Raw genomic sequence first — 134275 nt, forward strand, 5'->3', positions numbered from 1 at the left:
AGAGTCTGCATTCAGGGACTAAATTAGCTAACAGAGTCTCCATTCAGGGACTATTTTACAATTTATCTGCATTCAGGGACTAAAATGACGACTTCTTTCCTATTCAGGGATTAAAGTAATTAATCTTCCATTATTTCAAATCTAAAATAATTTTTAAATTTTTGTTGGTCATGTTACAAACACAAACAATGCAAGTTTAAAAACAAACATATCATCAACACATTCGATGCAACCGAGGCCTCCCTTGTCTTCTTAGTACCTCCGCCCTCTCTCTCTCTCTCTCTCTCTCTCTCTCTCTCTCTCTCTTCAACAATGTCACAAGTTGTTGCCACACGATCCATCCAAACCACACTCCCCACTACAAGATCTACACATGAAAGAGTTCAGAAGCTGTTGAAACCACCAACTTTTGCTTCAAAAGTGCTCCAACAAAAAGGGAACAAGTGTTGTAGATTGGTGTTCAGAAGGTCTTGTATCAGTGCAAGAAAATCAGCTCCTGTTGAAGTTGTTCCTGTTTCACCTGAAGATGATTCAAAGGTTTGTTGTTTTGGTGTTTTTTGTTGTGAAAGAGTGAAACTTTAAGGTTTTTGGGATGGCCCAGATGGTTGAAATGATGGATAATGGAAATGGGTTTTGGGTTTTGATTATACTTTAGGAAGTTACTGAAATGTGTAAAAGTTATATGTAGTATAATCTTGAAAGTGTATAAAAGTGGGTATTGAATTTGAGCTGTGAAGCACGAACACTTCTCGGATTAGACGTGTCCTAGTGCTGAATACATGTCGTGTCCGACACCGACACATATAATTATACTGAGTTATGTAATTTTTTTCAAATTATTAGTGGTGTCGGCGTGTCCGTGTCTATATCCGTGCTTCATAGAGTTTGAGTAATCCCTCACTTTAGATTTTATTTGAGTAATCCCCTCACTTCATAGTGTTATTATCTCTAGGAGTGTTTTTCTCTTTAGGTCTCAGGTTCGAATCTTCTAGGTTCCAACAATGTCCATACAGGGATTTGCTGGCTTCAATTGGGCCCTGCTAGTGGACGGTGGAACTGGTCGCCGGATTAGTCTGTCATTAGGCCGGATACCGAGTTTCCAAAAATAAAAGTGTAATCTTTAATGTATATGAAAATTTGTTCAGGTAATGCTGGTTATATGATATGGACTTAAAAGACCTATGAAGCACTGACACCGCCACCAGACATGATACTGACACATTGGCACCAGTAATAATTTGAGAAAGTAAAAGTAACTGAATGTAACACGTGTCTGGATTGTGTTGGTGTTTGACACCAGGCAAGCCTATAGTATGAAATGTTGTGCTACATAGAACAGGACTATTTTTTATAATTTTTATGAGTACTTATAAAATTTTAGGGATTAGTTATTAATTTCACTGACTTTAGGATTAAATAGGAGACAATGATGCTTCATGAACTATATTGGAGGGTTACTCTTTTGAGCTTTTATTTTTGGGAAAACTGTTTTATTGACCCTTGTATTATGGTGATTAGATTGAGGAGCAGTTGCAATGTTTACCTGGGTTGCAGACATTTGGTGATGCTTCAAATGGAAATGGAATGTGGTCAAAGCCGACGTTTAAGCGTAAGACAAAGATAGTATGTACTATTGGACCATCTACCGATACTAAGGAAATGATTTGGAAGTTGGCTGAGGCTGGTATGAATGTTGCTCGTCTCAATATGTCTCATGGTGATCATGCTTCTCATCAGAAAGTTATTGACTTGGTTAAAGAATATAATGCACAATCTAAGGACAATGTTATTGCAATTATGCTTGACACTAAGGTTTGTTCTTACCTCAACATTCTTTTTACCCCTTTTAAAGGGACTTCAGTTGTGTAGTTTCATAAATAATGATTTTATGGAATGCGACGAATTGAATGCATCTGTCAATTTTCTGTTGTATAGTGTTTGAACTTTTCTTTAAAAGTCGTCTGTAAAAGTCATACTTGCTTAATTGAAATTTTCGTCTTTTCTGGTTTGATTTGCTTTTTCTGATCACTATTTTTTGGTGTCATATACTATATTCAAACAACGAGAGAACTGGTATTGTGAATGTATGGTTCCTCAGCTCCATTTTTCTTTGTATTTCTTTCGCCATTTTGTTGTAGTACCCTCCATGACAATTGTGACAGCTGGTGTATAGTGTTCCTCTTCATTGGGTTGACTATGTTTTCTAGTTGAAAAACTGTTTGAATTATACGATATCTCATATTTTGAGTCTCACATGTAAGCAAACTGTTAGTTGAAAAAATCATATCTCCTACATCGCATGACTGATTGATACCAATGTTTTAAAAACCAGACCGGTAAAACCTCCGGGGTTATAGTTCAGTTGGTTAGAACACGGCTGAGCTGGATTTTGATTTTTTTTTTTTTTTGACAAGACGGCTGAGATGGATGATAAATAAATAAAATGTATTGAAGAAAAAAAAATTAACCGACTGCACCAACTGCAATTCAACCTGTTCATCAGTAAACTGGCCATAATTTATGTTCAGTTGCTGACATATCAGTGATCAAACCAATCGGTGAACTGGACAACCGGTTATAAGTTATAACCTCACAATCGGTTTTTTATTTATTGGTTCAGTAGCTGACATGTTATTTATGTACCTTTTATTTCTGATGTTGGAACATGAAACCATGATTCTATGGCATTTAGGTAATTGTTCAACTCATTTATCAATAAATAAATATTGCTATAATTTAATGTGGATGTTTGAGCCATTAATTTTCATGACCAAATCCTTTTTCATGGTGTCATAGAACCAGGGTATTGACCAAATTCATTTGACCATGACAGTATGCTGTTATGCAGTCATAGGTCCAGACGCGGTAGAATCCTTCTTTCCACCTACGTGAAAGCAAGAACCATCCTTGTTCTTGACAGAGATCCTAATCAAGCTGCTAAGGATTCTGTTATGCAGAATCTTATTAAGATAAAGAAACTTTAAATTCAATTTTAAATGAGATAAAGTAATCCGAATTTAAAGTAATTTTAAAAATGAAGCTGTCCTAATCAGTAATTCAAAATTTAAGCTGTTCTTCTTTCTCTGGAGATACGTCCCATATCATATTCAAGAATGATTCCGGGTAGTATAATGGGTTTTCCCTATTGCTATGTTGTTTAGTGACAATTGCTATTGTACATGGAACCATGTTTCGACCTAACAAAATTCCACATTTGTCCAATATGTTGCATTGTGTCATTAACTACTTTGTTCATAACTAGCCGCTAAGCCATTAAAGTGAAGGCAAAATTGTGAGGGCTGTGCTGCAACCAAATGCTCCAAATAATAGCATAGATTGAATGTTGCGGCTATATGGTAGTCGGCAGAAATTGTTCCATGCTTGAAGCATCAAGGGCATACCTTAGCACCTACTGATCATAAGGTTCTTGATCAAGGGCATACCTTAGCCCATTGGTTACTCTGTTAATTAACTGTAATAAATTTATAAATAAGAATGGCATATGGTTTTTGCCTAAATTTGTTAGAGCAATTTATCTTTTTTCTTTTCTCTTGAAAAGCTCTCCCTGTAAACTGATTTGGAACCAAAATAAGATAATCCATAAATACGTGAGATAGAACATGCAATTTCTCTCAACATTATTTTTTTCACATCAAGAGTATTTATGTTTCTGTTTTTTTTTTTTTCCTTTAACTTTAGGGTCCTGAGGTTAGGAGCGGGGATTTGCCACAACCAATCAATTTGACCGCTGGGCAAGAATTTACTTTTACTATTCAGAGAGGTGTTGGAACTGCAGATTGTGTCAGTGTAAACTATGATGATTTTGTCAATGATGTAGCAGTTGGGGACATGATTCTTGTTGATGGTATGGTTATCTACTGACAAATCAAAATATTCAAATTACATACTCCCGCAGGTCTCGATTATAAGCAAAAATTCTCAACTTTACGTTTGTTTTTTAACAGAAAAAAAAAAAATTATATTCATAATGTAAACAACTTTAGCTTATTAAGAATTTTAGTTGAGAACAATTAATTTTCTTAATTAAATAAAGAAAGTGGTTGTAATTTCCAAACTACCATTCATGGAAACATATTCCATGAGAATAAAAGAGTCGTTGAAAATTAAACATATATTATTAATAAGGGGTATTTTTGGAATGACATCATTAACTAGAGTTAGTGTAGTTGAATTTGCTTATATTTGAGATCACCGAATATGAGCACTTTTTTGCTTATATTCCAGATAAGAGTGAATACGACTTTGTGCTATGTTAACGAATTGATAAGTCAGCACTCAAAAATAATTTATTCTTAGAAATAGGTCTCCCAATGTCACCTCCTGGCAAAAATATCACTATCTTTATATTTGATCTAAGAAATATGTTCGGTGTTCCAACCTTTTATCTAAAAATATGGTGGAATGTTTTTGTGAAAGGTCAATTTGGCTAACTGCTTGATGCATGCTATGCTCAAATAATATTTCAATAAATTAATAATGTTTTCTGTATGATATAGGCGGTATGATGTCTATGTTGGTTAAGTCTAAGACGGAAAATTCAGTGAAATGTGAAGTTGTTGATGGAGGAGAGCTCAAGTCAAGGAGACATTTGAACGTTAGAGGAAAAAGTGCAACATTGCCTTCAATAACTGGTCAGAATTCATATGATGTTAATTCATTCTTGTTGATTATAGTGGTTTCCGGTGGATATAATCATCACATTGATTTGTTGCAGAGAAGGACTGGGATGATATCAAATTTGGAGTGGATAACAAAGTTGATTTCTATGCTGTTTCCTTTGTTAAGGATGCCGAAGTCGTTCATGAACTGAAGAATTACTTAAAGAGTAAATATCTAAAAAAAATATTTAGTTTTTAAAATTTGATTGATTAGTCTCTTGCCTGTTTATATTATGATTATGATGAATTTCACATTGAATAATGCAGGCTGTAATGCTGATATACATGTCATTGTGAAAATTGAAAGTGCGGATTCTATACCAAACTTGCATTCAATCATCACAGCATCTGATGGGGTGCTAGCCTAATCCTTGCATTATTTCTTTATACCTGATGCTTGATCTTGTGGATTCATTGGAATATGTTGTAAATACAGAAATCTTCTTTAACTTGAGGCTTTGTTTGGATAAACAGCTTCACTAAGCACTTATACCATATGCGCTTATTATACAAGGCCTGGTTGTTGATGTTGACCTTGTACATTTGCCATCTTGTTTAGGCTATGGTTGCCAGAGGAGATCTTGGTGCTGAGCTCCCTATCGAAGAGGTTCCTCTTTTGCAGGTAAACTTTTCAAAACTGAGAATCTATGGTATGTATCATTTATCAAACTTGACATCAAGTTAAGCTCATCTTTTAAGTCTTAAAATCGTCAATGCCTCTAAATGTAGGAAGAGATAATCAACTTGTGCCGTAGCATGGGAAAGGCTGTGATTGTTGCAACGAATATGCTGGAAAGCATGATTGTTCACCCAACTCCAACTAGAGCTGAAGTATCAGATATAGCTATTGCTGTTCGAGAAGGTTCAGATGGAATAATGCTTTCTGGAGAAACTGCTCATGGAAAGTATGTAAAGTTCCAATAAGTCAATCACTCTTTTTAACCACAAAAAATCTATCTATTTACTTCACTATTAATAAAAGAATGTCCCGATGAAAGATGCGTCGCCTCCTTACCCCAACATTTTTTTTTTATACTCATACATCAACACAGATTTCATTGCTACTAGTGTTAAAGAAAAGCACATCATTGTCACCTTAAGGTATCATAACGATGGTTAGAACATGACATAACTTTCATTCTGCTTGGCACATTTTGCAAATAAAACAAAACGTGTCAGATGCTAAGAAAAAAGGGTTTTGGTTCCACTAAAAATATGGAAATTGGAAACAAAGATAAAATCGGTGCAATATGTTTCTATTTTGTTTATGTGTTAACACAACCTATTAACACTTTTGAATTTTAATAATGTGCATATTTTAGGGTAGGTATTTGTAATTTGATATGCTTGGGTGTTACTATTGAGTCACTATAGTTCAGTAGTATTAGCATGCATGTCAGTGACCTTGTGGAACAAATGGTAATGTTTCCAAGTTTATACAGAAGCAAGGGCGTTGACTAATGGCTTGAAAAGAATACAATTGATTTATTGTATATATGGTCAAGCGAAAAAATATCATTCAATTGATTATGAAAATGCAGGTTCCCTCTAAAAGCTGTGAAAGTGATGCACACAGTAGCGTTACGGACAGAAGCTACTATACCAGGAGGTCAAATGCCACCTAATATTGGTCAAGTGTTCAAGGTTTAAAGTCAATCTATTATTGTGTACCACATTCTTTGTTTTTTAATCCATGGTAATCATCATTTGAATACCTGAACAAAATGTTGTATATTTATTTTATTTTGTTCTATGCAGAATCACATGAGTGAGATGTTTGCATACCATGCAACCATGATGTCTAACACTCTTGGAACTTCTACTGTTGTCTTCACTCGAACCGGTTTCATGGCTGTCTTATTGAGCCACTATCGTCCTTCTGGCACAATATTTGCTTTCACAGACGAGTGAGTTAATTTCTTCCCCTTTCTATTATTGATGCAAAAACTTTTACGTGTATGTATATTTTCCCTTATTCGTTCTAGTCTTGTCAATTAGCCAGCTATAGTGGCGCCGTATCACTATAGTGTAGCAGAGTTTCAACAAACCGTTATTTTTTGCTATCTGCAATTGACGACACTAATTCCTTCAAAGATCAACTTGAAGTTTCGAGGTTCCTGGTTGAATGTATGTGCATACTACATTCAAAACTGTATGATTATAAACCATATCCAGCATTATCAATCGGTTTTTCATAAAGCTGAAATAACGTGTCAGCTTCTTTAAATGATTCACGAGTATTGTGCTTTTTCTGTAGCAGTTTACCTGAGTTGATTTCTGTCGTTTTGTTGACATGTGTATGGCGAATCTGTAAAATCAGAATTTGTTTGCATCTATCTATTCTTTTGTATATTATGACATAATTATTAATTACCAACTTTTGCTGGACATGCAGGAAGAGGGTACAACAAAGACTGGCTTTGTATCAAGGAGTTACTCCTGTATACATGGAATTCAGCGATGATTCTGAAGAAACTTTTAGAAGAGCCTTGGATTTTCTACAGGTAACTTTAGAAGACGTATAAAGATATTGAATTATTGTGGCTTCATTTTATTTTTATGTTTAACCAAAGTTTTAAACCTCAACTAATCCTTTATATTGTGGAGAATCGTAGTAAAATGCAACTAATGTTGCCTCAATTGTGGACACACTACGGTTGTACATACAACAATAGATTTGATGTCGCAGTTTAGATTGTGGCCGCAAAGCCTTTTTTTTAAAACCTTGCATCTGACAAAGTAACATGATAAAAGGTAGTTTGAACTTAATTTAAAACCTCATTTAAGGGATGCTTTTACATTCAAGATACGTGTCATGCCTGCAATGCTTAAAATGGACCTTTGAACTACTTGCTATTTGTGTCTTCCGATTCTATTGTCTAACATTTACAATGCAACTAGTATGGACAATTGACTAGTTAAACGGATTTGAATTCCACGCAGTAAACGTGCGATGCATTTTTTTACCTTAGTCATCCAATCTCAAATCAACAGTGAAGATTATTTAAAATAATTTGGTGAAGGTGTAGCATGAACCGACTGGTCTCAAACCGATGACTTACGTCAATTAATGTGTGTAACTGCATGGTTTTTTAAATGTAGGGAAACCAAACTTGTACTTACTGCAAACTCTACTTATGGTTTGATTGTTTAAATTTGTCGCAATAGGCGAAATTCATAAACTTCTGGAACGGACCTTAGACATCTTAAACTAAGATTGCCCTAATTCTTTTGGTTTCTTGATGATCATATGCAGAAGCAAGGAATGGTGAAGATAGGAGAAGAAGTTGCACTTGTACAAAGTGGTAGGCAACCCATATGGAGGTTCCAATCCACTCACAATATCCAAGTTAGGAAAGTTCAATAAACTAAAAGAAAGAAATAATGGTTGGAGAAAAGAAAAAAACCACTAATAGTTGTTTCATGACACTTATATTATTGCCCCTATTGGTTTGTTTCCTTCATAGGTTTCTTGTTCTCTTCTATTGTATTAGTGTTTCTTTTTTCTTTTTGTTGTTATGTTACGCTTTTACAAAGTGTAATGCATGTTGGTGAAATTTTGGTGAGAAATTGAAATGAGGAATGCATTCAGCTATCAAAGGACTGACATTTAACAACTAACTTTGCATGACTATCACATTCCAATGTCTTGGGAGATTTTGTTGTATTGTTATATTTCAACTTTTTTTTTCTTCATTATATTGGTCTTTGTTTCATTTCAAAGGACAAGGAACACACTATGTTTTTGAATTAATAATTTTATGTACCTTTTTCATGTGTCAAATTGAGCAAGTCTCTCCTTGACTAAAATGTCAACTAAATTGCAATCAAGTTTATATTACACGTGAAATAATCTAAATAGTTTAAATAAAATAAAATAAGAGAAATGAGTGTCTCTGGGGCACTCTTTAAGAACTATATGTGGTAAGTATGTATGAAGATTTGCGTATTATATGCATTGAATATCGAAATATTTAACTTTTTTAAAGAATAATTGCTTATTTTGAAATGTTTAAAGAATGCCCAAGGGGCAGTCGTTAGCAAGACCCATAAAATAATCTAGTCATGATCAAATTAACTCCATCAACAAATGAAATAAACTACCAACGTCTAGCAGAAGGGGCTTGACTTCCATAACGTGGCGTGTCTACATTTAGTGTCCGACAATGCCTTGAATATGCATATCTTCGGTGGAGGGAATCTTTGAGAAACTAAAAATAAGCACAATGTCTCAACTCAATTTTACATACAATTGAAATTAAATCTCTTGGATTGATTCAGGGGTTCAACACTGAGATTAAGTTTGAGCCAAGATAATGAAAAGAAAACCATAGAGAATTGGGAAAGTTTTAAAACATTAGAACCATTATAACATGACCTAGAGAGTGGTCTAGTTTGTCTCAAAATATGGTTTCAACCACAGAACCAGAAGCATCACTTTCAACCACAAAAGGTTTACAAAAATGTGGAAGAACCGGAGCAAACGTGAGAGCCACTTCCAATAAAAGCTTCGGATGAGGTTTTACTACATTTGAAATTGTCGTTCTTAAGCATCTCAGAAAGACATTTATCGATTTTTGTTTGAAATCCTTGACATATCTTCGATAATAACTATCAAGATGAATTTCAGAGATCAATTTGAATTCGAACAAAACTACTTAAGAAAATATTGAAGTTGCTTGATATTGGTGTAGCAACTTAGAGACCTTAGAGGGATCAGTAGGAAATTAGAACCATCCTCTCTACAAATGAAGTGGCATGGGTACCCCATTTTTGAAATAGTAAATTTACCCTCTTCCTTCATCTTTTGTTCCATCACAACTTATATATGAAAATATCATTGAAAAAGACGACCACAAATCGTCGGAAGAATTAGCGAAAAACATGATTCATGAGAGCTTGGAACGATGCCGGAGCATTGGTTAAGTGAAAAGAAAGGACACAGAACCAAACAATAATAATGCCAGAATTTGCAAAGCTTCAATATTAGTCAAAATAAACTTTGCAAAATCAAATTTGTAAGGTCGAATTGTAAGAAGCAATGATAAGTATGCAGGGTAGTGACACTAACATAATAACTTCAAAATGTTAGATTCAACCCAAACAAAGTATAACTGCTGCTAAGGGAAAACAAAGGGGAAACCATGAAACTTATTAAGTTTCAATTATCGACAAAACTATGGAAGTTATCTCATCATAAAACATTCTCTCTAGTCCTTTCAATAGAATGAAATTGGACATGAAAAATCAATGATTTCACATATGAAATAACTTCCAACAAGGAATTAAACCATATTGTATATTTTGAAAGTAGAAAGGAAAATTGCTATCTATGGTCCTCCAAGCACAGCATTCTCAATGTCTTCTCTGCTCAAAGCATAGCTGAATCTCCTCTCTACATCCTTTTCAAGATTCCCAGGTCCACTCTTCAAATACCTGCACCAAATCAAAACGTTTCAATGTCAACATCGAGATAGTTAAAAGCGGTTTGGACTTTGGTTTATTTGAGCATTTCTACTGACATAAACACTTGTCAGGCTGTTTTGTAGAGTTTTTGAAAACAACTTGTGACATGTACATAAACTGTTTTCAGCTTATTTTCATAAGCTCTTCAGAACAGCTTATGAAAATAACTTATAGCTTACGTGAAAACATTTTGACTTGAAATAAACATTTAGTTTCTAAATATGAGAATGTCTTAAGTTTATAAATGCCAATGAAGAAATTAAACAAAGGATAATATGAAGAAAAAAAGTGAGATGATTAAGCTCATCTCAACTTATGTAAGGAAGAAATTATTTAGAAGATTTTGTCATTGTAAGATCATTTCAACTTTTCATTTTTTACAAGTGTTTGAATTTTACTAAAGGATGATGTTTAAGCATCAGTTGAGTATCAATGCAGCTACTAGTCTTATATTGCATAGCACAGTTATTATCTGCACATTCAGTTAAATATTGTTGTGTTTCTGTTATTATAATAGAGATAAAACCACTTATATAATGCTATTGTACCAGTTCAGAAATGTCTTCAATCAGTACAGAATACAAATTTAGTTCTATCCTGTGAAACACCGACACAGACGCCAGACACAACACGGACTCTTATTCTGACACGTCAGTTAATATAAACAAGTTAATAAAAAAATACAAGAAAAAATCTACATTTGTACTATTATCTATGATTTTCAAGACATCGTAATCAATGGCTTCTTTAAAATCAGCATAGTCTTTCAAGAAGAATTGATCACCAGTTTTCCTAAAATCTAATACAGTGGACCATAATCACTGATAGTGAATCAAATAAAAACACAATTATAAAGCAATAACTTACTCAAGTTTACTTTACTGATATTATATATGACCTAGCAAATGCCAGTGCAAGGGAATAACAACAATGTGAATGTTCGGTATAGCCCTGTTCGGGCACAACCTTGAAGTTGCAGTCTAGTGCGCAACCTCGGAAGCCAAATCGAAGTCAAAAAGTAACTAAGACTGACTCAGTTCTAGTTCTAGTACTCGGGCACTACTAAAGATCCTTATGCGGGAACAAACCTCGTTGTTAGCACGGCATAGAATGGAGAATAAACCGATCGGTTATAAGTCAAGTAGTCTGTTTCCATAACGAGACATACCAGTACTAGAGGTTGGGAACTTGGATAAAGGGCCCTATTTTTAGGAATGTGGGGGCTTCCAACTGCTAAGACCACATCAGCAGAGAAGGGGGAAAACTTCAAACCACAATGCCATTAGCATTTCAGGAAACGCATGTTGGGCCGTAACTGGTTTCTGCTGTCTCTAAGCTAGTGTAATCAATTGCAGACCCCAAAAGATAGCAATTTGTTAAAATTGTGTTATGTTACAGTGCTATAGTGTAGCTAAAGCCACTATTTGATGGCATTTTATCCTAAATAGTATAACATGGAAAAATAGCGATTTGTTCAAAATCCACTACAATACAGCACTATTTGACAACAGTAGTTAAAGCCACATTAATCGTAATTTTCCGCAACATAAAAAATAAGACTCAACTGTGATCTAAAACATTTCCTAATTACAAAATTCAACAGAAGTTAAACTCTTCACCTAAATTTCATCTTTAATATCCAAACATCAAAAACCCAATTAAACAATTTTGAACCACACAAAGGTGGATAGCATAGCATCTTGTGTACACGTTCATACATACATTCACAGAAACATCAAAACCTCAAAAACCAATTGAGCTATTTTGAACTACACAAATGTAGGTAGTATAACATCTTGTGGACATGTTCATACATATACACATAAAAATCAAGACATCAAAAACCCACTACACAAAAGCAAGCAAACAAAAGAAAACGCGTATAAAACGTGAAATTAAGATTTTAAATGTCTGTGACCGCGGTTGAAGCCGCATCAGCAACATATAATCGTAATTCTCCGCAATATCAAGAACTGCGACACAACTATGATTTAAAACCTTTTATGCTTACAAAACTCGATAGAAGTTAAACTCTTCACCTAAATTCCATCTCCAATATTCAACCTCAAAAACCAATTGAGTAATTTTCAACCACACAAAGGCCCCGTTTGGTTTGAGCTTATGAAAAATAGCTTATGTAGATAAATAAGCTTTTATTTTAATTTATAAGCTCTCATTAGCAAAAATCGTATCCTCATAAACTGTTTTTTCATAAACTACCTTAAAAACTTACAAATAATACATAAAAACTTATTTATTTGCAAAAGATGTTTTATATAAGCTCTAAAATAAGCTAATCCAAACAGGCCAAAAGGTGAATATCATTAGCATAGTAGCCTATAGCACCAACACCTCTGATCAAAGGCGTGTCTGGTGTCCGACACATGTCACGACACAAGACACATATGGTTAGATTCAAATAATTCATTTCCTAAAATTACTACGAGTGACAACGTACGGTGTCGTGTCCTATGTCGGTGCTTCGCTTCATAGATACTACCTTGTGTGCACATTCATACATAAACCCAAAACCCACACAAACATCAAAACCTCAAAACCCAAAACACAAAAAGCGAAAACACAACAAAAACCTTAATAAAAAGGAAAGGAAAAAAAAACTCACCTAACATAGAGGTCAGTGACATCAAGAGAAAGCTGAGCACACCAATCACTCTTATTAACAACCCAAAAAGCCCTATCATCCTTACTCTGATTAAACCCCAAACTTTTCAACCAAGCTTCAATACAAGGCAAGCTATGTGTATACAAAGGCTTAGTCTTCTCAGGCAGTTTCTGAAGCCACTCATCTTCAGGAACTAAGGGCTCTTCAGATTCTGATTCTGATGAACCTTTGCATAAAACAATGGTGGAAATGGGTTTTCTGAGGGAAATTGAAAGTGGGTTTTGAAGAGAAATGGATTTTGTGAAATGGGTTGTGTGAAAGATTGGATTTTTCGTGGAGATTGAGGTTGGGAATGTGATGTTGGTGGTGTTTGTGAATGTTAAGGTTGTGATGGTGGACATGTTTTTTTGTTGTGTTTGATGTTTTTTTTTTGTTTGGGTTAAGGTTTTGGTTATTTGAGTGATGAATTTGAATAGAGCTGGATTGTAGTTGTTTGAATGTTATCCTGCAAAAAGTGTTTGGAGGGTAGTTTTGTCATATTCAAGAATTTTGATAATAAGATATACGTTTTTATTTTTTATTTTTTTATATATATTTATTGCCAAAATTAATTTACTAATTATAACTCAATTCTATTTTACAAAAAATTATAACTCAATTAATAATATGGATGCCGTTAGATTGACCACTTTGAGTTTGAACTCGAGACCAACATTTATACGCGCGAATGTTGCGATTTTTTTTTTTGTGGTGGTCGAGGTTCAAACCCGAACCTTTGCATATTTTATGCATTGTCCGTACCAACTGAGTTAAGCTCACGAGGACGAAAATGTTGCGATTTCGTCAAGGGAAAAAAATTACTATCTTATAAAAAAAATATTACTACCTCATCCTTGTATGTAAGATTAAAATACAACCCCTCAAAAAAAGAAATTAAAATACAAGTACACCAAAAAAAAGAAGATTAAAATACAAGAATTAACTAAAATATTTGTTTACATTAAATTTGACAATGAGGTAAAAATGATTTTGTATTTGTTTCTCTTTAATTGGATATGGTTTTCTTTTTCTTCTCAAAAGATAGTCAGATTAGCTTTTGATTTTTGGCATTTTTTTTTTTTTACAAAATAGTTAATAAACAAACAAATATAATTAAAACATTAAACATAAGAGATTAATCACAACGAACATGACAAAATGTAATTTTGTTTTAGACATATATCTAATCAAATAACATCATTGTGTCATTTACTAGTATAATGCCCCGTGCCAAGCACGGAAACATTTTATTTAAAATTCTATAACGGATTTTTCACATTAATATGTTTTTTAAATATTATTTTATTAATTTAGTTTGATTTCATTCCTGAATTTTGACATTATGTCGTACTTTATCATCATATTTAAAATTTAAACGATAAATCGCCATTTATTGAGACCAAAAAAGTTAAATTTTATAACGATATAACTATTTTTGTGAGAATGATTAAATAGTGGGTAAAAGTACAATTGTGCTTAAAACATGTATGATTACCTCTATTTTAGTCTACCACTCTTAATAAAATTATAACTTTTTTTATTTAATCACAATACTCTCTCCAATTGCAATAAAAAAAGGCTAAATTACATCGGATGTCATTTCAGTTATTTAATTGTAACAAATTAGTACTTTAAGTTTTTCTCGTATATCTTACGTCTTTTAAGTTATTTAATTGTAAAACATTATTCTTTTAAGTGTTGTTTGTAATACTTAGGTCCTTTAAGTTATTTAATTGTAACTTTTAGGATCCAAACAACTTGCATTTTTAAGATCTGAAATCCCAAAATTGTTACGGTAAAATAACTTAAAGGACCTCGTTGGTATGGAAAAAACTTATATGCAATTAGTTTTTTAGATTTGATAAAAAAAAATATCTAAAAAGTACCATCTATTGGAACTTGTTTCATGAGAATAAAAAAAACCCACAAAACCCACAAACCAAAACCTCCATCAAACGTGCGGAAGAAAAAGGGAGGAGAACTATGTCAACCCCCTCAATTAGAAAAATGTTCCTAATCAAAACATGTCAGTTCTTCAACTCCTTAATGGTGATCCTAGACGTAAGGTTAAAAAATTCTTTTAGTATGCTAATGTGGGATAAATGAGGCAACTAAAATAGATAGTATGCAGGAGAATTTGTATTTTCACTCACAAAGTTGTATTTAAAAGTAAAGGTAAAAAACAAAGGTCAGAAATATTACCATTTATTAGAAATTTTTTTTTTTGACCGAAACAAAGTTAACTATTATCATTAATCATCCAATGTTCAATACAAGAAGGATAAAAATCAAAAATACGGTGACTAGCCCAAGAACAGGCCGCCCTAGCTAAACTATGAGCAACCATGTTCGCTTGTCTCTTGACAAACTTCACCTCGAAGTTGGAATGTAAAGATAACTGATAAATAATACTAGAAACAATAGCATAGAATTCCGAATCACCCTGGCACTGATCCATTTATTAGAAAATTTATTTACTAAAAAGATTGTGAAATTTTTTCCAAATAAGCATATATTTTCTTTAGCTCTTTTTGTCTCCACGATTTAACATTTGAATTTGATCTTAGTTGATTGAAAAGAATTTTGTAACATTCGTTTTCCAATCACTGAAGAAACAAATAAAATGATTCAAGTAAATGAATAGATACGTACATTTCAATGATGTTAAACGATCAAATTGATAGTTATAAATACTTACCTTGTAACAACTTAACTTTTGCCAACTAAATTTTAGAGTTTCCTTTTTGTTTCGCTGGAAGATAAAAAAAGAGTACATTCTAACCGATATCTCTTCAAAATTAATGACAAATAATTAAAATAATTTAAATATCAGATGGTATTGTATATTAAAAATAAAATACAAATCAAGTTCACCCATTCGAATTCAATCCAATGACATTCATCTTAGTTCTTGTAATGTATCTTTTGTATTCTTTTTCAATATCCACCACAATTGGTTTAATTTCTTTCATTTTTCATGACACACATAAGTATAATTTCTTTTATTGAATCCTTATTATTTTTAGTGGGGAGGAAGTGCGGAAGCTAGAGGGTCCATTGGGTTAAGTGAGATAAGGTGTGTCTTAGTTAATTTAGATATGACATATGGGTTCGTAGAGTGTAGAATTTTAACTTATCTTTGTTAAGTAAATGATTTTGGAGGCTAACATGGATCAATGAGTTTGCAGTTTAAAGTTTTAACTTCTTAGAAAAGGTTGGAGGGAGTTCATGTGTCCAGTGGGCGCAGTTAGGCGTATGTGTGATGGAAATATTTCTATGGTGCTAATATAGAGGTGGAGATGGGAATTAGAAATTGGTTTGATGACAAGTTGATGATAGCGGAGAGTGATGAGGAAAATGCAATTTTTTTGCCATGATTTGTGGTTGTAGAGTGCCCTTTTGTTATAATATATTTAGAACACCTTTTGAGTTATCTCAAAATAACTACGTGTCGTTTGAGGAGATGCGTAGGTTAGGGTTGGATGGGGTGGAGACGATGTCATAGATTTGTTTTGGAAGGAGGTGCAGGGGATATACTGTTGTTCTTTGTTGGACAACATTGTTTTTGAAGGCTAGCGTCGTTGATAAGTGGACATGGAAACTTGATCATTGTGAAAGATAACCTGTTAAAGGGGTATATCATCTGATGATGCAGGTGGAGATGAGCATATGGCTCTCAAAAATCTCATTAGGAACAAAGCAACTCATCAAAATGTTTATCTCTTTCCGTGGAGTCTGTTGAATAACTGAATTCTAACAAAGGATAACTTAGCTTGATGGAATATTTTAAACATGGACTCATTTTTATGTTGTGGCAGGTGTGAGAAAGAGGAAAATGTTAATTATTTGTATTTTGAGTGTGAATTATTTGGTAGCATATGACATAATATTCTAAAGTGGTTGAATAATTATTGTGTTCTTCCCATTAATTATCGTGCACTCTTCATTTCGGTGGTTCTCAGTTGTTCCAAAAAAAAATTGTTTCAGTTTTCAGTTGATTTGGTTGACTTGCATTTGGATTATTTGGAAAGACATAATGCTAAGCAATCAGGTTCGTACTTTGAGTTGAATTGTTGGTGGAATAATGGTTATAATTGTCTTGGTTATTCTACCTCATGATTTAGTTCTTTTGTATCTTTGCATCTTAAACTTTGTATTTTCTTTTTTTAGGCACATCCTGTGCTCAAAGTGTTTTTAAGGAAAAAAAATAAGCCAGGGGTATTTTCGTCAATTCCCATGCGTTTTTTGGTAAATTGCTGACGTGGCAGTGATTAACTAGGTCAAAGGACGAATTTTTAACTGATTAAACTTTGCAGGGGCAAAAAAAAAGGATTAACGATTGCAGGGACGAAATTTTAAGCGACCCCTATTTGCAGGGACGAATCACATATTTAAGCCTAAAAAAAATAATGAATTGGATGCTAGGCCTAATGTAGGAGGCGTGAAACCAAGTGGGGAATTTATTCCTCATCCCCCTAGACCTCCAAATATGGTGGAAACTACAGCAACTATATTACATGTTATTTCAAAAGAAAAAATTAATGAAGAGAAGGAAGAGTTTGAAGATGCAGATGATCACGGTATATCTGGCGCTGAAGACTTGGACATGGAAATTGTTGAAGAGACAACTGGGGTTGCTAGCCTAGGGGGTCATGGTAACCAAGCATAATATCATGTTTTTATGTCATTAAATCATAATAAAATTATGATGTGGAATTGTAGAGGTGCTGCGAGTACTGCTTTCTATCGTTTTTGCAAGCAGTATATAGATAAAAATAAACCAGATATTTTAGTGATCATGGAGACTAGAGTTGACCCTGAAAAGTTACGCAAGTCCTTCAACTTGTTGGGTTTTGATGGTTACGATTATACAGATGTTAGAGGTTATGCAGGAGGTATTGCAGTTGCTTGGAAAATTGATAATGCGGATGTGGTGGTCATTCAAAAACATTTCCAATATATTCATCTGAAAGTTTCCTTCTCAAGGGGATGTGATTGGTTCTTGACCCCAGTTTATGCTAGTCCGAATGAAGATGGTAGAAAAGTTCTTTGGGAAGAGCTCTATAGAATTGCGAGAGGAATGCAAGAGAAATGGCTTGTTGGTGGTGATTTCAATGATATAGCTATGGTTTCCGAGAAGAAGGGGGGAGCTCCAGCTTCTATTCGGAAGTGTAATATTTTTAAGGATAGAATTGATTCTTGTCATTTACTAGATATCGGAATGGTAGGCACTAAATTTACTTGGAGAGGGCCTATTTATCATGGAGGAGGTCGTATTTATGAGAGGTTGGATCGGGCACTGTGTAATGACTTATGGTGGGTTGCTTTTCCTAATGCCTATGTAAGGAATTTGGCACGGTTGGATTTTTCCGATCATCATCCTATTATCATTTTTCCTCACGGTGATTTGGTTAATATAGCGCCCAAATCTTTTAGATTTGAGAGCGCTTGGTTATTGGAAGACTCGTATAAAGACATGATCAAGAATGCGTGGAGTAATGAAACAGATGTAGTGCAAAATCTTTCAAATGTTCGAAATGATGTGCCTATGTGGAAGTTGCATTCTATTGATAGTGTTAGAGCGAGAAAGAACTCGCTAATGGCACGCCTCAATGGTATTCAAAATCAAATTCAGCTTGGGAGTTATCATAGTGGTTTGTTGAGATTGGAGAAGAAGCTTCAAGTTGAGATGACGAAAATTCTTCATCAAGAAGAGCTCATGTGGTTTCAGAGATCTAGAGCCAAGTGGTTGGTGGATGGAGATAGAAATACCCGTTATTATCATTTGAAAACGGTGCAGAGAAGGAGACGCAACAAGATTGTCATGCTTAGAGATGCTAATGGCAATTGGATGGACAAACCTGATGAAGTGAAAGGTATGATTAATCAATTTTATCATGATCTTTTCGCGACAAATATTGAAACTAGTGATTGGTTTCAAACGAATCTCACTTATCCAAGTATTGATGAGAAGCATTTGGATCAGCTTCGGATCCCTCTTAGTAATGAGGAAATTCGTAGAGCTGTTTTTAGTATGGATCCTTGGAAGGCTCCTGGGCCAGATAGTTTTCCGGCAGGGTTTTACCAGAAGTCTTGGAACATTGTAGGTAACAGCGTTTGTCAGTTTATTATGAGTATTTGGCATAATCCGAGTCATATTGCTGAAATAAACTTCACGGATATATGCCTTATTCCCAAGGTTCAAGAGCCACAATTTGTGAATCAATTCAGATCCATTTCTCTTTGTAATTCCATTTACAAAGTGGTGAGTAAAATCATTGTTAGTAGATTAAAAGACTGCATTGCTCGGATTGTGTCGCCTTATCAAACAGGTTTCATACTGGGTAGGAGTATTCATGAAAATATAGTTGTAGCCCAAGAGATGATTCACAACATGACTAAATTGAATGGCAAGATGGGTTATTTTGCTGTTAAAGTGGATCTTGAAAAAGCTTATGATATGCTGAGTTGGAATTTCATCCATATGACGATGTTGGAGGTAGGGCTGCCAGCGGAGTTAATTAATATTATTATGTACTCAGTAAAGACAATGAGTACAAATGTTAATTGGAATGGGGCTCGTGCAGATTATTTTTCTCCCAAGAAAGGCTTGAGGCAAGGTGATCCTATTTCACCTTATCTTTTTGTTATATGTATGGATAAGCTATCTCATCTTATTTGTGAGGCAGTGGATAATGGGGAGTGGATTGCCATGAAAGCAGGAAGAAATGGACCAATTGTGTCTCATTTGATGTTTGCAGATGATCTTTTGTTGTTTGGGAAGGCTACAGAGAAGCAGATGAAGTGTGTGAGTGAAGTGCTAAATAAATTTTGCTCTTTATCTGGCCAACAAGTAAGTAATGAAAAAACTAGTATATTTTTTTTCTAGGAATGTGGATGTAAATACTAGAAAATTGTTGGTAAATATTTCTGGCTTTAAAGAAACCAAGGATTTAGGGAAGTGTTTGGGTATTCCATTAACAGGAAAAACTCATAGGAAGAGGGATTTTCAGTATATTATTGATCAAGTGAGAAGTAAACTGGTGTCATGGAAAGCAAAGCATCTTTCATTTGCTGGTAGAGTGACTCTTGCTAAATCAGTTATTGAAGCAGTTCCAATTTATCCGATGATGAGTTGTGTTATTCCTAAATCGTGTCTTCATGAGATTCAGAAGTTGCAAAGAGGTTTTATTTGGGGTGATGATGAACTGCACCAGCATTTACATGTAGTGAAGTGGGATGTTGTCTCGAAGCCGAAACAGTTGGGTGGGTTAGGATTGAAGAAATTAGAAGAAATGAACGATGCTTGTCTTCTAAAATTAGCTTGGAATTTGAGAAATGGGGAGAACTCATTTTGGTGTAAAGTGTTAGCTGGTAAATATGACAGGGAGAATTTAAAGATGGATATGGTAGTGGCTAAGCCGAGTGATTCAAGTCTTTGGAAAAAGTTAGTGCAGTTGTGGCCAATTTTGAGCAATATGGCTATGTGGGTTGTTGGGAATGGAGAGACAGTTCATGCATGGGATCATTGTTGGCTAGATAAAGGAATGAGGGTGAGTGATATGCATCTTAATATTCCTGCTGACATGCATCACTACAAGGTGGTTGATTTAGTTGATAATAATGGTGATTGGAGGATTGAGGAAATTGAGCGTTGGGCACCGAATGCTATAGTGAAGAAATTAAGGGCTATTCCTCCTCCTCATCCTGATCAAGGTCCAGATATTAGTGTTTGGCCTGGAGCTAATATGTGGGAGTTTTCTGTTTCCTATGCTTATAATGAGTTATGTAGCTTTCATGTTGACACAAGTTTGAATTATTGGAAGAAAATATGGAAGCTTAAGGTTCAGGAAAGAATTCGTTGCTTTGTCTGGATATTACATCATAATAGATTGCTCACCAATAGTAGATTGAGTATGATGCATCTTGGGTCGGAGTTCTGTTATCATTGTGGTGACGTCGTTGAAACCGCGTTACATGTGCTACGAGATTGTCCGTTAGCTGTTGGTATTTGGCTTAATATGGTTGGTCTTCAATACCGTGACAATTTTTTTAATGCTAATTTGCAGCAATGGTTAAATTTAAATATGAATACACAATTAGGAATGGGTGTCATGAAGAATTGGGCTGAATTTTGGGCAACAGCATGTCATTCTTTATGGTATTGGAGGAATAAAATGACTCATGATAGTGGTAGTGTGTTGCCAACAAGACCTTGGCTGGAAGTGTTGCAAAGGGTACACATTTATGATGTAACAGCCAACAACAATGATGTCGTGCATCATAATAATGTGATTGAAAATATCCATTGGCAGCCACCTAGTTTAGGATGGATTAGGCTAAATACGGATGGAGCATCTAAGGGAGAAGATATCGCGGGATGTGGAGGAGTTCTAAGGGGAAATAATGGTGAGTGGATTTGTGGCTTTTCAAAAGGTTTAGGAGCGTGTAGTGCATATGTTGCGGAGCTTTGGGGTGTGTATGAAGGTTTGATGTTGGCTCTATCTCATGGGTTTCTCAGGGTGGAGCTTCATGTTGATTCTAAAGTAGTGGTTAACGCTATTTCTTTTGCAAAAGGTGGGTCATCTACCGGGTGGACGTTGGTTCAAAATATTAGAAGACTTTTGGAGTTGGATTGGGAGGTTAAAATTTGTCATTCATATAGAGAGGCAAATTTTTGTGCGGATGCTTTGGCGAATTTGGCATGTGATGGTGGTTTTACTATGATTTTATATGAGCAATGTCCTGCTCAAGTTAGTTCCATTTATTTAGCTGATGTTGTTGGAGTTTATACTCCACGCTTAGTTAATCGTTAGTTTCTCTCTTTTTGGGCTTCGGCCCTCTTGTATTCCAAAAAAAAAAAATGTTACGTAACTAAACTTTTCATGCTGTTAGAAAAAGGGTGGGGATCAGGGTTCAAAATTAGTTTGATGATAATAAAAACATTATGTAACATCTTTTAAATAAATATAATATTTATTTTATTATTATTTTTTAGGGGATTTATTTTATTGTTTATTATTTTGTTATAACGACCAACATTTTTATCAAAAAATTTCTCATTTAATCAAAGCGTTTATTTTACTAATTTTTATTTTATTGTAGCCGATCAATATCATAGCCGTACATTATTTTATTAATTGTAATGTTCTTTCAACTAATTATTATTTGGATGTAATTGACCAATTTTTATTACGCAACATTTTTAATAAATTTGAACGTTTATTTAATTTTTCATACAAATAATAAAGAATTTTAACAATTTGATAGAACTATTGTCACGTGAGACATGCTGTTGTGAACACGCATAGTGGCTTCTATCTTGAACAAAAACATTTGCGTAAAGTAGAACACAAATCAACATGAAACACATATATAACTTCTCAATTTAATTTAATAAAATTGACATAGAATACCATTGAAGTATTAAGACGTACAGAAAAAATGTATAATTAAATGTAAATCATAAATTCAATGTCTAGTACTTGAACTTTATTTTGGTAAAATAAAAAATACACAGAATAATGACATGAGAAGAGACAACTTAAGCCATATAAAATCACTAAAAAACATGTTCTCTCTATTTTGATAATTTGATTGACAAATTATGTTGATAATTTGATTAACCGTTGGAACCAACATCAAATGAGGAAATTGACAATTCCCTCTTATAGTTGCTTCTTGAACTTGTAAAACAATGTTCTTCATAACAAAAGATTAAAATATCATATCTCAAATAAAAAATACAAAAACAAAAACAATATGAAAGAAAATACATTTCAATCCATTAGGAAAAAACCAAGCACGAACAACCATCACAACCAATATCCACGATTTTTTTTCTAGGTGACACGTCAGAAATGAAGTCTTGTTTCAGAGAACCAAAGAATAGCTGAATAAGAAAATTGTTGTGATTATGGATTAGTTGTACCCTAAAACGCGATTATTATCTATTAATTATTAGTTTACCCATTTTGAAATTAACATTGTTAATATCTTTAATATTATAAAAACATGTATTAAAAAAATTAAATTTTATTTGATGTAACCGACAATTTTTTTTGAACAAATCAAAATGGAATATATTGCTCAAACGAAAAGTGATTCACCCCGCACAAGATGTGCTAAAAGTGATGAATCACACAATATCTGTTACAATACAAACATGACAACCTAACAAAAGATGCCGCCACCACAAGAAAAAAAAATTACGTGACACCCATACACAGTAATGGATGTCTCCACCAATCATGAAAACCAAACGCAATTGTTACAAAATTCGAAGAAATCCATAAAAAGGAATTAAGCTTCACTTTTTTCCAGAATGTCGTGAGGATTAGTAACCACATTTTTAAAGACGCAATTGTTTCTAGCCCTCCAAATTGCCCAAGAAGAAGCAAGCCAAATAATCTTCAAATAAATATGTGAAGAACGCGGCAAGCCCGCCAAATGAATAAACTGGTGATCGTTAATCCCCCCTGGATTAACAAAATCGATACCGAGCCAAAGGTAAATAAGGGACCAAACCCTCCCAAAATAATTACTGCCAACAAAAAGATGATCTGTTGTCTCAACAGTACCACATCCGCTGTGACAAAAATTATGGTGAGGATGAAGAACATGTCTGCGCACCTGTAACACCCCGTTTTCCCCAACTTGAAAATTTCATTTAAAATCAGAGCATTTAAATCATAAACGGAAAGTCACATACTTCTTGAGAATCATAAAATAGATAATAATAATTATCCTTCAAGTTCAACATCATAAAATCTGAAACTACGCAGCGGAAAATAGTTCAACATAATAGAAATCTTGGCACACAGGCCTTATTGGAAATTCTCATAAATTAGTTCATAAAAGAAACACGTAAGGAATAGAAGTAAAAGCAAGCCCCCATCCCGTTACGTATCAGAGCACCTAGACACCAACTGAGAGTCCACTCATGAACGCCTCTAATCTTTATTACCTGCACATTACCCACGGTCGAGGCAACATATACGCAGAAGGGGTGAGATTTCATAATCAATACATTAAGCATATAATCCAATAAAATGCATTTAACAACTTAAACATTAATAACATATCAACAATTAACAATTAACATATTTTTCATTACATAACAAATACAATCATCAAATACCATTACTAATTTTCATCACAAATCATAATCAACTTAACACTCAACTTGACAACACAACTCATCCTTGACCATGCAACTCTATCAACTCAACAACAACCTAACAACACGACTCATCTTTGACCATGCAACTCTATCAAATCGACAACAACTCGACAACTTAAACATCATGAACTTCTTGATATGCAAATGCATGTGGTACCAATCAGCAACAAAATGAGCATAATAGGCTCTTCAACGTGTGAGCACAAAGGCTGCCGGGCCTAAAGCCCCCAACTTTAATGAGCACAAAGGCTGCCGGGCCTAAAGCCCCCAACTTTAATGAGCACAAAGGTTGCCGGGCCTAAAGCCCCCAACTTTAATGAGCACAAAGGCTGCCGGGCCTAAAGCCCCCAACTTTAATGAGTATGCAATGAACTCAACTTCCAACAACTTAGACAACGACGTGTACAACTCATACGACTCATAATCATGGACGACTTCTTAAATTCCAACAACATAGACCGACTCATGCAACCTCAAGACACTAACAGTCGACAACAGAAAACAGCAGCAACATACAACAATTAACAACGCTTGAATGTGTTAACATTCACATAAAGAATTAATTACATCAATATAAATATCATAAAACATCATTATAGCATTCATGCAGCAACACTTCTAGTTTCAGTCACCATAACAGACTTCTGGAGCTTATGAAAGCATCCTAAACAGCTCTCTAACTTACTTCTAAGGTCATCTCAAGACTACACGTGCGAAAGGATCGCATCGGGACAATTTTGGGCAACTAACAGCCTAACTCGCAGTGGCGAGTAACTTCACTCGCAATGGCGAGCAAAGTGTGCATTCTGGGTTCCTACGTATTTACTCGCAGTGGCGAGTTATTCTGCTCGCAGTTGCGAGCTCACAGGTCACTCGCAGTTGCGAGTTGCATTGCTCGCAGTTGCGAGTTCTGGGTTCTAGCTCGCAGTTGCGAGTGTTCTTGCTCGCAGGTGCGAGCGATGAATGTCAGTACGGCCAGAAACCTAAAAATTCCAACTTTTCACTTAATCTCCTAATTCTAACCTCAATTCAACATCTAATTATCATCTTATGGTATATCTGAGTTCTGTACACTAATTTAGCATCAATCTAACATCTGTTCATGGTTCAATCATCAAAATTGTTCTTAAACCTAATTCTCAATTCTCACCAAAACTTAACCTGATCATGTTAAATTCATCCTATAGAATCATACTCTTAATAATATTGAAAATTAGTCTCACCCTTACCTCGATTGAAGCTTTCACAAAACATAACAAACTCAATAGCAGCCACAAATCCAAGCATTTAACTGGTTCACCTCTTCTTTTGCCGACGTATTAAACGAAAACCATAACAGCCGAAATAAATAGGTGGTTGTATCCCTTGGTTGATCGGTTTCCTTAGAACTAAAGGAAAATAGAGCCGACTTAATTTGTAACAGATGTGAAGCTATGTGAAGGTTATATGTACAAAGCTAGTGTTCCCCAATGTACTCATGATCAATGGATCCACGTATAAGTTTATGGAATGATGGATTTTGATAATAATAGTGATGTAAGGTGAATCATCAGAATGAAAAACCATGAGGCTGCCGCAATACATATACAAGGGTTTTTGATTCTTATGTTACATGACTAGCATATGTATCTATATACCTAATACTAGCGGCAAGGTAGTTTAAGCTCTCCTTAACTCCCGTGTTCCTCATCAATCTATTTTATTAATATATATAATATAAAATAATAATATATATTACATTATATATATTATAATAAACCACATAATATACTACTAAAATGCAATAAATCATTTAAATATTAAATATTAAAAAGTAGGCGTTACAACTCTCCCCCACTTAGAGTATTTACGTCCTCGTAAATGTACCTTGTTCAAACAACTTTGAGTAAGATTCTCGCATCTTACACTCTAATTCCCACGTCAAACTTTCACCAGCTGCTCCTTCCCAAACGACCTTCAATTCTCATTGGTAAGATCTCAACCGTAAGGTCATCCCTAACTTGCACATCTTCTCTTTGGATCACGGAACATACTTCCTAAGTTGCGACACATGAAAAACATCATGCAAATTTGAAAGATGCGGTGGTAAACCCACTCGGTAAGCCATCGTTCCAACTCTTTCTGATATCTGATACGGACCAAAAAACTTCGGAGTCAACTTCTTTGACTTCAATGCACGCCCAACACCTGTCACCAGAGTGACTCTCAAAAACACATGGTCCCCTTCTTGAAACTCAAGATCCTTCCTGCGCTTATCATGATAACTCTCCTGTCTAACTTGCGACTCTTTCATCTTTTCTCTAATTGATTTCCGCCAACTGAGCTACAGGAAAACTAATATTAATCGGAATGAAGTGTGCCGACTTCATCAATCTATCAACAATCACCCAAATAGCGTCATTCCCTTTAGGAGTATTCGGCAAACTCGTCACAAAATCCATGGATATACTATCCCATTTCCATTCTGGTACATCTAACGGTGTCATCAACCCAATAGGTTTCTGATGCTCCACCTTCGACTTCTGACAAATCAACAAGAGTACACAAATTGTGCTACATCACGTTTCAATCCAGACCACCAAAACAACTTCTTTAAGTCATGATACATCTTTGTAGCTCCCGGATGAATACTCAAGCTACTCATATGACTCTCTTCAAGAATCATCTTCTTCATCTCATCATTGTCTGGAATATAAATTCTACCTCGAAACCTCAACACACCTTGATCATCGACCTTAAAGTCACTATCTTCAGCTTGATTACTGGCAACCAACAAGTCCACAAACTTAACATCAACTTTCTGCGCATCTTTAATACTTTTCAAGAAATCATTATCAATTTTCAGCATTCCTACCTTAACACTCCGAGACGACATTTCACAAACTAAGCTCAAATCTCTAAACTGTTCAAGCAATTCAAACTCTTTAACCGTCATGGCAGACATATGTAAAGTCTTACTACTTAAGGCATCTGCAACAACATTAGCTTTACCCGGATGATAATTCAAACCAAAATCATAATCTTTCAACAATTCGAGCCACCTTCGCTGTCTCATATTCAATTCTTTCTGATCAAACAAATACTTCAAGCTCTTGTGATCACTAAACACCTCGAATCTCGAACCATACAAGTAATGTCTCCAAATCTTAAGCACAAATACAACTGCGGCTAATTCAAGATCATGAGTAGGATAATCCCGTTCATGAATTCTCAACTGTCTTAATACATAAGCAACCACTTTACCATCTTGCATAAGTACACCGCCTAAGCCCAACTTGGACGCATCACAATACACCACAAAAGGTTCATCAGGTTTCGGCAAAATTAAAATCGGAGCCGTCGTCAAACGCTTCTTCAATTCATTAAAACTATCCTCACAATGAACATCCCACACAAAGGTTTTACCTTTACATGTCAACTGCGTTAACGGAAGTGCTAACTTAGAAAATTCTTCTATAAATCTTCGGTAGTAACCTGCCAAACCCAAAAAGCTTCCAATCTTTGTAACTGACTTAGGAGTCTCCCATTGTGATACTGCTTCAACTTTAGACGGATCGACTGCAATACCACTACCAGAAATAACATGGCCAAGAAAGCTTACTTCCTTCAACCAAAATTCACACTTAGACAATTTAACATACAACTTCTTCTCTTTCAGCACTTGCAAGACAATCTTCAAATGCTCAGCGTGTTCTTCTTCTGTCTTAGAGTAAATCAAAATATCATCGATGAACACAACCACGAAGCGATACAAAAATGCATGAAAAATGCGATTCATGTACTCCACACGCCAGGCGCATTACTAACACCAAAAGGCATCACCTTATATTCATAATGTCCATATCGCGTCCTAAAAGCCGTCTTCTGCATATCTTCAGGAAAACTTCGGGAAATCCTCACACAATTTGCAACTTATCACTCACTGCTTGATTCTCAATAGATAGTGACGCCATCAACGGAAACATCCAAAATTCCATCACGTGCTAACTGCTTCAGCTGCTTAGTAGACAAAACTCTGCTCCACTTTCTTCTTTGGCAGAAGAGAAATACACCGACTTACTAAAACAATTAATGTGAACATGGTTGTACTCCAACCAGTTCTTACTAAGGGTTAAACAACAAACAACAAACAGGACAACTCAATGACGATATCTCAATCGTCAACGACACTACTCGACTCATCTATTTGGCCGGATGGACCACCTGCTCTGATACCAATTGTAACACCCCGTTTTCCCCAACTTGAAAATTTCATTTAAAATCAGAGTATTTAAATCATAAACGGAAAGTCACATACTTCTTGAGAATCATAAAATAGATAATAATAATTATCCTTCAAGTTCAACATCATAAAATCTGAAACTACGCAGCGGAAAATAGTTCAACATAATAGAAATCTTGGCACACAGGCCTTATTGGAAATTCTCATAAATTAGTTCATAAAAGAAACACGTAAGGAATAGAAGTAAAAGCAAGCCCCCATCCCGTTACGTATCAGAGCACCTAGACACCAACTGAGAGTCCACTCATGAACGCCTCTAATCTTTATTACCTGCACATTACCCACGGTCGAGGCAACATATACGCAGAAGGGGTGAGATTTCATAATCAATACATTAAGCATATAATCCAATAAAATGCATTTAACAACTTAAACATTAATAACATATCAACAATTAACAATTAACATATTTTTCATTACATAACAAATACAATCATCAAATACCATTACTAATTTTCATCACAAATCATAATCAACTTAACACTCAACTTGACGACACAACTCATCCTTGACCATGCAACTCTATCAACTCAACAACAACCTAACAACACGACTCATCTTTGACCATGCAACTCTATCAACTCGACAACAACTCGACAACTTAAACATCATGAACTTCTTGATATGCAAATGCATGTGGTACCAATCAGCAACAAAATGAGCATAATAGGCTCTTCAACGTGTGAGCACAAAGGCTGCCGGGCCTAAAGCCCCCAACTTTAATGAGCACAAAGGCTGTCGGGCCTAAAGCCCCCAACTTTAATGAGCACAAAGGCTGCCGGGCCTAAAGCCCCCAACTTTAATGAGCACAAAGGCTGCCGGGCCTAAAGCCCCCAACTTTAATGAGTATGCAATGAACTCAACTTCCAACAACTTAGACAACGACGTGTACAACTCATACGACTCATAATCATGGACGACTTCTTAAATTCCAACAACATAGACCGACTCATGCAACCTCAAGACACTAACAGTCGACAACAGAAAACAGCAGCAACATACAACAATTAACAACGCTTGAATGTGTTAACATTCACATAAAGAATTAATTACATCAATATAAATATCATAAAAAATCATTATAGCATTCATGCAGCAACACTTCTAGTTTCTGTCACCATAACAGACTTCTGGAGCTTATGAAAGCATCCTAAACAGCTCTCTAACTTACTTCTAAGGTCATCTCAAGACTACACGTGCGAAAGGATCGCATCGGGACAATTTTGGGCAACTAACAGCCTAACTCGCAGTGGCGAGTAACTTCACTCGCAATGGCGAGCAAAGTGTGCATTCTGGGTTCCTACGTATTTACTCGCAGTGGCGAGTTATTCTGCTCGCAGTTGCGAGCTCACAGGTCACTCGCAGTTGCGAGTTGCATTGCTCGCAGTTGCGAGTTCTGGGTTCTAGCTCGCAGTTGCGAGTGTTCTTGCTCGCAGGTGCGAGCGATGAATGTCAGTACGGCCAGAAACCTAAAAATTCCAACTTTTCACTTAATCTCCTAATTCTAACCTCAATTCAACATCTAATTATCATCTTATGGTATATCTGAGTTCTGTACACTAATTTAGCATCAATCTAACATCTGTTCATGGTTCAATCATCAAAATTGTTCTTAAACCTAATTCTCAATTCTCACCAAAACTTAACCTGATCATGCTAAATTCATCCTATAGAATCATACTCTTAATAATATTGAAAATTAGTCTCACCCTTACCTCGATTGAAGCTTTCACAAAACATAACAAACTCAATAGCAGCCACAAATCCAAGCATTTAACTGGTTCACCTCTTCTTTTGCCGACGTATTAAACGAAAACCATAACAGCCGAAATAAATAGGTGGTTGTATCCCTTGGTTGATCGGTTTCCTTAGAACTAAAGGAAAATAGAGCCGACTTAATTTGTAACAGATGTGAAGCTATGTGAAGGTTATATGTACAAAGCTAGTGTGCGGCATGTTCCCCAATGTACTCATGATCAATGGATCCACGTATAAGTTTATGGAATGATGGATTTTGATAATAATAGTGATGTAAGGTGAATCATCAGAGTGAAAAACCATGAGGCTGCCGCAATACATATACAAGGGTTTTTGATTCTTATGTTACATGACTAGCATATGTATCTATATACCTAATACTAGCGGCAAGGTAGTTTAAGCTCTCCTTAACTCCCGTGTTCCTCATCAATCTATTTTATTAATATATATAATATAAAATAATAATATATATTACATTATATATATTATAATAAACCACATAATATACTACTAAAATGCAATAAATCATTTAAATATTAAATATTAAAAAGTAGGCGTTACAGCACCAAATTTGATCTTGTTGGAATTCTATCTTGAAGAAGACACCAAGCAAAAATAGAAACCTTAGAAGGGACCTGGTTAAGCCAAACATTAGTAATAGTAGCACTAGTCACTGATTCAGCAGCTGAAGTGAGAAACCTATATGTCCCTCGAACCGAATAACCGTGGATAGCGTTCTTCAGGGGGATGCAATCGTCAGTTATGTGTCCGTGACACTTATGGAATCGACAATATTTTGTTTTGTCGACCCCCTTCCTCTCCTGCGAAGGAGCCTTTGGTGGCTTGACGCCAGCTTCCGTTAGATCGGCTATCGCGATCTCGGCAAGGATTTTTTCCCTGGACATGACCAAGGGTGTGTACTCGATGAAACAACCGCTAGGGGCTTTGCCTTCACGAGCTATTTTGCCTTTCCTCTTTTTCTCATGGAAGGGCTTTTTGGAGGATTCAGGGCAGGATCCTACTTCCTGGATTTGTTGAGGCTGTCCGCATACAGCTCCTCTTCGTATCTGATGTAGATTTTTGCGATCGCTAGGAACTCGTTGAGAGTCCTTGGTCGATCTAGACGGACAGCCTTCTTGACGTTTGTGCCTTCATGCAGACCTTTGGCAATGAGGTACCACTTCATTGTCTCGTCGGCACCTCTTACCTGCACAGCTTCCTTGTTGAACCTTTCGATGTAGTCTTGAGGAGGTTCGCTTTTTCCTTGGACGATGGCTTCAAGGGATGCCACCATTTTTGGTTGCGTCCTTGAAGCGGTGAAGTGGGTCGTGAACTCGTCACAGAGGTCCCTCCATGAGTTGATGGCATTTCTCCGTAAGTTCTTGAACCAGGTTACGGCTCCTCGTCGTAAGGTAGTGACGAAGAGCTTACATTTCACGGTGCCTTGTACCGATCGATTAGTGAGAACTACCTCGATGTTCTCGATGTGCTCGTCTGGATCTGTTGTTCTGTTGTACGTGTAACAGCCCAGGTGGGCCCCTCGCAAGGCACTGCACCCCCCCTGCACTGCACTGTTACTCACAAGCTTAATCACTAGCCCCCTCACCATACTAGTGTTTTTGCCTCCCGTGGGAATCGAACCTAGTACCAGTCTTAATTATTTAACTATTTTTATGAGTTTTAGGATATATTATGCGATTTATGAGATTTATGTGATTCATACGATTTTTATGTGATTTAAGTGGTTTATATGATGTGTGTGAATTATATGATTTATTAAAGATGTTATGACTTATTTTATTATTTAATAAAATAAGATTTGAAAATAAAATAAATATTAAGCCGAAGGGTTATTTGGTGAATATTAGAAAGATTGGTGGTAGGAAGAAGAAATAAGTATTAATAAAAGGACCACAAAGGTAGCAATTATATTATGATATTTTCTTAGGGGAAGTATATTATTATATATGTATTTATGATATTAAAAAGGATTGGTGACGAGGATAAGCTTTAGGATATATATATGGCTACTTCCAGAAACCTAATTAGCTAAACCACTAGTATATAAGCAGCCGAATGCAACCTAAAAAAAACAGAGAGCATTGTGAGATGAAAGAAAAACGGCGGAGCTATTTGGTGCTACGTGAAAACCAAGAGTGAATGGGGTCGATTTGCAGCAACCACTTTTGTTCATAATATTTATTTTATTGATTTGCGAAGTGCGGGATAGCCAATCAACGAAGGCTGAACATGTAGTCAATAAGTTGCCGAAATAAATTTGCTGCCATGAAGTCCTCTTTGTTATTTTATATTCTGCGAGATCTCCAATCCAGGTAAGGGTGAGACTAACTTTCAATATTATTAAGGGTATGATTCTGAAAAATGATTTTAGCATGATTAGGTTGAGGTTTTGTAAGATTATGAGAATTAGGGTTTGAGTGAGAATTGATGATTAGGTGATGAAAAACCGTTGAATAGGTATGAACATATGGGTAGTGAAGGGTTTGTGTTTATTTTCCTTGTTTTCAGTTAATTCATGTTCTTTTCGGTTGATATACATGTGATTTGTATTTTTGATTTATGTGCTTAGACCAATCTGTAAAAATAAGAAGAGTTTGTGATTTTGATTCGCACACTGATGTATATTATCACTATAAACTTTTAATTATAATACCCGTGAAGAATATAGGACTATGGAAAGTGTTATTTTATCATATATGTGATATGTATAATAAGAGTTAGATGCTCCCTGCTTATAATATTTTAGGTTGGTTTTAATTCCATTCTTGAATTTGGATCTAGACTATTCCATTCAGTTTTTTTTTATATATTTAGTTTATGATACATATGGGACCTGTTACGTAATTTTTATCAAATGCACTGTTTACGTGAATAGCATTGGGAATACATATAAACTTTTAATTATAATACCCGTGAAGAATATAGGACTATGGAAAGTGTTATTTTATCATATATGTGATATGTATAATAAGAGTTAGATGCTCCCTGCTTATAATATTTTAGGTTGGTTTTAATTCCATTCTTGAATTTGGATCTAGACTATTCCATTCAGTTTTTTTTTATATATTTAGTTTATGATACATATGGGACCTGTTACGTAATTTTTATCAAATGCACTGTTTGCGTGAATAGCATTGGGAATACATATATTTGGTTAAGCTGATATGAATTTGAAGTTTCCTATATATTTTGGATTTGGCTCAATTAAAAATTGATCATGTCATGAAGTTAAATAGTACTACTACTAAGTTACGATGCATGAGTTTAGGTGGACGGTACATATAATGCCATGTACTCACATATAGAAAATTGAATGTCTTATGCCTAGCGGGAATTGAATTCTAAGAATTAATAGTAGTTACAGGGAGATAGAATTGAGGGAACTTAAGTAGAAGAAAAAATATGGTCTTTGCAGTTGTTCCTGGATCGAAATAATATATATCCTAATTTTTAAAGTGGTTTAATAGGTACTGTCGAGGTAAAGCAAAATTTATATATTTATTCTAGAGATGCAATAGTGAAATTCAGTGATCAACCAGTGTGTCTTTGGAACATTTGAAATGAATCAATCATTTAAAATTATGAATTATTTGATGATGTATAATTGAACTGCTATTTAATTATGTGTATTTGATAATGATGCTATTTAAAATGTGTTATATAGTGAAGTGCTATTTGGAAGATGTGTGATTTAAATATGTGTTATTTATGATGCTTATGTTGATGCGATGTTTAAGATGTTGATGTTTATCGTTTGATGCTGTTGACCATTAATGTCATAAAGTTGTAAGTGTCGGTCTAAGTTGTGAAGTCGTAAGAAGTTGTTCAAATTATTGGAATCATATAAGTTGTTTAAGAAGTTCAAGATGTCTAAGTTGTAGGAGTTGAGTCCATTGCATACTCATTAAAGTTGGGGGCTTTAGGCCCGGCAGCCTTGTGCTCATTAAAGTTGGGGGCTTTAGGCCCGGCAGCCTTGTGCTCATTAAAGTTGGGGGCTTTAGGCCCGGCAGCCTTGGTGCTCAAACTACGTTGGGGGCTTTAAGCCCGGCAGCTTTATGCTCACATGTTGAAGAGCCTAATTACGCTCATTTATGTTGTTGAATGGTACCACATGCATTTGCATATCAAGAAGTTTCACGATGGTTTAAGTTGTTAAGTTGCTAAGAGTTGCATTGTCAAGTTGAGTCGTGTTGTCGAGTCAAGTGTTAAGTTGAACATGATGTTTGATGATGGTATTTGATTATGAAATGATAATATGCTAAGTGATGAATGTTTGATATGTTAATAATGATTTATGTTTCTAAATGCATTTTAATGAATTATATGCTTAAGTTATTGACTGTGAAATCTCACCCCTTCTGCTTGAAAATGTTGCCCTTCGTATGGGTAACTTGCAGGTAATAAAGACTAGAAGTGTTCGTGAGGGGACTCCTCACTTGTGTCTAGGTGCTCTGATACGTAACGGGATGGGCTTGCTTTCATATCTATTCCTTACGTGTCTTTTATGAACTTTTTATGAATAAGTATTGAACCAAATTATGAGATTTTCTGATAAGGCCTGCGTGCCAAGAGTTTATTCATGTTGAACTATTTCCGCTGCGTATTTTCAGACTTTTATGATGTTGAACCTGGAAGGATATTTATTAATATCTATTATAAGAATTTTCAAGTAGCATGTGACATTCCGTTTAAGATTCAAATACTCTGATTTAATATGAAATTTTTATGTTGGGAAAACGGGGTGTTACAATTGGTATCAGAGCAGGTCGGTCCACCCGGCCAAGTAGTGAGTCGAGTTGTGTCGTTTTACAGTTTTGTGTTGTATTTAAGTTGTGCTTATTGTTGATTGTTATGTAGAGAACCAATACCTGGTATGAACTGGTTGGAGTACATCCATGTTTGTATTAATTGTTTTAGTATCGATGTACTTTTCTTCCGCCGAAGAAGAAAGTGGAGCAAGGTTTTTGTCTACTAAGCAGCTGAAGCAGTTAGAACGAGATGGAATTTTGATGTTTTCGTTGATGGCGTCACTGTCTATTGAGAATCAAACAGTGAGTGATAAGTTGCAAATTGTGTGAGGATTTCCTGAAGTTTTCCTGAAGAGAATTGTTGTTTGATCTTACCGGCACATCAGGAAGTGTCTGCCGCCGAAGAGAGAAGTTGAATTTTCCATTGACCTTGTTCCGGGAACGAAGCATGTGTCTATGACACCTTACCGTATGTCGGCCTCTAAGTTAGCTGAGTTGAAGAAACAGTTGGAGGAATTGCTGGATAAGAAGTTTATAAGACTGAGTGTTTCACCTTGGGGAGCGCCAGTCTTGCTAGTAAAGAAGAAAGATGGAAGTATGAGGTTGTGCATCGATTATCAACAGTTGAATAAAGTGACTATAAAGAATAGGTATCCACTTCCAAGAATTGATGACTTGATGGATAAGTTAGTGGGTGCACGTGTGTTCAGCAAGATTGAATTGAGGCCGGGTTATCACCAGATTAAAGTAAAAGATGAAGATGGTGACATTAAGGTCGATGACCAAGGTGTGTTGAGATTTCGAGGGAGGATTTGTATTCCAGATAATGATGAGATAAAGAAGATGATTCTTGAAGAGAGTCATAGGAGTAGCTTGAGTATTCATCTGGGAGCTACAAAGATGTATCATGACTTAAAGAAGTTGTTTTGGTGGTCTGGATTGAAACGTGATGTAGCACAATTCGTGTACTCTTGTTTGATTTGTCAGAAGTCGAAGGTAGAACATCAGAAACCTGCTGGGTTGATGACACCGTTAGATGTACCAGAATGGAAATGGGATGGTATATCCATGGATTTTGTGATGAGTTTTCCGAATACTTCTAAAAGGAATGACGCTATTTGGGTGGTTGTTGATAGATTGACGAAGTCGGCACACTTCATTCTGATTAATATTAGTTTTCTTGTAGCTCAGTTGGCGGAAATTTATATTCGAGACATTGTGAAGCTGCATGGTGTTCCTTCAAGCATTGTGTCACATAGAGATCCAAGATTTACTTCTAGATTTTGGAAGAGTTTGCAAGAGGCTTTAGGCTCTAAGTTGAGATTGAGCGGCTTATCATCCTCAAACAGATGGTCAGTCGGAAAGAACGATTCAGTCCCTCGAAGACTTGTTGAGAGTTTGCGAACTTGAGCAAGGTGGAACTTGGGATAGTCATCTCCCGTTGGTAAAGTTCACATATAATAACAGTTATCATTCAAGTATTGGAATGGCACCTTTCGAGGCTTTGTATGGTCGGAGGTGCAGGACTTCGTTGTGTTGGTTTGAAACAGGTGAAAGTGTGGTTTTAGGACCTGAAATTGTTCAACAGACTACTGAGAACGTAAAGATGATTCAAGAAAAGATGAAAGCGTCGCAGAGTCGACAAAAGAGTTATCATGATAAGCGTAGGAAAGACCTTGAGTTTCAAGAAGGAGATCACGTGTTCTTGAGAGTTACTCCGGTGACCGGTGTTGGTCGTGCATTGGAGTCAAAGAAGTTGACTCCGAAGTTTATTGGTTCGTATCAGATATCGGAAAGAGTTGGGACGACGGCTTATCGAGTGGGTTTACCACCGCATCTATCGAATTTACTTGATGTGTTTCATGTGTCGCAACTTAGGAAGTATGTTCCAGATCCATCTCATGTGATCCAAAGAGATGATGTGCAAGTTAGGGATAACCTTACGGTTGAGACCTTACCAGTGAGAATCGAAGGTCGTCAAGTGAAGAAGTTGAGAGGCAAAGAGATACCCCTTGTGAAAGTCGTTTGGGACGGGGCGACTGGCGAAAGCTTGACGCGGGAGCTAGAGAGTAAGATGCTGGAGTCTTATCCTGAGTTGTTTTGCTTGAGGTATATTTTCGAGGACGAAAATTCTTAAAGTTGGGGAGAGTTGTAACGCCCGTCTTAATTATTTAACTATTTTTATGAGTTTTAGGATATATTATGCGATTTATTAGATTTACGTGATTCATACGATTTTTATGTGATTTAAGTGGTTTATATGATGTGTGTGAATTATATGATTTATTAAAGATGTTATGACTTATTTTATTATTTAATAAAATAAGATTTGAAAATAAAATAAATATTAAGCCGAAGGGTTATTTGGTGAATATTAGAAAGATTGGTGGTAGGAAGAAGAAATAAGTATTAATAAAAGGACCACAAAGGTAGCAATTATATTATGATATTTTCTTAGGGGAAGTATATTATTATATATGTATTTATGATATTAAAAAGGATTGGTGACGAGGATAAGCTTTAGGATATATATATGGCTACTTCCAGAAACCTAATTAGCTAAACCACTAGTATATAAGCAGCCGAATGCAACCTAAAAAAAACAGAGAGCATTGTGAGATGAAAGAAAAACGGCGGAGCTATTTGGTGCTACGTGAAAACCAAGAGTGAATGGGGTCGATTTGCAGCAACCACTTTTGTTCATAATATTTATTTTATTGATTTGCGAAGTGCGGGTTAGCCAATCAACGAAGGCTGAACATGTAGTCAATAAGTTGCCGAAATAAATTTGCTGCCATGAAGTCCTCTTTGTTATTTTATATTCTGCGAGATCTCCAATCCAGGTAAGGGTGAGACTAACTTTCAATATTATTAAGGGTATGATTCTGAAAAATGATTTTAGCATGATTAGGTTGAGGTTTTGTAAGATTATGAGAATTAGGGTTTGAGTGAGAATTGATGATTAGGTGATGAAAAACCGTTGAATAGGTATGAACATATGGGTAGTGAAGGGTTTGTGTTTATTTTCCTTGTTTTCAGTTAATTCATGTTCTTTTCGGTTGATATACATGTGATTTTTATTTTTGATTTATGTGCTTAGACCAATTTGTAAAAATATGAAGAGTTTGTGATTTTGATTCGCACACTGATGTATATTATCACTATAAACTTTTAATTATAATACCCGTGAAGAATATAGGACTATGGAAAGTGTTATTTTATCATATATGTGATATGTATAATAAGAGTTAGATGCTCCCTGCTTATAATATTTTAGGTTGGTTTTAATTCCATTCTTGAATTTGGATCTAGACTATTCCATTCAGTTTTTTTTTATATATTTAGTTTATGATACATATGGGACCTGTTACGTAATTTTTATCAAATGCACTGTTTGCGTGAATAGCATTGGGAATACATATATTTGGTTAAGCTGATATGAATTTGAAGTTTCCTATATATTTTGGATTTGGCTCAATTAAAAATTGATCATGTCATGAAGTTAAATAGTACTACTACTAAGTTACGATGCATGGGTTTAGGTGGACGGTACATATAATGCCATGTACTCACATATAGAAAATTGAATGTCTTATGCCTAGCAGGAATTGAATTCTAAGAATTAATAGTAGTTACAGGGAGATAGAATTGAGGGAACTTAAGTAGAAGAAAAAATATGGTCTTTGCAGTTGTTCCTGGATCGAAATAATATATATCCTAATTTTTAAAGTGGTTTAATAGGTACTGTCGAGGTAAAGCAAAATTTATATATTTATTCTAGAGATGCAATAGTGAAATTCAGTGATCAACCAGTGTGTCTTTGGAACATTTGAAATGAATCAATCATTTAAAATTATGAATTATTTGATGATGTATAATTGAACTGCTATTTAATTATGTGTATTTGATAATGATGCTATTTAAAATGTGTTATATAGTGAAGTGCTATTTGGAAGATGTGTGATTTAAATATGTGTTATTTATGATGTTTATGTTGATGCGATGTTTAAGATGTTGATGTTTATCGTTTGATGCTGTTGACCATTAATGTCATAAAGTTGTAAGTGTCGGTCTAAGTTGTGAAGTCGTAAGAAGTTGTTCAAATTATTGGAATCATATAAGTTGTTTAAGAAGTTCAAGATGTCTAAGTTGTAGGAGTTGAGTCCATTGCATACTCATTAAAGTTGGGGGCTTTAGGCCCGGCAGCCTTGTGCTCATTAAAGTTGGGGGCTTTAGGCCCGGCAGCCTTGGTGCTCAAACTACGTTGGGGGCTTTAAGCCCGGCAGCTTTATGCTCACATGTTGAAGAGCCTAATTACGCTCATTTATGTTGTTGAATGGTACCACATGCATTTGCATATCAAGAAGTTTCACGATGGTTTAAGTTGTTAAGTTGCTAAGAGTTGCATTGTCAAGTTGAGTCGTGTTGTCGAGTCAAGTGTTAAGTTGAACATGATGTTTAATGATGGTATTTGATTATGAAATGATAATATGCTAAGTGATGAATGTTTGATATGTTAATAATGATTTATGTTGCTAAATGCATTTTAATGAATTATATGCTTAAGTTATTGACTGTGAAATCTCACCCCTTCTGCTTGAAAATGTTGCCCTTCGTATGAGTAACTTCCAGGTAATAAAGACTAGAAGTGTTCGTGAGGGGACTCCTCACTTGTGTCTAGGTGCTCTGATACGTAACGGGATGGGCTTGCTTTCATATCTATTCCTTACGTGTCTTTTATGAACTTTTTATGAATAAGTATTGAACCAAATTATGAGATTTTCTGATAAGGCCTGCGTGCCAAGAGTTTATTCATGTTGAACTATTTCCGCTGCGTATTTTCAGACTTTTATGATGTTGAACCTGGAAGGATATTTATTAATATCTATTATAAGAAATTTCAAGTAGCATGTGACATTCCGTTTAAGATTCAAATACTCTGATTTAATATGAAATTTTTATGTTGGGAAAACGGGGTGTTACAGTACGAGTCCATATGAGGAGGCTTATCCATCTGCGAGGGATAAGAGCTTCCCGGATGCGCCGTGTGAACGGACCATAAGCGTTACGGTCGTTTCGAGGATCACGGCTATCCTTGGAGCTGGAAGGGGACCAAGAACATCTGTTGCTTCTTGGCGGGGATCTCCTTGGAGGGGATCGCCTTGGAGGGGATCGTCTGGGTGATCTCCTTCTGGGGGACCTCCTGGTGTAACTAGGAGATCTGATGCTTACTGAACGCCGAGGGGATCTGGAACGTGAATGGCGAGGGCTCCTTCCTCTTCTGTTATGCATTGGGGAAGGAGTCCGTCTAGGTTGGACCGGGGGCGCACTTGTTCCAAGTCCATCAAACGTCGGTTCTGCTCCTCGATTAGAGACGTCTGCCGCTGAACCGTGCGGAGCAGGTTGTTGACAAGGGCACTAGTTGGTGTGGCATTTTCTAGTGTCTCTGTAGGTCGTGGAGGACCCTGCAGAGGTCTTTCTTGGAAAGGAACTATTTGTATGGGTTCCTCTCTGGGTGTACCCGCAGGAGAAGGTGAATACGTCATACCGTCACGTTGAGGTATATGGACATCTCTTCGTAGCTGTGAGTTAACACCATTGGCAACCATGGTAATTTTTTTGGTAAGCTTTGGTTTTTAGCAAGGGTGAAAACGGGGAGAGCTTGTATTTCCCACAGACGGTGCCATTGATCGTACCTGATTAGAAGGTGACTGCCGGAGCTTTAAATGCAGTGGTTTGACAGGTGGTGGAATGTGTTAAGAATACTCTTGGAACGACCGGGGGGGGGGGGGGTGTACCTGCAGACACTCCGACGCTCAAGTCAGTAGAGATCAGAGAGTGAGAGTTAATAGGAGAAGAAGATTCTACCTTGGGGACTGCTATGAGTCCCCTATATATAAAGGTGGAGGGCTGCAGAGCCGTTGTAATGGCACACCAGGCTCTGGCGGTTACGAAATCGTGGGAAGTGTAACCGCCAAAGAGATTATTGCGGGAACGTGCAAAGAGATGTTGGGGGTTCGCTTGAACCGGTCTCGCTTGCTCCGTGCACCCCCTTCGTGGGGAAGAGGTGTGTCGCAAGTAATGTTGCCAAATGTGGTATTTGGGCTTTGGATTGTATTGAGCCTAAGTAGATGGGCCGAAACTCCTTTTGGCCGGTCCAGAACAGTAGGCATTTGTACTTTGCCGTTTTATGCTATTAACATGGATGATATGAGCCTGTTCACATATTCATCCTTTTTGTTTTTAGTGAATTTGCATTATATCGATGTACTCTATCAAGGAAATGTGAAATGGAACAAACTAGCTGAAGTAAGATTTAAGTGCAATATTGATGCTTCTTTCTCCCAACTTTCTAATAGAGTGGAAATAGGAGTTTATATAAGGGATGATACAGACACTTTTGTTTTGACAAAAACTGAATGGTTTACTCCAGTCTGTGAGGTACATGTTGGCGAAGCTCTTGGATTGTTATCAGCTTTGGAATGTGTTCATTAATTACACTTGAGACCTATCGATTTTGATCTTGATGCCAAAAAAGTGGTGGATAGTTTTTCATCTACACATCAAGATGTTACAAAATTCGGGATGATTATCCATAGTTGTAAAACTATCTTTGAACAATATTATGTCAACTCTAGTGTTGAGTTTATGTGGAGACAAACAAATGGGGCAGCCCATAGATTAGTTAAGGCGGCCACATCTTCAGCTAATTTCTAGATTTTGGTAGAATTAACAGATTGTATTGAACACATTTTAAGTAATGAAATGATATAAGCTCATTTCTTTAAAAAAAAAGAAGTAAATCATTCATTAAAAAATCTAAAAAAAAACTCAGAAAAAAGAGGAGGAAAAAAGTATTCCAAAATCATCGTCTTCATATTTTTGTAATGTTGGTAAAAAGAATCTTAGTCTCCCAAAAGCTTCTATTAATCACAAAATCAGATATGAAGAAGAGGAATAGGAAGAAGATCAACATAGGTAAAAAAAACTTAGGTGTTGGTCGTGCACTATTAGATCTAATATTCGACAAAAAGAACAAACAAATTTTTTTTTTTTAAGGAAAAAAGAACAAACAGTTAAAATTATACAAAATTAATTAATTAATAAGGTCATTGATGAAACACCTATATTATTAGTCCACCTAAGACTGAGATAAAAGTTAACGAAAAAAGATTAATTTGAATACAAAAACGACGTTAAGCCATTGTATTGTGTACATCGTTATTTTAACACCCTAGGGTTGTCTTATTCTTAGTGATTATTTCACTTCTTTAGAGTATCTCTAATAGAAGTATCATAAAAGATTTTATCCCCAACTCCATGTTTCTAAGTAAATAACCATGTTTCTAAGTAAAAAGCACGTCCTTAGTAAAAATAATTTCTAATTTTGATTTCAGTGGCTAATAATAATTATACGAGTGTTATTTTCAATTTAAATAGAAGATTGATCTTTTAAGAAAATTGTGCATTTTTTTTATTAAGAACCTATTTTTACTATGAAAGCCGAGTCTCCAATTTCATAGGAACGGCCTCCTGCTGAGTTTCATATAATTTTGTGAGGGACCGTATTAAGCTACTAACATTTATTGGGGCAGTTGTCTTGTTATTTTATTTCTCTAGACAACCACACCTAACTTGATTGAAAAATGTTAAACTATTTAATTTTAAAGGATTCATGCAGATATGATTAGATATGTTTATTCATGTGAATCATGCATTGATTATTTTTCTATTATCACTTATACTTTATCCCATTCTTAAATGAATATTCTTCTTCTTTTTCTTTTCAGACACGTTCTATTTTCACAATCCATATGCTAATTAACCAAAAGCTGAAAAAGGACCTAGTTGCATGATTGTGTGCACTAAATTGGTTCAATTGGTAAAAAATTTGGACCCCTGATTCTTGTGTATGTATAAAATTCGGTTGAGATGGAAGAATCCTTGAGTGTTCAACAAGTTACTCGGCGAAAATTAAACACAGTTAAATGGCTGCAGAAACTTCGTACTTATAAGTCATAACATTGTAAAAAAAAAATAAAAAAAATTCACATTGCATCTTTGTCAAGCAATCATTCACATTGACCTTAAGCTTTCACGTGAAACTATCTTTGATTAATTTTCTACTTTGTTTCATTTGAGAATTCAATTATATTAAGGGCCCTCTTGTTTCCTTCTGTTTCATATTCCAACTCTCATTTTTCATCTCTTTCTAAATTTTAGTATCTGAACAAACATTGTTACATGCACTGAAAGATATGTCAATAGTTTCTTTAGAGAAAGTACATTGCTTTTTTTCTTCTTAAAATTAAACTAGTCCACTGAAATTGACTCAGAGAGATTCGACTCTGAGACTTTGAGAGGAACACACTCTAAAATCCCAAGTCAATACCATCAGACCAACCCAAGTGAGTTAGAAGTACATTGTTTTTGAAACACTTGTTAGTTGTTTCCATTTGGTGTTTGCAGAAGTAATCCACTTCTTGTAGTGATACATAGAGTAAACTGATCACATTCCAATAAGGTACAAGTCTTATTCCTTTTTCTTTAACGGTGTTTGCTATACTGTTACAGCCTTGATATAAACAACTTATTGGCAGCTTTTAATACAAACGGTCATCATGATAAACACTTCAAAAGATAAAATAAAGTTAAATTGTTCTCGTATAAGTTGTATTTCATTATCTGAAAACATCGTATGATCATGTCATAAGCTGTTTTCACGAGTTCTTTCAAACAGTCTCACTAAACATATGTCGGTAGATAAGCTAAAATATGCCGATCGAAACAAGCACTAGATACTATATGATAATTGATTAACAATAGTTGGTTGTTAGAGGCCAATGAACCTTTGTTGCTTGTCGAAAAATTTTTCTCATTATTTTGTTCCCCTACTTGTTACAGAATTTGAACAACAGAGAGAAGCAAAAAAAAAAAATAAAAAAAAAAAATTATGGATGATATTTGGAGCATGATATGTGGGGACTGTGATTTTTCTCAGACCGGAGGAAAGCCGGTATGTGATGATTTAAAACTTCTGAAAGATCCTTCCTCATGTATTAACCATTTGTTGGTAATTTTATTTGATGTGTTCTTGCTGATCATGTTGTCATTCATCGTGATCATGAAGTCTTCCTCGAGACCTTTTCGAAGTCTAGAACGATATTCAAACTTGCAGTTAGTTTCTGCCATAACCAATGGCTTTCTAGGGTTGTTGCATTCATCCTTAGGAATTTGGATTTTAGAGGAGAAGTTGAGGAAAAACCATGACGTTTTTTCTCTTAATGGGTGGTTGCTAGAACTCTTTCATGGGTTAACGTGGTTGTCGGTAAGTTTATCTGTCAGCCTTCAGATAAAACAACTCACAAGAGCATGGTTGTGGATGTTTTCTGCTCTCATGCTCTTTGTTTCTGTTATATTATGTGTTTTATCCATGTCTTATGCGATTGGGAGCAGCAGACTGTCCCTCGAGGCAGCTTTAGATGTTCTATCTTTTCTAGGAGCAACTTTGATGTTGTTATGCACATACAAAGCATGTACATGTGAAGTCGATCCTATAAATGGTGAAAACCTTTATGCTCCTTTAAATGGTCAGTTCAATGAAGTTGATCCTCCTAGCAATGCAACCCCTTTTTCCAAAGCTGGATTCCTTAGTAAGATCTCGTTTTGGTGGTTGAATCCATTAATGAAAACGGGTCAAGAGAAAACACTTCTAGATGACGATATCCCAAAGTTAAGAGTGTTTGACCAAGCAGAAAGTTGTTATTCGTCATTTGTAGAACAGCTAAACAAACAAAAACAACATGAACCATCATCACATTCGTCGGTTTTATGGACAATAATTTTTTCCCACAAGAGAGAGATTTTGATAACAGGATTCTTTGCTTTTCTCAAGGTACTCACACTATCTTCTGGTCCCCTGATTCTGAATGAATTTATATTGGTCGCTGAAGGTAATGAAAGTTTCAAATATGAAGGTTATTTATTAGCCATATCAATCTTCCTTATAAAGATCATAGAATCTATATCTCAAAGACAATGGTATTTCCGCAGTAGACTTGTTGGAGTGAAAATTCGATCTCTACTTACTGCAGCCACTTATAAAAAAATGTTAAGTCTATCAAATTCGGCTAGATTGAATCACTCTGGTGGTGAGATAATGAATTATGTTATCGTGGATGCTTATAGAATTGGAGAATTTCCATATTGGTTTCACCAGACTTGGACAACAAGCCTCCAATTGTGTATTGCATTGATAATTCTTTTCCGCACAATTGGACTAGCAACACTCGCATCATTGGTGGTGATAGTTCTCACTGTGCTTTGCAACGCTCCACTAGCAAACTTACAACACAAGTTTCAAACCCAACTTATGGTGGCGCAGGATGAGAGATTAAAGGCGAGTTCTGAGGCTCTTGTGAATATGAAAGTGTTGAAGCTATATGCATGGGAAACACATTTTAAAAATGTTGTAGATAACTTAAGAAATGTCGAACTCAAATTTTTATCTCCGGTGCAATTAAGAAGAACATACCATATATTTTTCTTTTCAACGTCACTGATGTTGGCGTCAGCGGCATCTTTTTTAGCATGTTACTTATCAAATATTCCTCTGAATGCAAGCAATGTTTTCACATTGGTGGCAACTTTGCGCCTTGTTCAAGATCCAATTGCAAACCTCCCAGAAGTTATTGCAGCGATCATTCAGGCAAAAGTTGCATTTGCTCGGATTGTTAATTTCCTCGAGGCACAAGAACTGCAGAGTGAAAATTTTAGGAAAAGGAGCTTTAAAGATGACCTCAAAGACTCAATTTCAATAAAATGTGCCGACTTTTCTTGGGAAGGTAACACATCAAATCCAACACTGAGGAACATAAATTTAGATGTTAGACGTGGGCAAAAGGTGGCCATTTGTGGAGAAGTTGGCTCAGGAAAATCAACGCTATTAGCAACGATTCTTGGAGAAGTTTCTAAAACAAAAGGAACTGTAAGTTTCTAATGTCCTATCATATAATTCAACTTAATGTAATAATCTTTTCTGTCTTTAATATTAGTTGAACTATAAATCAGTTTCTTATTACCTATTTTGAATTATAGATTGATGTTCATGGGAAGTTCGGATATGTTTCTCAAACAGCATGGATACAAACAGGCACGATACGTGAAAATATTTTGTTTGGATCCGAATTGGATGATCAAAGATATCAAGAAACACTTCAGAGGTCTTCACTGGCAAAGGACCTCGAGTTGTTTCCCTATGGAGACCTCACGGAAATAGGCGAGAGAGGAGTTAATTTAAGCGGAGGTCAAAAGCAACGAATTCAACTTGCTCGTGCTCTTTATAAGAATGCTGATATATATCTTTTGGATGATCCATTTAGTGCCGTTGATGCACATACTGCAAAAAATTTGTTTAATGTAATGACATCTTTTCTTCACATGCTACTTGTACATGTCTATTGTCGTTATTTTACTAAATATGGCTTTGAAACTTAACAGGAATACATCATGGAAGGACTGAAAGGGAAAACTGTCTTACTCGTGACTCATCAAGTCGATTTCCTTCCCACATTTGATTATATTTTGGTGATGACTGATTTCATTTTCTTAATTAAAATTTACTGTATTTGACTTTATCGTATAACTTCACATATGGTCTATCAATAATTTTATTTTCTTTACAGTTCATGTCTAATGGGGTAATACTACAAGCTGGTTCATATCAACAGCTATTGAGCTCAAGCCAAGAATTCCATAACCTTGTCAATGCACACAAGGAGACTGCTGGTTCTAACCAACTTGTGAGTGTTACTTCTTCCGAGAGACATTCAACTTCTAGAAATAGTACGCTGGATCGCATGCCTAAAGAGTTTATAGCCCCAAGTGGAAATCAATTAATTCAGGAAGAAGAAAGAGAAATAGGAGATACAGGATTGAAGCCTTACTTACAATATCTGAATCGGACGAAAGGATATATATTATTCTCTATGGCTTCCCTTTGTTTCCTTTTTTCTGTGGTTTGTCAGATATTGCAAAACTCATGGATGGCTGCTAATGTTGACAATCCCCACATCAGCACATTGAAATTGATTTTAGTTTATTTCATTATTGGTGTGTTTTCAACAATTTTCTTGTTCATCAGATGTCTACTTGTAGTTACTTTAGGTCTTCAATCGTCAAAAGATTTATTTTCACAGTTGATGAACTCCCTCTTCCGTGCACCAATGTCATTTTATGACTCTACACCATTAGGAAGGGTCCTTAGTAGGGTAAGCTTAATAAACAATTATTTTGCGTGCTTTGTCTAACATGCACAAGTAAATTACTGTTGCATCATGCATAAGTATATTTTCTATCATTAGATCGATAAATCACATCATATCTCATTTTATTTAATGATGAAACTTACTGATCCAATGGTGAAAACGACTTTGTGCATACTTGGCGTATTTTGTTTCCAATGGGAAGAAATAATAATATTCTAACTGATTTTTCCTTGTTTAGGTCTCATCTGATCTTAGTATTATGGATCTTGACATTCCATTCAGCCTCATTTTTGCTGTGGGGGGCGCTATAATGCTTTATTCTAATCTTATAGTTTTGGCTGTTGTCACATGGAAAGTCTTGATTGTGGCTATACCAATGGTTTATGTTGCAATTCACTTGCAGGTAATAAACAGATCCATCTTGAAATTATACTGCAATGGTGAAATATTATTAAGAAAGCCATCAAACTTAAGTAAATAATGGCCATTCTTCTGTAAGTTCATGCACATATTTTAAAAGAGCATTGCTATATCTCGCGAATTGATTTGTGATGAAATTTCAAGAAGCTTACGTGTTGGACTTACAAGACACGTGAAAGTAATTATAAGTTCATGCACATATCGTAAAAGAGCTTTGCCATATCTCGCAAATTGATTTGTAGTGAAATTACAAGAAGCTTTGGTGGAAAACACTTTGGCAAGAGTTCATAAATAGCCAATCAGCGTATTTCATGATCTATTTGCGATATCCAACATTTTCAATTTTAAAATTAAACCTTGAACAATTCTATATCTTTGTTGGATAACATAAATAAATTTACTATATCATTAAACCATTCTCAATTGGATTGCAAAGAAAGTAATGGAAGGTTTTTTTTTTTTTTTTTTTTTTTGTGTGGGTTAAGCAGAGGTACTACTTTGCCTCAGCAAAAGAGCTAATGCGGTTGAATGGCACAACAAAATCCTCTTTAGCGAATCATGTAGCCGAAACTGTTGCTGGAGCTTTAACAATAAGGGCTTTTGAGGGGGAAGATCGTTCTTTTGAGAAGAATCTTTATCTAATTGATAATAATGCAAGGGCTTTTTTTCATAGTTTTGCCTCAAATGAATGGTTGATCCAACGATTAGAAACAATCAGCGCAGTTGTTCTCGCCGCTGCAACACTTTGCATGGTTATGCTCCCCTCCGGAACATTCCCCTCAGGTGAGAATTGGTCTTTATCATCTCTAAAATGTCAATTTTTTTTTTTTAATATTGTAATTATCCTATAACGTATTTGATTTTCTCAATGAAAGTACCTTATATATCTTAATACAAGTTTCTAAATGTTACCATCCTTCATTCCAGGAATTATTGGCATGGCTCTAACTTATGGCCTATCACTAAACAGTGCCTTAATATATGCAATTCAGAATCAATGCACTCTTGCTAATCACATAATATCAGTAGAGAGGCTAAATCAATATATGCATATACAAAGTGAGGCCGAAGTAATTGTAGAAGGAAATCATCCTCCTTTGAATTGGCCAGATGCCGGAAAAGTAGAAATAAATGACTTGAAGGTAAATGGTACTTATTTTATTTTTTTGAGCAAAATGGTAATTATTTTAAAAATGGAGTGAACAGTCATTTTGGATCATCGAATGTGTTTTTCGTTAGTTAGCTTGGTACTTAATATGTGCCTTCTATTAGTCATTAGGGCTCTTGAAATTACTAACAGAAGATGCACTCGATGATGTTTTCGTAATTTCAATACACTCGGACAACTGTGACATCGCCTCACATTTAGGGACCAAAATGAATGTTTACTCTCTAAAAAGTGAAGCATATTGTTCGGGAAAAATGGACCTGATATGAATTACACAATTTATTTGTTCATACCTTACCAGATACGATATAGACATGGCGGACCACTTGTACTTCATGGCATCACATGCACATTTAAAGCAGGTCACAAGATTGGTATTGTTGGCAGAACAGGCAGTGGGAAGTCCACTCTTATCGGTGCTTTATTCCGCCTTGTGGAACCAGCGGGAGGAAAAGTTGTAGTTGATGGCATAGACATCGCATCTATTGGCCTTCATGATTTGAGGTCACGTTTTGGTATTATACCTCAGGATCCGACCCTTTTTAATGGGACAGTAAGATTTAACTTGGACCCTTTATCTCAACACACAGATCAAGAGATATGGGAGGTAAAATAAGCTTAATTTTGTTTCCTTTTGCTTTGCAAAAAAAATGCGGACTAATTCTTGATTAATATGAAGGTTCTTGTGAAGTGTCAATTGCGAGAAGTTGTCCAAGAGAAAGAAGAGGGTTTAGATTCCTCAGGTACATTTTCAAGTTTCATTGTCATAGCTATGTTAGAAGTTCATTGTGTTTCCAAGTTAGTATTAACTAGTGAAAATTGTTACGCAGTTGTTGAGGATGGATCAAACTGGAGCATGGGACAACGGCAGTTATTCTGTTTGGGACGCGCTCTTTTGAGAAGAAGTAGGATATTGGTATTGGACGAAGCAACTGCATCAATTGATAATTCTACTGATCTGATTGTGCAAAAAATCATTAGGGCTGAGTTCGCAGATTCTACAGTAATCACAGTAGCACACAGAATACCAACTGTGATGGATTGCAATATGGTTCTTGCTATAAGTGATGGTAAGTTTATTTTCGAGTTTTACTATCCCTCTATCTCATGTAACAAAAACTTACAAACTAATCAATAGCTTTATAGCCATTTTCGTTAAGGATAAATAATCCATTGCTAATACATGGACAATGTATAAGACTACCAACAATAGAGTTTATCAGACAAACACTTGAGAAAAGGACATGGTTGCATTCACCTACTTAGAGGTTTTTTATTTAAGATTTTGACCTTGTATAGCACATAAGCGATAACACGTAAATATGGAGCACTTAATGTGATAAAGAATATGTTTGATCATTTACTTGTTTTCTTCAAAGAAAATGAAACCTTTGACTTTGTTTTCAGGAAAACTGGCGGAGTATGACGAGCCATTGAGCTTGATGAAGAGAGAAGACTCGATGTTCAGGCAGCTTGTCAAAGAATACTGGTCTCATTTTAAGTCTGCAGAATCGCATTGATGCTACCAATATCATTGGCATGGTTATATTCCTATAGTTTTTCAGTTGAATATTGTAATAAGGTCAGTTCATCAGATTTAGATCAGGTTTTGGTATCAATTTATTTCAGTTTACCATTCAGACACTGTCATATTAATGACCAACATAACAATGAAAGACAATATCATAGTCTTTTTGACACTTTTTATATAGAATTAGAAACCAAAGTCATGCAACATTTCACATAAGTTATAACCCTATAGAAACCAAATACACCAACAAATTAAATTAAATTAAATGTGAAACTCAATCACTAGAACAATTTGGGTGCAACAACTGGTGCAACTTGCTAAAAATGAACACTAATTTATAGTACATTAGATATCTGATATGTTCTTTATTTATTTCAAGCCTTATTACTTACCATGAGTCATAATGATGGATTTAACTTAGTTTTACCACAATTATATTTAAAACTCTCAAATATTAACATCTACACTTATAGGCTATAGTTGTTGATGGGAAGATATACTAAGTTCATGAGTTTAGTCCTATTAATAACAGAATCTATTATTACAACCGGGAGATCATTTTAGCTATTCAGAGTTTATGTTAAGACTATAACATATATGAGATTTAGTAACACTTGAAAACTGTAACTAAATCAAAAACAAATGTTACTATTTAGATCTTGTAACATTTGATAAATGTTAGATAAAGTCCGTGTTACTAAATTGTTTTAGCAACCCCTGAGAGTCTTATTAGTAACATTTAAAAAATGTAATCGTTTTGGTAGTTAACTCGTAGCCAATCTCTAGCAAACAAAAATGTTACTAAACTTTGGATAAAATTTGAGCTAATAACTTTGATAGAAAGACAATTTGTAGTTAATTTTATTTCTAGGAAATGTGTTTTTCTTCAAAACTTATCTAAAAAGGTAAAAATTACTACAAACACAACCTTCCAATTAAACATAAAAGTAGCATTAGATAAGAACAAAAAAATTGTTGATACAGAAAGTGTTGCAACAATAAATGGCAACACTGCCACTCATGCCTATTCGATTCTTCGATCAATCATGCAACATCCATTTTTGCAAAAATGAGATTTCTTGAGACTTTTTTGTCATACCTTTGGTCATCGGTGATGATGTGTACAAAAATGATGAGCTGTAGTGTGTGAGGATGGTTCTAGATGCTCAAATTGTGGGGAAGGAATCAAATGAGAGTGAAATGTGCATTTGGAAAGAATTTGTCAAAGTTGGTGTTTTTTGGATTTGATTTGAATTTTGAGTTGTTGCAAGCACAATTGGTGCAAAGTTATGATTTTTTGTGATTGGAAATGAAATAGAAATGAAATAAATCAAAGTTGGAATTTTGGGTTTGATGGAATTGAGTTTTCTTGAAAATGAAGTAACAAAATAAAACATGTATGAAAATAATAATGTGCATGAAAAATGATAAATTTTTGAAGTTAACTTGTAATACAAGTAGCTAATGTGGGAATGATGCTCATGGAAATGCATTTCATGCAAAAAAATTGGTTTATTGACTTTTTTGTGAAAGGTTGACTTTTGTAGGTCAAATGTTGACTTTTTTTTGGTAAGAATTTAGAAAACAAGAAGAAAGAACGAAAATTTTTTTCTAGGGCAAAATTAGGGTATGACAATATGTTTTTCGAGGAAAAAAAAATGCAAAGAATAAAATATATATTTTTTTCGTTATTTGAGAACAAGCAACAATTTATGTTCGAAGTTATGATGACAAGGCATCTTACATTATTCTTAGCATATATTTCAGTTTTTTTCAGTAGGTTTTACCAGCATAAAGGAGTAGTATTAGAGCAATTGTCTATGATTTTGGGACATTTGTAATGTTTTCTATATTTGAGTTTGTAATTCTAGTCTTCCCGAAACATATCAATTTTAGGGGTTTTTCAAAGTAATTCACGAAGAAATCATGCAAATCGGCAAAGCAAGAACATCTGAGATTTTTTTAGACTTTGGGAAGATCAAAAATGAAGATTCAATAGGCCTCATAATACTTTACAGAGGGTGGAATTATGTTCCCAGGTCCCAAGACAACTTACTTGGAAGCAAACACCTAAAACGACGGAAAAACAGAGAATTTGGGCCCAGAAAGCACACCCATGCGCCTAGGACATGAGCCATGTCCCTAGGGCATGGTTTCCAGCACACTCACATGCGCCTAGGGCATGGAGTGTGCGCCGCGTGCACTGAAAAAGTGTGGGGCAAAAAGGTCAATTCCTACTTTTTTGTGGGCAAAGCCTGCATTTTCAGCCCAAACCCAGGTTGAAACTCTCACTATAAATACCAGTCTTCCTCATTCACAATTTCTCGTTCAGAACTGGAGCAGTTCAAGAGGAAAGCAATTTTAGGAGCTTTAGGAGAGTTTTTCTATCTTCTCATTTTTTTAGGGTATGTTTTTATCTTTAGTAATTTTGTCTTTAGTTACCATGTGTAACTAAATATTATAAGGTTATGGTTCTAAGATGAACCTCTGTTTATTTTGTTGGATAACTATTTAATTTAACGTCGTTTATTTTATTTATTTTCTGTTCACTTTTAAGTTTTATTAGGTTTAGTTTATTTGTATTATAGTGCAACCCTAGCTTAAGTACTTAGGTTGTGACATGGCCTAATATTGATGCTTATATATTGATATTTATATCTTCCTATCTAGGAAGTAATTTGTTAAGAATATAGATGAAAGATACTGAAAGCGAGTTGACCCTAGTAGTAAGTACTTAGGAGGTGACATTACTAATATTGAGTAAAATCAATTGAACTTGGGATGTAACTAGTAATTCTTAACTGAGGAAACAAGTAATGTGAGATCTTGACCGGACCTAGTAGAACCATTCTCCTAAACCTTTGGTAAGGTAGACGGTGATAAGGCTGCCCGTTTTTAGAACTACTAAGAGAGAGGGAAAGTGTTCTATGAGTGTCCCAAGATTTATAGATGAGAAATCCCTTCAGAAACATTGACCAGGCCCCACACTAATAATCTTTATGAAGGTGGAGGAATCTTATAGGTTTAATAACCATTTACTGTAGCGCGCGTATAACCTTAGTGTGACCATCATGCCTTCGGAAATTTAGGAATGCCTATATAAAGTCTATTTTTCAATTACCTTTGAGGGGGTAAGACCCCGCACGTAAGGATCACCGTGTGACCAGTAGGTGCAACTCAACATTGGAGGGATAAACCTAGTCAACCGAGATAGTATAGACCCCGCTCGTAAGGATCATCGTGCGATCAGCAGGTGCAACTTGACAACCGACTAGGTTAGAACGTCCCAACGACCTCATCACTTGTATAGTCTACTTAAGATAATTAAATGCGGCATGAATTTTAATTAATATCCAAAAAACAAATAGGGGGAATTCGAAGAATCCTAACCGCTGCTTTCTTTTCTGTAACTAAAAACAGGCAACTTTCTGTGTTGCAAATAGATAAAAATTGCAATCTCTATCCCTTAACTCTTTTATTTTTTATTGTTAAACAAAAATAAGCAATGCGAATTGTTTGGACGAAATGACAATCCTTGTGGATACGATACTCTACTTATCACTTTATTACTTAGTAAATGATTTGACACACTTGCCTAATATGACCATCAACCTTCAAGCATAATTTTAGACAGAGACCCGAGGTTTACCTCACAGTTTTGGGAGAGCCTATATAAGGCTTTAAGGACTAAGTTGAATTTAAGTTCCGCTTATCACCCACAGACTAATGGTCAGTAAGAAAGGACGATCCAGTCCTCAGAGGATTTGTTAAGATCCCGTGTTTTGGAGCAAGGAGGGAGTTGGGATAATTATTTTCCGCTGATTTAATTCACTTATTATAATAGTTTCCATTCTAGCATCGGAATGGCGTCTTTCGAATCCCTGTACGGGAGGATATGTTGAACCCCGTTGTGCTTGTATGAGACGGGAGAAAGTGCAATACTGGGACCATAAATTGTACAGAAGACGACCGAGAAGATTAAGATGATCTAGGAGAAGATGAGAGCATCATAGTGTCAGCCGAAGAGCTATCATGACAAGCGAATGAAATGGTTAGAATTTCAAGAAGGTGATCATGTGTTTTTTAGGGTCACTCCAGTGACGGGTGTGGGTCGTGCATTAAAATCTAAGAAGCTTACTCCTTGATTCATTGGTCCTCATCAGATTATGAAAAGAGTTAAAGTGGCTTACCAAGTTGCCTTGCCAACGTTGCTTTCAAATATTCACAATGTGTTTCACCTTTCCCAACTTCGAAAATATGTTCCTGATCCAACTCAAATAATTGAGATGGATGACGTGCAAGTGAGAGAGAAACCTACCGCTGAGGTGTTTGAAGGTGAGAAAAAGACAAGAAGGGGGGCTAAATTGTGTTAGCTTTTTTCTTCTTTTTAAACTAAGTTGAATGTTTAGACTCTAATAGAGTTCAGATTCTGAAGCAATGTCCTAAATTAAGTGCACCGGATATTAAAGAGAGAGAGAGAGAGAGAGAGAGAGAGAGAGAGAAGAAGAATACACAAGCAATTATCCAGGTTCCTTCCATAATTCGGAAGTAGTCCAATCCCCCGTCACTTATAGGAGATTTTTCACTATAATCACACAAGATTACAATAGCTCAAGCACAAAAGCTAGAGACCTCCTATGCTCAAGTACACAAGCAAGAGACTTCTAACAAACAAGAATTACAAAGAAATACTTGTTTGGTTGAATACTTGATATACAATTAGTCGTGTTCATAATACAAAACAGTCCAGACTCTATTACTTGAGAATTTCTAAGATATGAAAGTTTACAAGAAATTATAAGTTTTTTTATGCGCAATTATTTTGATAGAGTTTTGGCACTAGTAAAGTATTGCAGAGTCTTGTAATATCTTAAAGTCTTCAATCCTTTATATAGAGGTATGAAAGATACGTTGTAGAGGTTCCAGCACATCAAAGAGTGGTTAGAGAAGCTTGATCAACCAACATTGATTTTTTTACTTGATTTGGTTAATGTCTTAGGAGGGAATAATTTGAAAACTATTCCTTGATAGGGAATTAACCGTTCCAATCAACTAGAGACACACATGTAGCTTGTACTATGCACATGGAGATGTTGGAGTAGTCGAGGTAGTGGTTGTACAATTGTATTATTTGTTATTCACTGTCCTTTATATGAGAATAAGCATCCAAAACCTTCTAATTCTTCAGAACTATCGTTGCTCCAGTCTTCTATATCCTTCTGCTTCTTTGTGTCTTCAATTGACCATAAAAATTAACTTCAGGGTCTACACTTCAGCTTCTGGGTGACCTTCATACTCTGGGATATTTCCAGACTCTAAATTTTCAGCTTCTGGATGACCTTCAGACTCTGACTTGCAACCTGGCTTCTCTTAAAAATTTCATTGCTCTAAATTGTTCTTCAAGAACCAATACTTTTATTTAAGACATAAATTTTAATCTATGGTCATGCATACTTGAACAAGTATTAGCATATCCAATTAAACTTTTAATACCTTGTTATCATCAAAACACAAGAGGCACTGTTTAAACTTATTTTGTTCCAACAATCTCCCCATTTTTTATGATGTCAAACACAAGTATTAATAGTTAGTTGTTGTTAATATGATTAACAAGTTGACTTTAGGGTTTGGGGTTTGTAAGCTCCCCCTAAGTTCTATCCAAGTTAATTAGATTCATTTTAAGTCCAAAAATATTAAATAACGCATCACTTAAAATGAAATCACATCCAAAATCCAGAGGCTAAGAGATAAGACGTTGGTTCCTAAGTCAAATTTTAGTTAACATAGTGGACTCATAGCCTATATCTTATTATGTCTTACTCCCCCTTTTGTCATCAACAAAAATAATTGAAAAGAGTAAGAAAATATTGGATAAAACATGATTAAATAAACATCAGAGGCATATGAGAATATCATATTCAAGTAAAGCATCAGAGTCAATAACATTTTAGAAGCACATAAATATTCAGAAACAGTAGTTTATCACAATAAAAGCAAATAAAATGTGTGCAACTAAGTTTCTAAGATTGTAGCTGCTTCTTCATCATCTCATAAAGAGCAGCAACTCCAGCATTGGATTGATCTTGATTCTTTGCCATATTTGTTTTCTCTTTGGCTATTTCTGCTTTCTTTCTCAAGGATTCCTCACGATGCTCCTACATTTTCCTGTCCAGCTCCTCTTGCTTTCTGATAGGTTCTTCCAGAATCTGAGTTTGGCGCTTCTGCTCAAGCATGACTTCCAAGAGTTGAGATTTTATTGCTTCTGTTGTCAGCTTCTGTTCATGTAGATTGATGGTCGGATATGGCAAGTGTACCAAATCGTTTACCAAGTAATAAAGTGATGAGTAGAGTATCGTATCCATAGGGATTGTCGTTTTGTACCAACAATTCACGTTAATCATTTTTGTAAGTTGATGATATAAAAGATAAAAGGGTTAGATTTTCAATTTTTATCTGTTTGCAACATAGCAAGTTTATCTGTTTTGGTTGTAGAAAAGTAAGCGGGGGTTAGCATTCTTCGAATCCCCTCTGTTTTTATTGTTGGATATTAAGTAACATACATGTCACGTTTATTTATCTTAGGTAGACTATACAAGTGATAAGGCCGTTGGGACGTTCTAACCCAGTCGGTTGTCAAGCTGCACCTGCTGATTGCACGATGATCCTTACATGCGGGGTCTATACTATCTCGGTTGATCTAGGTCTATCTCTTCAATGTCTAACTGCACCCGTTGATCGCATGATCCTTACGTGCGGGGTCTTGTTAATTTAAAGGTAATTGAAACATAAACTTAAATTGTCTTTCCAGTGTTTCCCAAGGCAATGAAGGCCATGGTTCCCTTAAGTCTGTCCATATATGAATCTTCTGGCACTCATAGCGCATACACTTTATACTCTTAGTAGTTCTACAAACGGGCATCCTTAATCTACGTCTACGTTACTAAGGGTTTCAAGAGATTGGTTTGATAAAGCTTTATTCCCCGGAGACGCTTGTATCCCTAATTACTAACCAGTTACATCCTAGGTTCGGTAGAGCACCACTCAGTCTTAGTAATGTCACATTCTAAGTACCTACGACTAGGGTCAACTCTCTTTCAGTATCTTTCGCTAGTTGATAATCACTTACTTCCTAGACATATAGTTACTAGTATAATGCCATAAATATCAAGATAGTCACATAGTCACGTATGAAGAAATGCATCAACATTATCTCCCCCTTTGACAACGTCAAAAATGGATATTAAGCAAAGTGGAATATCATAAACAAGCAAGTAGGCAATCACAATTGACTACAAGCCGACATAAACATGCATAGATATCAATGAACATGCATAAAATCAACATTAAAGATAACAACAAGCATGGATACCAATAATTTCTAAAACATAACATGAACATGAAAGCCAAATTTCATGAACGAGACATCAATCATGATGACATAACCTCCCCTTTTGACAATGTCAAAGAGAGATGGTGCAAATGTGCTTTTTACAAAGCACATGCCCAACACATGAAAGAGGAACTACCATGCAATTTACTTTTGTGAACATTTGAACAATCAAGATTTTATATAACACCCCCAAAACAAATAACATGTAAACAATCACAATTGAATTACAAGCAAACATGAAAGACAAGACATAGAGAAAATATAGCATGCAAAAAGGGATGAAAGGCAATCAACAAACAAGAGCACATAGGATAAATATAATTAACCTATAAGAGAAACTATCAAGCAAAACGAGAGAGGTAAAAGAAGATTTCCAAGGAAAGATCAAAACGCATTTGAATCTTCCAAGAAAACTTTACCTACTATCAAAATATACTTACTCCCTTGTTAGAGTGCTTCAGTGATAATGAAGATTGAGAGGTCACTCGTGATCAACCAACATGATAAGACAATGGAGAGGTTAGATATTTAAAGTCCTCGAATGCGTCTTCATCACACTTTTGCCCATGATGTCCTTAAGAATTAAGGAGCTTATAGTGTAGAATCATCTTTGACTTTTCTCATTCTTCATCAAAACTACACACATTAAACCAAACACACCTTTCCCAATCTTTTGGGAGTAAGAGAAAACAAGGAATACCATAGTTCATTTGTGAGATTTAAGATGCGCTTAGAAGTATGAAAGTGAGAAAAAGGAGCACATCTTAGTTTTGGTGTCTTGGACAACCTAGAGGAAAAAGTTCCTTCAAGGTTGCAAGACACATTTACACAAATCAAGTAGGATTCCTTTGGCTTCCAACACAAGTTGAAGCCTTGGGATGAGTTTCACAACAAGTGACTTTAGGCACCCACATCATTACCCCTTTAGGAACTTCAACCCTCCTAATGTGGCAATGAGGTGTGGTGTGGCCACTTATACCACAATAATGACACCTAATTGTAGGAACATAATTTTTTCTATGATACTTGTTTTTCCTCACATAAGAGTATTTAGTGTAAGGTCTTTTAAAAGGAGTTCTTTCATCTTTTGAATTCATAGCAAAAGTCATGGTACCTTTAGAGACATGCTCTAGTTTCTTATTTAGAGAATTTATCTCTTCATGAAGACTAGGTAAAATCTCACAAGTCACAACTAGCAAAGTCAATCCAATTATCATACTTAGGTGACTTTGTTTTAGGTGACTCAATTGTGGGACTTACAATTTTCTCATTAACAAGTAAAGCATGCTCATCTCTCAAACTTTCAAATGCTTCCTTCAGTTTAGAAATTTCGGATTCCAGTTTCAAAATAGTTTTCTTTTGAGCAATTAGTTTCTCAAAAGCATTTAAAGATTCTGTATGCATTTCCTCAATGGAATCTTGTAGGTCATTATAAGTGGGTTTAAAATCGGAGTAAGAATCGGAATCGGAGTCCGAGAAGATTACCTCATTTTTAGCTTTCTTTGTTTGACCCACGAAGCATAGGTCATCTTCATCCTTGTTTTCGATGTCACTAATATTGGAGGTAACTTCATCTTCTTCCCAAACAATGTAGGCCCTTCTTCCTTTTGATCTTAGATTGGCTCCGGATCTTCCTCTTTCTTTAGCAAGCTCCGGACATTCATTCTTATAGTGGCCTACCTTTCCGCAACCATAGCAACTAACCACTTTCTCATCATTATCTGATTCTCTTCCTTTTCTTGAGGCCTTCCTAAAGTTCACTATATTCTTGTTATTGTGCTTTAACCCAATTCTTTTGATTTAACGGTTGTACCGACTAACAAACAAGCTCATTTCCTATTCATCGATGGCATCGTCATCAGATTCATCATCATTTTGAACTGAAGAGGTAGAAACGAACGAGGTGGTATTTAAAGCAATGGACTTCCTTTCCTTCTTCTTAGAGTCATCTTCACTTGATTTGAAGCGATTGATTTCATGCTCATGTTCCTTTAGTTTGCCAAAGAGTGTGATCATACTAAGAGCATTGAGATTTTGTGATTCCTTGATAGCGGTGACTTTTTGTTGCCATTCCCTTTTCATACATCTCAAAATCTTATTAGTGCAATCTTGATTTGAAATTGTTTTACCAAGGTGTTGCACAAGGGTACTAATTTTTGATTGTTTAACTTCATCGGTTCCTTCGTGAAGGGTTTCCAATGCATCCCACATATCTTTAGAGGTCTTAAAATGAGATACATAATGATACTCATTAACTCCAAGAGAGGAGATGAGGATATTATGTGCCATCAAATCGTATTGGACCTTCTTTTTGTCATCATCGCTCCAATCGACTTTAGGCATATCTTGTGCTACACCATTGGCAACAACTTGCGGTTGAAACCGCCCGTTGGCCACGGCGTCCTACACATCCATATCCACCGATTGGATATGAACGCTCATGCATTCCTTCCAATAGTTGTAATTTTCTCCGTCGAAAATAGGTGCTCTATTATACGCTCACGTGGGCTCCTTACTAGCCATATGGATCAAACTCTTCCGGTAGTTAGCCGTAAGAAGAGACCAAGCTATATGATACCACTTGTTGGTCTATATGGCTAGATGGTTACCAAGCTAGAGGGGGGTGAATAGCGCGTTTGAAAAACTTTTCGGAGATTTGTGAAAAATGATTTTAATAAATTGACTATTTGAAATTTTCTTGAACAATCACAATAAATGAATCAACAAATACCAAATATATGTGGAATAAGATTTTATCTTAGAATTGAAAGATTCATGATACAAATCTTTGTGCACAATCAACTATTAATAATTCCTTTAACAAGGTACAAAACAAGACACAATTTCAACCCAAACCTATGAACAAGAATAATATGCTACCAATTCAAAAACACAATGCAAGTGTAATTGAAGAATTGAATAGACTTTGCAATCAATTGATCTAAGCAAATTGTATGAAACCTAACTCAATGAATTAGGTCAATTTTCAATGAAAACTACTTAGATCAATACTAGCAATTAACCTATCAATTATTCAATTAATCACAAGCAATATTGAAAAATAAAAAGGATAGGGAAAGAGAGAGAACACCTGTGTTTATAGTAGTTCACCCTTTTTCGTCCTCGCATAGGGCTACGTCTAATCTACTTGATGAAGTACGCCTTCACCAAGGTCATCCACTATGTAACAAATGTTGATTACAATGTTTACAAGAGTTCCTTCAAATTAAATCCCTAATTCTTCAACTCCTATGTAAACTACTCCCCCAAACTTCAAGTACCCCTTGAATTTGGTGCTTCTTGAATCTTCGGATCCTTGAATTACTCGTGCACTCCTTCGAACTCTTCACTCGAGTCTTCAATGCTACGTCCGACAAACAAACCCCCTTCGACTTCAAGAATGGTTAGAAAGACCCCCAAGTCCTTTGGAGGTGGAATGAGATTATTCACTTCCTTTGAAGCCTTGAATAAGCCCAATCAATCTTCTTGAGAGAATCAACTTACAATCCCTACTAGCATCCTGGAGAATCTACACACTCAAAGACAAAGTGATTCTAAGAAAAAGTGTTTAATCTTGAAGAATGTATGAGAAATGAGTTTTTGAGACCTAGAGAGAATAGATGCAAATGATTCAATACTTTAGGAGAAAAGAGGAGAAGAGTATATATAGTGGTTAGGGGAAAGACTAGAAATTCGCACAAAATGAACTGACTGAATTGATTCACTTAATGTTTGAATCGATTCAAGGCATATAAGACAAAGGGAAAATATGATGAAGAATGAAGCGTGTCAAGTGTTATTTGAGTCGACTCAATTAACCCAGAAAATGTTTGATACGTTTCAAAGCAACTTTGAATCGATTCGTACCATGTCAGAGAATTGGATGAATCATTTCAAGTAAAAATGATACGATACAAGCTTGAATCGATTCACTATACAAGTGATACGATTCATACAAAGTCAGAGAGTCCTATTTTTGTTTCAAGGGCTAAATGAATCGATTCAAACTTCATTTGATACAATTAATCAAAGTCAGAGAGCTTAATGGATCGATTCAGATTAATTTGAATCGATTCAATCATAACAAAGAACGGTACTAACACACAAAAATGAAGTTTGCAAAACAAGACACCCCACAAGACATCAAGGGAATACAAGACACAATGAGACAAGGTTTGACTCGCTTCAAAAGGAGTGACACTAGGAAAATTGACAAAAGGAATCCTAGATATGAATCAATGAATCATGAATCGAATCAAGCAATTCATGACAACACACGAGACATTAAGGATTCACATGACACTATGAGACATGACACCCAAGACATCAAAGAATCACATGACACTATGAGACATGATTTGCTAGGGTGCTTTAACAAGTTTCTAAGCTAAAGCTAATCAACACAAAAGAACATCATCAAATAAACCTAGCTATCTTAGACATCATCAAAACATAAACTAAGGCAATAAACAATATTATCTTCATATCCAACAAAAATTAACACAGGTTCATCTTATAACTCTTAACCTAAAAAGATTTAGTTACACATGGTAACTAAAAACAAATTACTAAAGATAAACACATACCCTAGAAAATCAAGGAGAAGATAGAAATCATCCTGAAGCCCTTAAGGCAGCGTATTATTGTACACGTGTATCCGTGTGAGTGGTCTTGTGACCGGTCCATAACAAATGTGATGCTAGTGGAATTGGAATAAGGGGTTGTTTTGTCTCAAGAGAAGAATCCAATTGGTTTCTTTATTGAGTACTTATGACCAATAGTTTTATATCGTTTTTAGAGATCTTCGTTAGTGGGAGAACTATTTGATTCATAGAGAGTTCATTATGTTCACTGATCATTAGGTTCTGAAATTTCTTCATAGTCATAAAGTAATCAACAAGATGAATGATTGGTGGGTTAGTTTTCTACAAAAATTCCCTTTTATTATTCAGCGTAAATTTGGAGCCCTTAACAAACTAGCTGATGCTTTAAGTAGGAGGGCCTCTTTGTACGTCTCCTTAGCACAAAAGGTTGTGGGTTTTGAATGTCGAAAATGAAGGTGAGAAAAACACAAGAAGGGGGGGTTGAATTGTGTTTTTAAAATTTCTTCGTTTCTCCAAAAAAAAAAACTGAACACACTGATCAGAAGCTAAGTGAGACAGCTTCTGAAGTGATAATCAGAATCTAAATGCAGCGGAATAAAACAGAGAGAGAGAAGAAGAACGACACATGGCAATTATACTGGTTCCTTCCTTAATCCGGAAGTAGTCCAGTCCCCCTTTCTGATACACCGATAAAAAGGATAGAAATTTTCAAAATTTTCAAACATTAATTAATGGGGCTCAGAGCCTTTAAATACTATCACATATACTCCCCCTTTTGTCATTAGCAAAAAGACATAAACAAAAAGAAGAGATGAGAAAAACTCAAGATTAAAGGTTCAGAGCATAATTCAAATAAATTTAAAGCATTTTAACCATCTTCAAGGAATAAATAAACAGTCAAGGTATAAACAGTTAAAGATATTCAGAAGCAGGAAGAATTCAGAAGCATATAATATCAGAAGCAAAAAGAACTAATTCAGAAGCAGAAATGAACAAAGAATATCAAAAGCCTAAAAAGACAGAAAAATAAGTTAAAAGTGTGCAACAAAGGGTTTGGCTTATTTCTCTAAAATCTTCTTCAGAAGCTCTTGAACATCAGCATACTTCTTGTCCATAACTTTTCTGTAGTTGTCTTCTCTGATCTTGGCTTCTTGCATGTCAGCTTCCAACTGTGATATCTTCAGCTTCTGTTCTAGTAGCTCTGTTTCAAGCCTGTCATTTTCTTCTTTGAGCACCTTGTTCTCCTGAGCTAGAGCCAGGTTAGGTGCATCAATCTTTTCTAGGATCTCAGAAGGAATGATCAGATTCAGCTCCTTAGGCAGGAATTCATTAGGTTCTCTGCCTCTGATACTGAGTGGATTCTTCACCCAAGTACCAAGAACTTCTACATCTCCATCATTCTCTTCAATGCCATTCAACCAATCTTCCAGCTTCTGCTTGGCTTGCTCTTGAGCCTCAATGCAGGAATCATGCAGCGCTGAAATTAGGTTAACGACCCTTTCCTTGATCCTTCTCCATTGCTTCTGATAGCTTATTGTATGACCCAAGTCATTTCTACTTGCTATCAGTCTGAGAACTTCAGAAGCAATATCTTCCCACACATCCTTTAGAACTTGAGAATCCAGGTATATGGTGGGAGGTGAAGGTTGTTTAGAGGGTTTTGGAGGGCTAGGGGAATAATTGGTAGGTTTGATGATGATTGGTCATTTGTAGTTGATGATTGGCTGGTTGATGGTTGGTCAGGAGTGGGGTCAACTACCATATCAGAGGCATGATCATAGTGATCATCCTCAGAATCTGTGTCCATATCACATACACCAGTATGGTGGATGAGCTTGATGACTTGAACTGGTGAAGAAGATATGGAAGCAGAGGTTAGCTCAGGAACAATGTGTTCAGGAGCGGCAGTTTCAGGTTCAGGTTCAGAAGAGGGTTTAGTAACTGGTTGTTCAGGAACAGAATGTTCAGGAACGGTCTTTTGAGGAGTTGGTTGTTCAGGAACAGATGGTTCAGGAACAATTGGGGGTGATGAAGTTGTAGAGGGTGAAGAGGCTTTTTCTGGTAAAGGTGTTTGTTGTGGGGGGGTCTTCTGAAACAACTTTATCAGAAGCAGCTGCTTCTGGAGTTGTTTCAGAGGCTTTCTCTGAGGTTGTGGTAAAGCCAGATTGAGGTAGTTCACCTAGATAATGACTTTCTAGGTGATCTAAAAGGGATGTGTCCTCAGAAGGAATAGAGGATGTGCTATAAGATGTGTGAGAAACTTGAGATACCTTTGCAGAGTTATCTACTGCTTCTGAAGTTCCATCTTCTGGAGCATCTTCAAAAATGATCATCATTTCTTCTTCCTCGTTGTCTTCATCAGTCTTACCAGCAATTTTTCTTACTTCGGCCAATTTCTCTTTGAAGAACCTATCACAGTCTTCCATACCCAAGGTCTTGAGCTTGTCATCTCTTTGTTGAATGTATTGTGCTTTTAGTTCCTTTTTGCTTAATAAAATATCAGAAGCATGTTCATCTGCCATCCTTTTCTTTCTTGGAGTCATCTCAACCATAGGACTCACAAGTTGAAGGGGAGCCTTCTTCTTCTTCAGCTTGGGCTCAGCCTCTTCTTTCTCTATTGCTTTAAGAGCTTCCTCCAGCTGCTCTTCGGTGATTACCAAATCTGCCTTACCTTTTCTTCTTTTCTGAGGAATAGAAGCAGCACCAACCTTCTGCATCTTTCCTTTATCCTTGACATAAACAGGTTTAGCTTCAGCAGCTTCTGACACAGTACTAGTTCTGGCCCTCTTTCCTTTAGTAGGAGCAGCATCAGATTCTGAACTAGTTCTGGCTCTCTTCCCTTTGGGTGCATCAGAAACAGCTTCTGACACAGCAACTGCCTTGGCCTTCTTGCCTTTCCCTTTAGCAACAACAGCTTCCTCCTGAGAGCTCGCATTTTCATCCAAGACGTACTCAACTACTAATTTAGCTAAGTGTTCAGGATTACTTTCCTTAAAGATGGAAGGAAAGTCCCTGATTATCTCAGATTCTTCTGTGGTCATCTCCAACCACTTTTCATCTTTTGGGGCTGTCTTGAAAACATGCATAGAATGCAATGTCTTGCTACTGATAGTCTTCTCAGCAGTGGAAACTTCGAAGCATTTATCAGAAGCATCTCTTGTCTTTCTCAAGAAATCCAGCACTCTTCCTTGATAAAAGATTTCTGATAACAATCTTCCACAGGGCACTTGTTTCCTTCCTTTGACAGTGCCTTCATTAATAGCCCAGCAGAGATAATCCATGACATATCTGGGGAAATTAATCTTCTCAAGCATGGCCAAGAAGTAGATTGCCAGTTTCTGTTGATGATTTGGTTGGTCAGACCCTCCTGCTCTTAGAAAGAAGCAATCAGTACAGAATTTCACCAACATCCTGTGATGAATCTCCATTTCAGAAGGCTTAGCATCTTTGTTACCACCCAAAAGAGTGTTGTAGTAGCTTTGCAGCAGGACATCATCCTTTTTAACTATTTCTTGAAACCTTCCTTCTGCATTCATTCTACAAGCTCTAGCTATTATCTCTTCTGTGATGGTTACGGGAATACCCATCACTTCAGACCTTATCTCAAGGCTACTGAAGGAAGTAGGATTCAACTCTATCTCCATCTTTCCTTTCTTCGACCCAACTTGTTTACCTGCTACCTTCCCAGGCTTTTCATTGTACACTTCAGCTTTTAACCAAAAGTCCTTGACCAAGTTCACGTATGTTAGCCCATTTAGCATCCTGAAATACTCAGACAACTTCTGAGTTTCTATCAATCCTTCCATGTTCACCTTGTACTTCTTAAGTGAAGTGAAATCCACTGGTGATTCTATTTGAACTATTAAAGATTTCCATGGAATATCCATAGTCTTCTTTTTGTAGACTGACCCAGATCCTGTTGCGCCTTGCTTGCTTGAAGTAGATTCTGAAACCTTTGAGCTTGAAGATGCCATTTGATGATGATTGAAGAAGATTTAGAGAATTTAGGGTTCTAAGGTTTTTGCGCTTACTTCGCAAGAGGTTTGAGAGCAAAATGTGTTTGTTGTGAGTGAGTAGTGTGTGAATTGACAAAGTGTTAAAAGTAAAACGATTGCAATTCAAAAGAGACAAACAAACATAACATTAATGACAAAATTGGGGGCGCGTGAAAAGTACTTTCAAAGCTATTAAATCATCATTGCCCTTTTAGTTATATACCAACACATACAGGCCACGTAAGAAGTTCACAGAGTAACTACCAAGTTAGTGGGCCAGAAGTTACTTTTAAAAAGTAACTCCCAACATTTCCACTAATTCAACTATTCAGAAGCAATAAATCCAACTTCTGGACTTCAGATGCTGACGTCATCATCAGAAGCGAGTTTTCCTCAGAATCTCAATAAAGAGCTTCTGATGGACTACTGCTTCTGAACTAACTTCAGAACCAAAAATCCTATTCAGGAGCAAGCAAACATCTAATCAGACACGTAATGCATGTTCAAATTTTTCTTTATAAAATCAAATCTTTCAACAGTTAAAGGCTTAGTAAATATATCAGCCCATTGATTTTCAGTATCAATGAATTGTATATCTAAAATTCCTTTTTGAACATAATCTCTGATAAAATGGTGTTTGATTTCAATGTGCTTAGCTCTTGAATGCAAAATTGGATTTTTAGACAAACAAATAGCAGCAGTATTATCACAATAAATGGGAATACTGTTAGCAGTTATCTGATAATCTTCCAACTGATGTTTCATCCAAAGTAGTTGTGTACAACAACTTGCAGCTGAAATGTATTCTGCTTCTGCTGTAGACATAGCAATAGTTGTTTGTCTTTTGCTAGCCCAGGATATAAGATTATCACCCAGAAATTGACAATTGCCACTGGTTGACTTTCTTTCAATCCTATCACCAGCATAATCAGCATCACAGAATCCAATTAGCTTATAATCTAAGGATTTCCTATAAAGGAGTCCAAGATTAGTTGTTCCTTTCAAATACCTGAAAATTCTCTTGACAGCAGTCATATGAGATTCTCTAGGATCTGATTGGAATCTTGCACACAAGCATACACTGAATAAAATATCTGGCCTAGATGCAGTGAGGTATAACAAAGAACCAATCATACCTCTATACAGCTTCTGATCCACTTTAGCTCCTTCATCTTCTTTGCTTAAGGTGCACGTAGGGTGCATTGGAGTGTTCATCACTTTACAATCTTCAAGTTTGAACTTCTTCAGAAGCTCCTTTGTGTACTTTGATTGATGAACATAGACTCCATCTTTGAATTGATTGATTTGAATGCCAAGGAAGAACTTCAGTTCTCCCATCATGCTCATTTCAAATTCATCCTGCATTAACTCAGAAAATTCCTTGCAAAGAGATGCATTAGTAGAACCAAATATTATATCATCAACATATATTTGCACAACAAGAATATCTTTCCCAAGGGTCCTTCTGAAGAGTGTAGTATCAACCTGTCCTCTTTTAAAATCATTCTTGATTAAGAAATTACTTAGTCTATCATACCAAGCTCTGGGAGCTTGTTTCAAGCCATATAGTGATTTCTTCAGTTTAAAAACATGGTCAAGATATTTAATATCCTCAAATCCAGGAGGTTGTTTGACATACACTTCTTCTTCTATGACACCATTTAGAAATGCACTCTTGACATCCATTTGATATAATATTATGCCATGATTAACTGCATAGGAGAGAAGTAACCTGATTGCTTCCAATCTTGCAACTAGAGCAAACGTTTCAGTGTAATCAATGCCTTCTTGTTGACTATACCCTTGTGCAACAAGCCTGGCTTTGTTTCTTGTTACTTCACCTTGCTCATTCAGCTTGTTTCTGAATACCCATTTTGTTCCAATAATGTTCTTGTGCTGAGGTTTGGGTACCAGATCCCACACATCATTTCTTTGAAATTGATTCAACTCTTCTTGCATAGCTAGGATCCATCCATCATCTGAAAGTGCTTCATCAACTGTTGTAGGTTCAATCATTGAGATTAGTCCAATCATTGACTCTACTTGTCTGAAATGTGATCTAGTTCTTCTTGGACTATCTTTGTTTCCAATGATTAGCTCCTCAGGATGTGAAGACTTGTGTTTGAATGTGTTTCTTGGAGGATCTTCTTGATGTGAGCCATCTTGTGCTTCATCAGAAGCAGCTTCATCTTGCGCTTCTGATGTGGGTTCAGCTTCTGGACTATCTTCAGACTCAGCTATCTGATCAGGTTCTGGAGTAGCTTCAGGAACCTGTATCTCTGCAAAACTTTCACCTTGCTTTGAAGTTTTATCTTCAAGCTCCTTGTCATCAAATTTAACGTGCATAGATTCTTCAACACAGAGTGTTTCTGAATTATACACTCTGTATGCCTTTGACCTTTCAGAGTAACCTAAAAAGATTCCTCTTTGGGCCTTGGCATCAAATTTCTTTAGGTAGAGCTTGTTGTTCAGAATGTAACATGTACATCCAAATTGATGAAAGTAAGAGATATTGGGTTTTCTTCCTTTAAAGAGTTCATATGCTGTTTTCTCCAAAATATGTCTGATATAGATCCTGTTTTGAACATAGCATGCTGTATTCACTGCTTCTGCCCAAAAATGTTTTGGTAAATTGTTTTCATGAATCATGGTTCTGGCCATTTCTTGTAAAGTTCTATTCTTTCTCTCTACAACCCCATTTTGTTGTGGTGTTCTAGGAGAAGAGAATTCATGGAAAATTCCATGTTTTTCACAAAAAGCTTCAAATGGCTCATTTTCAAATTCTCCACCATGATCACTTCTGACTTTCAAAATTTTTGATTCTTTTTCAGATTGAATTTGAGTGCAGAAGCTACTGAATACATCACACGCAACATCTTTACTCTTTATGAATTTCACCCAAGTCCATCTGATGTAATCATCAACAATGACTAATCCATATTTACTTCCATATAAGGATGCAGTACTCACTGGTCCAAATAAATCAATATGGAGTAATTCTAAAGGTCTTGAGGTTGAAACAATGTCTTTGGTTTTAAAAGATGATTTCACAATTTTCCCTCTCTGACATGCACCACAGAGTGCATCTGAATGATAGTCAATGTCTGGTAGCCCTTTAACAAGTTGTAACTTACTAAGCTTAGAGATTAACCTCCAGTTAGCATGTCCCAACCTTCTGTGCCACATCCATTTCTTATCATTCACTGATAGTAGGCAAATCACCTTCTGATCAGCCAGTTCAGAAAAATTGATTTTATAGACATTGTCAACTCTCTTTCCCTTGAACACAATGGATTTGTCTTCCTTATTGATTACTGTACAGTTGGGTTTTTCAAAAAGCACATCATAACCATTATCACAAAATTGACTAATGCTCAAAAGGTTATGTTCAAGACCATCTACCAACCATACATTATTAATTGAGGTAGAGGAATTACCAATAGTTCCTGTACCTATGATCTTGCCTGACTGGTTGCCTCCAAATTTCACATTTCCTCCCTCTTTCATTATTAGGCTGAGGAACATGGACTTGTCTCCTGTCATGTGTCTTGAGCAACCGCTGTCTAGGTACCATGATCTTTGCTTTGGCACTGCTCTTAGACATACCTGCATCATTGACATTTTTAGATTTAGGTACCCATTGTTCTATGGGTCCTGGAAGGTTAGTACTCAAGGCTTTACTCTTCACTTCTTGTACCTTGTGCTGTGAGTTGGGTTGCTTCTGATTAACCATCACCTTAGGTTTTGGTACTTAAGAAGCAGTAACTGTCTTCTTCTGAAACTTAGACTTCAGAACCCCAGATTTTGGTTTCACCAGACTCTGAGGAATAGGTTCTGATCTTTTCAGGATCCTAACCTTTGAAGTCTTGGAATCAGATTTGATCATAGCCTTTGACTTAGAGTTCTTTGGCTTTGAGGTAATCTTAGCCTCAGAACTAGAAGTTTCAGGTTCTGATTGAACAACAGTTTCCAACTCAGCCCCTTCTGGTACAAAGAATGTTTTCAGACCTTCCTTGATGCATTCACAACAAGATTTTAGATTGGTTTTCTCAAGTTTCACTTCTGGAAAACCAATTCCTCTGCCATTGTTCTTGTAAATGCTATAAATCATAGAAGCTACTCTGCTTCTGTCAATGCCAGATATAATAAAATCTTCAAGAGCAATTTCATGGTTACTTAAAGGTTTTTCATTACACTTTTCTTGTAGCTTCTGACATAAGAACCTGAGCTGATCTTCATATGTTTTACACATGAAGTCAAAGCCCCTAAGTCCTTGTTCAGAAGCTTTCAGATCCAATAGAGTTGATTTTTGCTGTTGTACCAAATCAGCATATTTTTCTTTTAAATCTTTCAACTCATTGGTTCTTACTTCAAAATGTGTAAGAAGTTCTTTGAGTGACTCAACAAGTTCATCTTTGGGAATTTTGGAATATACCTCGTTTTCATCTTCTGAGTCTGAATCTGATCCAGCTTCTGAAGTTGCTGTTGCTACCAACCCAACAGCTACCTTTGCATCTTCATCAGCTTCCTCTTTATCAGATCCAGATTCACTACCCAAATCATCCCAGGTTGCCATTAAACTCTGCTTAATCTGCTTCTTGAATTTGCTTGGTTTGAATGTAGACCTCTTTGACTTGTCCTTTGACTTTTCTCTTTGAAGATCAGGGCATTCAGCAATGAAGTGTCCAGGCTTCTTACAGTTGAAGCATCCCTTCTGATCTTCTTTCTTTGAGCTTCTGGAGTTACTTCTTCTGGAGAGAAACTTTCTGTTCTTCTTGGCCAGATATTGAAGTCTGTTTGAGAGCATGGCCATTTCAGCAGCATCTGGTTCAGAATCTGAACTTGACTGTTCTTCCTCTTCAGATTCAACCACTTTGAGAGCTTTTGATGACTTGCCTTTGGATGGAAGAGCTATTGATTTACTCTTCTTAGTAGACTCATGTTCATTAAGACTTAACTCATGAACTTTGAGAGAACTAACAAGATCTTCGACACTTAAAGTGTTTAAATCTTTAGCTTCCTCAATGGCAGTCACTTTTGGTCTCCATCTGGCAGGTAAGCTTATGAGTATCTTGCTTACATGATCAGAAGCAACATAGCTCCTCTTTAGAATCTGTAGCCCAGAAACTAAGGTTTGAAACCTTGAGTACATCTCCTCAATAGTTTCATCATCCTTCATCTTGAATAACTCATACTGATGTACGAGCAGGAGAGCCTTTGCCTCTTTGACCTTCTTGCTCCCTTCATAATTTGAACAGAGAGAAGCAAACATAGCTTTAGCAGTGGATTTGTTACTCATCTTCATGTATTCTGCTTTGGGTATGGCAGTGACAAGGGCTCCTCTGATAATATGATGCTTCTTGTAAAGTTTCCTCAGTTCTGGAGTATGTTTCTTTCTATCCACAGCAGCTCCTTCTTCATCAAGGACTAAATCACCAACACCATCTTCCAGAATATCCCATAATTCTTCATCCAGGCTCATGATGTAACTGTAAAAGTTGGTCTTCCACCAAGAGAACTCTTCAGCATCTCCATTGAATTTTGGAATCTTTCCAACACTGGATTTCTTACTGTCACTATAATCATGTGAGACATGTTTATAGCTAGTATCATCAGAACCAGAAGGAGGAGGAGTAGACATGTTTTTCTCAGATCTTTGACTGTTGCACGGTTAAGTGTTACACAACAGACCAAGGCTCTGATACCAATTGAAGGTGAGAAAAACACAAGAAGGGGGGGTTGAATTGTGTCTTTAAAAATTCTTCGTTTCTCAAAAAAAAAAAACTGAACACACTGATCAGAAGCTAAGTGAGACAGCTTCTGAAGTGATAATCAGAATCTAAATGCAGCGGAATAAAACAGAGAGAGAGAGAAGAAGAACGACACAAGGCAATTATACTGGTTCCTTCCACAATCCGGAAGTAGTCCAGTCCCCCTTGCACTTCCAAGGAGATTTCACTATGAGTAATATCTGATTACAAATGCTCAAGCACACAAGCAAGAGACTTCCTTTGCTCAAGCACACAAGCTAGAGACTTCCTTTGCTCAAGAACACAATCAAGAGACTTCCTGCTCAAGCACAACTGCAAGAGACTTCCTAACTAAACAAAATTACACAGAAAATTGTTTAAGGTTGAACACTTGATATACAATCAGAGGTGCTCACAATACAAATCAGATACAGACTCAATGGACTTAAGAATTTCTAAGATATGACTTTGAGACACAGAAATTCTAAGTGAATGCATAACAATTTCAGCAGAGATTTGGCACTTGTAAAAATGTTATGAGTCTTTCGTTCAGCGTTCTTGCATTACCAAATCTTTAGGTCTTCACTCCTTTATATAGAGGTGTGAAAGAGACGTTGTGAAATTGCCAGCACACCAAAGAGTCGTTATTGAAGCTTGATCTTTCACCAATGATCTTTTGCCTGATTTGGTTGTTGTCCTATGAAGAACCAATTTGAAATCCATTCCTTATCCAAAGGAACATATATGCAGGCGAGACCGTATTCTGGAGCTGTTTTCTTGTCTTGTAGCGTGTACAAAACAGAGTAGTGGAGAACGTGGTTGTACAATTCGTACAATAGTACAATGTCAACGCTTTCGTCCAAATTGCAAGCACATGCCTTCAAACACCTTTGAAATGACCGTTGCAATGTTCCACTGATTTTCTGCTGTGTTTTTCGAAACCAATAGACAGCTTTTGCAATGTAGATTCTTCAATCTTTGAATGTTTTGTAAATCCAGTTGATCTTCAGCTTCTGGTGAAATGACTTCTGAAGAGGCAGCTTCTGATGATGCAGCTTCTGATGAGGCAGCTTCTGCAGCTTCTGATGGTGCAACTTCTTCAGCTTCTGATGATGTGGCTTCTGGACCTCTTGTCTTCAGAAGCACTATTCTTCAGGAGCAGCTTTTCTTCAGGAGCGCTATTTCTTCAGGAGCAGCTTGACTTCAGGAGCGCTTTGCCTTCAGAATCATCTAAGCTTCATTTTCTTTTGCTCTTTATTTGCTCATTCAGAACCAATCAATGATGTAACTTTTTAACTGTGGTCCTGTACACTTGAACAAATATTAGCTAATCCAATTTACAATTTTTAATACCTTGTTATCATCAAAACTCTTTAAGGTTTATTGTTAAACACATTTTGTTCCAACAGAAAAGAGTTATATGAGAATGATGCTGAGTTCAAAGAGTTATGGGCCAAGTGCAATGATTATCCTTGTGCAGATTTTTATATTCGAGAAGGATATCTTTTTAAAGGAGACCAACTGTGCATTCCTTACTCATATTTGAGGGAGAAATTAATTAGAGACCTACAAAGTGGCGTTCTAAGTGGACATATGGGGCGAGATAAGACCATTTATAGTCTGGAAGAGAGGTTTTATTGGCCACACCTGAGGAAAGAGGTTGGAACCATAGTCAAGAAATATTATACTTGTCAAGTTTCTAAAGGTCAATCGCAGAATACCATAGTCAAGATTTATCTGTGGATTTCGTGTTGGGTTTTCCTCGTACCCAACGGGGTGTGGATTATGTGTTTGTGGTTGTAGACCGATTCTCCAAAATGTCCCACTTTATTGCATGCAAGAAGACTGTTAATGCATCCAACATAGTCAAACTGTTTTTTAGGGAGGTTGTGCGCCTTTACGAAGTTCCCACATCTATTACTTTCGACAGAGACACCAAATTCCTTGGTCATTTCTTGATCACCCTATGGAAATCATTTGGAACATCACTGAACATGAGTTCTACCGCTCACCCCTAAACTGATGGGCAAACTGAGGTCACGAACAAGACTTTGGGAAATATGATTCGGTGTGTTTTTTGTGACAAGCCGAAACAATGGGACTTAACTTTCCCTTCAAGTTGAGTTTGCTTATAACAGCACTGTGCATTCTGCTACCGGGAAAATACCTTTTTCACTTGTTTAAACATCTGTTCCTAAAGCACTGTGCATTCTGCTACCGGGAAAATATGGTTGAAGACATTATATCTCTGAAGGATTCTGCCAAGGCCATGTTAGAAGCTACCAAGTTGAAAAATAAAGCTGCTGCGGATAAACGCATAAGAGTCAAAGTTTTCAATGTGGAAGATGATGTGATGGTGTTCCTACGAAAGGAAAGATTTCCAGTTGGTACCTACAGCAAGATACAACCCCACAAGTATGGCCCATTCAAAGTAACTCACAAGATCAATGATAATGCGTATGTGGTAGAACTTCCAAACTCGATGAACATTTCTAATACTTTCAATGTGGCAGATATATATGAGTATCATGCAGATGAGGTCCTTTATCAAGATAAGAACTCGGAGTCGAGTTTTTTAGAGGTGGAGTAGATTGATGTAGGTAAATTGGTTTTACGTATCGAAAATGAAGCGGCGCTCAAGAAAGGCTCAATGGGAACTACATAGATCTGAAATCCCTTATTTGACAGGTTTGTCGTTTGCAACTTGTCTGTTTATCTTTTAGGTTTAACACTGTTAATCCTTGCTTATGTTCTGCGTCAGAAATCAACAATGTTTTTACTTATTAAAATTTAAATTCACAACTTTTCACCATTTCCCAATACAATTTTTCTATTTTTATTCTCTTAACCAATACCCTAAGGGCACTCTTTAGAATTTTCCTAAAAAAACATAAGTATTAAGTGAAATTGTTGGATTAATAAATATGTCTGGAATGTGTGATTATTATTAAACTATCATTTGTATATAAATGCATTTAATGTTACTTTTTATATTCCATGATAAATTCATAGTAATACTAATTTGTAGTGAGTTTTATATTTAGGGATAACCATTTTCTTGTAAGTGGTCTTATAATTAGAGATAGAAGGAGTAACTTATAAGTACGAAGTGTCTGCAGCCATGTAGCGGTGTTTAATTTTCGTCGTGAAACTTGTTGAACACTCAAGGATTCTTCCATCTCAACTGAATTTTCTACATGCGCAAGAATTAGCCGTCCAAATTCCTTACCAATTTGACCAATTTAGGGCACCCAATGCAACTAGTCCCTTTTCAGCTTATGGTTAATTATGAAAGAAAGATACAGATAGAAATACAAAAAGGATAATTGTTTAAGGAGGACAAAAAGGAGAGTTGATGGAGGATACAGAATACCTTTAATATAGTTTAATTATCATATGAATTGTGAAAATAGAACGTGTCTGGAAAGAAAAAGAAGAAGAAAATTCATTCAAGAATGGGATAAACTATAAAAAAGGAATGAACATGGGAAGTGATAATAGAAAGATAATCAATGCATGTTTCACATGAATAAACAATATCTAGATCATATCTGCATGAATCTTTAAAATTAAATAGTTTAACATTTTTCAGATCAAGTTAGGTGTGTTTGTCTAGAGAAATGAAATAACAAACAACTCCCCCAATAAGTGTTTTATATATTATTGCTACAGTAGCTTAATAAGGCCCCTCACCAAACTATAAGAAACTCACATTATTACGTCAAGTTTCTCCTATAAAATGAAAAATAACTAGACTTTTGACCCGTGTGACGCACGGGTCTTGTCGACTATAATAAAGATCAATGAATAATCTTTAACCCGTAAGATCATGGGTCAATCAATAAACGCATATTAGATTATTAGAGATACCAATCAAATTTGTCTTATTATGTCCTTCAATGACACTTGAATCTTATCAAATAAGTGTACAAAAGAAGTGTACAAAATATTGTCAAAAAAAAAAAGGCAACATGATAGGAATGAAATTGGTGCGATGCATTTTTTTAGTATTAAATAATTGTACAAGATATTGTCAAAAAAAAAAGGCAAGAGGATGGGAATGAAATTTGTGTGATGCATTTTTTTAGATAGAATTTGTTAGGTTAAATTACTGCTAACCTAATACAACAAATTAGAGGAAAAATATTAGGTTAAATTGTTGCAGACCTAATAAAATTAATAAATAAGGATAAATAAATAAAGATGCAAATTTAGAGCCAAAATTTTAGGATTGAGTTGTTGCAAACGATTAGTGGAGGGAAAAAATTAGGTTAAGTTGCTGCAGACTTAACAAAATTAATAAATAAGGATATATAACTACATCTTAGTATAAAATCTTTTATGATTCTTCTATCAGAGATACGCTATGAAAAATGAAATAATCACAAAGAATAAGACAACCCTAATAAGTTAAAATAACGATGTACAAAATACAATCGTTGAAGACTCTTTAATGTCCTCTTTCCGTTAACTTTTAATTTTAGTGTTTAAGTTGGACTAATAATATAGGTGGTCCATCAAAGATCTCATTTATTTATTATAATTTTATCCGTTTGATCTTTTTCCGAAAAGAAAACCACCAAACCATATATATATATATATATATATATATATATATATATATATATATATATATATATATATATATATATATATATATATATATATATATATATATAATCAAATGAACGTAATTAGACGAAAGACACATACTGTAACAGTTCCTTAAAATAGTTTGTTATTGATTGATAGTAACGTGCAATGCAAATTGAATTCACGTGTTAAGCTGCTATATTGAAATATCACAAGGGACTAAATTGGATCTTTAATAAAAAAAAATATTATAAAAGAAATTTGTGCACTAAGTCATATGATAAATATCTTCCAAATTATCCCGTGAACTTACCTCAGTTGGTAGGGATATTGCATATGATATGCAGGGGCCGGTGTTTGAACCCCGGACACCCCACTTATCCTCATTATATATATATATATATATATATATATATATATATATATATATATATATATATATATATCTTCCAAATCATTCAAGATATATTGTTGCCCACGAGGAACTCGTGAATTTAATTTTTAAAAACACACTTCCTCCAATTAATATTATAAGATTATAAGTAGAATTTATTTTCTAATCCTTCGAACAACTAACGTATCTGATTTATATTAGACCAGATATATTAGTCATCTAATTAATCTATAAAATAAATTTTTACTTATAACAATTGATTAGACCAGATATATTAGTCATCTAATTAATCTAAAAAATAAATTTTTACTTATAACAATTGATTTATATTGGACCAGATATATTAGTCATCTAATTAATCTAAAAAATAAATTTTTACTTATAACAATTTGTGTTTGAAGTTGACAAGAACGAAATTGTGGTGATTTTTATGGAGGGAGGAAGTTCAATGGCACAAAGGATGAGTTTTTAGCAGAAGAAGATGATGAAAAATGTATGAACATTTAAGAGTTTACGAGTTTGAAGAAAATAAATAAAAAAAGAAAGGTCAAAAAATTAAAATTTTCGTTTAAAATAGTCTCCTTGAAAAAAGAACTCGAAAATAAAAAATCGAAATTTTTGGATCAAATTTGACCTTATATATGTTACATCTGACTTGGAAGTCCACGTTAGTTCTTAAGGTGACACGTCAGCACCGTTAACGGCAAGACTAAATTGAGCGAACGTTATAAAATTCATGGGCGTTATAGCTATTTCGATTAATCTAATAAAGAAATTGATCGATTGTGAAAATTCAGACACGGGAAAATATTCACTCAAAAAAATTTACAATTAAGTCTTAAAATTTTGAAGACTTATTGATTTGTCAACTAATAAATTGGCAACAGTGAAGGAAATGTTTACGCTAGGTTGGTCGGATGGCGGTGAGGCGTGGAAGTGGAAACGTAGATTGTAGGCTTGGGAGGAGAACATGGTAGTGGAGTGTAGGCTCTTACTTGATGGTTTTGTTTTGTACTCTGATATTTCTGACCGGTGGCAGTGGGACTCTGACATCTCTGAGGGTTACACTGTGAGCGGAGCGTATCAGATCCTGACTAGTCAGGTCGCTTCTTCATCTGATGTTTTGGGAGATCTTGTTTGGCATAAACAGGTTCCTCTGAAGGTGTCGATTTTGGCGTGGAGATTGTTGCAAGACAGGTTGCCAACTAAAAATCACCTTGTGAGGCGCGGCATCATCCAGCAGGGCGTGGCCAGGTGCATGGCGGGGTGTGACCACGAAGAAACAACATCTCATTTGTTCATCCATTGTGATTTATTTAGTTCTTTGTGGAAGTATATCTGGTCTTGGTTAGGTGTTGCAGGTGCGGATCCTAGCTCCATTAGCGACCATTTCACTCAATTTATTCACTGCACAGGGAATTCAAAGAAACATAGATCTTTTCTTCAGCTCATTTGGTTGTTGGGAGTTTGGTTGGTGTGGAACGAGCATAACAACAGGCTCTTTAATAACATCCAAACCCCAATGGCTCAGATTTTAAACAAAGTTAAATTTCATTCATATTGGTGGCTTAAAGCTAAAAACGCCATGTTTGTGTACGGTTTCCAGAGATTGTGGTCGGACCCTATGATTTGTCTGGGTTTCGACTGACCCTTGTTTTGTAATTATGTTTTGACTCTTGGCTTGGTGGAGTGGTCCCGTTAGTACACCTTGTGCTAGGGACATTACACTCCAGTGTTAATATATTCCATTTTTACTTTTTCAATTTTTTTTTTTTAAGACTTAGACTTTGCATGTTCAAATTTCCAGCCAAGGATATCTATCTATCTATCTATTAAATCTATAATGAGAAGATAGTTAGACAATCCTAAAGTCTTTTTTTTTTTTTTTATCATGTCCCCTCAATTTTGTTTTTCATTTTGTCATATCATCCGAATTTCGCCCTCTCACTCTTGTGACCTCAATTTTTTCCATTACATTTTGATCCCATTGTCTTCTGTTAACCATTGTCCCCGGTTCACTAGTTAAACAACTTAAATTGGAAAGAAAAAACAAAAGTACTCACTCCGTCCTAAATTATATGAAGAAAAAAAACACATTTTTTTTGTCCCAAATTATAAACAAAAAAGACCAACTATTATCATATTTAATTATGTTTTTTCAAAAAATTATCTTTTTCAAAGGAAAATTAAATGTAAAGTGCATTCAATTGACTCTCTTTTTCATTTTCTCTATAATATCAACTACCAATGAAAATTGTTTTTACATCTTCCTATAAAACTCATTTCAAAGATAACATAAAAAACTATGTTACAAACTACTATGTTTTAGTAGTTTTTTTAATAAGTGTGATTTTTTTTTTTTTTGCTTATAATATGGGACGGAGGGAGTAAGCATTAAAAGCAATACTTTTTCAAATTTCAAAAAGTAAAATACACAAATTTCAAGAAAACATTTCTTCTTATAATTCCTTAACCAATGCTCCGGGACACTGGTTAACATTTCCCATATAATTAATAGGTTCTTACAATATCGTGGTAGTTAATTAATTGATGCATGATTGCACTTTTCAAATGTCCTTTCTTTTTTTTGATAGAAAAAAGGACAATGAAATATGTATATATAGTAGCATCAACAGCTGAGCAAGAGCAATGAGGTAGGAAACCAAAGCACCATGACTATCATCTCTCAAGTCACTTCCCCCTCTTGCTCTATGCACCACAACACAGTATCACATAATAGATTCCTTCTGCAGCAGAAAACCTCCATTTCAAACACCCTCTCTTTATCTTCAACCAACTCAAACAAAAGAATTGTTAGTTTCAATGACCGTAGGGTAGTGATTGTTGCCGCTAGTCCTCCAACTGAAGCTGTTGTTGTTGCTACTCATCCACTTACAAAACAGGATCTCATCGATTATTTCGTCTCTGGTTGTAAAACCAAGGATAAATGGAGGTAACTCTTTTTGATCTAGAGACCCGTGTATTGCGGAGTCAATTGCCCCACAAAGTTTTCGAAACAATTAACTTAGCAATACTTTAAATTACACCTGAGGTCTTTTAAGTTTGAAGTTTGTAACAGATTGATCCTTTTAAGTTATTTTTTGAAATTTGTAACCGATTCGTTCTTTAAATTATTTTGGTCACACATATGTTTTGACAACTTGATTCTCAACATAAGTTAATTGTCCAAGGTAATTAAGTTTTGGTCACACATATGTTTCTCAACATAAGTTTAGGCAATTAAGTTTGAGTCGGTTCCAAGGTAAACTATATTATTTATAGGATTTTCAAGGTAAACAATTCTCAACATAATAATCCTTCAAAAAAAAAAAAAAATTCTCAACATAACAATTATAATAATTGTGTTCCATTACATAAGTAATATTTAAGGTCTATATTTCGTATTAAAATTCATGCATTCTTCAGTGAAATTATAGAACAATGTATATGAGAGAAAAAAAAAAGGATAATGCTAGTTGTTATCGAACTTGAAAAAAACGAAACGCACGAAATCATCTAATCCGTTTATTTTCACCACACACGGTCATTATTTCCATGACATAAGGAATTGATAGTTTTTAATTTTTTTTTTAAAACGCATGCCGTGCATTCTTTAAATTCTTGTGGCTTTTATTTCGTACAATATAGCATTGCCCAAAAAAAATTATTGAACAAAAATCGATATATGAAATTGAAATTTTTTTTTTGATAAGCCAGCGCAAAATGACATCCAATGTCAATTGCTCATAAATATTATTAAAAAAAAGGAAAAATTACATAAAAACTGGGGGGACAAAAAACCTAACCCAGTCAACAACCCTAACGGGCAAAATAAAAATACAGAAGATCCACAAAGTAGATCCAACCCTAAACAAATATAACAATTAAGCGCGGGCCTAAATTTTGGCGAATGAATCGATCGTCAGCACGAAATCGAATCACGTACCATCAACTCTCTGCAATAACAACAGCAAGCATTAACGACTCTTTCGAGTCCACACAGTCCCATGTCAATCAAACAGATGCAAAGGATATGAAACTACAAACAATTTTTTTAAAAAGTGTGGAATGGATCCGACCGCCAGCACGGTAACTAACGAATCCACACGCACCAACCATTTGCTGCGACAATCCACAACAAATTAATAGCCATTTCTGGCCCAACATTCCGTAATCAATCATTACTGACTTGAGGATGATAGCAAGCACCAAAACCACCGCGTTGTGTGGCGACAAACCATACCTAAAGAGAACTGCATATCTCAACAGATATGGACGAATCAGAAATCAAGAGGTGATACGTCAACACAACAACAACGACGAGTTCACGGCGGCATAACACTCAGAACCTCAAATTACAGTAACAAAACTGTAACCAGACGCCAGCAACACTGATGTACGCACCAGAGCAGAAAACAGAATGCGTCGGAGAAGCCTAAAAGGAACGAAACATAGCAGTCTGCAACCATGATGGCGAGAGCTTCTCAACCCATAATCGACGGTGGCGGAGAACAACCATGTCCTTTTAGATCTGAACCGGCGGCGGAGATAGAGAGCCTGAACAGAAACGTTCATTGACTCACCTGCACCACTGGATCTGGAGAAACCATTCAAGAACAACAAAGCCGACGCAGATGGTGGTTGAAACACCGACGCTCAAGACCACCCACCGGAAAGAGCCAATGGCGGTTTGGCGTTTGGGGAGGTGCGGAGGTTAAGGACACTCATCACACCACCATTCTCTGGAATCACATCTTGGAAGGTGTTTGGATTTGGAGAGGGAAGAGATCGGTTCATATGAAATTGAAATCATCAAACTTTTAAAAAAATGGATAAATCTCAATGACCCAAATAGTATGGACCAGAGATTTATATATATATATATATATATATATTGTTAAATAAACTAAATAAAACAAATATTAATGATTCTATATTAATTCCAAAATAAAATTATTTTTTGTTTTATGGGATTTTATGATTACTTCGATCGAGATAGTATGAATCAGTGAAAAGATAAACAAAAATATTGTTTTGACAACTTGATTCCATAAGTCATTATTTTACCCTCTAATTGCTCCTTTGGCAATATTATATCTCAATGTATTTGTAACGCCTCCGCTTGGTGGGCATATGGCACTCGAGGCAAATGAGGGTGGGGAGTGGTCCGGCTCCTGACAGCTTCTAGGCAAAATCGAATGACATCAGAATGAGATGGATCCTGAAGTCGTGCAGGTATGAGACTGCATGGTTGAAGGAAGGCTTATAAGAATTGTTCGGTACTACCTATATCAACAAGATGAATCTTCTTTTAAGTTGTCCATTCCATAAGAAATCCACAGTTAAGCGTGCTTGACTTGGAACAATTTTGGGATGGGTGACTTTATGGTAAGTTCCCGAAAAGCGTGCGAGTGAGGAGAAAACACGCTGAAAAGACTCGTGTTGGTTTGTGGGATCAGTCGGCAATCCTGAAAGCAGTATGAGATGTTACAATATCGATGATAATTTTCCTTTTTTTTTATTGATTATATTTATATTGACATATACTTGATCTAGTTTGTTACAATTTTATTAAGGATAAAGGAAAAAAACTGGACACATACTCATATCGTGTTTGTTACATTTTTATTTTGCGTGGTAACCAAAAAATGAACAGTTTTTGTTACATTTTTTTAATATTTGAATACACTCTCATCCATTATCTTTTTTAAATTATAAGGAAAAAAATCGGACATATACAATTTGGTACATTTTGTTTTTATTTTTGAATTTACTCTTATCTATTTCTTATATGTGATATTTGTATTGAAAGTTGAAGGTAATTTTGGAAGGAGAAAAAGTCAGCCCAAAAGAGCAAAAAGATGTTATTTTCTTTTTATATAGTATAGATAAATAAATTTCAATAAAATATTATAAAATATTATTTTTGTTCTTTTTTAATTATTATTATAATTGTTTTATTTAAAATGGTAAAGTTCCACCTTTCAATATTATTTTTGTTTTTCCTTTCAAAAAAAAATATTATTTTTGTTTTTCCCTCAAAAAATAAATATTATTTTTGTTTTATGTATATTTTAATGATGAGTGGTTTGTACTACAAGATCTAATCTAATCATATAATTGTTAGATAATAAAGTATTGGGCCTTTATATTAGTAAGTTAGAGTCTATTAGTTTTATTATATATTTCATAGGTTAAGTTATTGTTATTTTATATAATCTTTTGTAACGTTAAGTTATTGTTATTTTATGAAACCCTAGCTGTCTTTGTTTTTCCTATTCTCTCTTTCTCTATTTTGTATTGGTATTGTTAACAATAATAACCTCCATTACAAAATAACATAATCGGTACTGGTTTTGTTGTGTTGTGTCATAACTCATTTCATTTGTCTATGACTAAATGAGGTTAAATTCTTCATGTCCTCTTGCAGAATAGGTACTGAACATGAAAAGTTTGGTTTTGAGTTTAAAAACTTGCAACCTATTAAGTATGAGCAAATAGCAGAATTGCTAAATGGCATTGCTGAGAGATTTTTCTGGGATAAAGTAATGGAAGGTGATAAAATTATTGGACTCAAACAAGTAAGCTAATCATTTGCATTTCGAACAAGATTTTGTACTAATCTTTCTATATTCTAATTTCTTGGAGAGTCCAAGTGTAATTTTATTTTCACATTATGTGAATTCTAGGGCAAGCAAAACATATCATTGGAGCCAGGTGGTCAGTTAGAACTTAGTGGAGCCCCTGTTGAAACCCTGCATCAGACTTATGAAGAAATTGATTTGCACCTCTATCAAGTTAGTCTTGCATACTTTTTTTGAATTATTATAGTTAAATAATCTGTTCATTTTCAATTAAGGAAATATCATATGGATTTTTTCGTTCAAGTAAATATGCTCCATTGTCACAGTTATAATTGTTTCAGCACTATTATTTCTAACGAAATAAAATTTTACGATGGTATATCTTGAATCCATTATTATCATTGGATCTGCCGAAATCGGATAGATAGGATTCCTGAGAAGAGTTTATAAAGAGGGGGCACTCTTCACCATAAAAGCCGGTTTTGTAAGGATGAGTTAGACACCGATTTTCTTTACATGGCACCGATATTGTAGGTTTGACATAATAGATGGCCAAATTTTGATACTAGCTTCTCATGTTCGATTTTTTATAATGGGAATTGGGACCAAGATATTTATATCCTTACATATTTCTTTTCATAGGTTAAAGCTGTTGCTGAGAAAATGGGAATTGGATTTTTGGGGATAGGTTTCCAGCCAAAGTCTGGACTCAAAGACATGCCTATGATACCAAAGGTAGTTTTTATTTCTCCTCATTGTTGCATGTCCTTGAATTGTATTAAGAAACTTGATTGAGAATGCTAAACTAAAAGTAGAGAGAATTCTGTAACTGAATTACTATTTCTCAATGAATGATTACAATAGCATTGATCATTATTTATAGAGAAACTAGTGACTATTGCATATAACCATGTTGATCCACAGAAGATCAAAGCCTAAGCTAACTGTTTCCTAACCACCTCTAACAGTCATAACCGTCACTTCTAAGTTATCAATAACTACTAGTGGTGATGCTTGTTTTGCACTTGAAACTGGTAGCAATTTCGTGATTTTATCTTGAGCCTTGTTTCGTACAAAGTGACAATATATCTCAAGGTGCTTTGTTCTCTCATGAAAAATATGATTAGTAGCAATATGTAATGCACTTTGGTTGTCAATCTAAAAGACTGGGACACCAAGACTTCATTTTGAAATCATTCAACTAGTAAATTAGCCATTTCATTTCATAAGCTGCAACTAAGAGAGATCTATATTCTACCACACTCGATGACCTTGAATCAATGCTTTGTTTCTTAGTGCGCCATGATATTTGAGAAGAGCCAAGAATGAAACATATGCCAGTGATAGATCTTCTGGTATCCATGACTGGAATAGGCTACTTCAAGACCAAGAAAGCATTTTAACTTGCCTATTAATTGTGAAAGTGGAATCTAGGATAACTTCTATTTTGGTAATCTCGGCAAGGGAGTTTCCACCGAAAATGTCATCATCAACATACACAAGTAAGGTTGTGGATTCTTTCAAAAAAAAGAAGTAAGGTTGTGGATGAATCATTTGATGTGTTAACAAAGAGAGTGTGATCATGAGAGGCTTGAGTGTACCCTTGTTGAATAAGAAATATAACAAGCTTTTCATACCATTTCTAACTTTCCTGTTTTAAACGATATAAGGATTTTCTCGGTTTACATACTTGATTAGGTTTCTGAGGAGTGAAACCCTATGGTATATGTTAGCGGCCAAAACTCGGTGGGATTTAGTCCCACATCGGATAGATATGATTCTTGAGAAGAGTTTATATAGAGGAGGCACTCCTCACCTTACAAGCTGGTTTTGTAAGGATGAGTTAGGCCTTGATATTTGTTACCATATACACATTGTTACCATATACACATCTTCCTTCTTCTGAAGCTGAACCACACATCCTTCTGCTGAACCTGAACCCTTTGCTGATTGCTGAAGCTGAACCACGCTGAACCACAAATGCACTCTGCCTGCTGAACCTGAACCCTTTGCTGATTGCTGAAGCTGAACCACGCTGAACCACACATCTTCTTCTGAAGCTGAACCACACATCCTTCTGCTGAACCTGAACCCTTTGCTGATTGCTGAAGCTGAACCACGCTGAACCACAAATGCACTCTGCCTGCTGAACCTGAACCCTTTGCTGATTGCTGAAGCTGAACCACGCTGAACCACAAATGCACTCTGCTGAAGCTGAACCACGCTGAACCACAAATGCACTCATGACGCTGAACCACGCTGAACCACAAATGCACTCATGACGAAATGCACTCATGACGCTGAACCACGCTGAACCACAAATGCACTCATGACGAATTTGTGGTTCAGCGTGATTCAGCGTCATCTTCTGCTGAAGCTGAACCACGCTGAACCACAAATGCACTCATGACGAAATAAGTGACGAGAAATAAGTGACGAAATAATGATTACCATATACACATCTTCTTCTGAAGCTGAACCACACATCCTTCTGCTGAAGCTGAACCACGCTGAACCACAAATGCACTCATGACGAAATAAGTGACGAGAAATAAGTGACGAAATAATGAATGATTTGTATTATTTGACGAAATGAATGATTTGAAATGAATGATTTGTATTAATTATTTGACGAAATACTCATGACGCTGAACCACGCTGAACCACAAATGCACTCATGACGAATGACGAAATTTGACGAAATACTCATGACGCTGAACCACGCTGAACCACAAATGCACTCATGACGAAATAAGTGACGAGAAATAAGTGACGAAATAATGAATGATTTGTATTATTTGACGAAATGAATGATTTGTATTATTTGACGAAATGAATGATTTGAAATGAATGATTTGTATTAATTATTTGACGAAATGAATGATTTGTATTATTGAGATTGAGATGACGAAATGAATGATTTGTATTATTGAGATTGAGATTGTGATGACGAAATGAATGATTTGTATTATTACGAAATGAATGATTTGTATTATTGAGATGATTATTTGACGTATTATTTGACGAAATGAATGATTTGTATTAATTATTTGACGAAATGAATTAATGAATGATTTGTATTATTGAGATGATTATTTGATGAAATTGTATTATTTATTTGACATTGAATGATTTGTATTAATTATTTGACGAAATGAATGATTTGTATTATTGAGATGATTATTTGACGAAATTGTATTATTTATTTGACGAAATGAATGATTTGTATTATTGAGATGATTATTTGACGAAATGAATGATTTGTATTATTGAGATGATGATTATTGAGATGATGATTGAGATGATGAGTGCATTTGTGGTTCAGCGTGGTTCAGCTTCAGCAGAATACAAATCATTCATTTCGTCACTTCGGTTGTTATTCCACTCTGACTCTCCCACCACTCTTTATACTAGTATTTTGTAAAATTCCACTCTGACTCTCCCACCACTCTTTATACTAGTATTTTGTAAACCGTGATGCTAACACGATCATGTAAACCGTGATGCTCGTCACTTCGGTTGTTATTCCACTCTGACTCTCCCACCACTCTTTATACTAGTATTTTGTAAACCGTGATGCTAACACGATCACCTTTGTTAACAGCATAGAAGTGGTCTTTGCAATTTTTTTGAATATTTTTTTTAATCTATATATGGAGCAAGTCATGTTAGGAAACATGATTCATTTTTAGCTTTAATGGTTCAATTCAACTGGATGCTATCTGAATTTTTGTTGTGCTCAGGAAAGAAATGACATTATGAACAAATACATGCCCAAAGTTGGTTCTCGTGGGCTTGACGTGATGTCCAGGACATGCACTGTACAGGTGAGTCGCGCGATGATTTTTGAGCTGATTATTAACAAAATCTTTCTAATTTAAGATTGTATTTTGGCACATGCATATACTCAACTCTCACTCGTTGTTGATATTAACCTAAACTCTTACAGGTCAATCTGGACTATAGTTCTGAAGCTGACATGATCCGGAAGTTTCGTGCTAGCCTTGCATTGCAGCCCGTAAGAAACAATGATATATTTTTTTTTTTATTACAGAACTTTTTCAGTTCTGTATGATGTAGTTATTGTTACCTACATAACAGATAGCAACAGCTCTTTTTGCAAATTCACCCTTCACAAATGGAAAGCCCAATGGGTTTGTCAGTATGAGAAGGTACATGAAAGTTCTCGTGCAGTTGTTTCTTCTCTAACTTTGCTTGATTAAGGTGCTTTATCCCATTTTCTAAAATTTTAAACAGTTATATTTGGACTGATGTTGATAAGGACCGCACAGGCATGCTGCCTTTTGTTTTCGATGATTCTTTCGGGTAAGAGATTATATTTGATGATCCTAATATTAGGCCTCATAGCTTTTCTTAGATCTTTTATCCTTTTGGTGATTCAGTGATCTTTCATCGTCTGCTGCGGTTTAATCAATGCATTTTCATGCATTGATTTCGTTAATCTTTTCACACTTATATATTTTTTTTTCCGAACTCTCTAATTGTAGGTTTGAGAAGTATGTTGATTATGCTCTTGATGTTCCAATGTGTTTTGTCTATCGGAAAAAGAAACACATCGACTGTACTGGAATGACCTTCAGGGTTCCCATCTATCTTTAATTAATTAGGCTATCAAATATATCCCTGCTGTTCATGTAACTTGTAGCCTTGCTTAATTCAGTACCGAGCGAATTGACTGTTTTTGTTTTTGTTTTTGCTGTAGGACTTCTTGGCGGGAAAGCTACCTTGTATTCCCGGTGAATTACCATCTCTTAATGATTGGGAGAATCATTTGGGCACTATATTTCCTGAGGTTTGTTTTATATTGGTTTCAAAATTTTACTACTATCTGTTACATTTTCAATTGTTTTGCAGCATTTTTGCCATTTTGTTACTATAAACACAAACATTACTCTATCCAGGTCAGGCTAAAGAGATATTTGGAGATGAGAGGTGCTGACGGAGGGCCAATGATAAGTTTATGTGCTTTACCGGCATTTTGGGTAAGTGGCGGCCTTCTACTACATGATTTTTGTAGTCACATTTTTTCTTCAAGAAAGTCACATAACCTATTCTGAGAGGATCTATATCCGATCCATATATCCGATCCTTCTTAGTGGATAAGGCTTAGTAATTGTATATTCATTTTTAATTTTGCAAGTTCTTCTAAGATCTATGAACTGCTTCAATTTGGTAACATGAACTCACTGTAATTTTTCTGATTGTTCCAGGTAGGGTTATTATATGATGAGATTTCTTTGCAAAGTGTATTAGATTTGACAGCAGATTGGACTACAGAAGAAAGACAAATGCTGAGGAATAAGGTAGCTAGCATCCTTGCAATATCTTTCATTTGTATTATTCAACCTAAAAGCTTAAGTAAGCTAGATAGAGTCCCAAAAACGGTTTTATTTTTTTATTAAATACAACAGTCAAGTAGGCAACAAGTTGCGCCACTAATCCTTTCTGGATTACAAAACCAAACCTCTTAAATACAACGTTTATAGACCTAAGTGCGCACTGCATTGCTAAGCATAACCCTTTGAACTCTTTGTAGAAGGTCAACAACCTCTAGTGCTAGGAAACCAAAAGTGTCAAATGAAAATGGTATAAAAACATGTAACATGTTGATTGTTAGAACACGCTTTAAGATGACTTTGAATCCGTCTTAAAGATTAAGTTAGTTACAAAGCTGAAAAATATTATTTATCCAGTAGCATTAATTTAATATTTTGCTATCAAAACTAAATTTGTAAACTGGCAACTGGATTCTCTCTGGCAGGCTACCAAAACTGGTCTAAAGACACCATTTCGAGATGGTTTGCTGAAGCATGTTGCTGAAGAGGTTCTAAAGTTGGCAAAGGTGAGTTGTAATCGTTTTTGTTATTGCCAGCAGAGGTAGACTCAGACATGGTGGTTTGGTGTGGCTAAATTATGAAAGACACTATAAACTATATATTTAATTTAATTTAATAATATTATATGATGACTTAGGGTTTGAGTTCCTTCTAATCCATTTTATTTATAATTGTAACTTATAAAACAATATAGCAAAATGACTTAGGCAGGTCTATTTCACCTTAATGACTCAAGTTTGAGTTCCTTCTAATCTATTAATCTATTTTATTTATATGATTATTTTAGTGGTAAGAGTTGAACCGAGGACATAAATGTCATTAAACGTTTAACTACCATTAGGCCAGGCAGATAATTGTGATACATTAACGACGTATATGATATATATTAGTTTTTTCGATGTAGCTATAGCCACACTCAGCCATACGGTAGGTCCGCCCCTACATGAAAACATACTAATGGAAATTCAGGAGAGCACTGGTTGTGATATGAATATTAGGTCTCTTTACACATATATACTACTAATAATATACACATATTAGGACTCTAATCTTCCATCAACAATATCTACAGGATGGCTTGGAAAGAAGAGGCTTTAACGAATCAAGATTTTTGAATGTAGTAGCTGAGGTGGCAAGAACAGGTAATGGATTTTTATATTTTATATTCATTAACTTGGATCTCTTTGAACCTTATTTCAGCTATAGACTATCTTCAAATTGAACATTCTTTATATCCGTGTGCCTTATCATGTTAATACTAGAAATCTTGTTGTCACGTTCCAATTTTTTATATCGAAATTGTTGTCCACAAATCATATTTCAATTGGAAAAAAATATATCGAAATTGCTAGGTCGAACGTTGTTCTTATTGTGGTTTGTACCCCAAATTCTATACTTGCATTGTGTGTATGAATTTTCGATGATTATTGTCATTTCGCCTTTTTATTACCAAAACAGCTAATGCAATCATTGATAGCTTTGGTCAACATTTTATCTATTTTCTTTGGTTTGAGTCTAATATTTTATGTGATGGTAGGTGTCACTCCAGCTGAGGGGCTTTTGGAATTGTATCATGGAAAGTGGAAGCAATCTATTGATCATGTATATGAGGAATTGCTTTATTAAGGTGTATTAAGGTTAATTGTTCAAACCACTCTTTTTGCGTAGAATGTTTGTAAAACCTAGGCTATATAGTCCTGGTTATGTCTGCTTTTAGATATATGGAATACTATGTCATGTAAGTTTTTGAAGAAATGCAATAAGGAGAGCATGCTAATTTATTAAACTTTGAGATTAATGACCTTATAATTCTATGTCCTAATATTGGAACAAAAAGGTTTTCAAGCAAGGAGTAGAATAATAACTTTTTATTGAAAGCAAGAAATAAAAGAAAAGTTGTAGAAGAAGAGGATTAAGAAGAAGAAATAAAAGAAAATTTGTAGAGGAGGAGGAGGAGGAGGAGAAGAAGAAGAAGGATGATTTATATTTTTTTCTTCTCGAAGTTCTTTCCAGACGTGACAACTCAATGTTTTTTGAATAAAAATTAAATAAAAGGATTTATTTGTGTACGTTTTGACAATTAAAGGACTTAAATTGAAAAATAGATATATGAATCAAGTATTACAAATAAATATGAGCCCAACATTAAATCGATTGGTGAGTTTAACATTATAAAAACCACATACTCAATAATTTTTGTTCTTTGATTTGTTCATGAATTTTATTTCCTCCTATATATATTCTTTCTTCTCCCACTGTATTTTGTTTTTCAAGTTTTGTTTGTTTTTAAATTACTTTAGATAAATTACTTTAGATACTTATGACACATTTGGTAAGTGTTCCAAATTGTTTTAATTAAGTAATAAAGTAGTAAGTTATTGTTTACATAATAATTGTTGTTTTCGACTTGGCAAGGAAATTGAGGCGATGACAGTGATTAAGATTCTTAAAATCCCTTCTATGTCCTAGTTGGATACCACATGTTCTAGACCAAACAGTGCTTAAGGTTTATATTCGTGACACGTAACGAAGTAAAACCTATTTCAACTACGGTTCCATAGGTCCCTACGTACAATATTGCTCCCCAAGGACTGGTAGATTCTTATATTCTGAACCACTTTGGGTCAGTTATACTGGCTCTCAATAACGAATTATGGATTAGTCATTGTTGATGACTTTAATAGATGGAATTAGGTGAAATTCATAAGAAGCAAGGACGAGTCTTATATGATGTGTTTAGTGGGTTCTACAAACAAGTTCAGAACCAAAAAGAAAAAACGAACCTTTTGAAATTTCTTGTGAAACTCATGGATTTCTCCATGATTTTACCTCTCATGGATTTCAAAACACATTACAAATTGTGTTATTTTTTTCAATCATACCAACAATATAGTAAATATAATATAACTTTTTTTTTTTCAATAACATCAACAATATAGCATTATTGTAGTTAAATTATTTTAACAATAATGCTACTTACAGCGAATTCAATTTTCACGACCCATCCCGATGTGTTTATTCCACCACACATTTTTTGTTGACTTTTCCATCTATTCATAACTCCCCCTTGAATTCTGGAAATGCTTGTTTTTCATTGGTTGAATTCCTTTTCGGGATGATTTCGTGGGAATTTAATTCACTTTATATAGCACTATTGTTATTTTAAAGGTATAATCGGAAGAATAAAAAATACAAACTAAAATCCCATAAGGTTGGCCTTATGGTGTTGGCTTTGGACCCTGGAGTATGCTCCTCTCAAGGTTTCAGGTTCGCTCTGGAGTATAGCTTCCGCAAGTGGACGGTGGAAATGGATCTCAGATTAGTTGGTCATCTTATCTTCTTTTTTTAAAAAATTTTAATAAGTAAAAGTGTTTAATTGACTACCCAAACTTTTTCATCATAAAATTTGTTTTTACTTTTTTCATCATATAATTGGATATGTTTTTTTTTTCTTTTCAAAAGATAGTCAGATTAGCTTTTCATTTTTGGCATGTATTTATTTATTTTTTAACAAAACAGTTAATGAAAAAAAAATATAATTAAAACATTAAACATAAGAGATTAATTACTACGCACATAACAATGTGGCATTTTATAAATTAGTTCACAAATTTTTTTTTTTTAAGGAAGTTCACAAAATCTGTATGTAGCATTGTTTGATCGAAAAACATTTGAATGAGATGATAAAAACTTAAAATGTATTATCTAAAAGCATTTGGATGAGATATAAAACTCTTTTAGTTTAACGATAAGTACTCAATTCGAATCTAGTCATGACGATCCCTTTTATCAATTCGTCATGGCTTCAACGTTTAAGCTTCAATCCAAGGTCAATCTCAGTTTCTCCAATATTTCCATGTCTCCATTTTTTTTTTTTTTTTTTTTTTTGCATACATGATACTTGCTTATAGCAATACCAATTCGCGCATCTAATTGTGCAGTTTATGTGTAAAATTTCGAAATAATTTATAATGTTGGATGATGATAAGCATTGTAATTTTGAAGAGTCAATGTTACATGATGGCTTATATAATTGTGAAGATTTTAGTTCTTAGACTATGTTGCATTGACAATTCTGATCGAAGGCGTTTTCCAATGTCCGACACGTGTCACCGACACAAAACTTATGTCAAAGTCAATGTTAAAATGGACACATGACAAACTACCAACTAACAGAAGCTCTTAATAGCTATACTGATATTGTCTCTCTTTGTTATGTTGGTCATCATTAGTATGATAGTTTCTGAATGGCAAAATGACATAAATATTGATACCAAAATCTGATCTACATATGATGAAGTGCCCTTATTACAATATTCAACTGAAAAACTATAGGAATAAAATCTTGTCAATGATTTTAATACAAAAATAATCACAACAATGATTGGAAAGCACGGACACTCCTCGGATTAGGCGTGTCCTGGTGTCGGACACGCGTCGTGTCCGACACCGACACATAATTATGCTGAATTATGTGATTTTCTCAAATTACTAGTGGTGTCAGTGTCCGGTGTCCGTGTCAGTATCTATGCTTCATTATTTGGAACACTGGTGTTTATATTCATGGTCCTGATTTCACTTCACTACAATCTCCTAGGCCTCACAATTTATTACTTGTACAAAAGAAAAAGAGAGAGTGAGAGAAACAAATCAAACAATAGTGCTGGCTTGAAAAATATTGCGAAGCATCAATGCGATTCTGCAGACTGAAAATGAGACCAGTATTCCTTGACAAGCTGTCTAAACATCGATTCTTCTCTCTTCATCAAGCTCATTGGTTCATCATACTCCGCCAATTTTCCTGAAAACATAGTCAAAGGTTTCATTTTCTCTAGTGTTTGTCTGATAAACTCTATTGTTTGTAGTCTTACATTGTCCATGTATTAGCAACGGATTATTTATCGTTAACGAAAATGGCTATAATGTTATTGATTAGTCTGTAAGTTTTTGTTACATGAGATAGAGGGATAGTAAAACTCGAAAAGAAACTTACCATCACTTATTGCAAGAACCATATTGCAATCCATCACAGTTGGTATTCTGTGAGCTACTGTGATTACTGTACAATCGGCAAACTCAGCGCTAATGGTTTTTTGCACAATCAGATCAGTTGAGTTATCAATTGACGCAGTCGCTTCGTCCAATACCAATATCCTACTTCTTCTCAAAAGAGCACGTCCCAAACAGAATAACTGCCGTTGTCCCATGCTCCAGTTTGATCCATCCTCAACAACTGCGTAACAATTTTAACTAGTTAATACTAACTTGGAAACACAATGAACTTCTAACATAGCTATGACAATGAATCTTGAAAATGTATGTACCCGAGGAGTCTAAACCCTCTTCTTTCTCTTGGACAACTTCTCGCAATTGACACTTCCCAAGAACCTTCATATTAGTCAAGAATTAGTCCGCATTTTTATGCAAAGCAAAAAGAAACAAAATTAAGCTTGTTTTACCTCCCATATCTCTTGATCACTGTGTTGAGATAAAGGGTCCAAGTTAAATCTTACTGTCCCGTTAAAAAGCGTAGGATCTTGAGGTATAATACCAAAACGTGACCTCAAATCATGAAGGCCGATAGATGAGATGTCTATGCCATCAACTATAACTTTTCCTCCCGCTGGTTCCACAAGGCGAAATAATGCACCGATAAGAGTGGACTTCCCACTTCCTGTTCTGCCAACAATACCAATCTTGTGACCTGCTTCAAATGTGCATGTGATCCCGTGAAGTATAAGTGGTCCATCAGGTCTGTATCGTATCTAACATGGTAAAATCAAACAAATTATGTACGATATTTCAACTCCTACGTTTTCTGAACATTATGTTTCGCATTTTTAAAATAAAGTCCTAATTACCTTCAAGTCATATATTTCGACTTTGCCGGTAAATGGCCAATTCAAAGGAGGACGATTTCCTTCTACAATTTCTTCGGCCTCACTTTGTATATGCATATATTGATTTAGTCTCTCTACTGATATTATGTGATTAGCAAGAGTGCATTGATTTTGAATTGCAAATATTAAGGCACCGTTTAGTGATAGGCCATAAGTTAGAGCCATGCCAATAATTCCTGGAATGAAGGATGTTGAAATTTAGAAATGTGTATTCAGATATATAAGTTACTTTGAATGAGAAATTCAAATACTTTAGAGGATAGTAACAATACTAAAAAAAATGACATTTTAGAGATAATACAGACCAAATTCTCACCTGAGGGGAATGTTCCAGGGGGGAGCATAACCATGCAAAGTGTTGCAGTGGCGAGAACAACTGCACTGATTGTTTCTAACCGTTGGATCAACCATTCGTTTGAGGCAAAACTATGAAAAAAAGCACTTGCATTATTATCAATTAGATCAAGGTTCTTCTCAAAAGAACGATCTTCCCCCTCAAAAGCCCTTATTGTTACAGCTCCAGCAACAGTCTCGGCTATATGATTCGCTAAAGAGGATTTTGTTGTGCCATTTAACCTCATTAGTTCTTTTGCTGAGGCAAAGTAGTATTTCTGCTTAAAACACAAACAAAAATACCTTACATTCCTTTCTTAATAAAGAATGACAATTATCTACTTAAAAGCACTAGCAGTATAATTTCAAGATGGATCTGTTTATTACCTGCAACCGAAACGCAACATAAACCATTGGTATAGCCATAATCAAGACTTGCCATGTGACAACAGCCAAAACTATAAGATTAGAATAAAGCTTTATAGTGCCCACCACAGCAAAACTGAGGATAAATGGAATGTCAATATCCATAATACTAAGATCAGATGAGACCTAAACAAGGAAAAATCAGTTAGAATATTATTATTTCTTCCCTTGCGTTACATAGGAAGATGAGTCTCGCACGATGCACAAAGTCGTTTTCATCGTTAAATAAAATGAAATATAATGTGATTTATTGATCCAGTGATAGAAAATAGACTTATGCATGATGCAACCATAATTTAATTGTGCATGTTAGACAAAGAGAGCAAAATAATTGCTTGTTAAGCTTACCCTACTAAGGACCCTTCCTAATGGTGTAGAGTCATAAAATGACATCGGTGCACGGAAGAGAGAGTTCATCAACTGTGAAAATAAATCTTTTGATGATTGAAGACCTAAAGTAACTAGAAGTAGACATCTGATGATCAAGAAAATTATTGAAAAAACACCAATAAGGAAATAAACTAAAATCAATTTCAATGTGTCGATGTGAGGATCGTCAACTTTAGCAGCCATCCATGAGTTTTGCAATATCTGACAAACCACAAAAATAAGGAAACAAAGGGAAGCTATTGAGAATAATATATAGCCTTTCGTCCGATTTAGATATTGTAAGTAAGGCTTCAATCCTGTATCTCCTATCTCTCTTTCTTCTTCCTGAATTAATTGATTTCCACTTGGGGCTATAAACTCCTTCAACGCGCGATCCAGCGTACTATTTCCGGAAGTTGAATGTCTCTGGGAAGAAGAAGAAGAAACACTCACAAGTTGGTTAGAACCAGCAGTCTCCTTGTGAGCATTGACAAGGTCTTGGAATTCTTGGCTTGAGCTCAATAGCTGGTGATATGAACCACCTTGTAGGATTACCCCATTAGACATTAACTGTAAAGAAAATAAAATATTGCACAAGACGATAAATATCAACTTTTATTGTCTAAATGAGTTGAATGCTTTTATGAGTGAAATTTAAATGTTACTACCTCCGTCCCTAAATAGGACCCTCTTGGCCAAATCACGGAAATTAAGAAAGTTTGCAGTAGTACATTTTGGAAACAAAAATAACAAGATGAACAATGAGATAACAAATGCCTGAAGATGAATGAATTTACCAAAATACAATCAAACGCGGGGAGGAAATCGACTTGATGAGTCACGAGTAAGACAGTTTTCCCTTTCAGTCCTTCCATGATATATTCCTGTTAAGTTTCAAATCCATCGTTAGTAAAATAACGACAATAGATATGTACAAGTAGCATGTGAAGAAAATAAGTCATTACATTAAACAAATTTTTTGCAGTATGTGCATCAACGGCGCTAAATGGATCATCCAAAAGATATATATCAGCATTCTTATAAAGAGCGCGAGCAAGTTGAATTCGTTGCTTTTGACCTCCGCTTAAATTAACTCCTCTCTCGCCTATTTCAGTGAGGTCTCCATAGGGAAACAACTCAAGGTCCTTTGCCAGTGAAGACCTATGAAGTGTTTCTTGATATCTTTGATCATCCAATTCGGATCCAAACAAAATATTTTCACGTATCGTGCCTGTTTGTATCCATGCTGTTTGAGAAACATATCCAAACTTCCCATGAACATCGATCTATAATTCAAAATAGGTAATAAGAAACTGATTTATAATACAACTAATATTAAAGACAAAAAATTATTACATTAAGTTGAATTATATGATAGGACATTAGAAACTTACAGTTCCTTTTGTTTTAGAAACTTCTCCAAGAATCGTTGCTAATAGCGTTGATTTTCCTGAGCCAACTTCTCCACAAATGGCCACCTTTTGCCCATGTCTAACATCTAAATTTATGTTCCTCAGTGTTGGATTTGATGCGTTACCTTCCCATGAAAAGTCGGCACATTTTATCGAAATCGAGTCTTTGAGGTCATCTTCAAAGCACCTTTTTCTAAAATTTTCACTCTGCAGTTCTGGTGCCTCGAAAAAATTAACAATCCGAGAAAATGCAACTTTTGCCTGAATGATCGCTGCAATAACTTCTGGGAGGTTTTCAATTGGATCTTGAATAAGGCGCAAAGTTGCCAACAATGTGAAAACATTACTTGCATTCAGAGGAATATTCAAGAAGTAGCATGCAAAAAAAGATGCCGTTGACGCCAACATCAATGATGTCGTAAAGATAATTATATGGCATGTTCTTCTTAATTGCACCGGAGATAACACTTTGAGTTCGACATTTCTTAAGTTATCTACAACATTTTTAAAATGTGTTTCCCATGCATACAGCTTCAACACTTTCATATTCACAAGAGCCTCAGAACTCGCCTTTAATCTCTCATCTTGCGCCACCATGAGTTGGGTTTGAAACTTGTGTTGTAAGTTTGCTAGTGGAGCGTTGCAAAGCACAGTGAGAACTATCACCGCCAATGATGCAAGTGTTGCTAGTCCAATTGTGCGGAAAAGAATTATCAATGCAATACACAATTGGAGGCTTGTTGTCCAAGTCTGGTGAAACCAAAATGGAAATTCTCCGATTCTATAAGCATCCACAATAACATAATTCATTATCTCACCACCAGAGTGATTCAATCGAGCCGAATTTGATAGACTTAACATTTTTTTATAAGTGGCTGCAGTAAGTAGAGATCTAATTTTCACTCCGACAAGTCTACTGCGGAAATACCATTGTCTTTGAGATATCGATTCTATGATCTTTATAAGGAAGATTGATATGGCCAATAAATAACCTTCATATTTGAAACTTTCATTACCCTCGGCAACCAATATAAATTCATTCAGAATCAGAGGACCAGAAGATAGTGTGAGTACCTTGAGAAAAGCGAAGAATCCTGTTATCAAAATCTCTCTCTTGTGGCACAAAATTATTGTCCATAAAACCGATGAATGGGATGATGATTCATGTTGTTTTTGTTTGTTTAACTGTTCTACAAATGACGAATAACAACTTTCTGCTCGGTCAAACACTCTTAACTTTGGGATATCGTCGTCTAAAAGTGTTTTCTCTAGACCGGTTTTCATCAATGGATTCAACCACCAAAACGAAGTCTTACTAAAGAGTCCAGCATTGGAAAAAGGGGTTACATTGCTAGCAAGATCGACTTCATTGAACTGACCATTTAAAGGAGCATAAAGGCTTTCACAATTTAAAGGATCGACTTCACATGTACATGCTTTGTATGTGCATAACAACAGTAAAGTTGCTCCTAGAAACGATTGAACATTTAGAGCTGCCTCGAGGGATAGTTCGCTGCTCCCAATTGCATAAGACACGGATAAAACACATAATATACCAGAAACAAAGAGCATGAGAGCAGAAAATACCCACAACCATGCTCTTGTAAGTTGTTTTATCCGAAAGCTGACAGATAAACTTACCGACAACCATGTTAATCCATGAAAGAGTTGTAGCAAGCACCCGTTTAGAGGAAAAACTTCATGGTTTTTCCTTAACTTCTCGTCTAAAATCCAAATTCCTAAGGATAAATGCAACAAACCTAGAAAACCATTGGTTATGGCAGAAACTAACTGCAAGTTTGAATATCGTACTAGACTTCGAAAAGGTCTCGAGGAAGACTCAAGGATCATGATGAATGACAGCATGATCAGCAGGAACACATCAAATAAAATTACCACCAAATGGTTAATACATGAGGAAGGATCTTTCAAAAGTTTTAAATCATAACAGTCCCCACAAATCATGCTCCAAATACCATCCATTTTTTTTTTTTTTTTGCTTCTCTTTGTTGTTCAAATTCTGTAACAAGTAGGGAAACAAAATAATGAGAAAAAAATTTCCACAAGCAACAAAGGTTCATTGGCCTTTAACAACCAACTATTGTTAATCAATTATCATATAGTATCTAGTGCTTGTTTTGATCGGCATATTTGAGCTTATCTACTGACATATGTTTTGTGAGACTGTTTGAAAGAACTCGTGAAAACAGCTTACGACATGATCATAAGTTGTTTTCATCTTATGAAATACACCTTATACGAGAACAATTTAACTTTATTTTATCTTTTGAAGAGTTTATCATGATAAACGTTTGTGTTATAATCTGCAACTAAGTTGTTTATTCAATCAGGGCCCTCACAGTATAGAAAACACCGGTAAAGAAAAAGGAATAAGACTTGTACCTTATTGGAATGTGATCAGTTTACTCCATGTATCACTATAAGAAGTGGATAATTTCTGCAAACATCATATGGAAACAACTAACAAGTGTTTCAAAAACAATGTGCTTCAGTGAAGCAACAATATCTGTTCACATACTAAACGAGAGTTGGAATATGAAAGGAAACAAGTGGGCCCTTAATATAATTGAATTCTCAAGTTAGGAAAATGCTATTTCTCTAGAAAAATAGCATCAAGAATTTTTCAAGACACAGCTGACAAGTTTTAATTGCTTGATTTATTTTTGTGGTGACCGAGGTTTGAACTCCGGACCTTGCATATATTATGCATTGTCCATACCAACTGAGCTAAGCTAACGAGGACAATTGCTTGATTTATTTGCCAATGTGAACTTTTATTTATTTATTTATATTTTGTTTTTTTGTTTTTACAAAGTTTTTTTTTTAACAAATCAAAATGGAAGATTGCTCAAAAGCAAAGTGATTCACCCCGCACAAGGTGTGTTAAAAGTGGTCAATCACTCAAAGTCTGTTACAAACCACAGACACCTAAAAAAAAAAATGCCCCCACCAAAGGGAAAAAATAAAACAAATTACACAACACCCATACAAAGGAGTGGGTGTCTCCACCAATCATGAAAGCCAAACGCAATAAAAACAAAGTTCGAAGAGAGCCATAAAAAGGAATTCAACTTCACTTTTTCAACAATACTGAGAGGATCGATAACCGCATTGTTTCTCTCCTTCCAAATTGCTCAAATACAAGCAAGCCAAATAACCTTGAGATAAAAATGAGAAGGTCGCGGTAAGCCCGCCAAGTGAATAAACTGAAAAAAATGGTCCTTATAATTATGAAGTTTCTACTGTCATTTAGCGTGTTTAATTTTAGTCGGATAACTTGTTGAACACTAAGGATTCTTCCCTCTCAACTGAATTTTCTACATAGCAAGAATCAGACCTTCGAATTCCTTACCAATTGGACCAATTTAGTGCACGCAATGCAACTAGTCCCTTTTCAGCTTATGGTTAATTAGGTTTAATTATCATATGAATTTTGAAAATAGAACGTGTCTGAAAAGAAAAAGAAGAAAAAGAATATTCAAGAATAAAAATGGAATGAACGTGGGAAGTGATAATAGAAAAAGAGTAGTGATATTTGTACAACTCTTTGGTACAACTTCCATGACAACTTTGCTTTTCTCTTTTTTGATTGGTCAAAAATAATAGAAAGAGAAAAAGGAAGCGAGAGAATAAGAAAATAATGTGAGTATGAAAGAGAAAGTTGTCAAAAAGTTGTTAGAAAATACTCCCTCCGGTCCTTATTATAAGAAAAAGTTGACTTTTTAGGTTCATTGTGTAAGTGATGTATCTAGTCTATATTTATAACAAGATACATTAATTATTCTATGAACCAAAAAAGTCAATTATTTCTTATAATAAGGACCGGAGGGAGTAGTTGTTTAAATATCATTTCTCATAGAAAAATAATGAAAGCATGTTTCACATGAATAAACATATCAAGATCATATCTGCATGAATCCTTTAAAATTAAATAGTTTAACATTTTTCACATCGAGTTAGGTGTGCTTGTCTAGAGAAATTAAATAACAAGACAACTACCCCAATAAATGTTTTTTTTTTTGAAGGAACTACCCCAATAAATGTTAGTAGCTTAATAAGGCCCCTTATATGTATGCAGATACGGTCAGTTTAGAAATTTGAATTTTGCTCTCCACCCAGCATATTTTGCTCGCACCCTACAGCCATGCCAAAATTGCTCTTGCGCATGTTAAGTAACGTTGCGCAAGTTAACTCACGCTGCACAAGTTAAGTAACGCTGCACAAGTTAACTCACGCAGTGTTCCTATTTTCGTACAAAACCCATCAGTCCGAACTCCAACCACCATTTTCTTTCCCTCCACCATTTGTCCGATCCGCTGAAGTGTAATCATTATTTAAGTGTAACAGTGTAATGTTTGACCGTTTATGTGAGATTATGTAATTTTATAAATTTATGGACAAATTTGTGTAATTTGGATCGTTTACGTGCCATTAAGTGTGTTTAAATGATTACGGGTCTTTACCGGCGAATTTGTGTAATTTGGACCGTTTGGATCGTTATGTGTGATTATGTGATTCTGAAAAAAAACTATGTTTTAGTGTAATTTTGATCGATTGTGTCGTATTATCCAATAATATTGTTAAACTGGCGTAACTAGGTTCAATTACGAGCATCTTAAGGCCACGGGTCTTTGATGACACAATATTGCATTTAATGCATATCAGACAGCATTTAATGCTTACTGATATAACAGTAGTGCGTGAGTTAACTCGCGCAAGTGTAAAACATTGCGTGAGTTAACTCACGTAGCGTTTTATACTAAACGTGACTATGCGTTAGTTAACTCACGCAGTGTTTTACACTTGCGCATCTTAATTGACGCAGCGTTACTTAACTAACGCATAGTATTACACTTGCGTTAGTTAACTTGCGCAAGGGTAAATTTGGAAAGGTTGCAGGGCGCGAGCAAAATGTGCAGGGTGGAGAGCAAAATTCTAGGAATTTTTCTTCAATATCGAACAACCACTTATCATCAATATTCAAGATCTAATGGGTTTTGTTTTTAATTTGCAAATTTTTCATCAATATCGAACAACAGTTTTTCATCAAAATTTAATACCTAAATTAAAACATGGGTACTGTGTGCAGACAATTTTCTATATCCAACCTAACAACTCTAAGCAAGCATCACGTCAATTTGGAAATTTTTAGATTGATAACTTTTTCAATTTTAATAACAAGAATTAAAGCCAGGCAAATTAACACACAGATAATGAAGAGTTGTGCAAGATGAGAGCAAGAAGGAATAAGAAATGGTGAAGAGTAAAAACCTGAGTAAAAACCTGGAAACGAGGAGCTACTAAGAGCATCCACAATGGAGACCATTGCATTTGAGGTCTTAAACGGGTCCCACATGGACACAACATTTTTTTATTATTTTTTAATAATAGTACCTAATAGGTACTCAACAAAAGGTCTAAATGGCTCCCACCAATAACTATTTATTAATGAAAAGCAACAAAAACAATTCAAATAATGGTTATTTTATTGAAAAGTGGTGTGGGGTCCACTTAAGATTGGGGGTCTTAAGTTAGACTTTAGGTCTTAAGAGACCCCCAATTTTTTTTTCAGCATTGGGGGTATTATGTACCGGGTCTTAAATGGTAAAGACCTTGCAATGTGGATGCTATAATAAAATAGAAAAAGTAAGGACAAGATTGTAATTGAAATATTAATGTGTTTCATTCCATTGCCCAAATTGGGGGGAATGAAAAAATGGCTAAGTGAGTGGTATTGGATGGAATGAGTTCCATCACACTCCATTCCATTCATTACTTTCTTACAAAACCAAACAATGGAATCTGGATTTATCCCACTCCATTCCATTAATTTCATTCCACCATTTGCCACCAATCCAAACATAGCCTAAGAGAAATGAAATAAGCACTATGAATAAGACAACCCTAGGGTGTTAAAATAACGATGTACACAATACAATGGTTGTAGGTTCCTTAAAAAAAATACAATAGTTGTAGGCTCCTTAATGTTGCTTTTTTGTATTTAAATTAATCTTTTTTTCGTTAAATTTTAATCTCAATCATTAAGGTGGACCAACAATAAAGGTGGTTCATCAATGACCTCATTAATTAATATTTTTTTTTTATAATTTTAACCGTTTGATCTTTTTGTCGAAAAGAATACCATTAAATTTTCCTGGTTTTGTGATTAATAGAAGCTTTTGGGAGACTAAGATTCATTTTACCAACATTGCAAAAAATATGAAGACGATGATTTTGGAATACTTTTTTCCACTCTTTTTTTTTCTGAGTTTTTTTTCTAGATTTTTTTATGAATGATATAGTTGACATGGATGATTCAAGGGTTATCTTTTCGACAAAAAGTTCATACGATTAAAATGAAATAAATTAATGAATTTTTTAGTGAAAAAAAATTCCGAACATTGATCTCGTATTTTTCAACCTTCATCTAATACTGACCTTGCAAGTTGTGGACCCAGGATCAAACATCTCCCATGTAAACAAAAGCTTGAAACCATGAGTCAGACAACAACTAGATGCACCATCAGTGCATCTGTTGAAGATCTGATGCTACAAAGATTTTTGATGGTCACTTTTGTATCTTTACCATTTCCTGGTTTAATGAAATCATTAAAGATAATTTTATTATTTCATCGAGTGTAATTTCCTTGATTAATCGAGAGTAGTAACTGGCTAAAAGTCTAACAAGGGTTCTCTATACAATCATCTACATGAAGATTCTTTACTTCAATGCTGGTGGTGTTGGTAACATGATCGGTTTTGGTGCAAGCTCTCGTGAATTTCTTAGTAGGTCGTTTTCCTTCGGTGGTTTGATACGGGCTGTGTTGTAAGACGTGTCAAACGTTTCTTGGCGGTTTCATCCCTTGCACTTACACTTACACATTCTTCAAGATCTAAAACTATTGGGATGAAGTTGATAATAGTTTTGAATATCAAAATGATAAGATCTACAAAATACAAATCTATGTAGTATCACAATATTATTTTGTTGATTCAAGAATTGTGATTTTCTTGATTAATAAGGTATATAATTTTTTTTTACATATTTTGTTCTGGGTATTTATTTTTTATTTTTTTACATATTAGAGATGGAGACTCTTTTTTTTTTTTTAATACATTAAGCTCTATCACTACCAAAAAAATACATTAAGCTCTATTTTTATATTTAACGTGACATTTTAGAGAATATAATTATATATAATATAATATTTTCAATTCTAATTCAATAATAATTCAAACTTTGATTACATAAACGGTTAGACTAATGTGATAAGAATAGTAATAAAAAATCGTATTCATATTTACTTGATTGGTCTGTCTGATTGAGCTAAAAGACACTTTTAAAAAAACCTAAGCTTCCTTAAAAAAAAAAAACTTCCTCAAAAATAAGTAACTCTAAGGGTTTGGACTAGTGGTAAGAAGACAAACCTCGCAAAAAAAAAATATAGGGTTCAAGTTTTGTGTACCTTTGAAGGGATGTAAATGTAAATAACATTGTAAATACTCTTTGAACCGAAGGTCGTCGTCCCCCTCTTTAGCATACCTTGTGCTGGAGGGATAGGCCGTTGGTTTCAATATATCTCATTTTGATTTGTTAAAAAAAAAATAAAAATTCTTTTGTATAAAAGAATAGAAAAATGTTGATTTGCTGGTTTGTATGGTCAAACAAAACAAGTTGTTCTATTTGTTACAATTCATATTGTTGGAGGATGAAAATCAATGTATTCATGAAGATTTAATTTTGTTTTATGTTAAACATTAAGTTCAATTTTACATAATCAAGAAGATTGTAATCAAATTCTTTGGTAACGGAGTGCAAGAAGTGAGAGTGTAAGCAAAAACTCAAAATAGGGTTTTTGTGCGGAACCCTAAATATGGTTTCATTATTTAAGATACAAATCATAGGAGATACATACATGTTAATGTTAAATTTATAGGACAAACAAGTTCTTGGTGTTTCACCCTCCGTTTCTCAAGGGAAGGGATGCTGGTAATTTGGATTTCGATCGTGAGGTAAATATAGCCGCCTGACCAAGAATTGTTCCACTCAGGAATCAAATTTGAGTTCCTTTAGTGAGAATTGCTTGGTTTATTTATAGGAAAAGTTCTGGTAAAAGCATAGTAAAATGACACAAGTTTTAGAGGATTATTACCCCTAATTTGAGGATCATTACTCCTAATCTATCATTCCTTCATTAATTTAGTCCCTAAACTCTATAAATATAAAATGTAGTTTCTAAGGTATAAAATATCTATCAATTGCCCCTTCTATTAAGATGTTAGAGACTAAATGGATTGTTATTTATATACTTTATGGACTAAATTGATGGAGTTCATGCATTGTAGGGGCTACTTATTATGTTTATAAAGTTTAGGGACTAACTTGAAGAGAGAGTGATAGTTCAGAAGCTACATTGATGGTTTATTCGTTTATAATTTTCCGATTGTTTTGTGTCGTTTACTTACGTTAATTGTGATGGTTTCGTGTGAAGATTAGGTACAACCACTTAAACTATAGATCTGGAAAGAATGCTCCTTTGATTTCTGATGATGTGTATGAAATAATCATCAAGGTATCCAACATGGCCAATAGTTTCAAATTATTTCTTTTAGGTTTTTTATGGGATGTTGGGAAATTTACTCAAAGAGTATGGTCTTATCTGTTGAATGTTAAGGAAAGATTGTGGAAAGACCTCAACATATGTTAATGAGGGTTTATGTTTCAATGCTGGAACGAGGCAAACAACAGAACCTCCGGGTTTGAAGCTTTTCATATCGGGTCAATCAAGGGTTTTGAGTCGGTGAAAGCTCGAGTTCCCCCTTCAAAAGTAAGGTGTCGGGAATGCAAACATTGAGGAGACCCGTTAGGGCGGATGAAAGAACTTATCCTGAAGCCGCGTCAAAGGCCTCCATAGGCCCTTCAACAGGATTTTTCTGTGTTTTTCCTAGATCTCAGGTGCGTATACATGTGTTCTTATCATTACTCTTTAGTTATATGAATTTTGGACCTTACTTAGTTTTGTTTTATTTGACAGTTGAGTAGTTGGTTCTCGGTGTTCATGACAGACGATAATATTGAGGACATTTGACCTTATTTAGAATGAGACTCATTTGGACAATGAGGTCTTATCTGTTGAATATCAAGGGTTTCTGTTGGAATCTGCTATGATGTCTCAGAGATGGTTCACTAATGCTTCTCCAATTCTTTTCAATGCCGAAACACCTAGGCCCGAGGTGTGTATATATATATATGTTCTTATCATTGCTCTTTTCAGTTCCACGATTTCGACATGTTGTCGTTACAATTGCATACCTTTCCATGATTTATTTTCAATTCAAAGAATTCAAATATATCAGCTTGCCATGAGATTACTATCTCTGCCCATGAACACCTCTAGATCTAGAAGCTTTTTAATGCTTCAATTGCGATGAAACTAACTTATGCCAGTAAGGCTTGATTTGAAATAAATGAGGACACACGAAAACGGGCGTATCCTTTCAATGGGTAGGGGTAGCCTTGGCTACCCCAAAAAAAAAATATTATTGTAGTAGTTGGTATGTATTTATATCCAGCTACCTCAAATAATAAATATTGAGTTACCCCAAACAAGTTCAATTGCTGAAAATTAGCATAAATAAGAAAGTAAAAAATTATAATATGATTGATAGAAACTTTTTCAACAATAAAAACTATCGAGACAATAGTCATAATTAAACATAACCTATTTGTGTACATTGAAAAATATATTATTAATCTATTTTGTAAATAGTCATTTATGGATAAAATTGGCATCATGAAACAGATTTTGTCCAACTTTTTTAAATAGCTATTGTCAATTTTTATCATTTCCGCTCTTAGTTAATTTTCATGCATTGGTTAATTTTTGGATTATTTTGATTTTAGTCTCTACAACACTTGCGATTTTAGTTCTTAATTTTTTGTTATAAAGATGAAATCCAAGACTAAAAACACTTTTTTTTTGTAAAATTTTAAAAAAATCGAGACAAAAATTGAATAAATTTGTTTGTGAGGACCAAACCTAAAAATTATAATTTATAGGACTAAAAATATATTTTATCTTTAAAATTAATATGTTGGTTTTAATTTATTTTTTTATAGTTGGCCACTGCGTAAAATTTTTCCTAGCTTCGCCGCTGCACGAAAAGCAATGTTTCGTGAATTTGGTTTCTAGTGTTACGTGTTATGTTGCATGAAATTGGTTTCTAATTTCATGAGTAAAGGTATCGAAAGACTATGATTTTTTTCATCTATTTTATTATTGTGTAGTCCAAGAGCTTCTGATAGGGGAAGAATCTAAACAACGAAACGGAATTAATAGTAATATTGATACTGAAATCTGATCGGTATCAGAAGAAGTAATCTTGTTACAATATTCAATTGAAAAACCAAATAACCAATACAAAGAAGAAAGGAACAAATACAAAGAATAACAGAAACTGCTGAGGAAGGAGTAACTCGTTCCCTATGCCTCACCCACAATTTCGACAAAATTCAGAATTCTTCTCCTACTTACCTAATTCTAGATTTTTCTACACACTCACTCTGTCATGTGCTTACGTTCTTGATATATTGCTTGTTCAAGAGAAAAAGATCAACGCGATTCTGCAGACTGAAAATGAGACCAGTATTCCTTGACAAGCTTCCTGAACAACGATTCTTCTCTCTTCATCAAGTTCATTGGTTCGTCGCACTCCGCCAATTTTCCTGAAAACACAGTCAATGGCTTCATTTTCTTTGAAGAAAACAAGTAAATGATCAAACATATTCTTCACTTTTCTTTATAGTATTAGCCATGATTACGCATCATGAACATAAGAAAATGACTGTGTTTATTAAATGAGAAAGAGGGTGTGAGAGACAGTAAAACTCGGAAACTTACCATCACTTATGGCAAGAACCATACTGCAATCCATCACAGTTGGTATTCTGTGTGCCACTGTGATCACTGTACAATCTGCGAACTCAGCCCTAATGGTTTTTTGGAGAATAAGATCAGTAGAATTATCAATTGAAGCAGTTGCTTCATCCAACACCAATATTCGACTTCTCCTCAAAAGCGCACGCCCCAAACAGAATAATTGCCTTTGTCCCATGCTCCAGTTTGATCCGTCTTCAACAACTGGTTAACAATTTTTCGCTAAACATTATTACCTTGTAAAAAATGTAATTTTAGCATAGGTATAACCGTGAAACTTAAAAATGTACCTGAGGAGTTTAAACCCTCTTCTTTTCCTTTGACAACTTCTCGCAACTGACACTTCCCAAGAACCTTCATATTGATCATGAATTAGTCCATATTTTCGTGGAACAGTAAAGATAGATAGATTGTAAGGGAGTTAAGGAGTGGAGGGATACGGAGGTCGAGGATTCGATCCCCACTCCCAACATAATGCTAAATAATATTAGTAACAATATTAACATTTGCCGTTCCAAAACAAAAGATAAAAAGATTGTAGTATAATTTACCTCCCATATCTCTTGATCAGTGTGTTGAGATAAAGGGTCCAAATTATATCTTACTGTCCCGTTAAAAAGGGTCGGATCCTGAGGTATAATACCAAAACGTGACCTCAAATCATGAAGACCAATAGATGATATGTCTATTCCATCAACTATAATTTTTCCTCCTGCTGGTTCCACAAGACGAAATAAAGCACTGATAAGAGTGGATTTCCCGCTTCCTGTTCTTCCGACGATACCAATCTTGTGCCCTGCTTCAAATGTACATGTGATCCCATGAAGTACAAGTGGTCCGTTGGATCTGTATCGTATCTGACATGGTAAAAAAAAAATAGTTGGTTTATTTAAGCTGCATTTTTTGTGAATATCATTCTTCAAATTTTGAAAATATGTAACAATTACCTTCAAGTTATTTATTTCTACTTTGCCGGCAACTGGCCAATTCGAAGGAGGACGATTTTCTTCTACTATTTCTTCTGCCTCACTTTCTATATGCATATATTGTTTTAACCTCTCTACTGATATTATGTGATTTGCAACAGTGCATTGATTTTGAATTGAAAATACTAAGGAATTGTTTAATGAAAGGCCATAAGATAGAGCCATGCCAATAATTCCTGGAATGAAACATGTTGAAATTTAGAAACTTGCATTAAGATAGATAATGATACCTTAGAGATGATAACAACCGAATTCTCACCTGAGGTGAATGTTCCAGGGGGAAGCATAACCATGCAAAGTGCTGCAGCGGTGAGAACAACTGCACTGATTGTTTCTAACCGTTGGATCAACCACTCATTCGAGGCAAAACTATGGAAAAAAGCACTAGCATTAATATCAATGAGATCAAGGTTCTTCTCAAAAGAACGATCTTCCTCCTCAAAAGCCCTAATTGTTGCAGCTCCAGCAACAGTTTCTGCTACATGATTAGCTAATGATGATTTTGTTGTGCCATTCATCCGCATTAGTTCTTTCGCCAAGGCAAAGTAGTATCTCTGCTTAAAACACAAAAACACATCAAGGTATTGTTTTTGCTACCGAGAATTATTTAAAGATGAGTCTGTTTATTACCTGCATGCGAATTGCAACAAAAACCATTGGTATAGCCACAATCAAGACTTGCCATGAGACGACTGCCAAAACTGTCAGACTAGAAAGAAAAACGATTGTGCCTCCCATTGCAAACGTGAGGCTGAATGGAAGGTCGAGATCCATAATGCTCAAATCAGATGAGACCTAAACATGGAAATATCAGTTAGAATATTATTTATTCTTTTGCATTTCATAGGAAGGGAAAAAATTATTTATTTTTCTCACCCTACTAAGTATCCTTCCCAATGGTGTAGAGTCGTAAAAAGACATCGGTGCACGAAAGAGGGAGTTCATCAACTGTGAAAATAATTTTTTTGATGATTGAAGACCCAAAGAAACTACAAGTAGACTTCTGGTGAACAAGAAAACTACTGAAAAAGCACCAATTAGGAAATAAACTAAAATCAATTTCAATGTGCTGACGAGGGGATCATCAACTTTAGCAGCCATCCATGAGTTTTGCAATATCTGACAAACAACGAAAAGAAGATGACAAAGGGAAGCCATCAAGAAGAATATATATCCTTTCATCTCATTCAAATACTGTATGTAAGGCTTGAATCCCGCGTCTCCTTTCTCTCTTTCTTCTTGCTTAATTAATTGATTTCCATTTGTTAATTTAACCTGTTGTTCCACGGAATCTTGTGTGACTTTTCTAGAAGATGAATGTCTCTGAGAAAAAGTAACATCCACAAGCTTGTTAGAACCAGCAGTCTCCTTGTGAGCATTGACGAGGTCCTGGAATTCTTGGCTTGAGGTTAATAGCTGGTGATATGGACCAGCTTGCTGGATTACCCCCTCTGACATCAACTGGAAATAAAATAAATTATTCGATCAACCATAACTTAGCTATAAATTAGCCACATTAATATGAGTGCTGTAAAAGAGGTCCAATTACCAAAACTGAATCAAACGCTGGGAGGAAGTCGACTTGATGAGTCACAAGTAAGACTGTTTTCCCTTTGAGTCCTTCCATGATATATTCCTGTCAAATTTCAAAGCCATCTTTAGTAAAATACGACACTAGACATGTATAAGTAGTATGAGAAGAAAGATGTCATTACATCAAACAAATTTTTTGCAGTATGTGCATCAACAGCGCTAAATGGATCGTCCAATAGATATATATCAGCATTCTGATAAAGAGCACGAGCAAGTTGAATTCGCTGTTTTTGACCTCCACTTAAATTAACTCCTCTTTCACCTATTTCAGTGAGGTCGCCATAGGGAAGCAACTCAAAGTCCTTTTTCAATGAAGACTTTTGAAGTGTTTCTTGATATCTTTGATCATCCATCTCGGATCCAAACAAAATGTTTTCCCGTATTGTACCTGTTTGTATCCATGGTGTTTGAGAAACATATGCAAACCGCCCGTAAACTTCAACCTGTAATTCATAATAGATAATCAGACACCGATTAATATCGCAACTAAAATGGATAAAAAAATTCACATAGTGGGAAAATACACTTTATATAGGAGTAGAAATCTTACGATTCCTTTTATTTTGGTAACTTCTCCAAGAATTGTTGCTAAGAGGGTTGATTTGCCGGAGCCAACTTCTCCACAGATAGCCACTTTTTGGCCATGTCTAACCTCTAAATTTATGTTCCGTAGGGTTGGCTTTGATGCATTACCTTTCCATGAAAAGTTAGCAGATTTTATTGAAATTGATCCTTTGAGGTTGTCATCAAAGCACTCGTTCTTCAAGTTTTCACTTTGCAGTTCTGGTGCATCAAGGAAATCAACAATTCGAGCAAATGCAACTTTTGCCTGAATGATCACCGCAATGACATCCGGGATACTTGTAATCGGCTCTTGAACAAGGCGCAAAGTTGCCACAAAAGTGAAAACATTACTTGCATGCAAAGGAACATCCAAGAAGTAACATGCTAGAAAAGAAGCAGTAGACACCAACATCGGCGAGGTCCAGAAGAGAAAGACATTGTATGTTCTTCTTAATTGCACTGCATATAACATTTTGAGTTCCACATTTCTTAAGAAATCTACAACATTTTTAAAATGGTTTTCCCAAGCATACAACTTCAACACTTTCATATTTACAAGAGCTTCTGAACTAGCCTTTAATCTCTCATCTTGTGCCACCATAAGTTTGCTCTGATACTTGTGTTGTAATTTTGCTAGTGGATAATTGCAAATCACAGTGAGAACTATCACCGCCAATGATGCAAGTGTTGCTAGTCCAATTGTGCGGAAAAGAATTACTAATGCAATACACAATTGGAGAATTGTTGTCCATGTCTGGTGAAACCAGAATGGAAATTCTCCGATTCTATAAGCATCTACGATCATATAATTCATTATCTCACCACCAGAGTGAATCAACCTAGCAGAATTCGATAGCCGTAGTATTTTCTTATAAATGGCTGCATTAAGTAGTGATCTAACTTTCATTCCAACAAGTCTAGTGTGGAAATACCATTGTCTTTGTGATAGGGATTCTATGATTTTTATAACAAAGAGTGAAATGGCCAATACATAACCTTCATATTTGAAACTTTCGTTACCCTCGGCAACCAATATAAAGGCATTAAGAAGTAGAGGAGTAGAAGATAAAGCGAGTACCTTAAACAAAGCAAAGAATCCGGTTACCAAAACTTCTCTCCGGTGGCAAAAAATGATTGTCCATAAAACCGATGATTGATATGACGACTCACATTGTCTTTGTTTGTTTAGCTGTTCCAGAAATGACGAATAACAAATTTCTGCCCGGTCAGACTCTCTTAATTTCGGGATATCCTCGTCATGAAGTGTTTTCTTTTGACCTGTTTTCATCAATGTATTCAACCACCAAAACCAAATCTTACTCAAGAATCCAGCATTGGAAAATGGAGTAACATGGCTAACAGGATTACTTTCATCGAATTGGCCTATTAAAGGCGCACGAAGACTATCATCGATTTCCCTTTCAACATCTTTGCATTTACATGTTTGGTATGTGCATAAGAGCAACAAAATTGCTCCTGGAAATGATATAACATCCAAACCTACCTGGAGGGACAATTCTTTACTTCCAACTGCATAAGATATCGACAAAGCACATAATATACCGGAAACAAAGAATACGAGAACCGAAAACATCCACAACCATGCTCTTGAGAGTTGTTTTATTTGAAGACTTATAGCTAAACTTACAAACAACCATGTGAGTCCATGAAAGAGTTCTAGCAACCACCAATCAAGAGGAAAGACATCATGGTTTTTCCTTAACTTCTCCTCTAAAATCCAAACTCCAAAGGATAAATGTAGCAGCCCAAGAATTCCATTGGTTATGGCAGAAACTAACTGCATATTGGAATATCTTATTGGACTCCAATAGGGTCTCAAAGAAGACTTCAAGATCATGATGAATAGCAATATGGTAAGGACTATCACATCAAATGAAATGACAAACACATGGTTGATGCATGAAGAAGGATCTTTCAAAAGTGCTAAATCATAAAAGAAAGGTTTTCCTTCATTATCAACATTACCACAGTCTCCACAAATAATGCTCCAAAAGTTTTCCATCCTTTAAGCTTCTCTTTTTTGCTCAAACTCTATAACTAAAAGAAAAACAAAATCATGTCAATATTTATTCAAAATATTCTCTTAAACAAATTAATAATAATGGAAGAAAAAAGGTTCATTACTATTTATTCAAAACTTTAGTTCATGTGGAGGCAGTGACTTCACAAAAAATCTTATTTGATTGAAATATGATCCTTTTTTTTTTTATGTTGAAATTTAACTTATTCAAAGTTATTTAACCTTTTCAGGTAAACAAGTTTTGATATCATGATAAAGGTCAATTCTTCTGAAAGGTATGTGACCTTTTTTTGTAGAAGTTGCTAATGAATCATTACATCAGGTCATTATGAGTGTCACATTTCATTATAACAATTTTACTAAATTAATCTTATCAAATATTATTATGGCTACGATTATCATAAATACAAAGTAAAATATATCGATTTAGAAGTAATATATACATCGTATTAATTAGAATGTATAATTGAAAATAGGGAAATACTAACTAGTGCCTCCGGAGCTCTGATTAAGGATACTAAAAAAGAAATTATATAGTAGTTATTGCATTGAAAATTGGGTAATTAATCCAAAAAATAATTCATTTTTAGTAATAACTTCTTTTTTTGGTATCCTTAACCAGTGCCCATGACCCTTAGAAATATGTAATTAATGCTATACTAAAAATAGAAAGTGATACTAAATATAAAAGACATAAGGAGTAGTTTCTAATAGTATAGCAAACACCACTAAGTTGATTTTATGAATAATAACATAGCATTCTTCTCTAAAAAAAAGAATAACAAGATTATAAAACATACTCCCTCCGGTCACATTTATAAGCAAAATACCACTTTTTAGGTTCATTCAACACCTAATGTATTTGGTCTATAATATATACCAAATACATTAGGCATTCAATGAACCTAAAAAGTGATTTTTTGCTTATAAATGTGACCGGAGGGAGTAGAAAATATTCCCTCAGAAAAAAGAATAATAAGATTCTAAAACATAGAAACTAAACAAAAGGAAACTTGTAAAAAAAAAGACAAAATACAAAAGCTGTATACCTTATGATTGTTGGAAACATCATATGGAAACAACCAACAAGTGCATGAACTAGGTTCCTTTTCATCTTTTCAATGATACACTAAAGAACATTTTGGTTAATTTAGAAAGAAAATGGAATAGAAAAGCTGAATGATACATAAGACCCTTAATATAGTTTAATTCTCATTGGGAACACCACATTATTGCGTGTCTGAAAAGAAAAAAAAGAAATCATAGCATAGACGGTAGAATGCTATGATTTCACATGACAAGTTATAATAGGGAAAAAGCAATTCAATAAGATATGAACATGACAAGTTATAATAAAAAAATAATGAAAGCAAGTTTCACATGAATCCTTAAAATTAAATGTTGACCCATAATACACGGTAGAATTTAATATGTTTCACATCTACTTGTTACCATAACTCAAGTGAGATGTGTCTGTCTCTCATGGGAATTTTTTTTTTTTTATTCTAACGAGCCCATGGCGACGAAATAGAGAATTTTGGATTCCAACCTACACTCTAGTACTTCCTCCGTTTTAAAATGAATGTCGTTTTAGGTGTTTACACACATATTAAGAAATGCAATGATTAAAAGAAAGAGAATGGTTATTTTACTAAATTATCCTTATTAACTATTAGTTAGTTTTAAAAGTAATACTTCGGAAGTAGTGTGCAGAGTATTAATTGGAGGGTACAATTGAAAAGAAAAAGTTATTATTGCATTGGAAACTGAAAGCGACATTCATTTTAAAACAATTTTTTTTGACTAAAGCGACACTCATTTTGAAACGGAGGGAGTATATAAAATGTTCCTGCAATTTTTTACCATTTGAGTTCTGATTATATGATGGAAAAAATCTCTACCTTGGAGGAAAAAAACAAAGCTTAGGTGTAAAAGTGTTGTTGGATATGTTTTATCTTGGTTTTCGGGTGTCAAACATTGATTACGTTTGAACCTTTTAAACCGGTGATATCTTATTTTTTCTTGGGAAGGGAAAAAGTAAGCAAAACCCTTGAGAATCGAGGTCCGGGAGTTGTTTTCGCTACGGGAAGGTGTTAGGCACCCATAACGACTATAGTAACCTATAGGAACCGTCTTTAATTTCTACGCGCGCGCTTTATTTTTAAATGCTATTTGAAAATGTTTATTAAACCTAAAAGGATTCTAAGTGAAGAATTGGAGGGAGAAGAATGTTTTTGGATTTTTATTTTAGTTGAATTGAAGGAATTTTATTCCTTGCCTACGTACCCGTTTAAGGGATCAAATCCACCGTAGTTCTCTCTCAAAAAATGTTTTTGTTTTTGTTGGTTGATTTTAAGTTTGAAAATGGATTTTGAAGAATAGAAAGGGGCCTCAAGGGCATGAGATTAGGAAATAGTGAGGTTGGATTAGTGAATTGCAAAAGAAGTCAAAGTTTGATTATTTTCATTGAAATTTGATTAAGAAAATGGAAAAGGAAATACAATGGGATATTGGATCCCAAGGTTTGTTTGGAAAAGGTTTGAGTGAAGTTGTTCACATTTGTTTGGAAAATTGGTTTTTTCTAGGTATAAAGCCTAAACATACATCTAAACATACAATCCTAAACATACATCTAAACATGCATATTCTAGCTATATACCTAAAGTGATGTGTGTGCATGCGTCGGTGCTTGTGTCGGTGTACATTATTAGAGTCCATTGTCCTTATTACATCATACCCTAGATACATTCTATGGCCTCTTTGCCAAGAAATTAAAAGCATGAAAGTAAAATTTTACAAGAATTCCTAAATCTTTACATTCTAATTTTTGTATGGAATTGAAACTTAAAATGCAAGAAATAAAAGTGGAGAAAGAGATGAGATGTGGGATGAAATAGGAATGCTTATGGAGAATATGAGACATGAAATGAAATGGTTAGTAACACATGACAATATCAAAGGAAATAAAGCAAGAGAAATACTAGAGCATAAAGGATAGAAAATAAACCAAAATAAAGGCAAAAAGAGTGCAAACATGACTAAAATTTGTTCATAGAATGCAAGAACCATATGACCTATAATTCTCACATTCCAATACATGTTAAAGGTTTAGAATCAAGTCTTGGAATGGGAATTAAGGCAACATGATTTAATTGGCATTTTAAAACAAATTTTAAGCATATTTGCATTATTTATTTACACAAGTAACTTGTAACCTAAGCAATTAACCAAGATTCACAATTATGCAACAATATCAAACACAAACAGTAGCTAAAACCCTATGAAATCAAGTGGTATAGGTCACCAATATTCATCAAGCAATTTGGATTAAAATCAAGCAAATTTTCATTCATTTTTAGCACAAAATATCACAAAATAGTAGGAAAATTATCCACATTATGTTCACCAATTTTTATTATGTAAAATTGACACAAGAACACCACAAAGTTATCAAGAAATGTGTATGAAAATTTTTTAGAATTTTCACAAGATTTTTGGACTCAAACTACATATAAACTTCACAATTTTTTAACAAAACAAGTAAACATTTCACAAGAAAATACTACATACTTTTCAATCAAGATTTTAAAACATAATCAGCATCACAAAAAGGTCAAAAAACAATCAAGAACACATAGAAAACTTTTTAGGAATTTTTAAAGGATTTTTGGGTAAAAACACAAGAAAATTACTAATCCTAACAAAAAATGGGAAAAAAATGCTTAAAATACTTCTCTCAATTTTTTAGCACAATAAAAGGTCACAAACATGTTGAAAGAAGTATTAAGAACACATAGAAAAAATTTTAGGATTTTTGTGAACAATTTTGGACAAACAAGGGTGTAAAAAACAAGATCCAGTGGTGCACATAGCGGGAAATAGGCAAAAACGAAAGATCTGTGAAGAACAGACGTCCAGGCCCATACAGAGATGGATCTTGGATCATCCAAACGCATCAGGGGCGTTGGATTGATCCAGACTCTCTCAAACCTAGATCTGATGGTCCAAAGGCCAGGGGAGCACGCTACTATGGTGTACGCACGCGCGTGAGATGCACAGGCATGGTATAAAAAGGAATTTCAGAGAGAAGTTACTCAAAACACACATACATTTCTCTCTCTAGGTTATCCAAGAGAGAGGAGCTCTACGAACAACAAGATGAGGAAGATGACCGGAGTTTGCTCTGGTGCGGTGGTTCGCCGGCGGCGCCACCGTACCGGAGCATTTTTTTTTACGTTTTTTAAGTTTCTTTACACCAAAATAACCGTCTCATCTTCCTCGTCCTTATTCTGGCCTTAGATTTTCGAGGAGCATGCTCAAATGTCCTAGATCTAAACTTCTAACTTCTGGATATTTCAAATGAAAGATGAACGGTAGGAGAATACCTTTCGTTCGTTTGGACTGGCAATTCCTTTCTCCTTCTTCGTGATTCACGAGTCCTTCTTTCTTCTTCTCCTTTGCACTTCTGAGTAACTGAATTTGTTGCAAGCTTGCAACGAACTCAGGTTGTGATTTCTTGATTCGAACTTGTGATGTGTTTTTGCGTTTGATTCGTGCCTGGAATTGAACTCAGATTTTGTGACTTTGATGCTGGATTCTGAGCTTGAATTCGCGATTTGTTGTTGATGAACAATTTGCGAATTGATTCTCAATCTGATGTGATTTCTGGTGTTTTTGTTGATTTTGCGATGTGAATTGTTGATGATGATTCTGTATTGGTGCTGGATTGGAATCTGAGAAAGTTGTTAGGGTTCTTGGATGATGAAGTTCTTGATGAACTTCGATGTGTTCATCCCTTTTTCTGTGTTTGATCTGTTTTGGCAGGAGAGAGAATGAGAAAAGGTGTTTGTGATGATGTGGAAAGAAATGAATGGTGAAAAGTGGAAAAATGAATAGTGAATGATGACTGGGCCTGTGACTGGATTTATAGCTGACAAGTGTATGGACTGGACCAATAACAAACTGCCATGTGGCGTAACTAACTTTAGGACAAATAAAAGACTGACATGTGGCACTGGACTATGACTTGGACAAAAATGGACTAAAATGCAATTTTTAGGAATTTAGGACTAAAAATAAAAATAAAATGAATTAAAATTGGTAATTGGAAAATAACGTAAAGCGAAACGTCTAAAATTGACAAAACGGACTAAAACGAACCAATGGCCTAAATGAGGTACTTTAAAGTAACCTCTCTCTGCCGAAATTTTGTGTGAAATGACTAAAATGCCCCTAGGGCTAAAATGACTGAAAATGACTCAGATGCAAATTTAAAAAATGGATTTTTGACAGGGAAATGAAACAAAAGTTTATTTAAACCAACCTGAAAGACTCAGAGACAATTTTTAGGATTTAAACAGTGACTTGACACTTGAAATGACCAAAATGCCCCTAGGGGCAAAACTGACTCAAAGTGACTTCAAATGCAGTTTTTGAAATGGACTTTGACATAGAATGAAACAGAGGCTTATTCACACTACTTGAAAGGACTCAAACAAAATTTTGAAAGACTGAGAGAAATTTGACATAGGAAATGACTAAAATACCCTTGCATGTAACTTTTGCAAATAACATTGAAACAAAATGCAGAGAAAGACACAATTGATCAGAGATAGTTCAAATGACTTATAATGCAAGAAAAGAGGAATTGAGTTAGTATTTTTAGGTCCAAAATTAGGGTATAACAGCTGCCCCTATTTAAGTTTCTTTGTCCGGAGAGTCAAGAGACGAAGTCTTAGAGTTGACGGGACGAAGATACTTAAATATTAACATTTGCACTGCTTTTGGACGTAAAAATACGCTTTCAGAGTTTCAAAGATATGAATGTTATGCAATACTTTGATTATGAATGCAAGACAAACAACTGGAGTCTATGGAACCTATCATGTCACTGGGGATTCAGGTGGACATTGACAGGGTAGACAAACCAGGGATAGAAAATAAGGTGCAAGCTGCTCTTTGGGTCGAACTAGTCACTTGACCAAGGAATACAAAACAAGAGATAGGTGCAAGCTGTTCTTGGGATTGAACTTGGCACTTGACCGGAAACTTAGACATATAGGCAGATACAAGCGGTTCTTTGGATCGAACTTGACACTCGGTTGAAAACACAAACAGATAGACAGACACAAACTGTTCTTTTGGATTGAACTGGCTGTTTGGCTGGAGACCTAGACAAAAGGGTTGATACAAGCTGTTTCTTTGGATCGAACTTGCTTGTGGGATTATCACCACATCATGTGGGAGAGTGCAGACTGTTCTCTTAGATCGAACTCGTCGTTTGACCGATAACAAAGCATAAGCTGGGCACAAACTGTTCTTCAGATCGAACTTGCTGTCTGACTGATAACAAAGCATGAGCTGGGTACAAACTGTTCTTCAAATCGAACTTGCCGTTTGTCCGGAAGCATAGGTATATAAGCAGGTACAAGTGGTTCTTTTTTGGATCGAACCTGGCACTTGACCAGTAACAAGATACAAATTGAAAGTCTGGTTTAACAAGATACCAATTGAGGGTAAATTGTCATTGACTTGATTTGGAAATAGACATGACCATTTTTGTTGGCCCAAGAGTAAATTGAGAGTAAATTGACATTGATTTGAGTTGAAAATTGACATTGAAAGTTGAGATTGAAAGTTGAGATTGGAAATTGGAATTGGATTGAGACATAGACATTGACATTGGATTGGAGAATTGCAATTGACATTGAAATTGGATTGAAATTGGATTGAAAATTGACATTGACATTGGATATTGACGTTGACATTGACATTGGATTTGAAATTGGGAATTGACATTGGAATTGGATTGGAATTGGAAATTGACATTGAAATTGTCATTGGATGTCAACATTGGAATTGTCATTGAATGTTGATATTGACATTGTTATCGAGGTTGAGATTGCTTTGAATTTGACAATTGAAATTGAGTTGAATTTGACAGTTTGACATTGAAATTGAGATTGGAATTGACATTGGAGATTGGAAATTGCTTCGAATTTGACAGTTGACATGATTGGAATTGAAGTTGGAGAGTGGAAACTTGCATTGAATTTGGCAGTTGAAAGTTGGATATGCAACATGTATGTATGGTATAGCAAGATTATTGGATGTATGAGCACATAAAATGCATGATTATGCATGTATGAATGCTTGGAATGCATGATTGGTTGGCAGTTTGACAGAGAAGTTTCGCAAAGGCAGATGAGACATTGGAAGATTGGGCACGTAGTGGCTCGTGCTGCAACATATTCACAGGGGAAAACCTCTTTGGAGAGACCGTCGTTGAGAGACGTATCAAAACCATGGCTGAGGGCAATAAAACTTGTAAAGGAGGGACCCTTGGAAAGTCCTTGGATACAGGTCGCCGCTGCTAGGCGTGTCAGTGCTGGGTAAACATTGGACGCTCGCATCTGTGGTCAATGCTTTCATACTCTGTTCATTTTTCATTTTCAAACCCCACTTTTGCCTGAACCGCCCTTTCGGGTTTTCGATTCATCGGGGAATAAAGATTCTTTTCATTGCCCCATTTTTGCCTGAATTGCCTTCATAGGTTGTCAATCAGCGGGGTGCTCATTTTTGCCTAAGCCGCCCTTTCGGGTTTTCAACTTAGCGAGCTTTTCATTTGCATTTTTTCAATTTTCATTTTCATTCTGTTTTTTCATTCTTGCCATTGACCACAGATCATCCTGGGGGGTAACCTGCTTGTAACATGTATTGAAATGGACATTGACATTCATTCATTCATGCATGTTTCATTGAAATGTACCCTGTTGCTCAGGTTTGCTTTCAAAATAGACAGGAAAAGATTTTTCAATTTTTAAAGATGTTTGTTTCAGACATTGACATTATCAAATAGAAAGGAAATATTTTGTATATAGCATTGAAAGTAGAAAGAAAAATAGAGTTTCAAACAGTAGAAAGGCTCAAATTGATGTGGAAGAGTGAGGGTCAGCCAAAGGCGTGACTTCACGGATTTACAAAGCTTGGAAAATGGTAATTTTATTGGTTGGTGATACATTGAACACGATGACCGCTACATTTCATAGAAATTTTGAATTCACAAGTATAGAAGCCTCTGATGAAGATGATCATTGACAGTTGCAGATGCCCCAAGGGGTGATGGTGATTTGCCAGATATAGTTACTTGTCTTTTATTGTCAACCTCATTTTTGCATGAACCGCCCTTTCGGGTTTTCGGTTCATCGAGGCGCTCATTCTTGCCTGAGTTGCGTACAATCTCAGCGAGCTTTTTCATATTCATTTTTTTTGTCCCTAACTTTTGCCTGGATCGCCCTTTCGGGTTTTCGATCCACCGGGAAGCGCATTTTTGCCTAGGCCGCCCTTTCGGGTTTTCGACCTACCACGCTGTTCTTTTCTTTCTAGACAAAGTATTTCTTGACTATATCGGCATTAACAGGATTTGGGAGTTCAACACCATCCATGTGTGTAAGAATCAAAGCACCACCAGAGAAGGCCTTCTTGACAACATAAGGACCTTCATAGTTAGGTGTCCACTTGCCCCTTGGGTCGGGTTGCTGACTTATCCTTCTTTTCAATACAAGTTCGCCTTCCTTGAATTCTCGAGGTCGGACTTTCTTGTCAAAGGCATTCTTCATTCGCACTTGATACAACTGTCCATGAGTCATAGCATTCATACGTTTCTCTTCAATCAGATTCAACTGGTCGTACCGACTTTGACACCATTCAGCCTCAGTCAATTTTGCTTCCATGATTACTCGAAGAGATGGAATCTCCACTTCCAGAGGGAGAACTGCTTCCATACCATACACAAGAGAGAAAGGAGTTGCCCCGGTTGAGCTGCGTGCCGTAGTACGGTAACCATGCAAGGCAAAAGGTAACATTTCATGCCAGTCTTTGTAAGTAGTGACCATCTTCTGAACAATCTTCTTGATGTTCTTGTTAGCGGCCTCAACTGCACCATTCATCTGAGGTCTATAAGGAGAAGAGTTGTGATGTTCAATTTTGAATTCTTCACATAAAGCCTGCATCATGCTATTGTTCAGATTGGAACCATTGTCAGTGATGATCTTGTTGGGAACACCATATCGACAGATGATGTTATTCTTGATAAACTTGACAACCACTTGCTTGGTCACATTTGCATAGGAGGCAGCTTCAACCCACTTGGTGAAGTAGTCAATTGCCACTAGGATGAAACGATGTCCATTGGAAGCCTTTGGTTCAATTCTTCCGATCATGTCAATGCCCCACATAGAGAAGGGCCATGGGGAAGAGATAACATTGAGAGCATGTGGAGGCACATGAATCTTGTCAGCATAAACTTGACATTTGTGGCATCTTTTGGCATGTCTGTTGCAGTCACGTTCCATAGTTATCCAGTAATAGCCGGCTCTTAACAGTTTTCTTGACATGGTGTGACCCGAAGCATGGGTCCCAAAGGTACCATCATGTACATCATGCATCAACTTCTCAGCTTCTTGTTTGTCAACACATCTCAGCAAGACCATGTCATAGTTCCTCTTGTATAGGATTTCTCCGTCCAGAAAGAATCTACTAGCCCATCGTCTCAAAGTCTTTTTATCCCTGTTGGAAGCACCAGGTGGATACTCACGGTTCTGCAAGAATTGCTTGATGTTGTAATACCAAGGCTTTTTATCATTCACATCTCTATCAGCTTGACCTGGCATATTTTCAATATTAAACACATGAGCGGGTCTATCAAGACGCTGCACTTTGATTACGGGCACATCATTCCAGTGATTCACACGAAACATGGAAGACAAAGTAGCGAGAGCATCAGCCATCTGGTTTTCATCCCGAGGGATGTGGTGCAGCTCAACTTTTGTAAAATATGTCAATAGACGTCTTGCATAGTCACGGTAAGGGATCAGCTTCTCATGATGAGTCTCCCATTCACCCTTTATCTGATTAATAACAAGTGCAGAATCTCCATAGATGTCAAGGTGCTTGATTCTCAGATCAAGGGCTTCTTCAATGCCCAAGATGCATGCTTCATATTCAGCTATGTTATTTGTGCATTCAAAAGTTATTCGAGCAGTGAAAGGAATGTGGTGCCCCTGCGGAGTCACAATGATGGCTCCAATTCCTTTACCGTAAGCATTAACAGCACCATCAAACACCAATCCCCATTTGCTGTTGGGATCCGACCCTTCATTGATCAATGGTTCTTCACAGTCTTTTGCTTTCAGATACATAATCTCTTCATCAGGGAAATCAAACTTAATTGGCTGGTAATCATCAAGAGGTTGACAAGCAAGATGCTCAGCAAGGACGCTTCCTTTGATTGCTTTCTGAGCTTTGTACACAATATCATATTCAGACAACAACATTTGCCAACGTGCAATCTTTCCAGTAACAGCAGGCTTTTCAAAGATGTACTTGATTGGATCCATTCGGGATATCAACCAAGTTGTATGATTCATCATATAATGACGCAGGCGTTTGGCAGCCCAAGCTAAAGCACAACAAGTCTTTTCAAGCATTGTATACCGAGTCTCACAGTCGGTGAACTTCTTGCTCAGATAGTAGATAGCATGCTCTTTCTTACCAGTCTCATCTTGCTGACCGAGAACACAGCCCACTGAATCGTCTAACACTGACAGATACATAATCAAAGGCCTTCCTTCCACTGGTGGGACAAGGATAGGTGGTTCCAACAGGTATTCTTTAATGCTATCAAAAGCTTCCTGGCATTCATCATTCCATACAACAGGCTGATTCTTTCTGAGCAATTTGAAAATTGGACCACAAGTAGTGGTCATATGAGATATGAATCTTGAAATGTAATTCAGACGTCCGAGGAAACCTCTGACTTGCTTTTCAGTCTGAGGGGCTGGCATCTCTCTAATGGCTCGGACTTTATCAGGATCAACTTCAATGCCTCTTTGACTGACAATGAAGCCTAGCAACTTTCCGGATCGTACACCGAATGTGCACTTGTTAGGATTCAACCGCAGCTTGTACTTTCTCAGTCTTTCAAACATCTTTTTCAAATACACAACATGCTGCTCTTCATCACTTGACTTCACAATCATATCATCAACATATACTTCAATCTCTTTGTGAATCATGTCATGAAACAGAGTGGTCATACCCCTTTGATAGGTAGCACCAGCATTTATCAAGCCAAACGGCATTACTTTATAACAGAACGTTCCCCATGGAGTGATGAAGGACGTCTTTTCTCTATCTTCAGGTGACATTCGTATCTGGTTATAGCCAGAGAAACCATCCATAAAGGAGAACACTTTGGATTGAGCAGTACTGTCAACAAGCACATCAATATGAGGCAATGGGAAGTTATCTTTGGGACTGGCTTTGTTTAGATCTCTGTAATCAACACACATTCGAACTTTCCCATCTTTCTTTGGCACTGGTACAATGTTAGCAATCCACTCGGGATATTCAGCTGTCATGAGGAAACCCGCATCAATTTGCTTTTGCACCTCAGCCTTGATCTTAAGAGCCATGTCTGGACGAGACCTTCTCAATTTCTGTTTGACAGGAGGACATTCAGGTCTTGTCGGTATCCGATGTTCCACAATCTGGGGATCTAGACCCGGCATATCTTCATAGGACCATGCAAAGACGTCTGGATAATCATGGAGAAGCTGAATGATCTTCTTTTTCACCTCTGGCTCAAGTGCAGCACCAATCTTGATCTCTCGCTTGTTTTCTTCAGTACCCAGGTTGATGAGTTCAATCTCTTCCTGGTGTGGCTGAATGGCTCTTCTTTCTTGCTCAAGCAGTCGAGTGATCTCATACGGTATCTCTTCATCATCATCCTCATCTTCAGTTTCATATACAGGGAATTCAAAATTTGGAGGAACCATAGGGTCACTGTGTTCAACGGGTTTATTATGGTTCAATCTGCATAATATGATTGGGATAATTTTAGAAAAAGTTTTTATGCAGATTTTTGAAATTAATAAGAAAATAACAAATGTTTTGGTTTTTTCTGGCATTACCATTATTTCCAAGAAAAAGGCACTAAAAAAAGTAAAAAACAAAGAGTCGTGAGAAAAACGACAACTTTTTATTGATTAACGGCAATGCCGAAACAAACACGCCCTTACAAAGATATCACTTTCGCCTTGGGCAGAGCGAAAGGATTGTTATTTTGAAAACAAGGAAAAACATGAGCAACAAGACACATTACATGGAAGCATGCATGACTAAAGGAACATCAATGGCTTCCCAATTTCTCACAGTGCCTCCTGGTATAACAAATGTAGGCACGTGACCACCTTCAGCAGCATCTTCAGCAATAGCATTGATGAACCCAGCACTGTAGAAGGTTCCCTTTGAAACAGCAGATGTCGGGGAGAATCCAAGGCCCTCTTTACGCTTGTTTTCCAGAATCTGAATCACTTTGCCCCAGCCAGCAGCTTGCCCTGCTTGAACGGCCTTCTGGGCGTCCTTTAGTGAAGCCATGCTAGCACCAGCCCTCCGGGGCTCTGCACCCTCAACAGTCAAACCTTGAAACGACGTCCCTTCAGCGGACCCTGCTTCAACACAAGAGAACGATGATACCTGGCTAACTAGATATGCTTCCTCACCATGCACAGTGACAATCTTACCATTCCTCATGAACTTGAGCTTCTGATGCAAAGTGGAAGTTACCGCTCCAGCGTCGTGGATCCACGGTCTTCCGAGGAGACAGCTGTAAGAGGCATTGATATCCATGACTTGGAAGGTTATTTGGAATGTCTCGGGTCCAACGGTAATTGGCAAGTCCACTTCCCCGAGAACATCCTTGCGGGATCCATCAAAAGCTTTAACCAGATAACTGCTACCCCTCAGAGAAATTCCATGATGGCTCAATTGCCTTAGCGTGGATTCGGGCATTACATTCAGAGATGATCCAGTGTCTACCAATACGTTGGATATCATATCAGACCCACAGTGTACTGAAATATGTAGAGCCAAGTTGTGGTGCTTCCCTGCTTCGGGGAGCTCATCGTCACCGAACCCTAAGTTGTTGCAGGCAGTAATATTACTCACTGTCCCATCAAATTGATCCACAGAGACCTCGTGGTCAACATAAGCTTGCTCGAGTATTTTCATTAACACCTTCCTGTGAGCTTCTGAGCTCATGAGCAGAGACAAGATGGATATCTTTGATGGGGTTTGTAGCAGCTGGTCAACAATCTTATAGTCACTTTTCTTGATAAGCCTCAGGATTTCGTCCAGATTGGACTCTTCAATGGATTGTCCTGCTGGGCCGGTGTTCTTGTCAACAGGAGGGGCAACTGGTGGAGTTATCGTGGCAATAGGTGTCACCACTTTCTTCTGAAACAACGGTGGACGGACTTTTCCACTTCTCAGGGTTGTAACTTCACTAGCAACATTATCAACTGTAGCTGGGGATACGAGAGGCACCTCCACTCCGTTCTCAATCATGGTTGCATTGTATTTGTAGGGAATTGCTTTGGCAGAGGTATAAGATACCGGACCAGGTAGCCTGATTACCAAAGGCTCAACATTCTTTACCTGAGATGCACTTTCAACAGGAGAGTCATGGAATACTGGCACAATCACACATACATCACTGGCAATCAAGTACTTGTCATCCATCAGGCTCTGGATATCATTTTGCACAACACAACAGCCCATAGGATTCTGCAGACATTCTGAACAAGAATCATGGTCATGTTTGAACAGAGAAGCCTGACAAAGCTTGACATGTAATGGCACCAAGGGAGTAACGACATTGCGGACATCCAACATGGGATCCTCTTGAGGAACGGGAACCCCTTCAAAGGCCTCGATCATATTAACAGCAGCATGGTTCGGAAGAGGATTGTCAAGGACATGAGGAACGCTATTCTCAAAAGTCAAACGTCCTTTTTCTATCAGATCTTTCACAATATATTTCAGAGCAAAACAACCTTCAACATCATGGCCTTGAGCACCCTGATGGAATTCACATGTTAGGTCCTGACGGAACCTGGGAGGCAATGGATTAGGCGGGGGCTTGCCTGGTCTAGTGACACAGTGTCCCTTAGCCAATAGAGTTGGGAGCAGTTCACCATACGACATTGGTATTGGTGGAAAAGAAGGCTTGGGTCGGGGACCCTGTTGTTGCTGCCGTTGCTGTTGAGCAGGAGGCTGTTGTTGTGTTTGCTGAGGGATAGCATTGACGGGCATTGGTGGTTGACCCGGTGGCAGAGGATATTGCTGGTAGAATGGTGGGAAGAAAGGGTGTTGAGAGTATTGCATGTAGTGATAAGGCAGGGGTAATTGTGTAGCAGCTGCAGATGGGTTACCAGACACCATCCCTACGTCAGATTCTTTCCTCTTGTGATGTCCGTTACCGTACTTCTTTGGTGCACTGTTTGAAGATTCACCTTTTTCTAGGACAATAATACCATCTCGGACGGCCTCCTCTAGACGCGTTCCCATTGTAACCATATCAGAGAAGTTGTTTGGGGCAGAGACTATCATTCTCTCCTTATATTCCTTCTTCAGGGTCTTCAGGAATGTCTGTGTTAACTCTTCCTCATCAAGTCGAGGAGAAACACGGGCAGCTGCCCCTCTCCACCTCTGAGCATATTCACGGAAGGTCTCATCTGTTTTCTGAGATAGGGCTTTAAGAGAGTCCCTGTTTGGCTTCAGACGGGTATTGAACTCATATTGACCTTCGAAAGCAGCAGCGAGTTCCTCAAAGGTATGGATATTATCTTTGCTCAGACTAGTGTACCAATCTGCTGCATCATCTGTCAAGCTACTCTGGAAGCAGTGGATCATCAGTGCATCATTGTCGGCGTAGTTAGCCATCTTTCTGACATACCGGATAACATGGTTATGTGGGCAAGAAGTCCCATTGTACTTGTCAAATTCTGGCTCTTTGAATTTCTTAGGAACCTCAAATCGGGATACCAAGCATAGATCACGAGCTTTGGCAGGAGCACCATTGTTTCCCCGGCTAGCCTTGACCTCACGGAGTTCTCCAGCCAACTCCCTTAACTGTCTCTTCATAGCTTCTATTGCGGGATCTTGTCCACGCGGAGTATCAACATCAATCACCTGTTGCACAGTGTGTACAATAGGGTCGGTAACAACAGTGGTTACTTGAGGCATAGCAGTAGACACAAGAATCTGTCCTTGACCAGCAAAACCAGAGACACCAGCAGCAGTATTAGGAGAGTAGTAAGCTGAGAGGCCATAAGGACGGCCGTTGGGCATAACAAAACGAGCATCAGTAGCCACAGTAGACAGTGGGATAGAGGGAATCACCTCAGCAGTAACTGGAACAGAAGTGGCTGGTTGTTCCTGTGCAGCCATCATAGCGGACATAGCGTCATGAGCCTTGGCCAAGTCTTCTTTCATAGCAGCCAATTCGGCACGGAGCTGAGCATTCTCTTCTTCAAAGTTAGCCATTATCCTTCTCTTGTGAAATCTTGTTTGATGAATTCTATCTGGTTGGTAGACTTTGCGAACACGAGCCACCTTTCAGACTGCGGCGGACAAAACCAGGAGGCAATGAGCACGAGAGAAGTTCTTTGTGGTCAATGAATGCATATGATGCATGAGATGTGTTAATGCATATGCAAAAAAAGACTCTTTTTAGGTTATCGAAGGGTTTTAGACAAATTATGAACTTGTAAACATTACCAAACAACAATTAACGTAAACGGGAAACAAACAACAACATGTAGTTTTACAAGACAATTTTAACATAAACAAAAGGAAATAACAACAGGAAATGGAAATCCTCAAGCATAGGAAGTGGAAGCGTCGTCCTCAGAGTCGGACTCATAGCTGCAGTATCGTGCGTAGAAGTCACGGGCACTCCTAGCCCTCTTGGAGTCCCTCATAAGCAACCTATCTTTCTCTTCAATCTCTCTCCTAGCCTTAGCTAACTCTTTCTTTAGTGTCAAGACCTCATGAGTCTGCTGCTCACCCTTTCCATCCAAAGTCATGATCAAGTTCTCAGCCTCATAGTATCTAGCTCTCCACTGATGCTTCTCCCGACTCTCCATAGCTAGGTGCTCCTGATACATCTCCTGGGTAGGTGGGAGTAGAGGCAAAGGCATGGTAGGGACAGATGCAGACACATATCTCATAGAGGGGTAAGGCGTACCAGCCTCCTCAGCTCGGTTTATCACCCACTGTGTATAGGCCTCATGAGCGATACCGGACCTCACACCCATATGCTTTACCTCTTTCTTCCGAAGTTTGGTCCAAGCTTGCATGGAATCTTCTCTAATGCCTGTGGGAGCATTGGAGTAGTGAAAGAAGTAAGGAGCTGTAGCAAGATTGATGGGCTTATCTTTCATCGGAAAACCAAATTGTCGCAAAGCAAGCTCCGGGTTGTAGTTGATTCCACCCCGGGTACCAAGAAGAGGTACATTAAGAAACTTTCCACCACCAAAGATGATTTCCTTGACCCTAGAAGCGGGAGTGAGCCAAACCACTTCATTAGGAGTGAGAGCCATAATCCTCTGTGAAATAGACCAATTCCTCGGATTGTCGTGGAAAGACTGCGGAAGGTGCGAAATAAACCACCTATAGAGGAGAGGCACACAACAAAGAATGTATCCACGACCTTTGCTGGAACGATCGTGAATAGCATGGTATGTGTCAGCTAGCAAAGTAGGAACCGGATTCTTGGAGTGGAAGATCATAATAGCATTCATGTCCACGAAGCCGTCAAGATTCGGAAAGAGAATAAGCCCATAGATGAGAAGTGCAAGAATAGCCTCAAGAGTGTCCTGACAAGTGGTATTGAGGTTGGCTTTCCCAAGAAGATACTCTGAAGTGAACCCTCGAATATGTGCCTTAGTGACAAGATTCTTGGAGACATCGGTGGTCTTGAGATAGAGATCTTTAGCAATAACCAATGGAGGAGGAGGGTTTTCAGGTCCTGAGAAAGGTATCCCCTTAGCAATAGATAGACCTGTCAAGGAAGAATAAGCCTCTAGAGTAGGCACCAACTGAAAGTCTGGAAAAGTGAAGCACCGATACCCCGGATCATAGAATTGCACTAGAGTGTGCACAAGCTTCTCATCCACATTAGTATGGAGAATAGGAAGTAAAGCCCCGTAACGGCGTCGGAAACCAGTCGGATCCTCAATCTTGAGTGCCAAATCCCTCAAACTAGCCAAATCCACTTCCTTGAACTTGTAGGATTTAGTCATCTTCATCCCTACAATGTTTACAATTTCAACTTGTCTAAGCCCTTCGATAACAATGCATGGAAAAAGTTTATGCGTGTATGCATGTATGCATGAATGCATGATTATGTTCAAGTTCGGAGAAAACATGGTGGGTTTGAAGTTCAAAGTCGAGGAGTCATGGGTGGACATGGTGTCCGGTGAAACTAGGGTTTTAGGATAATAGTAACCGGGTTCTAAAAAGGTTCCCAAGTTGCAACCTCTCCGACGTATCTCATGGTGTCACGAGGCAACACTCGCTCCATGATTATACGTGGAAGGTCTAACTTGAGTGTAGTATCGCGTGACGACTAAAACTCGAGACAACACCCGGTTTAGCCTCCGCACTACATCCTAGAAAATGGCCATGGATGGGTTTGGTTATCTACGGTTCATAGCGTCATAGAACAATTAGAAGCAAAGTGCCTAAACACGACAACTCGCGCCGACAACATCACCCCCAAAATGCCTCAGCTATGTGGGATTGATCGCATAATCCAAGACATGAGGCAACCCCCGGAATGAATTGTCGATTATATCCCCCCTAAATCCTAAGTTCACTCAGCCCGGGTGCAGGACTTTTGATATTCTCACCCCACACGTTTGCAAGAAATTAAACATTTATTCACATAGGAAAGCAAGTAAAAGAAGCAAGTAAAAATACAAGCGTAAGCGTGAAAATAAAGACTAGGCGTAACTCTCGAATCTCCCCAGTGAAGTCGCCAGCTGTTTTATCTTGGTTTTCGGGTGTCAAACATTGATTACGTTTGAACCTTTTAAACCGGTGATATCTTATTTTTTCTTGGGAAGGGAAAAAGTAAGCAAAACCCTTGAGAATCGAGGTCCGGGAGTTGTTTTCGCTACGGGAAGGTGTTAGGCACCCATAACGACTATAGTAACCTATAGGAACCGTCTTTAATTTCTACGCGCGCGCTTTATTTTTAAATGCTATTTGAAAATGTTTATTAAACCTAAAAGGATTCTAAGTGAAGAATTGGAGGGAGAAGAATGTTTTTGGATTTTTATTTTAGTTGAATTGAAGGAATTTTATTCCTTGCCTACGTACCCGTTTAAGGGATCAAATCCACCGTAGTTCTCTCTCAAAAAATGTTTTTGTTTTTGTTGGTTGATTTTAAGTTTGAAAATGGATTTTGAAGAATAGAAAGGGGCCTCAAGGGCATGAGATTAGGAAATAGTGAGGTTGGATTAGTGAATTGCAAAAGAAGTCAAAGTTTGATTATTTTCATTGAAATTTGATTAAGAAAATGGAAAAGGAAATACAATGGGATATTGGATCCCAAGGTTTGTTTGGAAAAGGTTTGAGTGAAGTTGTTCACATTTGTTTGGAAAATTGGTTTTTTCTAGGTATAAAGCCTAAACATACATCTAAACATACAATCCTAAACATACATCTAAACATGCATATTCTAGCTATATACCTAAAGTGATGTGTGTGCATGCGTCGGTGCTTGTGTCGGTGTACATTATTAGAGTCCATTGTCCTTATTACATCATACCCTAGATACATTCTATGGCCTCTTTGCCAAGAAATTAAAAGCATGAAAGTAAAATTTTACAAGAATTCCTAAATCTTTACATTCTAATTTTTGTATGGAATTGAAACTTAAAATGCAAGAAATAAAAGTGGAGAAAGAGATGAGATGTGGGATGAAATAGGAATGCTTATGGAGAATATGAGACATGAAATGAAATGGTTAGTAACACATGACAATATCAAAGGAAATAAAGCAAGAGAAATACTAGAGCATAAAGGATAGAAAATAAACCAAAATAAAGGCAAAAAGAGTGCAAACATGACTAAAATTTGTTCATAGAATGCAAGAACCATATGACCTATAATTCTCACATTCCAATACATGTTAAAGGTTTAGAATCAAGTCTTGGAATGGGAATTAAGGCAACATGATTTAATTGGCATTTTAAAACAAATTTTAAGCATATTTGCATTATTTATTTACACAAGTAACTTGTAACCTAAGCAATTAACCAAGATTCACAATTATGCAACAATATCAAACACAAACAGTAGCTAAAACCCTATGAAATCAAGTGGTATAGGTCACCAATATTCATCAAGCAATTTGGATTAAAATCAAGCAAATTTTCATTCATTTTTAGCACAAAATATCACAAAATAGTAGGAAAATTATCCACATTATGTTCACCAATTTTTATTATGTAAAATTGACACAAGAACACCACAAAGTTATCAAGAAATGTGTATGAAAATTTTTTAGAATTTTCACAAGATTTTTGGACTCAAACTACATATAAACTTCACAATTTTTTAACAAAACAAGTAAACATTTCACAAGAAAATACTACATACTTTTCAATCAAGATTTTAAAACATAATCAGCATCACAAAAAGGTCAAAAAACAATCAAGAACACATAGAAAACTTTTTAGGAATTTTTAAAGGATTTTTGGGTAAAAACACAAGAAAATTACTAATCCTAACAAAAAATGGGAAAAAAATGCTTAAAATACTTCTCTCAATTTTTTAGCACAATAAAAGGTCACAAACATGTTGAAAGAAGTATTAAGAACACATAGAAAAATTTTTAGGATTTTTGTGAACAATTTTGGACAAACAAGGGTGTAAAAAACAAGATCCAGTGGTGCACATAGCGGGAAATAGGCAAAAACGAAAGATCTGTGAAGAACAGACGTCCAGGCCCATACAGAGATGGATCTTGGATCATCCAAACGCATCAGGGGCGTTGGATTGATCCAGACTCTCTCAAACCTAGATCTGATGGTCCAAAGGCCAGGGGAGCACGCTACTATGGTGTACGCACGCGCGTGAGATGCACAGGCATGGTATAAAAAGGAATTTCAGAGAGAAGTTACTCAAAACACACATACATTTCTCTCTCTAGGTTATCCTAGAGAGAGGAGCTCTACGAACAACAAGATGAGGAAGATGACCGGAGTTTGCTCCGGTGCGGTGGTTCGCCGGCGGCGCCACCGTACCGGAGCATTTTTTTTTACGTTTTTTAAGTTTCTTTACACCAAAATAACCGTCTCATCTTCCTCGTCCTTATTCTGGCCTTAGATTTTCGAGGAGCATGCTCAAATGTCCTAGATCTAAACTTCTAACTTCTGGATATTTCAAATGAAAGATGAACGGTAGGAGAATACCTTTCGTTCGTTTGGACTGGCAATTCCTTTCTCCTTCTTCGTGATTCACGAGTCCTTCTTTCTTCTTCTCCTTTGCACTTCTGAGTAACTGAATTTGTTGCAAGCTTGCAACGAACTCAGGTTGTGATTTCTTGATTCGAACTTGTGATGTGTTTTTGCGTTTGATTCGTGCCTGGAATTGAACTCAGATTTTGTGACTTTGATGCTGGATTCTGAGCTTGAATTCGCGATTTGTTGTTGATGAACAATTTGCGAATTGATTCTCAAGCTGATGTGATTTCTGGTGTTTTTGTTGATTTTGCGATGTGAATTGTTGATGATGATTCTGTATTGGTGCTGGATTGGAATCTGAGAAAGTTGTTAGGGTTCTTGGATGATGAAGTTCTTGATGAACTTCGATGTGTTCATCCCTTTTTCTGTGTTTGATCTGTTTTGGCAGGAGAGAGAATGAGAAAAGGTGTTTGTGATGATGTGGAAAGAAATGAATGGTGAAAAGTGGAAAAATGAATAGTGAAT

At 35.9% G+C, this 134275-nt stretch overlaps 6 protein-coding genes and 2 long non-coding RNA genes across 11 annotated transcripts; 5 read left to right on the top strand and 3 right to left on the bottom strand.

The window, feature by feature from the left end:
- Window positions 1-228: 228 nt before the first annotated feature.
- Window positions 229-8296, top strand: LOC146914186 (plastidial pyruvate kinase 2-like). Its single transcript, XM_085717088.1, has 12 exons — window positions 229-537; window positions 1519-1812; window positions 3700-3865; window positions 4518-4652; window positions 4736-4846; window positions 4947-5035; window positions 5239-5301; window positions 5409-5584; window positions 6221-6323; window positions 6438-6586; window positions 7075-7183; window positions 7936-8296. Exons 1-12 carry the CDS (start codon window positions 313-315, stop codon window positions 8044-8046), a joined length of 1731 nt encoding a protein of 576 aa, XP_085573214.1. The 5' UTR covers window positions 229-312; the 3' UTR covers window positions 8047-8296.
- A 1425-nt stretch (window positions 8297-9721) lies between these two features.
- On the bottom strand, window positions 9722-13267 carry LOC146914187 (tRNA dimethylallyltransferase). The gene is made up of 2 exons (XM_085717089.1): window positions 12769-13267; window positions 9722-10115 (listed from the first exon to the last, which is right to left on the bottom strand). The coding sequence occupies exons 1-2, from the start codon at window positions 13167-13169 to the stop codon at window positions 10010-10012; spliced, it is 507 nt and encodes a 168-aa protein (XP_085573215.1). The 5' UTR covers window positions 13170-13267; the 3' UTR covers window positions 9722-10009.
- An 18791-nt stretch (window positions 13268-32058) lies between these two features.
- LOC146914188 (uncharacterized) lies at window positions 32059-34730 on the top strand. The gene is made up of 2 exons (XR_015014025.1): window positions 32059-32362; window positions 34448-34730. It is a non-coding gene; the product is annotated as an uncharacterized LOC146914188 (long non-coding RNA).
- Window positions 34731-37401: 2671 nt separating this feature from the next.
- Window positions 37402-39696, top strand: LOC146914189 (uncharacterized). The gene is made up of 2 exons (XR_015014026.1): window positions 37402-37641; window positions 39431-39696. It is a non-coding gene; the product is annotated as an uncharacterized LOC146914189 (long non-coding RNA).
- Window positions 39697-42586: 2890 nt separating this feature from the next.
- On the top strand, window positions 42587-50360 carry LOC146914190 (ABC transporter C family member 10-like). Of its 2 annotated transcripts, XM_085717091.1 has the most exons (12): window positions 42587-43322; window positions 43703-45785; window positions 45896-46216; window positions 46298-46384; window positions 46483-47067; window positions 47303-47467; window positions 47973-48267; window positions 48412-48626; window positions 48954-49259; window positions 49332-49395; window positions 49483-49722; window positions 50060-50360. In XM_085717091.1, exons 2-12 carry the CDS (start codon window positions 43752-43754, stop codon window positions 50170-50172), a joined length of 4425 nt encoding a protein of 1474 aa, XP_085573217.1. In that variant the 5' UTR covers window positions 42587-43322; window positions 43703-43751; the 3' UTR covers window positions 50173-50360. The 2 variants fall into 2 exon arrangements, with proteins under 2 accessions (XP_085573217.1, XP_085573216.1); XM_085717090.1 differs by having other exon boundaries at window positions 49332-49722.
- A 29197-nt stretch (window positions 50361-79557) lies between these two features.
- On the top strand, window positions 79558-90649 carry LOC146914191 (glutamate--cysteine ligase, chloroplastic-like). The gene is made up of 15 exons (XM_085717092.1): window positions 79558-79862; window positions 83340-83490; window positions 83599-83706; window positions 84136-84228; window positions 87237-87320; window positions 87443-87511; window positions 87595-87665; window positions 87751-87819; window positions 88002-88095; window positions 88217-88306; window positions 88416-88496; window positions 88725-88817; window positions 89276-89356; window positions 89923-89992; window positions 90388-90649. Exons 1-15 carry the CDS (start codon window positions 79582-79584, stop codon window positions 90474-90476), a joined length of 1524 nt encoding a protein of 507 aa, XP_085573218.1. The 5' UTR covers window positions 79558-79581; the 3' UTR covers window positions 90477-90649.
- A 2441-nt stretch (window positions 90650-93090) lies between these two features.
- Window positions 93091-99841, bottom strand: LOC146914192 (ABC transporter C family member 10-like). 2 transcript variants are annotated; one of them, XR_015014028.1, is made up of 12 exons: window positions 99694-99841; window positions 97273-99310; window positions 96844-97164; window positions 96676-96762; window positions 95858-96448; window positions 95471-95635; window positions 95067-95361; window positions 94712-94926; window positions 94310-94554; window positions 94175-94238; window positions 93844-94083; window positions 93091-93651 (listed from the first exon to the last, which is right to left on the bottom strand). XR_015014028.1 is itself a non-coding variant. In XM_085717095.1 (12 exons), exons 2-12 carry the CDS (start codon window positions 99271-99273, stop codon window positions 93539-93541), a joined length of 4398 nt encoding a protein of 1465 aa, XP_085573221.1. In that variant the 5' UTR covers window positions 99274-99310; window positions 99694-99826; the 3' UTR covers window positions 93091-93538. The 2 variants fall into 2 exon arrangements, 1 of the variants encoding a protein (XP_085573221.1); XM_085717095.1 differs by having other exon boundaries at window positions 94310-94615; window positions 99694-99826.
- Window positions 99842-107627: 7786 nt separating this feature from the next.
- LOC146914193 (ABC transporter C family member 10-like) lies at window positions 107628-114600 on the bottom strand. 2 transcript variants are annotated; one of them, XM_085717094.1, is made up of 12 exons: window positions 114482-114600; window positions 111378-113449; window positions 110950-111270; window positions 110784-110870; window positions 110111-110695; window positions 109865-110029; window positions 109494-109788; window positions 109196-109410; window positions 108800-109105; window positions 108539-108602; window positions 108213-108452; window positions 107628-108037 (listed from the first exon to the last, which is right to left on the bottom strand). In XM_085717094.1, the coding sequence occupies exons 2-12, from the start codon at window positions 113412-113414 to the stop codon at window positions 107925-107927; spliced, it is 4428 nt and encodes a 1475-aa protein (XP_085573220.1). In that variant the 5' UTR covers window positions 113415-113449; window positions 114482-114600; the 3' UTR covers window positions 107628-107924. The 2 variants fall into 2 exon arrangements, with proteins under 2 accessions (XP_085573220.1, XP_085573219.1); XM_085717093.1 differs by lacking the exon at window positions 114482-114600 and having other exon boundaries at window positions 111378-113560.
- Between the last annotated feature and the right edge of the window lie 19675 nt (window positions 114601-134275).

The sequence above is a fragment of the Medicago sativa genome, chromosome 6 (assembly GCF_051527215.1).
Source record: "Medicago sativa cultivar Bolivia chromosome 6, Bolivia_mono, whole genome shotgun sequence".
Taxonomy (NCBI): domain Eukaryota; kingdom Viridiplantae; phylum Streptophyta; class Magnoliopsida; order Fabales; family Fabaceae; genus Medicago; species Medicago sativa.

Excerpts from the sequence above, each read along its gene's own strand:
- LOC146914186 (XM_085717088.1), top strand. The coding sequence starts at position 313 with ATGTCACAAGTTGTTGCCACACGATCCATCCAAACCACACTCCCCACT. Across the intron at positions 538-1,518 it reads CACCTGAAGATGATTCAAAG|ATTGAGGAGCAGTTGCAATG; the intron begins GTTTGTTGTTTT and ends TATGGTGATTAG. Across the intron at positions 4,653-4,735 it reads AACATTGCCTTCAATAACTG|AGAAGGACTGGGATGATATC; the intron begins GTCAGAATTCAT and ends GATTTGTTGCAG.
- LOC146914187 (XM_085717089.1), bottom strand. The coding sequence starts at position 13,169 with ATGTCCACCATCACAACCTTAACATTCACAAACACCACCAACATCACA. Across the intron at positions 10,116-12,768 it reads GTCACTGACCTCTATGTTAG|GTATTTGAAGAGTGGACCTG; the intron begins GTGAGTTTTTTT and ends GATTTGGTGCAG.
- LOC146914190 (XM_085717090.1), top strand. The coding sequence starts at position 43,752 with ATGGATGATATTTGGAGCATGATATGTGGGGACTGTGATTTTTCTCAG. Across the intron at positions 46,217-46,297 it reads CTGCAAAAAATTTGTTTAAT|GAATACATCATGGAAGGACT; the intron begins GTAATGACATCT and ends GAAACTTAACAG. Across the intron at positions 47,468-47,972 it reads ATGTTGCAATTCACTTGCAG|AGGTACTACTTTGCCTCAGC; the intron begins GTAATAAACAGA and ends TGGGTTAAGCAG.
- LOC146914191 (XM_085717092.1), top strand. The coding sequence starts at position 79,582 with ATGACTATCATCTCTCAAGTCACTTCCCCCTCTTGCTCTATGCACCAC. Across the intron at positions 84,229-87,236 it reads ACATGCCTATGATACCAAAG|GAAAGAAATGACATTATGAA; the intron begins GTAGTTTTTATT and ends TGTTGTGCTCAG. Across the intron at positions 89,357-89,922 it reads AGGTTCTAAAGTTGGCAAAG|GATGGCTTGGAAAGAAGAGG; the intron begins GTGAGTTGTAAT and ends CAATATCTACAG.
- LOC146914192 (XM_085717095.1), bottom strand. The coding sequence starts at position 99,273 with ATGGATGGTATTTGGAGCATGATTTGTGGGGACTGTTATGATTTAAAA. Across the intron at positions 95,362-95,470 it reads ATGTTGCGTTTCGGTTGCAG|AAATACTACTTTGCCTCAGC; the intron begins GTAATAAACAGA and ends TGTTTTAAGCAG. Across the intron at positions 94,239-94,309 it reads GTGATCAAGAGATATGGGAG|GTTCTTGGGAAGTGTCAATT; the intron begins GTAAAACAAGCT and ends ACTAATATGAAG.
- LOC146914193 (XM_085717094.1), bottom strand. The coding sequence starts at position 113,414 with ATGGAAAACTTTTGGAGCATTATTTGTGGAGACTGTGGTAATGTTGAT. Across the intron at positions 109,789-109,864 it reads TTGTTGCAATTCGCATGCAG|AGATACTACTTTGCCTTGGC; the intron begins GTAATAAACAGA and ends TGTTTTAAGCAG. Across the intron at positions 109,106-109,195 it reads TAGAAATAAATAACTTGAAG|ATACGATACAGATCCAACGG; the intron begins GTAATTGTTACA and ends TTACCATGTCAG.